The 138,211-nt window shown below is 43.6% G+C and overlaps 2 protein-coding genes and 1 non-coding gene across 11 annotated transcripts; 2 read left to right on the forward strand and 1 right to left on the reverse strand.

The window, feature by feature from the left end:
- Nucleotides 1–43,035: 43,035 nt before the first annotated feature.
- On the forward strand, nucleotides 43,036–55,464 carry A4GNT (alpha-1,4-N-acetylglucosaminyltransferase). Its single transcript, XM_019968035.2, has 3 exons — nucleotides 43,036–43,136; nucleotides 44,856–45,293; nucleotides 48,926–55,464. The coding sequence occupies exons 2-3, from the start codon at nucleotides 44,883–44,885 to the stop codon at nucleotides 49,538–49,540; spliced, it is 1,026 nt and encodes a 341-aa protein (XP_019823594.2). The 5' UTR covers nucleotides 43,036–43,136; nucleotides 44,856–44,882; the 3' UTR covers nucleotides 49,541–55,464.
- A 1,139-nt stretch (nucleotides 55,465–56,603) lies between these two features.
- Nucleotides 56,604–112,952, forward strand: DZIP1L (DAZ interacting zinc finger protein 1 like). Of its 9 annotated transcripts, none has more exons than XM_019962021.2 (17): nucleotides 56,604–56,726; nucleotides 60,054–60,130; nucleotides 78,416–78,997; nucleotides 81,045–81,129; nucleotides 84,477–84,598; nucleotides 85,245–85,406; nucleotides 89,481–89,609; nucleotides 93,244–93,306; nucleotides 94,624–94,764; nucleotides 97,216–97,246; nucleotides 98,583–98,636; nucleotides 101,866–101,999; nucleotides 103,888–104,080; nucleotides 107,001–107,217; nucleotides 107,645–107,832; nucleotides 108,881–109,020; nucleotides 110,585–112,952. In XM_019962021.2, the coding sequence occupies exons 3-17, from the start codon at nucleotides 78,497–78,499 to the stop codon at nucleotides 110,744–110,746; spliced, it is 2,322 nt and encodes a 773-aa protein (XP_019817580.2). In that variant the 5' UTR covers nucleotides 56,604–56,726; nucleotides 60,054–60,130; nucleotides 78,416–78,496; the 3' UTR covers nucleotides 110,747–112,952. The 9 variants fall into 9 exon arrangements, with proteins under 9 accessions (XP_019817580.2, XP_070650437.1, XP_019817577.2 ...); XM_019962018.2 differs by lacking the exon at nucleotides 56,604–56,726 and adding an exon at nucleotides 56,733–56,936; XM_070794329.1 differs by lacking the exon at nucleotides 56,604–56,726 and adding an exon at nucleotides 58,097–58,185.
- Nucleotides 75,186–75,258, reverse strand: TRNAW-CCA (transfer RNA tryptophan (anticodon CCA)). Its single transcript has one exon. It is a non-coding gene; the product is annotated as a tRNA-Trp (tRNA).
- Nucleotides 112,953–138,211: the final 25,259 nt, after the last annotated feature.

Here is a 138,211-nt window from a genome sequence, read left to right on the forward strand (position 1 = left end):
GCAGCAGCAGCAGCAGCAGCAGCACCATAAAGCCTCTATAGTAATTAAACAACACAGTACTATTCCATTAGTGGACACGCCAGTGGAACAGAAAGACAAGAAATAGGCCCAAACATATATAAGAGTTTAATATATTATTCAAGTGGCATCTCAAATCAGTGAGGAAAAAGATGACATTTTAAATAAATAAGATTGGATCTCTGGATATCCCCTTGGAAAGAAACATTTTTTTTTAATATAGCAAAATTCAATCTAAAAATACGAGAGATAAATGTAAAGAATCAAACCATAAAAATATCAGATGAAAACATGGGTACATTTTCTTATAGTCTGGAACTGAGGAAAACCTTTGTAACTCTGTCTCTGAATCCAGAAACAAAGACTGACACATGTGACTATATACAAAAATAGATACCTTTCTCATGGCAAACAAAACACCATAAACAATGTTAAAAGATAAATGACAAGCTGGAAGAATATATTTACAGCTCATATCACAGGTAAAGGGCTCATCTTTGCAAAATATAAAGAACTCTTTATATAGACCCAGTAATTACACTTGTAGGATAGGTCCTGCTGCTGCTGCTGCTGCCGCTAAGTCGCTTCAGTCGTGTCTGACTCTGTGTGACCCCATAGACAGCAGCCCACCAGGTTCCCCTGTCCCGGAGATTCTCCAGGGAAGAACACTGGAGTGGGTTGTCATTTCCTTCTCCAATGCATGAAAGTGAACAGTGAAAGTGAAGTCGCTCGGTTGTGTCCAACTCCTAGCGACCCCATGGACTGCAGCCCACCAGGCTTCTCCGCCCATGGGATCCTCCAGGCAAGAGTACTGGAGTGGGCTGCCATTGCCTTCTCCGAGGATAGGTCCTAAAGATGTAGTTCAGTCGCTAAGTTGTGTCTGATTCTTTATAACCCCATGGACTGTAACCCACCATGCTCCTTTGTCCATGGGCTTCCCAGACAAGAATACTTGAGTGGGTTGCCATTCTGTCTTCAAAATAAAAGGAAGCATAAGCACAGGAGTATTCATTGTAGCCTTATTTGTAATAACAAACTATTGGAAACTTTCTAAGTGTTCACCAGGAGAGGACTAATTGAACAAATACCCAATGGAATGATACACAACTTTAAAAAAGAATGTGACTCTATTGAGATGATCATATGGTTTTTATTCTTCAATTTGTTGATATAGTGTATTACACACTGATTTGCAGATACTGAAAAATCTTTGCATCCCTGGGGATGAATCTCACTTGATCATGGTGTATGATCCTTTTAATGTGTTGTTGAATTCGGTTTGCTAGTATTTGGTTGAGGATTTTTGCGTCTATATAATGGATACACAGGCTTCCCTGGTGGCTCAGATAGTAAAGAACCAATGTGGTACACATACAGTAAAGTATTATTCAGCCATTAAAAGGAATGAAATAATGCCATTTGCACCAACATGGATGGACCTAAAGATTGTCATACTAAATGAAGTGAAAAGTGAAAGTTGCTCAGTCACATTCATCTGACTGTTCCTGACCCCGTGGACTATACAGTCCATGGAATTCTCCAGGCCAGAATACTGGAGCGGGCAGCTGTTCCCTTCTCCAGAAGATTTTCCCAACCCAGGGATCGAAACCAGGCCTCCTGCATTGCAGGCAGATTTGTTATCAACTGAGCCACCAGGGAAGCCCAAGAATACTGGAGTGGGTAGCCTATCCCTTCTCCAGCGGATCTTCCCTACCCAGGAATCGAACCAGGCTCTCCTGAATTGCAAGTGGATTGTTTACCAGCTGAGCTACAGGGAAGCCCACTAAGTGAAATAAGCCAGACAAAGAGAAATATCGAATCGCTTATATGGAAAAGGTAAAATAAAAATGATACAAAGGAACTTATTTACAAAACACAAACAGACTCACAGAGAATGAATTTATGGTTGGAGGGAGGGGGTAATAATTAGGGAGTTTGAGATTGACATGTGATTCTGTGTGTGCTCAGTCACTAAAGTTGTGTCTGACTCATTGTGACTCCTTGACCTGTATCCCACCAGGCGCCTCTGTCCGTAAAGTTTTCACAGCAAGAATACTGGAGCAGGTTGCCATTTCCTTTTCCAGAGGATCCTCCTGATGCAGGGATCAAACCCACATCTCCTGCATTGGCAGGCGAGTTTTTTTTTTTTACCACTGAGCCACCAGGGAAGCCCCAGACTGACATATACGCACTGTTGTATTTAAAATAAATAACCAACAAGGACCTACTGTATAGCATAGGGGACTCTGCTCCATATTATATAACAAGGGAAGAGAATTTGCAAAATAGATACATGTATATGTATAACTGAATCACATTGCTGTACACCTGAAACTAACACAACATTGTTAATCAACTATACTCCCATGTAAAATAAAAAGCTTAACAAATCTGTTTCACTAATAAAAGTTTGAGAGATTAGTACAAAAAATGTGGAACACAAAAACATGTATACAAATGTTTATAGCAACATTATTCATGATAGCCAGAAGTAGAGATCACCCAAATGTCCATCAGCTGATGAATGAATACATAAAATACATATATTCACCAATAAAGAGGAATGAAGTACTGACATATGCTACAACATGGGTGAAACTTGAAAACATTGTGATAAATGAAGGAAACCAGATACAAAAAGAATTGTTTGTTAATTGGTTTCCACTTATATGAGGTGTCCTCAATAGACAAATCCATAGAAACAAAGTAGATTATTGGTTGCCTAGGACTTGGGGAATGGAGTCTGTAATAATGAGGAATGACTGCTAATGGATATGATTTCTTTCTGGGGTGACAGAAGTGTTCTAAAATTAGATTATGGTAACAGTTATACAACTCTGTGAATATACTGTGAATATAAAAACGATTGAATTGTACACTTAAAAAAAGGGAGATTCATGAACTGATACAAAATGAATTTTAGGTTATATTAAGTTAAAAAAAAATCAATGTAGAGAGCAGTGTATATTTTCTGTGTGAGAAGGAAAAATTCACTCCCTTGCTTTCTTGTTTCTTTTTTAGATTTGAATTTGTAAAACATTTACATGTCTCAAAAGTCAAAACTTTTTTAAAAAGTTGAAGTGTAGTTGATCTAACAATATTGTGTTAGTTTCAGGTGTATAGCAAAGTGATTTGTATATATATACATATGTATATATATTCAGATTATTTTCCATTGTAAGTTATTATAAGATACTGAATATAGTTTCCCGTGCTATACAGTAAATCCTTGTTATTTATTTTACATATAGTTATGTGTAACTGTTAATCCTATACTCTTAACTTATCCCTCCCCCTCCTTCCTTTTCCCTTTGGTAAACATAAATTTGTTTTCTGTATCTGTGAGTTTGTTTCTGTTTTGTCAATAAATTAATTTGTATTATTTTTTAGATTCCACTTATCAGTAATATCATGTAACCTTTGTCATTCTCTGTCTGACTTACTTCACTTGGTATGATATTCTCTAGGTCCATCCGCTTATTGCAAATGGCAGTATTTCATTCTTTTTCTGCGGCTGAGTAATATGCCATTTTATATATATATATATGTATGTATGTATGTATGTATATATACGCCACATCTTCTTTATCCATTCATCTGTTGATGGACACTTAGGGTGCATCCATGTCCTGGCTACTGTAAATAGTGATGTTATGAACATTGGGGTGCATATATCTTTTTGAATTGAAGCTTTCATCTTTTCTGGATATATGCCCAGGAGTGGAATTGCTGGATAATATGTGGCTGTTTTTATTTTTTTAAGGAACCTCCATACTGTCTTCCATATTGACTGCACCAATTTGTATTCTCACCAACAGCATAGGAGTGTTCCCTTTTCTCCACACCCTCTCCAGCATTTATTACTGATAGACTTTGATGATGGCCATTCTGACCAGTGCAAGGTGACACCTTAATGTAGCTGTCAAACTATATTTAAAAGGTGTACTCAGAGATATCTTCCTTCAGTCCTGAGCCTCTTCACCCTACTCCTTCCCCAACTCTTTTTTTTTTTCTTCCCCAACTCTTTTTGTTAGTTTCTATTTTATCCTAGTGTCTGAAATGGTGATATTGCAGGTAGATCTTTAAAGTGGTAGACAGCCAAAACTTGTAAGTTGTGGAGACCACTGATTCATGGCCTGCAAGCGTCACTTCCTCTTTCTGGTAGTAGCACCACACATTATTTCTTTGGGAATCACCACTACTGCACTGGTGCCCTGCCCTGTCCAAAGGCAGTCATGTGACTCAAGTTACACTGGTTGGATGCTCCCTCCTTGGAATATGGCTCTTGATTAGAGAGAGAAAAGGAAGAAAGCAGTTGTTTCCGTGGCAGTACCCAGACAATACTCTGGAGCAGTTTCCACTATCTGCTCCACACGCTCAGGACTGCTCTTTTCTTAACCTAGTGTTTCAGCGTTCCTTTCATCTTCTAATCCCAACCCCCTATTTGATCTTCTTCCACTAAATTCTCCACTTATTTAATTTAGTCAGTATGAGGTTTGGTACTTGCAATGCAAATATCCTGACTGATACATATGCTCTTGGATGTTAATGGAGTTCTAACTGGAATAGGCAAAGAAAAGCAAAATAAGAAAAGTCAGGCCATCTATTATGCATTTCTTTATTAATTTATGCCATTTATTTATTTATTCATTCAAGAAATATTTATTGAGATAAATATGTCCTAGTCACTACACCTGGTTATAACTCCAGCTTTCATGGAGCTCAAAGTACAATGAGGGAATTTAACATTAATTAAATAATCACATTAATACCTGAGTTCCAACTATGGCAGTGTGACAAATGAGAGGAACATGGTACCATAAGAGCAAATCAAAACGACAGATATATTCACAGTATAATATAAATGACCAGGGTCTTGGTTGAAGCTATAAAATAAGGAAGGTTGTATAACATGGGGAATATAGCCAATATTTTATAATGACTATAAATGGAAAGTAACCTTTAAAAATTATATAAAAATAAAAAGGCTTTGCCATTTAAAAAAGATAAGCAAATGAATGTATATTTATGCTCTAAGTAGATATAAAATAATAGATGTATCTTTAAAAAAAGAAAAAATATATGAAATTTGGAAAGGAAACATCATTATTTGCAGACCATCTATATCTAGATCATCTATACAGAAAGGAAAAAAGCAAAATAGATTTATAGAAATGAACAAGATCAATGAAAGTTGCTAGTTCAAAGAAAACTTTAAAAATCATAGCATTTAAAAAAACTTTTTTTGGCCATGTGGCATGTGGGATCCCACTTCTCCAGCTGTGCTCTCTGCATTGGGAGCACGGAGGCTTAATCACCGGACCACCAATATTTATTTTCGAAAACAGCAATAATCAGTAAGCAAAAGTGATAGATATAACAGCACAGCAACAAGAAAAGTGAAAACACTTATGAGAAATAGTTTATCAAAATTGCACAAGGCTTCAGTATGGAAAAACTGAAAACTGTTTTAAAGTAGATAAAGATTTAAATGAATGAGAGAATGTTCTAGGATTCCAGATGTGATAGCTTAACATTGTAAAGATGTCAATTTTTGCTGTATCAACAGCTACCAATTATCCCAAACCACTGGGAGAAAATGTTGACTCCATCCTGGGAATTTAACAAATGCTGGCAAATTAAATTTTAATATAAATTATTGTACTGAAATTATAAAGAAGATTCAGAATCAGCTTCTAACAGTATATAAAACTATGGTAACAAGAAAGAATGCTGTGAATTATTGATGTGACCATTATTTTTATTTTTAATGTATAAAACATGAAGAGGAAAGGTTCATTTTAGTCCAGTTCAGTTGCTCAGTTGTATCCGACTCTCTGCGACCCCATGGACTGCAGCATGCCAGGCTTCCCTGTCCATCACCAACTCCTGGAGCTTACTCAAACTCATGTCCATTGAGTCGGTGATGCCATCCAACCATCTCATCCTCTGTCGTCCCCTTCTCCCACCTTCAATCTTTCCCAGCCTCAGGGTCTTTTCAAATGAGTCGGTTCTTTGCAATCAGGTGGCCAAAGTATTGGAGTTTCAGCTTCAATATCAGTCCTTCCAAAGAATATTCAGGACTCATTTCCTTTTGGATTGACAGGTTGGATTTCCTTGCAGTCCAAGGGACTCTCAAGAGTCTTCTCCAACACCACAGTTCAAAATCATCAATTCTTTGGCACTCAGCTTTCCTTATAGTCCAACTCTCACATCCATACATGACTACTGGAAAAACCATAGGTTTAACTAGATGGATTCTGCTTTTTAGTATGCTGTCTACGTTGGTCATAACTTTTCTTCCAAGGAGTAAGCGTCTTTTAATTTCATGGCTGCAGTCACCATCTGCAGTGATTTTGGAGCCCCCAAAATAGAGTCTGTCACTGTTTCCATTGTTTCCCCATCTATTTTCCATGAAGTCATGAGGCCAGATGCCATGATCTTAGTTTTCTGAATGTTGAGTTTTAAGCCAGCTTTTTCACTCTCCTCTTTCATTTTCATCAAGAGGCTCTTAGTTCTTCTTCACTTTCTGCCATAAGGGTGGTGTCATCTGCATATCTGAGGTTATTGATATTTCTCCTGGCAATCTTGATTGCAGCTTGTTGCTTCATCCAGTTCAGCATTTCACTGATGTACTCTGCATATAAGTTAAATAAGCAGGGTGACACTATATAGCCTTGTCATAGTCCTTTCTCAATTTGGAAACAGTCTGTTGAGGAAAGGTTAGGGAAGAATATCAAAGGATTCCAAAGCATTTCAGTTGCTTTCCTTTGTCCACTTTGGACTTCTCTACCTATTGACTTACTGAATCCAAGATAGGAAGTTCCTAATGATTTCCTGAATTCTTCTCTAGTAATTGTATCAAACTTTTGAACCCTAATCATAAAATCTGTTCATCACTCTGTTGGGATACTCAATTGCTCTAACTCAAACTTTTATGGGGGGAATTGCTTGTATATTCATATAGAACTGAATTCCAATAGTACTACGTGAATATGATGAAAAATGTCTTTGTGTCTATTTCCAAGTCACTTGATTGCTTCGTTTTCTTTTAAGAATGATAGTGGTTCTCTTCTTTACCGTGTTTTTTTAATCACTTTAAGTATATATCTTGGAGATGATTCCATGTCTGTATATAAAATGTTTTGCTTGTTTTTTTATGGAAGCTCATTATTCCATTGTATGTGTGTGTGCTCAGTTGTGTCCGACTCTGACACCATGGACTGTAGCCCACCAGGCTCCTCTGTCCATGGGATTTCTCAGGCAAGAATACTGAAGTGGTTTGCCATTTCCTCCTCCAATTCCATTGTATGCTGCTGCTGCTGCTAAGTCGCTTCAGTCGTGTCTGACTCTGTGCGACCCCATAGACTGCAGCCCACCAGGCTCCCCTGTCCCTGGGATTCTCCAGGGAAGAACACTGGAGTGGGTTGCCATTTCCTTCTCCAATGCATGGAAGTGAAAAGTGAAAGTGAAGTCACTCAGTCGTGTCCGACTCTGTGCGACCCTATGGATGCATCTAAATTTACGAAAGAGTTTCGCTCAGTCGTGTCTGACTCTTTGCGACCCCATGGACTCTAGCCCGCCAGGCTCCTCTGTCCATGGAATTCTCCAAGCAAGAATAGTAGAGTGGATTGCCAACTCCTTCTCCAGGGGATCTTCCCAACTCAGGGATCGAGCCCTGGTCTCCTGCATTGCAGGCAGATTCTTTACTGTCTGAGCCACCATGTCATTTGATAGACATTAAGTTTTTCACAACCTTTTGAACATAAACTCAACAAAAATGAAAACTTGTCATTTCTCTCAGGTGCACCTAGATCTCTAGGACAAATTCCTGGAAATAGAATTCCTGGACATAAGATATATTGGTTTATAATTTTGATAAGTAGAGCTTGACTATCCTCTGCTGAAGCTATACAGATTCATGCTCCCAGCAATTTGTGAGTGACTGTTTCTCCACACCTTTCCCAATACCTTATGTTATTAAACTTAATAGGCATTGAGAGATGAAAAATGGTATCTCAGGGCAGCTTTTAATTATCTTATGAGTAAGACTGTCTTCATATATTGCAATCTATTTGGATTTCTCTTACTGTAGACTTCCGGGTCATAGTTTTCCCCTAATTTTCTACTGAATTGAAGTTTAATTTCTTACTTATTTATAAACTTTATATATAACAGGCAATTTTTAACTTTACTATTTGATTATCTCTGACTTACTATTAAGGAGTTTGTAATCACTGTAGGGTCTGTAGGTCTTTTTATAAAATAAAATTATAAAATCAAATAAAACACAGAATCAGAATACCTCATAAGACAATGTGTTGTTACTGAATTATTGTTAGGTGAACACCCTTGTAAGTATAATGCAGGACACTCAGGTGTCTAGAACCTTGCCATTTATCCATTCCGTGGCTCCATTCTGATCTCAATACCCTTCCTTCTTCCAAAAGTATCCATTAGCCTGTCTTTTATAGTAATCACTCTCTTGTGTTTCTTTGTAGTTTTTCATCTGTGAGCAATCCTAGATACTACAGTTTTGTCCATTCAAAACTTATGTGTTTAAGGGGCTTTCAATCTTCAGGACGTCAGTCTGTTTTTTCTTTTATTTACAATATTTCAGATGAAAAATCTGTGACTTTGATGTGTAGTTTCCCACAGTGTGGATTTGGTTTTGGTGCAGTTCAACAGACTCCCCTATGTTTTTCCTGCAGATTTGCAGCTGAAGCCAGATGCTTTATCAGACTTAGGGGAAATTCCTTTGAAAAGACCATAGGTGGTGCTGTGTTCCTTCATCAGCAGGTATGCATGTCTGGTTTTCATTCTTTTTGTGATATTAGCAGTGTTTCATGCCCAATGTGTAGATTCAGTCATTTATTGGGTGTTGAAAAATAGTGATATTCTAATCCATAATGTATTTTTCATTTATTAGTTGGAATATCTTTTATAACAATGCTATCTGTATAGCCAATAACCAACAGTGCAATTTTATATGGGAAATAAAGGATGAATATTTGATTCTTTCTCTTACAAGTCTTCACATAGTGAATAGATTCTCTATCACAATCTAAAGTAGAAGTAGAAGCAGTGATAGACTTTATTTTCTTGGGCTCCAAAATCACTGCAGACAGTGACTGTAGCCATGAAATTAAAAAACACTTGCTCCTTGGAAGGAAAACTGTGATAAACCCGGACAGTGTATTAAAAAGCAGAGACATCACTTTACTGCCAAAGGACTGTATAGTCAAAGCTATTTCCAGTAGTCATATATGAATGTGAGAGCTGGACCATAGAAAATACTGAATGCCTTTTCTATGAAAGAATTGATGCTTTCAAATTGTGGTGCTGGAGAAGACTCTTGAGAGTCCCTTGGTCTGCAAGGAGATCAAACCAGTCAATCCTAAAGGAATTAACTCTGAATATTCATTAACAGGACTGATGCTGAAGTTGAAACTCCGATACTTTGGCCACCTGATGGGAAGAGCTGACTCATTGGAAAAGACCCTAATGTTGCAAATGATTGAGGGCAGAAAAAGAACAGGGGCACAGAGAATTAGATGGTTAGAGAGCATCACTGACTCAATGGACATGAGTTTGAGCAAACTCTGGGAGATAGTGAGGTACAGGGAAGCCTGGTTGCTGCAGTCCATGGATCCGCAAAGAGCTGGACATGACTCAGAGATGAACAACAACAACACAATCCAAAACTGGTCAATAAGTTTTTAAAACCTATGGGTTAAAACATACTGAGTTTCAATCAGTTTCATTTATGCCTTGTAAATCAGAGTATCCTATTTCTGTTAGTAGAAACCCCTATCACTGAATCATTTTGCATGACTCTTTCCTTGCTATCTGGTATGAAAATATATTTCAGACTTACCTTATACGTTTTTCTGCCTCAGGCATTAAATTAATCATTTTCCTCCAAAAGTCCTTGTTTCTCTTGGTGAGACATATTTCAAGACCATAATCTGAGTGCAAGGATAGTTACTTACAATTGAATTGGTCATTGTTTCTAGGCCTCTTAAATGGACAGAGCTAGGAAAAGTGTACACACACACACAAACACACACATCAAAACACCTCACACATTCACACTGATACTTCCAATTCAAAGTCAAGGATTGCAGGATGTTTCCCTTAACCTCTTGGATGTAGGTTTTTTTCTTTTGTTAGTTTGATTTTCTCATGCCATTCCCTTCTGGCCTATAAAGTCTCTGCTGAAAAGTCAGCTTATTGGAGTTTCCATGTATATTGTTGTTGCTGTTCAGTAGCTCAGTAACGTCTGACTCTTGGCAACCTGGCAGACTGCAGCACATTCTAGGCTTCCCTGTCCTTCACCATCTCTTGGAGCTTGTTCGAACTCATGTCCATTAAGTTGGTGGTGCCATCCAACCATCTCATCCTTTGTTGTCCCCTTCTCCTCCTGCCTTCAATCTTTCCCAGAATCAAGGTCTTTTCTAATGAGTCGGCCCTATGCATCAGGTGGCCAAAGTATTGGAGCTTCAGCTTCAGCATCAGTTCTTCCAAAGAGTATTTAGGATTGATTTCCTTTAAGATTGACTGGTTTGATCTTGCTTTCCAAGGGACTCTCAAGAGTCTTCTCCAACACCACAGTTCAAAAGCATCAATTCTTCAGTTCTCAGCCTTCTTTATGGTCCAACTCTCACATCCATACATGACTACTGGAAAAACCATAGCTTTGACTATACAGAACTTTGTCAGCAAAGTAATGTTTCTGCTTTTTAATACACTGTCTAGGTTTGTCATAGCTTTTCTTCCAAGGAGCAAGTGCCTTTTAATTTCATGGCTACAGTCACCACCTGCAGTGATTTTCTGCTGCTGCCGCTAAGTCACTTTAGTTGTGTCCGACTCTGTGATACCCCACAGACAGCAGCCCACCAGGCTCCCCCGTTCCTGGGATTCTCCAGGCAAGAACACTGGAGTGGGTTGCCATTTCCTTCTCCAATGCATGAAAGTGAAAAGTGAAAGTGAAGTCGCTCAGTCATGTCTGACTCTTAGCGACCCCATGGACTGCAGCCTACCAGGCTCCTCCGTCCATGGGATTTTCCAAGCAAGAGTACTGGAGTGGAGTGCCATCGCCTTCTCCGGCAGTGATTTTAGAGCCCCCTAATATAGAGTCTGTCACTGTTTCCACTGTTTCCCCACCTATTTGCCATGAATTGATGGGACCAGATGCCATGGTCTTAGTTTTTGGAATGTTGAGTTTTACACCAGCTTTTCCACTCTCCTCTTTCACTTTCATCAAAAGGCTCTTTAGTTCCTCTTCACTTTCTGCCATAAGGGTGGTGTCATCTGCATATCTGAGGTTATTGATATTTCTCCCGGCAATCTTGATTGCAGCTTGTGCTTCATCCAGTCTGGAATTTCTCTTTATGTACTCTGCATGTAAGTTAAATAAGCAGGGTGACAATATACAGCATTAACACTCCTTTCCCAATTTGGAGTCAGTCTGTTGTTCCATGTCCAGTTTTAACTGTTGATTCTTGACCTGCATACAGGTTTTGCAGGAGGCAGGGCAGGTGGTCTGGTATTCCCATCTCTTTTAAGAATTTTCTACAAATTTGTTGTGATCCACACAATCAAAGGCTTTACCATAGTCAATGACGCAGAAGTAGATGTTTTTCTGGAATCATCTTGCTTTTTTTATGATCCAATGGATGTTGGCAATTTGATCTCTGGTTCCTCTGCCTTTTCTAAATCCAGTTTGTACATCTAGAAGTTCTCAGTTCATGTACTGTTGAAGCCTAGCTTGGAGGATTTTGAGAATGATCTTGCTAGCATTTTTTAAAAATTCTTTTTTCTCTTCTCCTTGATTGATTTCCATTACTCTGTCTTCCAGTTCACTGATCTATTCCTCTTTATCATCTAACCTAGTGTTGATTCCCTGCAGTGTATTTTTTATTTCAGTTACTTTTTTCTTCAAATCTATTTGGCCCTTCTTTGTGTTTCTTAACTCTTTGTTAAGCTTCTCACTGTGTCCAGCAAGTCGTCTCCTGAGCATCTTTATGGTCATGACCTTGAATGCTTTATTGGTTAGACTGCTTATCTCCAGTTTGCTTAGTCCTTCTTCTGGGATTTTGTTTTGTTCCTTCATCTGGAACATATTCCAGATGAGAATGTCTCCTCATTTTGCCAAATTTTCTGTGCTTTTTTTATATGTATTAGGTAGGTTGGTTATGTTTACTTATCTTGGAGAAGTGGTCTTATGTAGGAGACTTCCTAGGGAATCCAGAAGCACACTCCCCTCTGCTCACCAGAGCTATATGCTCTAGGAGTGCCAGCTATTGGGCTCAGAGAGCCCTTCTGCTGTGATTGGGCTGACTACTGTGGGTGCACTGGTAGGTGGGGCTGGGTCCTGTTATGTCTGATTGTGTGGCCCAGGATATCCCAGGCTCGTACTGGCCTTCTACAGGGTAGGCTGGGTCCTGGTGTGGCTAGGTACATAATCTGGGGGTGGGGTAGTATCCCAGGGCCGGCCCACTGGTATGCAGGGTTGGGCCCTGTGTGGCTGGCCACAGAGCCAGGGGTTCTGGGATTGGAGCTTACCTGCTGGGAGATGGGCAAGAACCTGGGGCATTTAGCTGGGGACCTGAGGGGACTGGCACTGATGCTGGCCCACTGATCAGAAGGGCTTGGTCTTGTATGGCTGGGGAGGTCCAGGACTGCTTCTGGGCTGCTAGTGAGGAGGTAGGCCCCCAGCACTCATAGGCTAGAGGGAGGACTCCAGTATGGAACTTGCTAGAACCTGTGTTCTAGCTGTGTCCCACCAGCATTTATGTCCCCAAGGGGAGTCCTGGTTGCCTCCTGTCTCTCCAGGAGGATATCCAAGAGCAGCAAGTCAGTCTGACTGAGTGCTGTTTCAAGCTACTGCCTCTGTGCTGATTCTTAGAGAGTGTTAGATCTGTGTGCAGTTTAAGAGTGGAGTCTCTGTTTCCCACAGACCTCTGGCTTTCCCAAACAGAAGTCCCACTGGCCTTCCACGCTAGATGTTCTGGGAATCATCTTCCTGGTGCAGGACCCCCTAGCTGGGAAGCCTGATTGAGGCTTGGACCCCTCCCTCGGGGAGAACCCTTCATATTTTGGTTATCCTCTTGTGGGTTGCCTTCCCAGGGGTGTGGGTCTTGACTATACTCCATCTCACCTCTGTTACCAGACTCACTGTGTTTCTTCTTTATGTCTTTAGTTGTGGAAATTTTTTAAAAAATAGATTAAAAAAAATTTTTTTTTCAAAGATTTACTTATTTATATTTTGGCTGTGGTGAGTCTTCATTGCTGCATGCAAGCTTTCTCTAGTTGCGGAGAATGGGGTTTACTCGCTAGTTGCAGTGCATGGGCTTCTCATTACAGCGGTTTCTCTTCTTGCAGAGCACAGGCTCTAGGGTATGCAGGCGTGTAGTTGCAGCACATGGTCTCAGAGTTGCACCGTGTGGGGCTCTAGAGCGCAGGCTCAGTAATTCTGGTGCCACAGCATGTGGGATCTTCCAGGACTCAAGGGTTGAACAGGGTGTCCCTTCCACTGCAAGGTGGATTCTTAACCACTGGACCGCCAGGGAAACCCTGACCATCTCTTCTGTTAGTTTCCACGTCATTCTCAGAGATAGTTCCTCTGTACATAGTTGCGATGTTTGCGTGCCTGCAGGAAGGGTTGAGCTCAGGGTCCTCCTACTCTGCCATCTTGGCCGCCTCCTCTGCTCCATCCTCTCAGGTCTTGCTTTTAGAATTTGTTAGGCAGAAAAAAAAATCTGTTTGGCAGCATCAGAGCTGTGTTTAGTGTAAGGCTAATTTTTCCCCCCAGTACTGAGACAAGAGCATTCTGAGTTTTCTACCCCATACCCTATGAATTATCAGGTTTCTCAGCCTGACTGGTGGGCCTGGGCGCTATTTCTGGCCCTGTGTGAATGCCACATACTCTTCTTCTGATCCCTTTTGGTGGTTCTTTCCTCAGCCTCAGATGGTTATCTCACACACCTGCTCTGATTATTGCTTTGCAGAATTCTCAAACATAGCCCTGTCTGTTCAGTTCAGTTCAGTTGCTCAGTCATGTCTGACTCTTTGCAACTCCATGAATCACAGCACACCAGGCCTCCCTGTCCATCACCATCTCCTGGAGTTCACTCAAACTCACGTCCATCGAGTCGGTGATGCCATCCAGCCATCTCATCCTCTGTCGTCCCCTTCTCCTCCTGCCCCCAATCCCTCCCAGCATCAGAGTCTTTTCCAATGAGTCAACTCTTCACATGAGGTGGCCAAAGTACTGGAGTTTCAGCTTTAGCATCATTCCTTCCAAAGAAATCCCAGGGCTGATCTCCTTCAGAATGGACTGGTTGGATCTCCTTGCAGTCCAAGGGACTCTCAAGAGTCTTCAACACCACAGTTCAAAAGCATCAATTCTTCAGTGCTCAGCCTTCTTCACAGTCCAACTCTTACATCCATACATGACCACTGGAAAAACCATAGCCTTGACTAGATGGATCTTTGTGGGCAAAGTAATGTCTCTGCTTTTGAATATGCTATCTAGTTTGGTCATAACTTTCCTTCCAAGGAGTAAGCGTCTTTTAATTTCATGGCTGCAGTCACCATCTGCAGTGATTCTGGAGCCCAAAAAAATAAAGTCTGACACTGTTTCCACTGTTTCCCCATCTATTTCCCATGAAATGATGGGACCAGATGCCATGATTCATTTTCTGAATGTTGAGCTTTAAGCCAACTTTTTCACTCTCCTCTTTCACTTTCATCAAGAGGCTTTTTAGTTCCTCTTCACTTTCTGCCATAAGGGTGGTGTCATCTGCATATCTGAGGTTATTGATATTTCTCCCGGCAATCTTGATTCCAGCTTGTGCTTCTTCCAGCCCTGAGTTTCTCATGATGTACTCTGCATAGAAGTTAAATAAGCAGGGTGACAATATACAGTCTTGACATACTCCTTTTCCTATTTGGAACCAGTCTGTTGTTCCATGTCCAGTTCTAACTGCTGCTTCCTGTCCTGCATATAGGTTTCTCAAGAGGCAGGTCAGGTGGTCTGGTGTTCCCATCTCTTTCAGAATTTTCAGTTTATTGTGATCCACACAGTCAAAGGCTTTGGCATAGTTAATAAAGCAGAAATAGATGTTTTTCTGGAACTCTCTTGCTTTTTCGACGATCCAGCGGATGTTGGCAATTTGTAGGTCTCTGGAATTTTTGCTCTGTGACTCTCTCTTCTCTAGTACTCCGCTTACCTCAGGCTTTTGGATTCTCAGCTCTCTTTTTTTCTCCCCAATACAAAATGTGGGTTCCACCTGAGCTCCCACTCTGCGCTGAGGCTAGAAATTCTCAGGAAGCTGGGTTAACCAGAAGGCTTACCTTGTTTGTTTCCCATCGATCAGGGATGATTGTCCTTTATTGCCTGATGTTCAGTGTCTTGAAAATCACTGTTTCATATGTTCTACATTTTGTTTGTTTCAGGTGGGAGGATAAGCCTGGTTCCTTTATTCTGCCTCTGGAAGTGGAATTCCTTATCCTGTATGTTTTTTATTGTTCCATTCATATCAGTATCTCCTCTGTGTGAGGCTCTATGTTGAAGAGAAAGCTCACAGAACTATGTCACCTGCTTCAGATCTTACTGGAAGCCCTCATCCTTGCCCTCATCCACTGTTTTTACTTATTTATTTGGCTGTGGCAGGTCTTAGTTGAGGCATGTGGGGTCTAGTTCCCTGAGTAGGGATTGAAACTGGGCCCCTTATATCAGGAATGTGGAGTCTTAGCCACTGGACCACCAGGGAAATCCCGCCTCACCTATACTGGATAAAACACCTCCCTGTTTCAGTGTGGCCACACTTTCCAGTAAATATCAGTTGGATACTTTGATTTTTCCCTCCTCTCAGGTTTGGCTGCTTCTCTCTGCTTTCTCTAGTACAGAAGCTGAAACCATGGAGTTCTTGGGGCTACTGGTGATTTGTCACCATCTTTGGGATTTAAGGAGATACCGTGTCACCTAGTTTGCTGTAAATGTTGTCTGTTGGATTTTTGACTTTATAATTTAGTTGTTCTGCCTGTTTTTACATAAAGATTTGGATTTAGATTTTATACTGCTGCTATTATCATTTTCCCAGAATCCTGCTGAAATCCCTCAAGAGAAATTTATGTTTTTATCATGTCATGTACTTCTTTTGAACCACTGCTTTTCACTAATAGTTCACCAATGTTTTCTTCTCCTACACTAATTCAAATTCTTCTGCAAATTCTGCCCCCGCCCAAAGAAGATATGGTTGCTTGCTCTTTTTTCTCCTTTTCTGCCCCCTCCCCTTTTCTCTTTCATTTCCTCCAAGAATATGTTCCATCCAGTCACAGCTTTTTTGCCTGTCTCTTAACTCTTTATTTCCATCAATTTATTCTAAGGACAAGTTTCACCATCATTCTTCCAGCTATTTTGTGCTGCCAGTGCAGCTTCTCCAAATGCTTGTGGGGAAATCAGAAAAGGGAGTACTTCTTCAATGCCTACCACAGATTAAAAAAAAAAAAAAAACACACCAATAGAATTTAACAAGTACAGTTATAGGAACAGAAGAATCAGACCAGTGGAACAAAAGGGAAAATTCAAAGACAGGTGTGCACATATATATATATGGGGACATAATATGGTGACTTGCTACATGACACCACTGATATCATCACCCAATGGAGAAAGCACATCTGTACTGTAGATGATGTTGGAGAAACTAGTTCACTACATGGAGAAAAAAGAACAATCAATCTTTATGTCCTACCACGTACAAATGTATGCTCCAGGTGGATGAATAAACTTAATGTGAACTATGACATAACGAAAAAAATTTTTTAAATGTGGGAAAATATCTTTGTCACTTAGGAGTGTGGAAGGTTTTCTTTAATAGGATTCTCCAAAAGCAAATCATTCAACAAAATATAACTGCTGTATTTATTGCATCAAATGAGAATATCTGTTAAATAGAGGACATCAAAGACAAATTAATCCAGATGACATTTTGGGAAAAGAGAATTACAGTGTTTAAAACAACACAAAATTAATATCTAGATTCTACAAGGGATTTGTAGATTTATAAGAAGAAGGCAGAGCAAAAACAAATGATAGACAAACCAGCAAAGCATATGGAAAAGCAATTTATATGAGAGGAAAACAAATAGCTAACATATGTGTGGAGGTACTCAAACTCATTAGTTACCAGAGAAGTGCAATTTACAGCAATGGTGAGATACCTCACAGAATGCTGGTATACTGATGACAATCTAACAATTGGTTACCAGCCTAGAACTGGCATGATGGGCACATGAATGGGCACACTAATAGAATGGGTATGGTAACAAAAATAGAGGCCATATATTGTCCAATAGTATAGACTCTCACTTCCCAAGATTGATCCAACTTGTCAGCAACAGAGATCACCACCGAGTCCTTGGTTTGGCATTATTTCTTGAGACCAGCTGGCTACTTGGTGCCCAGTTGGTTGACTATATCAAGCCCTTTCCATTGGAAGTGCTAATGCTTCATTGTCATAGGGATGAATAGTCCAGGTATGAGTTTGTCTGTCTGTCGGCTTCAGCTACAACACTATTTGGGGTTATGTACTGCATGATCCACAGGCATGGGATCTCATATAGCATAGCATTTGAAAAGGGGACTCACTCTGCTGTTATGGAGGTGCAGGAGTGGCTCCAGTATCGTGGAATCTACTGGTTGTATCATATTTTGCACCATCCAGGGACGGTTTTCTGAAAAGACATTCTTAAAGGTGCAGTTGAACTGCTAGCTTGGAGAAAACACTCTGAGAAAATTGAATATTATCCTTCAGTACACAGCATATTCATGTCAATTCAGAGACTTGTGTATGATGCTCTGTTCCTAATAGAAAGAGTAGATGGATGTGGTAATCAAGGGCTGTAAATAGGAGTGGCCCCACTGACCACCACTCCGAATGACCTCATTAGAGGATTTTGTGCTTCTGACCCTGTAAATCTGGACTCTTCAGTGTTATAGGTTCTGGTCCCCAGTAAAGCCAATTCTTGCCAGGTGATACAGCAAGTGTCTCATTGAATGACAAACTGCTGCAAGAGTACGTTGAACTTCTCGTGTCCAGGGACCAGCAAGTAAAGGGAGCAGTTACACTGGTGAAGGTAATTGACTCTAATCAGAAGGAGGAGGTCAGGCTACTTTTACATAATGGTACCAGGGAAGACTATGTACTGAACTCAGGAGATTCAGTTTGGGGCTTCCTGGTATTCCCTGGCCCCATGATAAATTAACAGGCATGTGCAGCATCCCTGACCTGAGGAAGAGTATGACTATGAAAGGCTCAGGCCCTTCAGGGAAATAAGTTGCACAACCAGCTAAATTATGATGAGGTGATCTCTGAGGGTGAAGGCAATGGACATTAGAGGAGGGAGAGGATGAGTTGCGGCCCTGAGATCAACTCCAACCACAGTGACAGGGTCTGTAGTTCACTCCTCTATCCTGCTACTTGTTAGTTTCTCCTCAGTAAGCGAGGTCTGTGGGAACCATGGAAACACTGCTCCCCAAAACTATCTGGAAAAGTAAATGTGTGCATCTCAAAGGGTGCACTGGGGCAGTCGTGAGACTGTGCCTCATGGCTCTCCAACTGGAGGGAGCATAAGTGACCAGCAGCCCCAGCTACTGCACTATGAAATGTATCACTGAGTTGTGCTGAGGCCTCTCTTGCCACAGGCTTTTCCCAGAAGTCACTGTGTGTGGCAAGAATACTGAGGTAGACTCATTCCCGGGAGACACAAGACTCCTCTAGTGGCTGACTTTGGTTTGAGGACTCTGATGACTTTGCTGAGCCTTCCTTAAACAAGGACAGCCTTGGGCGAGACAGCCTAGGACAATTCCACTCCAGCTTCTCTCAGATTTGCCCTATGATTTGACAGCTCTCCCAGCTGAACACATTTCCCTTCCTATTTTTATGCTGGCATTTCTCCTAATAAAATCTTTGCACAGTTAACCTCATCTCATCTCAGTCTCATCTCATCTTGTGGTCTGCTTCTGAATCAACTTGAGATTTGCCCCTGCTCCCAATAGGGTGGTGATGGCCCCCGAGCAGAGGGGAAGCACTGCCTCACACCTGGTTCTACTCCCTCCATCTCTTGCCCTACCCCTTACCAAGGTGATAGCTGCCAGCACACCCTGAGGAGAGATGTGACTCCTGCTCACATCAAATCTAGCTGATGTGACTCTTGTTCACATCAAATCTCCTGTTCACACCAAGGACAGGGAAGCCTGGCATGCGTGGGGTCACAAAGAGTTGGGCACAACATAGCAACTGAACAGCAACACACAGATTGCATAGGGATGCCCTCAAAGAATACCCCTTCAAGAATACCCCTGCAATTGGTGACTGTTTCACCTAAATTCACAGAGACAGAGAAAGTTAAGCAAAATGAAAAGACAGAGGAACTGATCTCAATTGAATGAGCAAGAGAAAACCCCTGAAAAAATAATGAAACAGAAATAAACAATTTATAAGATAAAGAAATCAAAGCACTAGTAATAAGAAAGCTAACTGAATTATGGAAAAGAACAGATGGAAACAGTGAGAATTTTAATAAGGAACTAGAAAATATAAAAAGGAATGAATTAGGACTGAAGAATACAATAGCTGAAGTGAAAAGCATACTAGAAGGAATGAATAGCTGACTAAGTGATATCGAAGAACACACAAGTGATTTGGAAATCTTTCAAATCTGGCTGGAAATCATCCAACCAGAACAGCAAAAAAAAAAAAAAACACACCAAAAAAACCCCCAAACAAATAAAAATAACTGTTTAAAGGGTCTCTAGTAAAGTAATGCTCAAAATTCTCCAAGCCAGGCTTCAGCAACACGTGAACCGTGAACTTCTAGATGTTCAAGCTGGCTTTAGAAAAGACAGAGGAACCAGAGATCAAATTGCCAACATTCACTAGATCATCAAAAAAGCAAGAGAGTTCCAGAAAAACATCTATTTCTGCTTGATTGACTATGCCAAAGCCTTTGACTGTGTGGATCACAATAAACTGTGGAAAATTCTGAAAGAGATGGGAATACCAGACCACCTGATCTGCCTCTTGAGAAACCTATATGCAGGTCAGGAAGCAGCAGTTAGAACCAGACATGGAACAACAGACTGGTTCTAAATATGAAAAGGAGTATGTCAAGCCTGTATATTGTCACCCTGCTTATTTAACTTCTATGCAGAGTACATCATGAGAAATGCTGGGCTGGAAGAAGCACAAGCTGGAATCAAGATAGCTGGGAGAAATATCAATAACCTCAGATATGCAGATGACACCACCCTTATGGCAGAAAGTGAAGAGGAACTAAAAAGCCTCTTGATGAAAGTGAAAGAGGAGAGTAAAAAAGTTAGCTTAAAGCTCAACATTCAGAAAACTAAGACCATGGCATCTGGTCCCATCACTTCATGGGAGATAGATGGGGAAACAGTGGAAACAGTGTCAGACTTTATTTTTGGGGGCTCCAAAATCACTGTGGATGGTGATTGCAGCCATGAAATTAATAGATGCTTACTCCTTGGAAGGAAAGTTATGACCAACCTAGATAGCATATTCAAAAGCAGAGACATTACTTTGCCTACAAAGGTCCATCTAGTCAAGGCTATGGTTTTACCTGTGGTCATGTATGGATGTGAGAGTTGGACTGTGAAGAAGGCTGAACGCCGAAGAATTGATGCTTTTGAACTGTGGTGTTGGAGAAGACTCTTGAGAGTCCCTTGGACTGTAAGGAGATCCAACCAGTCCATTCTAAAGGAGATCAGCCCTGGGATTTCTTTGGAAGGAATGATGCTAAAGCTGAAACTCCAGTACTTTGGCCACTTCATGCAAAGAGTTGATTCATTGGAAAAGACTCTGATGCTAGGAGGGATTGGGGGCAGGAGGAGAAGGGGACGACAGAGCATGAGATGGTTGGATGGCATCACCAACTCGATGGGCATGAGTTTGAGTGAACTCCGGGAGTTGGTGATGGACAGGGAGGCCTGGCATGTTGCAATTCATGGGGTCGCAAAGAGTCGGACATGACTGAGCGACTGAACTGAACTGAACTGAACTGAAGTATAACATCAAGTATACCAACACTTGCATTGTAGAGGTCCTAGAAGGAAAAGAGAGAGAGAAGGGGGTCAAAAATGTGTTTGAGGACATTATGGCTGTAAACTTCTCAAATTTAAAGAAGGAAACAGCTATCCAGGTATCATAGGAAGCACAGAAAATCCCGAACAAGATGAATCCAAACAGAACCATACCAATAAAGTCATAATTAAAATGGCAAAAGTTAGAGAGAAATCTAAAGGCAGCAAGAGAAAAACAGAGTCATGTAAAAGGGGATCCCCAGAAGGCTATCAGCTGATTTCTATGCAGAAACTTCACAAGTAGAAGGAAGTGGCATGATATATTCAAAGTGCTGAAAGGGAAAAACCTGCAACCTAGGATACCCTACCCAGGAAGATTATCATGAGGATGGAAGGAGAGACAATTTCTCAGACAAGCCCAAAGGAAAACAGTTCATCAGTACTAAATTTACCCTAAAATAAATGTTAAAGAGTCTTCTCTAGGTAGAAAAGAAGTAAGAACTAGTAGGAAAGGGGAAAATCCCAGTAGAAAAGGGTAATACATAGTTAGGATTGAGGCTCAACCACTTAAAAGAGCCAGTGTGAAGATCAAAAGATGAAAAATTGTTAAAGTAACTGTAACTACAATAAGCAGTTAAAGGATAAACACAAAGATGTAAAATAGATCAAAAACACAAAATGGGGAGGGGAGTAAAAAAGGTAGATCTTATAGAGTGTGTTTGAACTTAAATGACTATAGTTAAAGCAAACAGATACAGTTATAGGCCAACATATATGAACCCTATGGTAATTACAAATTAAAAATGTGTAATAGATACAGAGAAACTTAAAGGAGAGAAACACAAGTATACTACTGAGGAAAATCATCAAGCCACAAGGGAAGAAACAAACAAATGAAAAAGACGTGAAAAAAAGAAAAAGAAAAAGAAAAAGACGTGAAGCAGAGAACTACAAAAACAATCAGAAAGTGTTGAGGTCCTTTAATGGCTCAGAACCTGGTGGTCCAGAGTCGACGGTAAGAAAGTAAAGGAAAGAGAAAGAGGCTGATATTCCTTGGTTTACGCAGACAACCAATAAAGTCCCTGACACGGGGCTTGCTCTGTTCACGAAGACCTCAGGCGCCCTCTCGATGGGGGGAAGTGCAGAGTGCTTTCTCGAGAGTGTCTTAGAAGCCCGGGCAGGAAAGTGAATCCAGAGGGCCTCTGTGCTCCAAAAAAAGAGCCTGAGAGAGAGAGAGAAAGCAATGATTAGCCACAAACATTAATTTTCTTGATTTGGTTTGACATTTGTCCCAACGAACAGGAGTATATGTAAAGTATGTGTAAAGTTTTTATAAGTAAAACCTTTGCATAATGTTCTTTGTTCTTTCCCTAACTCTTTCCCTAAAGTCTCAGTAGTATAAACATGGTTCAGAGACAAAGAAAGGGCAGAAAATAGTCGAAGCAACGTCCAAAAACCCTTTTTGGGAGGCAGGGCGAAAGCCCAAGTTTGTCGGCTGACGTTTATGCTCAATTCTGCTGGCCCACGCAGAAGGGAAGGACTTCATAGCCTAAAGAATGTTAGTTTTCCCTCCTCCCCAGGGTGTGAGGGCCCTTTCACGTTCCAGGGAGGGGGCATATGAGTGGAGTCATTGGTTGATCAGTTCAGTTCAGTTCAGTCACTCAGTCGTGACTCTTTGCGACCCCATGAATCGCAACATGCCAGGCCTCCCTGTCCATCACCAACTCCCGGAGTTCACTCAAACTCATGCCCATCGAGTTGGTGATGCCATTGAGCCATCTCATCCTCTGTCGCCCCCTTCTCTTCCTGCCCCCAATCCCTCCCAGCATCAGTCTTTTCCAATGAGTCAACTCTTTGCATGAGGTGGCCAAAGTACTGGAGTTTCAGCTTTAGCATCATTCCTTCCAAAGAAACCCCAAGGCTGATCTCCTTTAGAATGGACTCGTTGGATCTCCTTGCAGTCCAAGGGACTCTCAAGAGTCTTCTCCACACCACAGTTCAAAAGCATCAATTCTTCAGTGCTCAGCTTTCTTCACAGTCCAACTCTCACATTCATACATGACTACTGGAAAAACCATAGCCTTGACTAGATGGACCTTTGTAGACAAAGTAATGTCTCTGCTTTTGAATATATTATCTAGGTTGGTCATAACTTTCCTTCCAAGGAGTAAGCGTCTTTTAATTTCATGGCTGCAGTCACCACCTGCAGTGATTTTGGGGCCCAGAAAAATAAAGTCTGACACTGTTTCCAATGTTTCCCATCTATTTACCATGAAGTGATGGGACCAGATGCCATGATCTTAGTTTTCTGAATGTTGAGCTTTAAGCTAACTTTTTGACTCTCCTCTTTCACTTTCATCAAGAGGCTTTTTAGTTCCTCTTCGCTTTCTGCCATAAGGGTGGTGTCATCTGCATATCTGAGGTTATTGATATTTCTCCCGGCAATCTTGATTCCAGCTTGTGCTTCTTCCAGCCCTGAGTTTCTCATGATGTACTCTGCATAGAAGTTAAATAAGCAGGGTGACAATATACAGCCTTGACATACTCCTTTTCCTATTTGGAAACAGTCTGTTGTTCCATGTCCAGTTTTAACTTTTTTTCTGACCTGCATATAGGTTTCTCAAGAGGCAGGTGAGGTGGTCTGGTGTTCCCATCTCTTGAAGAATTTTCCACAGTTTATTGTGATCCACACAGTCAAAGGCTTTGGCATAGTCAATCAAGCAGAAATAGATGTTTTTCTGGAACTCTCTTGCTTTTTCCATGATCCAGCAGATGTTGGCAATTTGATCTCTGGTTCCTCTGCCTTTTTTAAAACCAGCTTAAACATCAGGAAGTTCACGGTTCACGTATTGCTGAAGCCTGGCTTGCAGAATTTTGAGCACTACTTTACTAGCGTGTGAGATGAGTGCAATTGTGCAGTAGTTTGAGCATTCTTTGGCATTGCCTTTCTTTGGGATTGGAATGAAACTGACCTTTTCCAGTCCTGTGGCCACTGCTGAGTTTTCCAAATTTGCTGGCATATTGAGTGCAGCACTTTCACAGCATCATCTTTCAGGATTTGAAATAGCTCAACTGGAATTCCATCACCTCCACTAGCTTTGTTCATAGAGATACTTTCTGAGGCCCACTTGACTTCACAAATGGCCAAGAGAATGGCAATGGCCAAGAGAACGCACTGGTCATAGCAAACACCCTCTTCCAACAACATAAGAGAAGACTCTATACATGGACATCATCAGATGGTCAATACCAAAATCAGATTGATTATATTCTTTGCACCCAAATATGGAGAAGCTCTATACAGTCAGCAAAAACAAGACCGGGAGCTGACTGTGGCTCAGATCATGAACTCTTTATTACCAAATTCAGACTGAAATTAAAGTAGGGAAAACCACTAGACCATTCCGGTATGACCTAAATCAAATCCCTTATGATTATACAGTGGAAGTGAGAAATAGATTTAAGGGCCTAGATCTGATAGATAGAGTGCCTGATGAACTATGGAATGAGGTTCGTGACATTGTACAGGAGACAGGGATCAAGACCATCCCCATGGAAAAGAAATGCAAAAAAGCAAAATGGCTGTCTGGGGAGGCCTTACAAATAGCTGTGAAAAGAAGAGAAGTGAAAAGCAAAGGAGAAAAGGAAAGATATAAGCATCTGAATGCAGAGTTCCAAAGAATAGCAAGAAGAGACAAGAAAGCCTTCTTCAGTGTTCAAGGCAAAGAAAAAGAGGAAAACAACAGAATGGGAAAGACTAGAGATCTCTTCAAGAAAATGAGAGATACCAAGGGAACATTTCATGCAAAGATGGGCTCGATAAAGGACAGAAATGTTATGGACCTAACATTTTAAGAAAGAAAAGAAAGAAAATATTAAGAAAACGTGGCAAAAATACACAGAAGAACTGTACAAAAAAGATCTTCACGACCAAGATAATCCCAATGGTGTGATCACTCACCTAGAGCCAGACATTGGTTGATAAGATCAGTCTTTTCTCTGTCCATTCTACGACATGCAATAGAGGTTGGGTATTAATCAGAGCTTGAGTGGCGGGAGGTACAGGTCAAAAGACTGAGCATTGCCAGGAAAATGTATTCAGGACTCCGAGGCATTCCCTGTTGATAGACCAAATTTTCAGCTCGATTATAAAGGGTTTTTATTTGTCCCCAAGTGGGGAGATCATAGTGTTGATGCCGCTGAGGGCGGTGCTTCCTAGAGATCTTTAGAGCCGCCATGGCCTGTATTGGAATTTCTTCCTCCTGGGGTCCTTGTTGTCCTGTCTCCATTTTGAAGGCCGGGGGCCCTCTTGGGTCGAATCTTCAGAAGAGGAAGCCAGGTGAGTTTGTTGGATCCATCTGGGGAAATACAAGCATACCCCCTTCCCTGTAAGATTAGTTTCCCAGATTTTCATTGTTTCGTTAACCCATCTTGGTACCAAATGGGCAGAGGAAGAGAAGTGCCCTTCAATTCCTCAAAATACTTTTCTGCTCTTGTTAAGATATCTCCCTGTGTTAAGTTTAAAAAATTTAAAACAAATAAAGCTGTATTAACAATAGTTATAGGTTTAGAAAATATCTTATGTTGGAATCTAGTAAAGTCTGCTTTAGATAAGGAAGACAGTAGTGTTCCTGTGTATTCCCCCTTTTTAAAATTTTTTATTTGCAACTTTAGTGTGTGATGTGCTCATTCGACTATGCCTTGTGCCTGTGGATTATAAGGAATACCTGTAATATGTTTAATAGAAAAAGATTGTAAAAATTGTTTAAAGTGTCTAGAAATAAAGGCAGGGACATTGTCTGTTTTTATAGAACTAGGAGTTCCCATTGCAGCAAAACAAGCTAATAAGTGAGTTATAGTGTGTTGTGTAGCCTCACCTTGAAGAGGTGTGGCCCAAATAAAAGAAGAATTAGTGTCGATACAGACATTCAAGAAAGAAGATGGCGAGTGTTCAGGGCAATGAGTTACATCCATTTGCCATAGTTTATTAGGCTGCAAACCATGAGGATTAATACCTTGTGCAATGGGTCAAAGATGTAGGGGTCTACAAGTAGAGCAATTACTAATAATTTCTTTAGCCTGGCAATATGGGATTTTCCATCGCTGGTGTAGGGAGCCAGCATTGTTATGCAACAGAGCATACTGTTCCTCTGGAGTAGCAAAGGAAACCAGTTTATCAGCTTGCTCATTACCGTAAGTCATCAGGCCAGGAAGACAAGAATATGCTTGAATATGTGTAATATAAATGGAAGAATTGCAATATAAATGGAAGAATTGCGGTTTCTAACAACAGATTGTAGTTCGAAAAAGAGTTGTTGCATAATAGGTTGATTGGAGTTTATGGTGGAGGTTTCTATATTTTTAAATACAAAAACAGAATATATAGAGTCAGAGACTATATTAATGGGGTAAGGAGGTAGGCAAATAACTTGAATAAGAGCATATAATTAATTTTGCTGAGCAGAATGAAATTTAGCATAGAAGACTTTATATTCCTTAAGAGACCAGAATGAAGCTTTGGCGTTTTTAGTCCCATCTATATAAAAAAATCTTGGCCTGTGGTATAGGTTGTGAGCTGATAATGCAAGAAATAATAAATTCAGTATTTTTGAAGAAATTCCACAGCTTACCAGAAGGATAATGAAATGAAATTTCTCCAAAATATTACAGAAAATCTGTTTGGAAATTGGTAGAAGTTTGTAAAGCATTCTCAAATTGAGATTTATTGATAGGTATTACAATTTTATGAGGACTGGAGCCAATTAGAGTTCTAGTCCTATTTCTTCTGTTGATAATTATTAGAGCAATTAAATCAAGGTAGGGTGTAAGTGACTTTATTCCCCTAAAACAGCTATATGTCCCGTCTACTGGGTGTTCTTGTTGGGCAAGAAGTCCTGTGGGAGAATGGGGAGAGGGGAGTATAAACAATTCTAGAGGTAAATCTAGTTTGATGCGAGTAAGAAATTGTTTTTGTAATTTTTTTGCACCAAATAGAGTTCCTCTCATGCATCTTGAGAAAGTGAACGAAGGCTATTTAAATCAGGATCTCCTTTTAAAGTATTAAATAAGTTATTCAGTTGATAATTAGCAATGCCTAAAGAAGGTCTAATCCAATTAATATCCCTTAAGAGCTTTTGCAGCCATGAAATTAAAAGACGCTTACTCCTTGGAAGAAAAGTTATGACAAACCTAGACAGCATATTGAAAAGCAGAGACATTACTTTGCCAACAAAGGTCCATAGTCAAGGCTCTGGTTCTTCCAGTGGTCATGTATGGATGTGAGAGTTGGACTGTGAAGAGAGCTGAGCGCCGAAGAATTGATGCCTTTGAACTGTGGTGTTGGAGAAGACTCTTGAGAGTCCCTTGGACTGCAAGGAGATCCAACCAGTCCATTCTGAAGGAGATCAGTCCTGGGATTTCTTTGGAAGGAATGATGCTAAAGCTGAAACTCCAGTACTTCGGCCACCTTATGTGAAGAGTTGACTCATTGCAAAAGGCTCTGATGCTGGGAGGGATTCGGGGCAGGAGGAGAAGGGAACGACAGAGGATGAGATGGCTGGATGGCATCACTGACTCGATGGATGTGAGTCTGAGTGATCTCCGGGAGTTGGTGATGGACAGGGAGGCCTGGCGTACTGCGATTCATGGGGTCAAAAAGAGTAGGACACGACTGAGCAACAGAACTGAACTGAAGAGCTTTTGAAAATCATTTAAGGTTGATAATTTATCAGTACGGATCTGAGTTAGTTGGGGAGTAATACGTTGTCTATTAACAACAAACCCCAAGTAATGGTAAGGTGTAGAGGTTTGAATTTTTTCAGGGGCAATGATTAATCCAGAGTTTTTTAAGCATAGTTGAGCTGTATCAAATATATGTTGAGTTTCTACGATAGATGGAGCTGAAAACAATATATCATCCATATAGTGAATAATAAGAAGGTTAGGAAATTGCTTTCTCACAGGCTCAAGGGCTTTGGACACATGGTGGGAGAATTCATCCTCCCTTGTGGCAGTAGAGTCCATTGGTACCGTTTATGAGGTCCAATATGGTTAGGATAAGGGAAAGAGAAAGCGAATCTCTCTGGGTCTAAAGGTATATTAAAAAGGCAATCTTGTAAATCAGTAACAATACTATGCCAATTTTGAGGAATAGTGGTAGGTGATGGAATTCCTGGTTGTAATGCACCCATAGGTTTCATAGATACATTAACTTTTCTAAGGTCTGTTAGGAGACGCCATTTGTTAGATTTCTTTTTTATAACAAAAATAGGAGAGTTCCAAGGAGAACAAGATTCCTCAATATGCTTTAATCCTAGTTGTGTATCTATAAGTTCCTTAGCTGCCTGTAATTTCTCTTTCATGAGGGGCCACTGCTCTGTCCAAATAGGCTCGTCATTCTTCCAAGTTATTTTAATAATTGTATTGTTTGTTAAATGAGCAGTGGCCCCTACAAAAAATGTGGGATGTATATCTGAGTTTGCCATTGCATAAGTAAGTCCCTTCCTATTAGATTAAGGGGTGCATCTATCACATAAGGTTTTAATGTTGCAAGTTGGCCTTCCGGTCCCTCACATGGATAAATCTGAGTACTCTGATAAATCTCTTGTACTTTGGTTTGAGAAATCCCTGCAATTTGGCAAGAGATTTTTTGTACCAGTCAGGATTTGGGCCATAAATGTTTGGAAATAATAGTAATATCAGATCCAGTGTTGAGGAGACCAGAAAATCTTTTACCATTAATTTTGATATTTATAGTCGGTCAGGTGAATTCAGATACTGTGATGTCCAAAAGGACCGTTTTTGATCTGTACTGCCGAATCCACCTGTCTGTACATCATTAGAGGAGTTAATAGAAATATAAGGTAAAAGGAGTAATTGAGCGCTTTTACCCCCCTTTTTGAATTGCCATAAAATCTGAGATGACATCATAATTTGAATTTCTCCTTTATGATCTGAATCAATTACTCCAGGGTGAACAGTAATTCCTTTAGAAGTCAAACTAGATCGCCCAAGTAAAAGACCGAAGTTTTGTGGGGGCGGGGGTCGAAAAAGTCCGGTAGGTATTCTAGAGGGGACTGCCTGGGGGTAAAGGAGAACCGTATATCGATGGCAGCACTGCCGGATGTTGAGTGTTTGAGGGAAAAGATGGAATTTGCCCTTGGTTTTTGTTGAAGGGGACCTGCTTGGAGTTTCCCGGAATAGGTTTCCCTTCAATGTCAAATTTAGATTTACAATTTTTGGCCCAATGCGTTCCTCTACAGCAGCGAGGGCAGATTTTTGGAGGTTTTTTTAATTAACTTTCTTAGGGCAGTCCCTTTTTAAATGGTTCTTATCTCCACATGTAAAGCATCCTTCATTTTCCTTTCTTAAGGCAGCAACCATTGTTTCAGCTAGCATTTGCATCTTTTGAGTTTCTGATCCTAGGTTGCGACAAGCCTTCAAATAATCAATAATGGTCCCTGTCTCACGAATTGGAGCTATAGCTTTTTGACATTCCTGATTTGCATTTTCATAAGCAAGTAATTTCTCTAGTTGCCTTTTGGCTTCTTCTCCAATTACAGTACAGGAAATAGCAGTTTGTAATCTAGCTAAAAAATCAGCATATGTTTCATTGGGCCCCTGTAATATTTTAGTATAGCTACCTGTAGGCTCCCCTTGAGGAGTAATTCCATCCCAAGCTTCAAGGGCCACTGTTTTTAATTGTTCATGTAACAAGGGAGGGCACCGTATTTAAGCTTTTATAGCATCAGATTGTCCTGTGCCAGTTAGCATTTCAAAAGTAATTTGATTTTGGGGAGCACCAGCTCGAGCATTTCTGTTAGCACGTTCTCTGGCTATATCATGAAACCACATCATCCATTGAAGATATTCTCCTGGTTTAAGGAGAGCTTTTATTAAAGTTCACTGATCATGGGGAATAAAACCTCCAATAGAGGATGTTACAGAATTTAGAAGTGCTTTAGTAAAAGGTGAATGTGGGCTGTACATAGTTATAGCTTTTTAAATTTGTTGCACGTGAAAAGGTTAATACTCTCATGAAAAGTGAAGTCGCTCAGTTGTGTCTGACTCTTTGCGACCCCATGGACTGTAGCCTATCAGGCTCCTCTGTCCATGGATTTTCCAGGCAAGAGTGCTGGAGTGGATTGCCATTTCCTTCTCCAGGGATCTTCCCGACCCAGGAATCGAACCCTGGTCTCCCGCATCACAGGCAGACGCTTTACCATCTGAGTCACCAGGGAAGCCCAATACTCTCGTAATGAGGTATTATGTTCCCTTGATTGTCAGGATTTCTAAAAACTGGAAAGGCGGACAAACCGTCGGCTTCAGAGACTTGTGTTTGCAAAGCCAGCAATTCAGAGAGCCTCTGTTGTGAAGGAGAGTGAGTAGGTAGATTATTGCTATTCAGAAAGGTGTTGTTGGTTTTAATATCAAAAGGTGTTTTAGGGGAGTAGTTTCCAGAATCATTAGGTTCTAGCAAGTGAGAGACTTTGGAATTTGTGCCTGCTGGCAGGGGAGGAGTGCTTAGAGCAACTGGGGCAGGGCTTGTAGGAAAATTCTGAAATATTTTATGTTGTTCTACTTGGGCCTTTCATAAGGTATCATCATCTAATTCATATTCATGTAATAAGTGTTCTGCCTGTTGCTGAATATTAGGAGGGCTAGAATTACCTTGTAATGGCAAAATCACGGCTTCAATATGAGCCCACAGGGGCCAAAAATCTATCGGGATATTTTTTCCCTGTCTGGTGGCACGTTCAATATTCTCTTTGGCCCAGTGCCAAATTTCTAAATCAAAACTGCCTTCTTCAGGGAACCAAGGGTTGCATTCAACCACTGTCTCAAGGCAAGCCTCTATGTGCTGAGGCGAAACTGAGAATCCCTGAACTTTAAATAAGTGCTGAAGTAAAGTAGAAAAGTGATGGGGCTTTCCAGCCATTTGGCCCATGTCTTAGTACTCATCAGCCTCAACAGGCCCTCAGGGTCACTCCGTCCAAATCTGCCAATTGTACCAGGCTCCTATTCTGGGCGCCACTTGTTAAGGTCTTTTAATGGACTAGAACCTGGTGGTCCAGAGTCGACGATAAGAAAGTAAAGGAGAGAGAAAGAGGCTGATATTCCTTGGTTTACGCAGAAAACCAATAAAGTCCCTGACACGGGGCTTGCTCTGTTCATGAAGGCCTCAGGCGCTCTCTTGATGGGGTGAAGGTGCAGAGCGCCTTCTTGAGAGGGTCTTAGAAGCCCAGGCAGGAAAGTGAACCCAGAGGGCCTCTGCGCTCCAAAGAAAGAGCCTGAGAGAGAGAGAGAGAGAAAGCAAGACACGGGGACCAAAGCTCTGATGGAGCTGCTGCTGCTGCTACTGCTAAGTCGCTTCAATCGTGTCCGACTCTGTGCAACCCCATAGACGGCAGCCCACCAGGCCCCGCCGTCCCTGGAATTCTCCAGGCAAGAACACTGGAGTGGGTTGCCATTTCCTCCTCCAATGCATGAAAATGAAAAGTGAAAGTGAAGTCGCTTAGTCATGTCCAACTCTTCATGACACCATGGACTGCAGCCTACCAGGCTCCTCCATCCATGGGATTTTCCAGGCAAGAGTACTGGAGTGGGATGCCATTGCCTTCTCTGTCTGATGGAGCAAAGGTGTTTTAATCAACATGGTGTGGGCATATATACTGTCTTACAAGGTAGTTATTCTTCAACAAAGATAAAGATTAAAATTTCAGACTTACAAAACGTAGGTGATCCATATCAAAGAGAGAGAGTTGTAAACAATCACTTTTACCGTATGGTTCACAAGAAGGAAGAGGGTACTTATCACCGTATTGAAAAACTAACGAAGGAAATGCCTGCGTCCCTCAGCCCCAGGAGAGGCTTGCCTCTCCTCTTAATTCCTGAATATTCAGGAATTAATAAGGAACAGAGGATTCCTGACAGATCCAAAACAGTACACGGGAAGCCTCCTGTTAAATGCTTCCTGACAAGAAAGCAAGTAATAAAATGGTAATAAGTACACACCTACCAATGATTACTTAAGTGTCAATGGACTCAATGCTCCAATCAAAAGATACAGAATGGCTAATTGGATAAGAAAGTAAGAATCTTCTATATGCTGCCTCCGAAAGACACATTTCAGAGCTAAAGACACACACAGACTGAAAATGAGCGGCTGGAAAAAGATACTTCATGCAAACAGAAAGGACAAGAAGACAGGGGTAGGAATACTCATATCAGATAAAGTAGATTTTAAAACAAAAACTATAACAAAAGATAAAGGAGGGCATTATATAATGATAAAGGGGTCAATATGAGAAGAGGTTATTACACTCATTAACATATATGCACTTAATAGAGGAGCACCTTAATATGTAAAGCAGATACTAACAGACATAAAGGTAGAAATTGACAATAACACAATAACTGTAGGGGAGTCTGAGAGCCCACTTACATCAATGGACAGATCGTCTAGAAAGAAAATCAATAGGGACTTCCCTGGAGGTCCAATGGTTAAGACTCTGTGCTTCCAATGCCAGGGGCATGGGTTTGATCCCTGGTTGGGGACCCCACATGCCATGCAGCATGGCCAAAAAATTTTAAAAAAAAATCAATAAAGCAACAGTCTTAAATGACACAAAGACCAGTTGGGCTTAATAGAAAAGATGAGTTAAGCTAATAGCTGATTTTTTGAAAAGATAAACAAAATTGATAAACTTTTAGTCAGACTTATCAAGAAGAAGAGAGAGGACCTCAAAAAATAAAACAAGATATGAAAGAACAGAAATAACAACCATTTCCACAGAGAGACAAAAATCATAAGAGAATTCTATGAATAGTTATATGGCAACACATTGGACAACCTAGAAGAAATGGACAATTTCTAGAAAAATGCAACCTGCCAAAAAGAAATACAATTTGAACAGACTGACTATTAGTAGTGAAACTGAGTTTGTAGTAAAAAGAACTCACAGCAAACCAAAGTCCAGAACTGGATGTCTTCACAGGTAAATTCTACCAAACATACAGAGAATAGCTAATATCTATTCTCCTCAAGCTATTCCTAAAAATAGAAGAGATGGAACACACTGAAATTCATTCTATAAGGCCACCATAACCCTGTACCAAGACCAGACAAAGATACTACAAAAATAGAGAAAATTAGGGGCTGATATTCTTGATGAATATAGATGCAAAAATCCTCAAAAAATATTAGCAAATCAAATCCAACAATACATAAAAAGAGGTATACACCATGATCAATTCCAGGGATGGCTCAACATTTGCAAATCAATCAATGAGATAACCACATTAGCAAAGGAAGGATAAAAATCACATGATTATCTTGATAGATGCAGAAAAAGCCTTTGACAAAATTCAACATCATTCCATGATAAGAACTCTCATCTCAGTTGGCAAAGAGGGAACATATCTCAACATAATAAAGGCCACTTATGACAAATCCACAGCTAATATCATACTCAATGATGAAAAACTGAAAGCCTTTCCTTTGAAATCTGGAATGAAGCAAGAATTCTTATTCTTGCCATTTCTATTTAACGTAGTACTGGAAGCCATGGCCACAGCAATCACGTAAGAAAAAGAAATGAAAGGCATCCAGATTGGAAGAGAAGTAAAACTGTCACTGTTTGATATGATACCTCTATGATATGATACTGTATATAGAAAGTATCCAACAAAAAGCTGTAAGAACTATTAAATGATTTCAGTAAAACTTCAGGATATAAGATTAATATAAAAAAATCTGTTGATTTTTCTATACACTAATAATGAACTATTAGAAAGAGAAAGCACAAAACCAATCTTGTTTAAAAAAAAAAAAAATCAGATTCAGTTCAGTTCAGTTCAATCACTCAGTTGTGTTCATCTCTTTGCGACCCCATGGACTGCAGCACACCAGGCTTCCCTGTCCATCACCAACTCCCAGAGCTTACTCAGACTCATGTCCATTGAGTCAGTGATGCCATCCAACCATCTTACCCTCTGTTGTCCCCTTCACCTCCAGCCCTCAATCTTTCCCAGCATCAGGGTCTTTTCAAATCGGTCAGCTCTGCGTATCAGGTGGCCAAAGTATTGGAGTTTCAGCTTCAACGTCAGTCCTTCCAGTGAATATTCGGGACTGATTTCCTTTAGGATGGACTGGTTGGATCTCCTTGCAGTCCAAGGGACTCTCAAGAGTCTTCTCCAACACCACAGTTCAAAAGCATCAATTCATTGGCACTCAGCTTTCTTTATAGTCCAATTCTCACATCCATACATGACTACTGGAAAAACCATGGCTTGGACTAGATGGACCTTTGTAGGCAAAGCAATGTCTCTGCTTTTCAATATGCTGTCTAGGTTGGTCATAACTTTTCTTCCAAGGAGCAAGAGTCTTTTAATTTCATTGCTGCAGTCACCATATGCAGTGATTTTGGAGCCCCCCAAAATAAAGTCTGCCCCTGTTTCCACTGTTTCTCCATCTATTTGCCATGAATTGATGGGACTGGATGCCATGATCTTTAATAAAATATATAGGAATAAACTTAACCAAGGAGATGAAAAATCTATACTCTGAAAATTATAAAACAGTGATGAAGGAAATCAAAGATAATAAGAAGAAATAGAAAAGTATCTTGTGCTCCTGGAATGGAAGAATTAATATTGTGAAAATGTCCATAATACTCAAAGCAGTCTACAGATTTAATATGATCTCTATCAAAAGAAGAAAGTTTTCATAGAACTAGAACATATAATCCTTAGATTTATATGAAACCACAAAAGACTCTTAATTGCCAAAGCAATTTTGAGAATAAAAGGACAAAGCTGTTGGTATCATACTCCCTGATTTCAGACTATACTACAAAGCTACGTTAATCAAAACAGCATTGTACTGGCACAAAAACAATTTAAATGGAATAGAATAGAGAGCTCAGAAATCAACCTACACATCCATGCTCAATTCATCTACAATAATGGAGGCAAGAATATACAAAGGAGAAAAGACAGTCTCCTCAATAAGTCATGCTGAGAAAACTGGACAGCTACACACGAAAGAATGTAATTAGAACATTTCTTCACACCACATACAAAAATAAACTCAAAGTGCATTAAAAATCTAAATGTAACACCTGAAACCACAAAACTCCTGGAATAAACCATAGGCAGAAAACTCTTTGACATAAATTGTAGCAATATTATTCTGGATCTGTCTCCTAAGGCAAAAGAAATAAAAGCAAAAATAAATAAATGGGCCCAATCAAACTTAAAAGCTTTTGCATAGCAAAGGAAACCACCAAGAAAAAAAAAGACAACATACTAAATGGGGGAGAATATTTGCAAATATTATGATCAATAAGGGGTTAACATCCAAAATATATGAACAGTTCATACAACTCAGTACCAAAAAACAAATACCATATAAATTGTGTTTATAAAATGGCCAGAATACCTGAATAGGCAGTTTTCCAAAGAGGACATACAGATTTTTAACAAGCAAAGATGCTAAATATCATTAATTATTAAAGCAATGCATATCAAAACCACACTTCATGCCCATCAGAATGGCTAACATCAGAAAGTCTACAAATAACAAATGTTGGCAAGGATGTGGAAAAAAAGGGAATCCAAGCACATTGCTGGTGGGAATGTAAATTGGTACAGCCATTGTGGAAAATAGTATGGCAATTCCTCATAAATAAAAATAGAACTATCATACAATCCAGCAAGTTCACTCCTGGGTATATACATCTAAGAAAACCTAAAACCCTAACTCAAAGAGACACATGCATCTCAGTGTTCATAGCAGCATTATTTACAATATCTAAGATGTGGAAGTAACACATATCCATCAATAGATGAGTAGATAAAGAAGATGTGATGTATCTATATGTGTGTATATATAATATATATTAAATATATAATGTATAATATATAGTATTATTGCATTTTGTATACAGACATATACACAATGTAATATTACTCATCCATTAAAAGGAAGGAAATTCTGCCACATTTGCAGTATGTGAATGGACCTAGAGAATATTATGCTTAGTGTAATGTCAGAGAAAGACAAATACTGTATGATATTGTTTATATGTGGAATCTGAAAAATAAATGAATGTATATAACAAAACAGACTCACAGGTATAGAGAACCAAGCAGTGGTTACCAGCGAAATGGTGGAAGGGAGGAGGGGCAAGATAGGGGTAGGGTACAAAGAGGTACAGGATTTCCAGGTGGTGCTAGTGGTAAAGAATCTGCCTGCTAAGGCAGGAGACATGTGGGTTCAATCTCTGAGTTGGGGAGATCCCCTGGAGGGGGGCATGGCAACCCATGCCAGTATTCTTGTCTGGAGAAGACGATGGAGTAGGGTCACAAAGAGTTGGACATGACTGAAGCAATTTAGCACGCATGCACATTAAAAGGTGGAAATTACTGTGTATAAAATTGATAAGCAACAAGGATATATTGTACAGCAGAGGGAAATACATCTATTATTTGTAATAACTTTAAATGGAGTATAGTCTATAAAAATGTTGTACACCCGGAACTAAAGTAATATTGTAAATCAATTATACTTCAATTTAAAAAAGAATATTAAAAAAAAAGAATGAGTCCCTGATTTCTGACTTGGATGGTGGTGCCTGGTGACTGTCAGGCACGAGATGAGGGAGACCAGGGATTTCCATTTAAAAAGAGAAGTTGTAAAAAGGGCAGACTGTGGGGTGTGTGGAAAGACAAAAGGAAGGGAAGGCAGAGAAAGAGAAGTCATAAAAAGAGGGCAGATTGTGGGGTATGTGGAAGGACAAAAGGAAGGGAAGGCAGAGACGTCTCAGGTAAGGAGGACACTTCCACCTGGTACAGGTTTCTGTTGCAGATGAATTTGCCCTTTCCACACTGGAGGCTTGGTGTCGGTTCTCCAAACCTTAAGAGTAGCTCCAACTGCAAAAACATATTCTTAGGAAAACAAATGGATGGAGATCAGAGAGCAGCAGCTTACTGCGAGGTTTCTGTCTTAGTCCGCTTGGGCTGCTACATGAAATGCTGCCCACTGGTGGTTTCTTCAACAGAAACTTGCTGCTCACAGTTCTGGAGGCTGGGAAGCCCAAGATCAAGGTACAGACTGGATTCCTGGCATGCCCTCATTGAGGTTTGTAGACTGCTGCCTTCTTGCTGCGTCCTCACATGGCCTTTCCTTGTGCATGTTTGTGGAGACAGGGAATTCTCCATCTTCCTCTCCTTAGAAGGATCCAACCCTCATGATCTCATCTAAACCTGATGACTTCTGAAAGGTCCTACCTCCAAATACCATCACATTGGGCTTAGGGCTTCAACATATGAGTTTTGGTGATGGGGGAGTTTGTGGCACAAATATTCAGTCCATAACAATTTCTTTCAGAATGGGAAGTATTCACTCTTAAGGCCACAGTCTTTATAAAGGTCCTGTGTCATGTGGCCTCTTGGCATATGTGGCTTCAAGATGTCCCCAATTCCTTACAGGAAGAAGAAATTAAGCATTGACTTACAGAGCTTAATGGGGTTTCCCTGGTGGCTCAGTGATAATGAATTCACTTGCCAATGTAGGAGACACAGTTTCGACCCTTGGGTGGGGAAGATCCCCTGGAGAAGGAAATGGCAACCCTTGCCGGTATTCTTGCCTGGGAAATCCCTTGGACAGAGGAGCCTAGTGGGCTACAGTCTAAGGGGTTGCAAAAGAGTCAGACACAACTTAGGGACTAGACAACAACAAATAGAATTTAACAGCGAAGCCCCTTTGAACAACCTGCCAGGATCAGGCTGGTTCCACTGACTTTTGTGGGCTTATTGCAGATCCTGTTCTCTATCCTGGAAGAGTGGCGTCTGTGGCACAGCTGATTTATGGAGAACGATTATTTCCCCTTGTATCCCTGCCCTTATTCCCCACCCCTTCTTTTAGCTGCAAGTAAATTTAAAAAGGGGGGAAATTACATGTGTGAATAGAGTAATTTCCAGGATAAATCCAGAAGCACATTCTTGGTAGCTATATAAGGTTTTGTCAACAGGAGCATGTTTGACTAGTATGGCTGTGTTGAGAAAAAAATTATTATCTCCAGAAACACGAGGTTAGAAGCATTTTTCTTGGAAATGCAGAATAGTTTAAATTATTGCCATGGGAAAAGGAGATTTTACTCTGGCATGAACTCACTGATTTTTAGTAACAAAAATTTTTTTCAAGATTTGATGTTGACAATATCACTCCTCAGTGTGCCAAGGGTTAGGCTGTGGATTCTTTCTCAGTCTGCAGCAGTGAACTGCCTCTGTCCAGCGATCTGCTCTCCAGTCATGGAAAACCAACACACCAGCCAGTTTCAGCTTCAGAAGAGTGGTGAAAGGAATTGGCAAGGTTGATAAGATATCACTCTGTGTATTGGTTTTGCCCTGCTAATAGCTAAATGGTTTAACAAGTTTATCAGTCCCACTGGTCTGACACATATGTTAGAAACAGGAACTGGGGTTTCAACAGCTCCAAAGAAAACAGGACACGTATTGTTGGCTTGAATATTTCCTTCTCGCAGTAAATCAGAGTTCAAAGAAACTACAGAATTAAGAGGTAGGCTTTTCATGTGTAATTGCACTCAACAAACATTTATTGTTTAAAAATTCCTTTAATGTTTCCTTCTTGACACAGTGGATCTTTTACAACAGAGGTAGTTCAGATCCAAACACCAAACTATTTCCAATTGAGGTGATCAGAGGTTATCTGTAAGGCCAACAAGTGGGGGAAAGCTAGGCTCTTCTTTGATTTTCTTCCCTGTACTCCCTTTTCTTTGCACTAGCTTCAAGCATCCAAAGAACAGCCTTGTAAAATAAAAAGAACATTGATTCAGAGTTTCTACCCATTCTGTTAGCTTATTGCAGGCAGATTCTTTACCGTCTGAGCTATCTTGGAAGCTCCAAGAATACTGGAGTGGGTAGCCATTTCCTTCTCCAGGGTGTCCTCCCAACCCGGGGTTTGAACCCAGGTTTCCTGCATTGTTGGCTGATTCTGTACCATCTGAGCCACTAGGGAAGCCCCATTTGAGGCTACACCAATCCACATGTCCTATGGTCTCATCACAGAGCAACAATTACGTAGGCTCCATGATCCACTGGATTGACCAAGTCTGGCTTACATTACAGTGTAGGAAGTAAGAACTCTCTTACAGGAGGCCAAAACTCTAGGAAAGGAGACAAAACAGACCTGGATGCATATTGACTGTCACCAGTTCATTCAGATCCAACTGTTGTGTAAAGATAAAGAACTCTGGGACCATCTCTACTCAGATATCTGTATTGAGGTTCCCAAGGATTGTTTGGCTGGTTGGAGAAGACCTGAGATTGGATGGTGAAGACATCTTCAGGAATTTTAAACAGAATTAATGTCAGAGCGGGTCAAAGAGTAGGGACATTCCTTAGGTGATAGGTAGGAGAAGCTGTGGATAAGTGGCATCCAGGGTAAAGGTACTGATGGAAGCTGTGGCGTCAGTATCTAGGGTCTCCTGAAGCCCATCCTTGAGCCCCTAAGGGTCTGTGGAGTTCAGGATAGAAGCTGTCTCTGTGGCAGCTACCTGCACAGACAGAAAGTTAGTGTGGTACAGGCCAGAGAAGGCAGACATGGGAGCAGCCAGAAGGGAAGGCAGTTCTGCTCTGAACATGAGAGGGAAGGCTGGAAGAATCTGGGGATGTTCCTGGTAGAGCAGCTCAGATGACAGGAGACATCCTTGGAAAGACTCTACAAGGATATCAGGCTGTGATGCTAAAAAGGCCCCAGGCACCAGAGGCTGACTGCTGGCCTCTGCACCCATTTCAACAATTCTCACACAGGGCTGAGAATTTCCTTCTTAACTGTTCACTGGAAAGTATGAAGATTTCATTCATCTGAAAACAGTAACGACTTAATGTTTATCATCAGGGAATCCATGCCATCTACAGTACTAGTGTTCTATTTTTCTCCTCTTAGCCTTGGTGGAATCACTTCTTTGGCTTTTAGAGCCTTCTGTCTTCACAATGGGCCTGAGATCAGCACTGCAGAGAGGAGCAGAGGCTCTGGGCAGCTTGGAGACTTGCCCTGGCCCCCTTGACCTATAGTGGGTAGAGGCATGATTCCAAGCTCAGTGCTCTTTCTGTTATACCCTCTACTTGGTCCCTGGTCAGACAGGTCCTATGTTTTGTGCTGAAGGTTTCCCTGCATCAGGGCAGGAATACAGATGCAGATGTAGAGAATGGAGTTGTGGATACAGGCTGGCGAAGGAGAGGGTGGGATGAATTGAGAGAGTAGCATTGGCATATATACACTACCATGAGTAAAATAGATAGCTAGTGGGACGCTGCCGTACAGCACAAGGGAGCTCAGCTCAGTGCTCTGTGATAACCTAAAGGGGAGGAAGGGATGCTCAAGAGGAAGGGGATGTATGTATACTTGTAGCTGATTCATGTTGCTGTACATGAGAAACCAACACAACATTGTAAAACTATTATCCTCCAATTAAAAATTTAAAAAATATATAAAATGTGAGCCTAATAGATGGGTTTACTGCAAGGAGGTCCAACCAGTCCATTCTAAAGGAGATCAGTCCTGGGTGTTCTTTGGAAGGACTGATGCTAAAGCTGAAACTCCAGTACTTTGGCCACCTCATGTGAAGAGTTGACTCATTGGAAAAGACTCTGATGCTGGGTGGGATTGGGGGCAGGAGGAGAAGGGGACGACAGAGGATGAGATGGCTGGATGGCATCACCGACTCAATGGACATGAGTTTGAGTGAACTCTGGGAGTTGGTGATGGACAGGGAGGCCTGGCATGCTGCAATTCATGGGGTCGCAGAGTCGGACATGACTGAGTGTCTGAACTGAATGAAACTGAATAGATGGGTAGAATACTAGACTTGTAAAGGTGTAATGAATTGATGTTTACACTTTTCCAATATTAAATAAAATTCCTTGAGTGAGAAAAAAAAGATTTAACTGCATCACTCATGCTCACTTTCATCCCTGTGACTGTGACAAAGATCACCAACTACTTCCAGGCTCTCACCTCAACCACTTGTGTGATGGTGTTGGCTATCTTGAAAACAGCTAGAAGGCACCAGGATTCATGATCCCCATGAAATGTGGGCACTAGGAATGCATCACTCCCACTAATGGAGTCCTTTCTTTACCCCAGAGTGAGGACCAGGAGCTCTGCTTCCTCCACCCCTCCATGAGGAAGGAACAACCCGTCTATCCAGGGCTAGGGAACTTTGGAAAGATTCCAAGGACTCTGACCCTAGACCTGACGAGGTCCAAAGAAGAAATTCAGTTCCAAAAGGAAGAGGGGTGTGTAGAGACCCAAAGAACTGCTCCTGGGGAGCCTTGGGCACATAGTGGGTTGAATAAAAGTTCATTCATTTTCTGTACGATGTTATGGAAAAACCCAAATGAACTTTTTGGCCAACCAAACAGAAAACAAGAAACCATCGATGAGTGGGACAGCTTTACTTTCCTTGAGCTGCTATATCAGGATCCAAAGTCTGCTTAGGAGGGAGCCTCTCTGTCCATACCAGAGCATCCAGTGGATACCTATTTATGGCTGAAAGAAGGTTCTGGATGAAGATAGAGCAAAGGATAGCTCGAAAGAGGATTACTACACGTGCCTGTTTGCCTTCCCAGGTGGCGCTAGTGGTAAAGAACCCACCTGCCAATGTAGGTAGACATAAGAGACGTGGGTTCAATCCCTGGGTTGGGAAGATCCCCTGGAGGAGGGCATTGCAACCCACTCCAGAATTCTTACCTGGAGAATCCTCATGGACAGAGGAGCCTGGTGGGCTACAGTCCATAGGGTCACAACAAGTTGGACGTGACTGAAACAACTTAGAACGCATAAAATTACACCTTTCAGGGGTGATGGGGAGCAGACCACAGGAGAGTCACACTGTCTGGGGAAATGTGGGGATTACCACATCAGTGGAGGGTGGTGACACTGACCTCATGAGACTGAGAGGAAGCCCAGGGACCTCTGGGCAAAGGCACCCTTCTCTTTGTGACCCCATGGACTGCAGCCTGCCAGGCTCCTCTGTCCATGGGGATTCTCCAGGCAAGAATACTGGAGTGGGTTGCCATGCCCTACTCCCGAGGTTCTTCCCAACCCAGGGATCAAACCAATGTCTCCTGCATTGCAGGCAGATTCCTTACCATCTGAGCCACCAGGGAAGCCCTTCCTGAAGCCACCATAACTGAAATCAGGGAATCAATTCTAGTTCCACATCACCAGGCCTTGGACTACTGGGGTTTGCATGTGTGAGCTCAGTTGCTCATCATGACTCTTGCAACCCCATGGACTGTAGCCCACCAGGCTCCTCTGTCCTTGGGATTCTTTAGGCAAGAATACTGGAGTGGGTTGTCATTTCCTCCTTTAGGGGATCTTTCTGGCTCAGGGATCACACCCTCATTTCTTGCATCTCCTGCATTGGCAGGCAGATTCTTAACCACTGAGCCATGTGGGGAGCCCTTGGGGTTTGTACACTACTTACCTATTTGTGAAGGTGGATTTTCTTTTCCTTTAACAAAACCTTTTGTTTGCAGAGCTTGGACAAACAGGGTTGTGTGTTGAAGAAATTTCCCAAGTCTCTGCCCATGATTTTGACTGAGGCCAAACTACTTGGGTGCACACTTTATTGGCTCCAAGACTATACTATGGATTCAGTTTTCCCCAGGTGAAATTGGTGCCTTGTAACACCCTGACAGGCCCACCAACAGGTAGGATTAGTGTGTGGGTCACCTGAAAAATCATGTGAACCCCTTGATCTGCAAGTCTCTGTTTTTGGGGCAGCTTAGTAAATAAAGGGAGGAGCTTCCTGGGAAGTTCTGGTGTTTAGCATTAATCTTCTGCCAATGATTTACTTCCCTTGGCACTGTTGAATTGAAGATTAGGTGGTCATTTATCAGAAAGTGCAGTAGGAAAAAACTTGTCGCTGCTGCTAAGGCCACGGGTATTGGCCAACTACAAGTTTCTGGCTAGAAGGTAAGCTCTGATTTATTGGATTTGTATTTTTTGAAAGAGTTACATGTAAAGCAAAAAACTAACTGCTAATGAATGAGATGTCTGCTCTCCTGGTGTTGGCTGGAGTTAGAGCTTATGTTGAAGGAGAGGGAGGTGCTGCAGGTATCCGCTCAGAGCCTAGGTTTTGGGGACAGGTAGACCCAAGTTAAAGTCATGGGTCTGCTAACTGTGTAATCTTGGCAAGTGATTTAACCTTCAGTTTGCTTCTTCTTAATTCTATTAGTTTTTCGGTAAGTTGTCTTGGATTTTCTCTGTAGGCAATCATATTTTCTACAACTAGTGATATTTTTGTCTCTTCCTTTCTAATATTCATAGTAGAAATTCTTTTATCTTGTTTCATTGCATTGGTTAGACTTAGCAGAATGATGGGGAAAATAACATTCATAATGGACATCCATACTACATTCCTGGTCTTAATGGGGAGGTTTCAAATGCTTCATATTAAGCACAATCACTGCTATATGTTCTGGTAGACACTGTCAGCTTAAGAAAGTTTCCTTGTGCTTTTAAAAAATCATAAATGGATATCAAATTTTATCTCGTTGTCAGCGTCTATTGAGCTAAAATGATCATACAGTTTTTCTTTTTTAATCTGTTAAAAGAATGCATTTCATTAATAGTTTTCCTACTAATTAATTATTTTCCTATTGCAAATCATCCTTAAATTTCTCAGGTAAAACCTAATCAATGCACCTTTCTTTTGAACATTGCTGGATTTGATTGGATCACATTTTATTTAGAATTTTAAAAATCAAAGCTTATTATTATTAAAGAAATGCAAACAAAAACCACAAAGACATATCACCTCACACCTGTCAGAATGGCTAGCATCAAAAAGTCTATAAATAACAAATGTTGGTGAGGAGGTACAGAATAGAGAACTCTCATGCAGGGTCCGTTGAAATGTAAATTGGTACAGCCTCTATGGAAAACAGTATGCAGATTCCTCAAAAAACTAAAAACAGAATTACCATATGATCTAGCAATTCTATTCCTTGGTATATAGCCAAAGAAAACAAAACCATGAATTTGAAAAGACACATGTACCCCAAAGTACATAGCAGTACTATTTACAGCAGGCAAGATATGGAAGCAACCCAAGTGCCGGTCAATAAATGAATGGATATATATATATATATACACACACAATGGAATTATTACTCAGCCATAAAAATAATGAAATTCTGCCATTTGCAGCAATGTCAATGCACCTAGAGAATATTATGCTTAGTGAAACAAATCAGACAAATACTGTATGATATCACTAACATGGGGAATGTAAAAAGTAATATAAATGAATGCACATGCAACACTAAAACAGACCCAAAGAGAGAGAAAACAAACTAGTGGTGACCGAAGAGTAGAAGGAAGGGGTCGTGGGGAGACGGGGGAGGGGATTAACAAATATGAACCACACTAGATATAAAATTGATAAGCAACAAGGATATATTGTCTTGCAAGGGAATTATAGTCATTACGTTGTAATATTTTTATTGGCATATAATCTATAAAAATACTGAATCACTTTGCTGTACACCTGAAAGTAATCTGATATTATAAATCAACTATACTTCAATTAAAAAACTAAGCTTGAAAGTGATATTCATATATTATCTTCTTGTGTACTATATCTTATCAAGTTTTATGAATATAATTTTTAATGAATAGTGTTGATTTTAGGGAGCAGGCCAGGACAGAGGGGTGGACATGCTGACGAAGCTCCAGTTCTCCCTGTCGGTCACCCTGCTGTTTGCCTGTGGCTTCCTCTACCAGTTCACCCTGAAACCCAGCTGCCTCATCTGCTACCTACCTTCCTACAAGTCCCATCAGGGGCTGGAAGCTCTCCTGGGTCGTGGGCGCAGCATCGTGTTCCTAGAAACCTCGGAGAGAATGGAGCCAACCCCACTGGTCTCCTGTGCTGTGGAGTCAGCTGCAAAGGTTTACCCTGAGCAGCCTGTGCTGTTACTTATGAAAGGGCTCAACAATTCCATGCAGCTGCCCCCAAACTCCACTTCCCCAGCCCTTTCCCTCCTCTCAGCAATTGACAACGTTTTCCTCTTCCCTTTGGATATGAAAAGCCTGTTTGAAGACACACCGTTGTTTTCATGGTACACTCAAGTAAGTGTTTAGAGAACCTCAGAATCCCAGTGTTGGGAGGGACCATAGAAATTGGATCCAACCTACTCATTTTATAGATGGGTACACTGAGGATAGATGGGTGGGGAAGATCCCCTGGAGAAGGAATAACAATCCACTCCAGTACTCTTGCTTGGAGAATTCCATGGATGGAGGAGACTCGTAGGCTACAGTCCATGGGGTCGCAACGACTGAGCGACTTCACTTTCACACTGAGGATAAGGGCTCAGAAATAGGCTGAGACAGGGTATCAAAGATAAGCAAGAACCCAGATCTTTTGACTCTTGCCTGGTCTTCTTTCTATAGTGTTGAGTCCCAATTCAAGGAAACAGGAGAGTCTTGATTTAAGCTTATCTCTACCCTGCTGCCTTTTACTTTCATTTTATTTCTTAGGATGTCTTGAAACTACTCTTAATTGAATGAGTTTCTGTATCTTTTCTAGGTGTATAGACCACTCATTTTTCACTGACAGTTTTAAACCCATCTATGTTAAACTTTTTTTGCACCTGAGGGGGGGAAATTAGGCAATATTGAACTAGAAAATGATTTAAATAGATAATTCATGAAAGATCAGGTGGGTGCAGCTATATAGGATTGTGTAATATTGAGAGATGATCAAGAAACTCCTGGGGTTCTTAGGACTTTTGTAATTTTGTGCGAAATCTCTCTTTACCTTTCCCTTTAAAGGACACTTGTGGTGGCATTTACGGCCCATGGTAATCCAGGCTAATTTCCTCGGCTCAAGGTCCTTAAGTTAATCACATCGGCAAAGACCCTTTTTCTAAAGGAGGTAATTGTAGGTTTCAGGAATTAGGACCATTGAGTGGCTGTTATCCAATCTACTACAGTATTTGTATAAAAAAAGAGAAAACTTCTGTCCCACACCCTCTCTCAGTCACCTAGGGACTGGGTGGGGTGTCCTGGATGGGGGACATGCTTGCATCTTGGGGGAGCTGGGCAGTGGCATTTTCTGCCCCAGTTAGCCACCATAGGATAGCTGGAGGCCAGCTGTAAGGATGACTGAGTGCGCCATCACCTGCTGATGATCACTGGACTCACTGCACTGATTTGAGCAACTGTAGCCCTTGAAGAGGAGAAGGCAATGGCACCCCACTCCAGTACTCTTGCTTGGAAAATTCCATGGACGGTGGAGCCTGGTAGGCTGCAGTCCATGGGGTCACTAAGAGTCGGACACGACTGAGTGACTTCACTTTCACTTTCATGCATTGGAGAAGGAAATGGCAACCCACTCCAGTGTTCTTGCCTGGAGAATCCCAAGGATGGCGGAGCCTGGTGGGCTGCTGTCTATGGGGTCGCACAGAGTCGGACACGACTGAAGCGACTTAGCAGCAGCAGCCCTTGAAGATGCCCAGAGATGAATACTGTGAACTTGGGGAGGGAATGAGCAACCAGAATCTGATTCCCCTTTCTGGTGCTCACCTCCAGGGAAAGTTTTATTTTACCTTGATGTCAGTCCAATGTCCACATCAAGGCAGGCTTCCTCCTCCTGGTTCTGTGTGGCTTCTGATATCTGGGTCTGTTCATTAATAATCACCAATTTACTAACAATCAACTTCAGTTATTTTTACTGAAAATAAGTGAGCCTCCAGAGTTAGACTGCCTGGGTTAAAATCCAACCTCTGCCTTTCTTACCTTGGACAAAGGATTGAACTTCTTGTTCCTTCCTTTCAATTTTTCACTTGAAAAACAGGAATAATCGTAGTATATAGGTACTATAAGATTTATTATTATTTTTTTTTATATTTGGCTGGGATGGGTCTTGGTTGCTGTGCTTGGGCTTTCTCTAGTTGCAGCAAGCAGGTGGCTGCTCTCTAGTTGTGGTGTGCCAGCATATCATGGCAGTGGCTTCTCTAGCTGTAGAGCACGGGCTCCAGGGTGCATGGGCTCAGTAGTGGCGTACATGGGCACAGGCTTAGTTGCTCCTCAACATGTGGGATCTTCCCATACCAGGGATCAAACCCATGTCCCCTGCACTGGCAGGCAGATTCCTAACCACTGGACCACCAGGGAAGCCAGGTACTATGATTTTTGAGGATTTGTGTAGATTAGAAATTATAACAGTTATTGATAAATTTTAGCTATTATTATGCATGAGATTTTTGGCAATTGTATACAATATAATGCTATTAATAGTTCAGGTGAGGATTTTGGCAGTCTTAGCTGACTTTCTTTTGTTTGGTTTTAGAGCAGAATTTTTTAAAAAAATGTTTATTTTGTCAAAAGCCAAGGGTCATGGTTTAATCTTTTAATCAACATGTTTAAATTTAGAAAAATCTATTTTGCTTTCTGTATTCAAAATCTTAGCATTCCACTTGGGAACACGGATATTTAATTTATAATGGTTTATTTCTATTCATTTCAAAGTCATTTTCTGTTCTGCTCACATTTTAGCATTTTTCAGTTGTCCTTGACTCCTCGGTCTCCAGCTCCATATCCAATTCATCAGCAAATCCTGACCAGCTTTATCGTTCCCATGTGCTCAGAATCTGACTACTTCCGTCATCTCCTTTATTGTCACCCTGGTCTACACCGTCATCGTCTCCTGCCTGGATTATTTCAACAGCTTCCAAATTTGCCTCTTTGCTCCTGCCCCCATCTATTTTCCATACCATAGCCAGGGTGACCCTTTTTAGACTAATTCAGGTCAAATCTCCTTTCTTCCAAACCTTCCAAATCATTTCGGTCTCTACCCCAGCATAGCATCTGCCCTCACTCCTGCCCTGCCCCTTCTCTGATCTTGTTTCCTATCCCTCTCTTTTCACTACTCTGCACTGCGGTTTTCCTGTTCCTATACACCATGAGTGTGTTCCTGCCCCAGGGCCCTTGCACTTACTGTTTCCTCTACCTAGAACCCTCCTCTCAGAGATACCAACATAGTTCATCCGTTCGCTTCATCCAGGGTTCTGTCTGAACTGAAGATCGTGCTCCATCCTGTCCCCTTCATAACCCCCTTGCCTGACTTTCTTTCCAAGCCTTATGAAAACCCAACATATGATGTATTTATTTGTTTATTGTCTATATTCTGCCAGTAAAGATTTTTGTCTATTTGTTCACTTTTGTATCCTTAGCAGCTTAGAGCTGTGTGAATGGTAAGTAGGCCTTTGATGAATGTTATTAAATGAATTAATCAGTGGACGAAGGTATGGATTTTAAGATTCTTTTACCAACTTTTCAAAGAACATAGATATTAATATGTCCTATAGTTTCAGAGTTCATTTTTTCCTTTATCAGTTCTCAGCATTTTTAGGATGTACAAAAAATTCTTTCTTCACAGTTTCATATTTGTGGTTAATTTCTATCCTGCTGAAAGCGACTCATGAAATCCCTTCTGGGTTTCATCTTTCTACTGCTTTTATAAAAAAAACGATTTCATGAAATCTTTAGAAGCTGTTAAAAATCTTCCTATTGATACTACTGCTGTAAACTTTTCACTTAAAGGCAACTTTTTTGGGTTGGAGGTAATTTTGATAAATTTGCGACATTGGGCTTTTGGCAAATAGATTTTTGGGAGGTCGACTTGCTTCCTCCTTAGCTACCTGTGCCAGGCCTCCCCTTTCCCCTTTCTGGGGGCTGATTTGTACCTGCTCCTGCAGATCAACAGCAGTACCGAGAGATTCTGGCTGCATATCAGCTCAGATGCATCCCGCTTGGCCTTCATCTGGAAGTATGGCGGTGTCTACATGGACACAGATGTCATCTCCATCAGACCCATCCCTGAGGACAACTTTCTGGCTGCACAGAAATCTCGGTTCTCAAGTAATGGGGTGTTTGGATTCCTCCCCCACCACCCTTTCCTGTGGCAGTGCATGGAAAACTTTGTGGAAAATTATAATCCAAATATTTGGGGCCACCAGGGTCCCGAATTGATGACAAGGCTTTTGAGAGTATGGTGCAAACTCAGAGACTTCCAGGAGGTGAGTGACCTCAAGTGTTTAAACTTCTCCTTCCTACACCCCCAAAGATTTTACCCCATCTCTTTTCGAGCCTGGCGGCGCTACTATGAAGTCTGGGATACGGAACCGAGCTTCAACAATTCCTATGCCCTGCATCTGTGGAACCACATGAACCAGGAAGGGAAGGCTGTGGTCAGAGGAAGCAATACACTGGTGGAACATCTCTACCGTAAGCACTGTCCCAAGACTTACAGGGACCTTCTTCAAGGTCCAGAGGGGTCAGTGACTAGGGAGCAGAGTCCAGGTAACAAATAAGCCAATGCTGGGCTGTTGGTGCAACACTGCGGATTTAGCCACTTCCTAGAGTGCCAGGTTTTCACCTGATCTCCACTTCCCTGGAGTGCAGAGGCTCATCCACATATCACTTACAGTCACAATTTTCCATGTTGTTTCACCAAAAAACCATTAGAACTAAAAAATGAATTCAGTAAGGCGACAAAATCAATACACAAAAATTAGCTACATTTCTAACCACTAATAATGAACCATCAGAAAGAAAAAGAAAACAATTCTATTTACATTTGCATCAAAAAGAACAAAACACCTAGGAATAAATTTAACCAAGGATGTGAAAGGCCTGCATATTGAAAACTTTAGGACACTGATGAAGAAACTGAAGAAGATACAATGAAACAGAAAGATATCATATGCTCATGAAGGATGAATATTGTTAAAATGTCCATTCTACCCAAAGCAATGTGCACACTGAAAGCAGTTTATACCAAAATTCCAGTGGCATTTTTTTCAGAAATAGAGCAAAGAATCCTGATATTTATGTGGAACAACAAAGGACCAGGAATAGCCAAAGCTATCCTCAAAAAGGAGAACAGGTTGGAGGTATCTTGCTCCTTGACTTCAAACTGTATTTCGAAGCTGCAGTAACCAGAACAATTGTGAGGTCAAAGACAGACCCACAGGCCAGAGGACCAGAATAGAGAGCCCAGAAATAAACCTACATGGATGTGGTCAGTTTATTTATAGCCAAAGGGTCAAGAACATACAGCCGGGCAAGTGCAATCCCCTCAGTAAACAATGCAAGGAAAACTAGACTCCATACTAAAGAATGACACTGGACACAGTATACATTGCACATACCACGGGCTAGAAACCTACACTTTTCCATGTCAAGATCTTCCTTTCCTGGGTCCTCTGAAGATGGACTCCCCCCAACCACCACCAACCTTCAACTCCCAGCAGTCAGTTGCTCACAAGAAGTTTCTCCCCTCCTTCCCTCACTTCACTTTTCCCTCACCGTTTTCTCCCCATGGGACCTCCTGGGGCGTGTCCTGAGAAAACTGTTCCTATCTGCATGGACACAGTGTCATGTTGTCCTCAAATTGAAACCTCATCAGGTCCTCAGAAGACCGAGCACTGACAGCGCTGACCTGTGGTATGTGGAAGTGAAACCCGTACTGGTGCTGAAGGAGGCTGAGCTCCGCAACAGAGCGAGATGAAACCTCTCGCGAGCCCCCGCTTACTGCTCCCTGCAGGCAGTGGCGGAATTGCAGGCCCCGCTTGTCAGTTGGGATGGGTGGACTGTGTCTACAATAGAAATCCCGAAGACCATTGGTATATAAAATATAGAAGTTTGTCTCTCATGTAAAAGTAGTCTGAAGGTAGGCAGATCAGGGTGGGTATGGTCACTGCAGTCATCAGGGACCCTGGCTTCTTGGATCTTTCTGCTTACCATCCTTAGCATCCACAGCCCATGGTTCATATGGTCTCCAGCCCATCATTTCTGCGTTTCAGGCAGCAGGATGAAGGAAAGAGGAAAGGTGCACTTTCCTTATTTTATAAATGCTTCCTGCAACTTACCATATAACATTTAACCTTACATCTCAGTGACCAGTATGTAGCTGCAAGAGAGGCTGGGACATTTAAGGAGGAAGAAAAGTGGGTGTTATGATAGGTGGCTGACAGTTTTACTACATGTTAAATATACTTCTGTAAGATTAATTATAGAGTCCGATAGAGCATTAAATTTACTTCTGTAAAATTAATTACAGAATCTGATAGAGCAGGGGTCCCCAAACTCTGGGCTGTGGACAGGTATCTCCTGTCAAATCATTGGTGAAATTAGATTGAAGTACACTTGAATCTTCTGAAACCATCCCCCTCCCCCCAACCCCTGGTTCAAGGAAGAATCGTCTTCCATAAAATCTGTCCTTGGTGACATATAGGTTGAGGACAGCTGTGTTAGAGAATTGGCTGGGGAAAAAAGAGGCTTGATTCCTACCCTTTAATTTGATACTCATTAAAGCATTCAGTCAGTAATATTAATTCTGTCTCTCTGTGTGCCAAGCACTGATGTAGATGCTGAAGATTCAGCTGGATCAAGCAGACAAGGTCCTAAGTCAGCTTGGACTGCAATAACAAAGTACTATAGACGGAGTGGTTAAACAACACAAATGTATTTGTCACAGTTCTGGATGCTGGGAAGCCCAAGATCAGGGTGCCAGCGTGGCTGAGCTCTATTAAAGATCCTCTTCCAAGTGGCAGATAGCAGATTTCTTGTTAAATCCTCGCATGGTGGAAAGAGGCAAGCGAGATCTCTGGGGTCCCTTTTATAAGGGAACTAATCCCATCCATGAGTGTTCTGCCCTCATGACCCAATTACCTCCCAAAGGTCCCACTTCCTAATATGATCACTTTGAGGTAGTAGGATTTCAACATATGAATTTTGGGGGGATCACATTCAGTCCATTGGAGGTCCCCAGTACTTAAATCTAATGACTGGCCATATCCCCTCTGGGATAGTCTCCTCTGCTCCTTAGGGTGCCTGCTATTCCCTTTTCTACTCCAGTTGTCTTAAAAAAGCAAATCACTCACTCAAATTTTAAAAACAGCTTCCCCTTCTACAGTCACATAAAAATTTACTTCCTCTTCCTAGGAGGTATGAGAATTAATATTTCTTCCACAAATAGTCATCAATCAAGATTTTCTAGAAAATTGTTTTGATAGTTTGCTTTTAAGGAAAGCATAAATTTATGTTTTTCTCCAGATATGAAGTGATGATGCTTTTCAAACTACATCTACCCATCCCCTTTCATTCTGATATTTCCCTCTTTGAGAATCACTGCTCTGACTGTCCTGCTAAAAAATAATCACAAGTCATGTCTCCTGCCCTAGCTTTGTTTATTCCCAGCTAACTGCTCTGGATTCTTAGGTCCAGTCTGATGCTAGAGTGAGACTTTGAGACTTGCTGCTACTCACTGTGGCGGTCCTCTGACCAGTGTCCCCAAAGTCCCTGCTGGGTTTCAGCTCACCTGCGTGTCTCCATAGGCGTGTCTCCTAGCACTAGCCGTTTGAGGGTGGAGCAGGGTCACACACTGAACCTAATTTCCGCATCTGGAGAATGCATGGCAAATGCATGACTAATGTTCCCAATCACTAGGGTTTTGAAAAGTTTGATTAGAAATATTTTCAATATTTCAAAAATATATGAACTGTTTTATATGATGGGATCAAATAGGTCAAGCTGAATGTTACATTTCTTTATGCTGGGCTGTGATTATATGAATTCACTGTAGCAATACTGATAATTCGACGGTTATAGAGAGTTTTACCTGGCAGCAAGATGTTTTTGATTGATAACACGTCAGGCAGAAATTAATAATGTATTACTTAATAAATGCAGTTTGTTTAGTGGAAAAGAATATTTCAAAACTTGGCAGCGATGGGAAAAATGCATAGACTAAAAGGTATGTAATTAAAAAATAAGTACTAGAGATGTAACGTACAACGTGATGATTACAGCTAACACTGCTGTGTAAAACACAGGAAAGATGTTAAGAGAGTAAATACTGGAGTTTGCATCACAAGGAGAAACATTGTTTCCTTTTTTCTTTTTATTGTATCTATATGAGAAGACGGATTTTAGTTGAAACCACTGTGGTTGTCATTTCACAATATATGTAAACCATGCTGTATACCTGAAACTTATAGAGTGATAAATAACAATTACTTCTCAATAAAGCTGGAAAGAAAACATGGTGGTGAGGAGGGTACTGGGCAAAATAAAAAGAGTAATGAGCCATCAGAAATGTGGATTCCAGATGACCCTGGGTTCCTTCTGGCCTTTGGTGAACATATGCCACACGTTTACATCATGATACAGTTTGAAATTAGGTCATGCGAAGGCAATGGCACCCCACTCCAGTGCTCTTGCCTGGAAAATCCTATGGACGGAGGAGCCTGGAAGGCTGCAGTGCATGGGGTCGCTGAGGGTCGGACACGACTGAGCAACTTCACTTTCATTTTTCACTTTCATGCGGTGGAGAAGGAAATGGCAACCCATTCCAGTGTTCTTGGCTGGAGAATCCCAGGGACGGGGGAGCCTGGTGGGCTGCCATCTATGGGGTTGCACAGAGTTGGACACAACTGAAGCAACTTAGCAGCAGCAGCAGCAGTGTTTCCCCCATGTTAACTTTTCTTTTTTCAAACCTGACACTCATTCTTAGAATTTCAAATGATAAGATTGCATGGAATAAAAGATGAAAGTCCCTCTTGTACTACTGTCAAGTTTGGTATGTCTCTCACTTTTCTCTGAATATATGTCCATGCTATTTGTAAGTAGTTTTGGCCATAGTCTTCCCAGTATCCCCCACTATCAGCTTATCTGCCCTAACTCTTCTCTCCAGGATCTCCATGATGCAGCAACTAACGTGTGAAGACTTGCCCCAGAGGGCTAATGACTGTGTGAGCATAATGGTTAAATATTTTGAATATCACCCCTGAATTTCTTATATGTATAATTAAAAAACATAAATGGATTCATATAATACATAGTATTATGTTAGTTGTTTTTTAATTTAACACTGCATATGTCTTGGACACCTTTTTTCATTAACAAAATATATTCTTCATAAGGGCTGCAGAGTGTTTTATTGTAGGATATATCATAATCTATTTACTTAAAACCCAACTGGTGGACATTTAAGATGATTCTAATTTTAATCATACAAATGGTACTGTAGTTCTGATTACCACATTTTGAAGACTTTAAAATTTGGTATGTGCTGTCAAATTGTTTTCAAAAAGGCTGTTTGAAATTTCTCATTTCCCCATCCTTCGCCAGTGCCAACATTCTACTTAATTTTAGTCAATATGATTGTTTAAAAATGTATCTAGTTATTTTACTTTTGGTGAAGTTGAGTTTCATATGTTTAACTGGTATGTTTTCTTATTCTATGACTTGCCTAATCTTTTGTTCACTTTTCTATGGGATTGCTTTTCTATTTCTTATTGATTTTTAACTGGTCTTTGTATATCATGGACACAAACATTTTATTATTTTGTTGCACTTTTTTTTTCAATCTGTCTCAGCCCGCCCCAACTAGTGTTTGTTTCTAGACTCAGAGAGTGGGTCCTGGTTAAACTGATCCTGCATCTCATTCTGCAATAGAGGAGAGAGTTTTCCTGAGAAAAGAGGTTTTTCTCTAAGCGCACAGACTTCTTCAAAGTAATCTTTTTCAGGGAATGGGTTAGAGAGTAGGTAAGAGGTTCCCCCTCAGTTCCAGCCAGTTCTTGATATGTGAGTGCAGGCTTTTTGGTGCCAGATTCTCAAAGTTTTCAAGAAGAAACTAGTAAACCAGGTTTTTATGTAAAATGTCCTTCTAACTATATGCCTGTCTATATACATTGATACAGTGAGAACCCAACAGTACACCTTTGACCTCAAATCACTGCTGGGACCATCAATGGTCAGCAGCCCAGCCCTGGGAGACCTGTCCCCCACACACCAGAAGCCCTTTCAAAAATTGAGATCTGGAACCCAGCTGGCTTCCAAAGTGTGATGCCAGCAGTTGACGGCAGAGGGCACTCCAACTGTGGACTGTTGTATCCATTAGACAATAATTTCCATTCCTTCCTTCCCCTAGCCCTGGCAATCACCATACTACTTTCTGTTTCTATGAATTTGACTATTCTAGGTACATTATATAAATGGAATCATATCATCTATGTCCTTTTGTGCCTGACATTTCATTTAGCATAATGTTTTCATGATTCACTCGTGTTAGCATGTATCAGAATTTCATTCCTTTTTAAGGACTTATATATATGTGTGTGTGTGCATATATGAATGTATATATAACATTTTGTTTTCTGTTCGTTAATGGACACTCCGGTTATTTCCACCTTTTAGCTATTGTGAATAATGTTTTTATGAACATGGGTGTACAAATATCTTTTTGAGTCTCTGCTTTTAATTCTTTAGTGTATATACACATAAGTAGAATTGCTGAATCGTATGGTAACTCCGTGTTTAATTTTTTGAGAAGTCATCATTTTCTTTTCCACAATGGCTATGCCACTTTACACTTTCACAGCAGTGTACAGGGGTTCTAATTTCTCCACATTATTGCCAATACTTTTCCCCATGCAGTTTTGTTTTGAATATCCCCTCATACAGCTTAGTAGCTGGGGTGGGAAGAAGGCTTAAAGGGGGGGGGGGGGGGAACAAACCCAGAAATCCGAGTCTCAGTAAAACAACAAATGGCTATAGGAAGGTGTCAAAGACCGTTACCCAAAAAGAGCTTTTTATGGTCCTGGATTTCCCAACTGGATTCCCGGGGCTGACCAGATGGTTGGGGGTTGCGGGGAAAGTGGTGGCCATCTGAACAGACCTGGGATTTCCTCAAAGGACTAGCATGGGTTCGGATCAGAAACCAAGTGGCTGCGTGCGTGCTAAGTCGCTTCAGTCGTGTCCGACTCTTTGCGACCCCATGGACTGCAGCCCCCTTCCCAGGCTCCTCTGTCCATGGGATTCTCCAGCCAAGAATACTGGAGTGGATTGCCATTTCCTTCTCCATCAGAAAACAAGAAGGTCCCTTTACTTTGGTACTGGTGGACCCCAGCATTCAGCAGGTCAGGCGACTGTACCGGGTGGGGTGTAGGGGGCTGTGTGTGTGTGTGTGTGTATGTGTGTGTGTGTGTGTAGACGGGAGAGAGTCCCTGCTTCTCAGCAAGGCCTGGGAGCCACTCACTAGGATCCTGGATTTTCCTGAAGGATTAAACGTGGCATTCCCTCCTTCCCGCTTCCGCAACGGACCTAAAAATAGCTTGTCCCGGAGGGACTGGGGAGAGGCTCCGCCCCTCCTTGGGGTCGGGTGGGGTGGCTCTCGCGGGAGCAGGAGGCAGCGGAGACCCCAGCCTCCAGCTGCGGGCGCCCAGAGGTTTTTCTGTGCCCCCGGTCCCACAGGTTGGCAGCAGGTGGCCGGGCGGCTCTGCCCCGTGCCGTTCAGAGCCCGAGCTGCCGCGCGGGGTGGGGGTGGGGGGGCCGGGGAGCGGAGGAAGCATCCCAGGCCCGCGCGGCGGCGAGGATTCCGGGAACAGCCTCGGTCCAGGGCGGTGGAGCGAGTCGGGAGGCGGGGCCGTCGCGGAGGGGCGGAGCCGCTCTTTCGCGACCTCTGCCCACTGCCTGGGTTCCGGGGACCCCCAGGTGAGCCGGGCCGCGTGGGAAAACTATGCCAGGAATTTGGCCCGAGCGGGAGCGGCGTGCAGTCCAAGACGCTAGCCTCGGTCTCAGTAGGCTCAACAGCAGCGCCTCCGACGCCCAGCGGGGTCCGGCGGGGAGCTCTGCCTCGGGACGCACCGCCCCTTGCGCCCGGCGGCTTCCCCATCCCCGGTGCCTGGCCCACTCCGGACCGAGGTACTCGAGGGCGGGGTAGAAGGAATGACTGAACCCGCAGGACTGGGCTTCCCTGGGAGGACGGCCTCGGATTTTCACTTTTGGGAAAAAGTAAAATGATTGGCGTGGGGGTGGGGTTGCTGCTTTGCGTTCTGTAGGTAAAGGGGAATCTTCTAGTAATGAGGTGATGTAAAAACAGACGGATTAGCATCTCTGGTTCCTCCGCCTTGCTTCCCGAGGCTGGAGTGTAGGAGGAGGCAGCAACCATGTTTTTCGTTTGGGGTGGCTGCAGATAAAAGCCCAGGGGAACTCGCTTAGTACCTGACAAGTGTCCAGGAGGCCCGTCAGAGGAGGGGTCCGGGACCTGGGAAGGAGTTATCCAGGTCTGTTCCTTAAGGCCCTGCCCCTGCAGGGTCTCTTGTAACGTTTCTAACCAGACTTGGAAGAGAGGCCTGATGAGTGGGCGGTGCTCTGACCGGCCTCCCACAGAGGCAGACTGGGTGGGTGGTCTTTCTTTCCTTAGCCTCAGTTTCTCACACCTCCTCCTGGGGCTGAGAACTGGCCTGTGAGGACAACCCCACCTAGAGAAGGCCGGTTCTGCAGTCAAGTGACTGATAAGAGGTATTCCGTCGTCTCTGTCAGCACCAATGCTCTGGAGACGTTTCCCTCACGTGGAAATCTTTTTGGATACCATCCAACTTGATAAGATGGTCACATGAAGCTATTTGCTTTAGGTGGAAACAGAAACCTGAATTCACTTGTGCAGCATAACTGGGTTCTGCCAGGGAACTGAAGTTTGGTCCAACTTCTTGGTTGCTCAGCTGAAACTGACAGAAAGAGGGAAGGAAGTAATTTGATGGGCCCTCCTTGTGGGCCCCTTGCAGGGAGGGCCAGTCCTGATCAGCAGGCTAACCGCTTGCTTGCCATCTGCCACTGGACCTCCTACCTCTAGGGAGGATTTGAAGGGGATCTGGTGTCCCAGGATCTGAAGTTGGAAAAACTCTACTGAGAAGCAATGGCTTCTCCATGGAGAAGAAAAACACCAGTATGTTCTAGGAAAGAAGAAAAAGGTTGCTCAGTCATGTCCGACTCTTTTTGACCGCATGGACTGTAGCCCGCCAGGTTCCTCTGTTCATGGAATTCTCCAGGCAAGAATACTGGAATGGATTGCCACGCGCCTCTCCAGAGGATCTTCCTGACTGAGGGATCGAACCTGGGTCTCCTACATTGCAGGCAGATTCTTTACCATCTGAGCCGCCAGGGAAGCCCAGTATGTTCTAAACTGTTGTTCTTTTAGATGTGAAAAGTTGTGTTGGTTTTTGACGGTTTTGCACCTGGAAAGATAGATCTTATCAGTATGTAGTCATGTCTAAAATACTTCGAAGAGATGTCAATCAAATCCTTATCTCCCATTTTTATTTTATATTTTACTTTATTTATTTATTTCTATTTTTTGACAGAGCTGCGCAGCATGCGGGCTCTTAGTTCCCTGACGAGGGATCGAACACATGTTTACTGCAGTGGAAGTGCAGTCTCTTAACCACTGGATCTCCATGGAAGTCCCATCCCATTTTTATTTTAAAGACAATTCTTTTGTGGCAAACTTAAAATAAGCTTTAACCAAAACAAGGAATCGTCTCTTAAAAATTGGAGATGTTCTATAAAGGGAGAGCTGTGTGCCTGGTGGAGTGGATCTCTCTCTTGCTACATAATGGGCAAGAAAGACTGAAAAGGGGAGGGAAGTCTCCTTGTTTTAGAAAAAAGCAGAAACAGAGAGCAAGGCAGAACAAGGTCTGTAATGGTAGTGCTCCAAAAGTGCTCCTGGGTCACTCCTGTCTCCATTGGGGTCTCTAGTGCTCCCTTGCCTACCATGTGTGCACAGCCTGTTTGCAAACTCTGCCAGGGTTTCCTTGGCAGCCAGAACAATTAGTGCTAATGACACACCTGAGTTCCCCGGGGCCTGCACTGCCAAGTTAGCTGGTAGTCAGGGCAGGCTTGTAAATGATTGCCTGGCAGTTGCCTTGGAAGCTTGGCTCCTCCAAATGCTCATCTTGGCTTGACAGCATTCTTTAAAAAAAAAAAAAAAAAATTGTCGAGAGGTTGTTTCTTATTTATTTTTATTTTTGTCTGCACTGGGTCTACATTGCTGCTCGCAGCCTTTTTCTAGTTGCAGAGCCCCGGCTCTAGGGCACATTGCGGTGTGTGGGCTTAGTTGCCGTGAGGCAACTAAGTTGCTGGTCCAGGGATCAAACCCAAGTCTTCTGCGTTGGCAGGTAGATTCTTAATCACTGGACTTCCCTGGTAGCTCAGCTGGTAAAGAATCTGCCTACAATGCAGGAGACCCTGGTTTGATTCCTGGGTCGGGAAGATCCCCTGGAGAAGGAATAGGCTACCCACTCCAGTTTTCTTGGGCTTCCCTGGTGGCTCAGACAGTAAAGAATCCACCTGCAATGCCGGAGATCTGGGTAAGATCCTTGGGTTGGGAAGATCCGCTGGAGAAGGCTACCCACTCCAGTATTCCTGCTTGGAGAATTTCATGGACAGAGGAGCCTGGAGGGCCACAGTCCATGGGGTCACAGAGTCTGACATGACTGAGTGACTTTGACTTTCGCCTCTTAATCACTGGACCACCAGGGAAGTGCTGGCAGCATCCTTGAAGAAGCAGAACAGACAGCAAGGTTGCAGTGGTGGTGGTGTACACTAGTTGTTAATTTATGTTAAAAAAAAAAAAATCAGAATTTTATTTTGAAAAAATAAACTGGTCGTTTTTGTGGAAACCATCTTTGACAGTTGATAGGCGGCAGGTTTCAGAAGAATTTTAAAGTTTCCAGGAGTTGTTTCACTGAGAGGTGGCTCCCTTTTGAGGTAATGAGCATCCCATCATTGGGAGTGTGCAAAGATAGGTGGTAGATGGCTTGCTGTTTCAGCTGTGAGGTTACTCCAGGTAGAAACTGTCCCTTCAATGATGAATGATTTGGAATGCTAGCACAAATATCATTCTTTTGGATCCCACTAGTTAATGATAGTGGTCTAGTATTGGGAAGTTCCTGGGACCCCATTGAAACATCTAGAGATGGTTAATAGTTCCTGATTTCCTACTGATGGGGAGTCATTTTTGCTTTGCATTTCTGTTCCCAGGTGTGGGAAAGCAGTCTGCTGATAATTTAGTTTGAAGAAAACACAGTGTTCCTGCCTCTGGGGCGCGTGGTCTCCAGGTAACCAGAAGCACTCTCACTTGGCTTTGTCTTCCGCCCATCTGCACCAGGATGCAAGCTGAGGAGCTGAGTTGTGTTTGGCTAAATTCTACAAGAAGACAGGGAAACATTAGGGTCTCCAGCACTGATCTGTTATGATGTACTGTAAACTCTTTCAGTCCTTGCAGTTTGATCAAGAAATCTCAGGTATTATAATTTACAAAATGGGAAAGGATTTTTTGTATTATCATCATCACCAGTGGGAGGTAGTTTGGCAAAATTCAGAAGCTTTGGACTCAGAACTTGATTTCGATCTTGGTTTCCTAACTTGGTAACTGAAGGACTGGGGGCAGATCCCTTAGTCTCTCTGAGCCTCAGTTTCTACATGTATCAGATGAGGCAAATCATAGCCACATACAAGGCTGTATGATGGTTAGAAATAGAACTATAAAATGCTGGCACAGTGCCTGGCACATGGGTAGTTAATAAGTAATAGCTGCTGTCATCTTAATCAGCTTCAGATTTCCACAGTTCTGCTCACCTTTTAAAATACATAAATAAATTTTTCTGTGCTAGGTCTTCATTGCTGTGCGTGGGCTCTCTCTAGTTGCAGCAAGCAGGGGGTCTCCTTTAGTGCGGCACTCGGGCTTCTCATTGTGGTGGCTTCTCTTGTTGCGGAGAGTACATGGCCTTCAGTAGTTGCACCTCTTGAGGTCTAGAGCTCCGGCTCAGTAGATGTGGCTCATGGGCTTAGTTGCCCTGTGGCATGGGGAATCTTCCTGGACCAGGCATCAAACCCGTGTCCCCTGCATTGGCAGGCAGATTCTTAACCACTTGACCACCAGGGAATTCTGCTCATATTTTTATGTCAGAGCCCTGGGACTTCTGAGAATTGGACTCTTAGGGTTTCAGTGACAAACAAGGATGATACTTTTGTGGTTCAGTAAAAACTCACGAGGGGTTTCCTAGGTGGTGCAGTGGTAAAGAATCCGTCTGCCAATGCAGGATAGGTGGGTTCAATCCCTGGGTTGGGAAGATCCCTTGGAGTAAGAAATGGCAACCCATTCCAGTATTCTTGCCTGGAAAATTCCATGGACATGCTGGACTATAGTCCATGTGGTTGCCAAGAGTTGGATATGACTGAGCATGCCACACAATGCAAAAACTCATGAACACAGACCCCCTAATTCAGTATTTTCTATAACGGATTGGGGCTGCCACCTTGGGTATTTACAGAGTGTGCTCAGAGTGTAAACATGAGGGTTTAAGGGCTGCTTAGGAGGCCAACTAGAACACAGCTGTTACCTCTTGACAGTCAATGTGTACCCTGGGGCATCTCCCTGATGAGCCTGCACCCACCCATAAGGGTTCCTGCATGCTAAGCTTTCATTAGCAGCCTGGGGGATTAAGCTGAGGACACAGATGGTCAACAAATCGAGCATTTTACTGTCCAAATGGCATTTCTCTCCAAGGAGTCCAAATTAACTCACCCTAACTCAATTCTTGGGCTTCCCTGGTGGCTCAGTCAGTAAAGATTCCGTTTGCAATGCTGGAGAACTGGGTTCAATCCCTGGATTGGGAAAATCCCCTGGAGGAGGGCATGGCAATCCACTCCAGTATTCTTGCCTGGAGAAAACCCACGGACAGAAGAGCTTGGTGGGCTACAGTGCATGTGGTTGCAAAGAGCAACTAAGTACAATTCCATTCTTACTCTTTGTCCTAATTCTTTTTTTCTTTTTTTGATAGGAAAGTAGGATTTATTGATGGGCATGAGTAAGGAGGGGACAGTGCCAAGGCTCTCATGAGTGTGGGGTCTGCTGTTTGTCCAGAGGGTTATGATTAGGGATATATTTGACCTCTGGGATGAGCCATGTTTTCATATTCATCTGCATCAAACTTGAACTCAGCCTTGCAGGGGGCTTCAAGGCTCCTCATTCATGCGCTCCTTGTTCAATCACACATATATATATATATATATATATATATATATACACAAAAGTTTTTCTACTACACTTGATAAAGGCTTGAGAAAGAACATCAGAAAAAAAAAGAAGAGATGGAGAAATTGGAGAGCATAAACTTAATGAAATTGGCACAGTGAATATGAAATAGAAAAAGTGAAATAAACTAGATAAAAGTAAAAGATCATCATATAGTACAGTTGTTTTTAAACATGATTGCTCATTAGAAACATATCTGGAGCTCTGGAGAAAATAAGCAATACCTGAGCATTAGCATTTTTCAAAAAATTTCAAGATATTTTTGATATGCATCTGGATTTTAATAAATGATTACAAGCTTTTCTATTAGATCCTAGTTTTGGTGAGATAGAGTTCTATAATTTTGCTGTTGATCAATAATGATACAATGGTATTGCTGCTGCTGCTGCTGCTAAGTCGCTTCAGTTGTGTCCGACTCTGTGCGACCCCATAGACGGCAGCCCACCAGGCTTCCCGTCCCTAGGGTTCTCCAGGCAAGAACACTGGAGTGGGTTGCCATTTCCTTCTCCAATGCATGAAAGTGAAAAGTGAAAGTGAAGTTGCTCAGTTGTGTCCGACTCTAGAGACCCCATGGACTGCAGCCTACCAGGCTCCTCCGTCCATGGGATTTTTCTAGGCAAAAGTACTGGAGTGGGGACAATGGTATTTAGTGAGTAATAATTACATAATTACAAGCATAAGAGATGTTTGTCAGTTTTCACAATCAATAGCCAGACAAAAATTAAAAGACAATTATAATTGCAAGCCATAATGGGAACATGATTAACTTAACACTATAAAATAATTACATACAGTTATTTGTGGGGGTGGGTGGGTGGGGGTGGGGGTGGGTCAAGCAGAGTGATGTGGTAATTGGAAGTGCATACTTGCACATGTTTTTATCTACCTGGTAATTCTGTGTCTTTTGGCTGGTACATTTAATCCATTTACATTTTGTGTGTGTGTGTGTAGCAGAGTTTTATTAAAGTAAGAAAAGGGACAGAGAGAGTTTCTGACATAGACATCAGAAAGGGATCGGAGAATGCCCCCTGACTAGTGTTAGCAAGAGAGTTATATACTTTTTAATTAATTATTACAATAAATCAAAAGAATGTCTCAAGGTTGTAAAGATCTTACTAGACCCACTCCCATAGTTTACATTTTAAGATAACAGGATTAGCCGGAAGGTTTTCAGGAAGGAGAAACTGTCCTCAAGCAGGATACATTGTTGTTATATAATCCTTGCTGCTAAGTCGCTTCAGTCCTGTTGGACTCTGCCTATCTGCCATCTGCTGATGGGTGGGATTGTTTCCCTTCTTGGTAGTTGTTTGGCCTGAGATGACCCAGCCCTAGGGTCTAAGGGCTCTATGGTAAGGTTAATGGTGACCTCCAAGAGGAAATTAGGGAAAACCACTAGACCATTCAAGTATGATCTAAATTGAATCCCTTATGATTATACAGTGGAAGTGGCAAATAGATTTAAGGGATTAGATCTGATAGAGTGCTTGAAGAACTATGGACAGAGGTTTGTGACATTGTACAGGAGGCAGTGATCAAGGCCATCCCCAAGAAAAAGAAATACACAAAGGCAAAATGGTTGTCCGAGGAGGCCTTACAGATAGCTGGAGAAAAAAAGAGAAATGAAAGGTAAAGGAGAAAAGGAAAGATAAACCCATTTGAATGCAGAGTTCCAAAGAACAGCAAGGAGAGATAAGAAAGCCTTCCTCAGTGATGAATGCAAAGAAATAAAGGAAAACAGTAGAATGGGAAAGATTAGAGATCTCTTCAAGAAATTGGAGCAACCCCACGCCCAGGCCAGGGGCGGTGGCTGCACAGGCGCAGGAGGTCCTAGAGGAACTATTCCATGTTGAAGATCAGGAAGGGCGGCGGTGAGGAGATACCCCTCATCCAAGGTAAGGAGCAGCGGCTGCGCTTTGCTGGAGCAGCCGTGAAGAGATACCCCACGCCCAAGGTAAGAGAAACCCAAGTAAGATGGTAGGTGTCGCAGGAGGGCATCAGAGGGCAGAGGCACTGAAACCATACTCACAGAAAACTAGTCAATCTAATCACACTAGGACCACAGCCTTGTCTAACTCAATGAAACTAAGCCATGCCGTGTGGGGCCACCCAAGATGGGAGGGTCATGGTGGAGAGGTCTGACAGAATGCGGTCCACTGGAGAAGGGAATGGCAAACCACTCCAGTATTCTTACCTTGAGAACCCCATGAATAATATGAAAAGGCAAAATGATAGGATACTGAAAGAGGAACTCCCCAGGTCAGTAGGTGCCCAATATGCTACTGGAGATCAGTGGAGAAATAACTCCAGAAAGAATGAAGGGATGGAGCCAAAGCAAAAAGAATACCCAGCTGTGGATGTGACTGGTGATAGAAGCAAGGTTCGATGCTGTAAAGAGCAATATTGCATAGGAACCTGGAATGTCAGGCCCATGAATTAAGGCAAATTGGAAGAGGTCAAACAAGAGATGGCAAGAGTGAATGTCAACATTCTAGGAATCAGCGAACTAAAATGGACTGGAACGGCTGAATTTAACTCAGATGACCATTATATCTACTACTGTGGGCAGGAATCCCTCAGAAGAAATGGAGTAGCCATCATGGTCAACAAAAGAGTCCGAAATGCAGTACTTGGATGCAATCTCAAAAACGACAGAATGATCACTGTTCGTTTCCAAGGCAAACCATTCAATATCACAGGCATCCAAGTCTATGCCCCAACCAGTAATGCTGAAGAAGCTGAAGTTGAACGGTTCTATGAAGACCTACAAGACCTTTAAGAACTAACACCCAAAAAAGATGTCCTTTTCATTATAGGGGACTGGAATGCAAAAATAGGAAGTCAAGAAACACCTGGAGTAACAGGCAAATTTGGCCTTGGAATACAGAATGAAGCAGGGCAAAGACTAACAGAGTTTTGCCAAGAAAATGCACTGGTTATAGCAAACACCTTGTTCCAACAACACAAGAGAAGACTCTACACATGGACATCACCAGATGGTCAACACCAAAATCAGATTGATTATATTCTTTGCAGCCAAAGATAGAGAAGCTCTGACATTATTATCAAATTCAGACTCAAATGGAAGAAAGTAGAGAAAACCACTAGACCATTCAGGTATGACCTAAATCAAATCCCTTATGATTATACAGTGGAAGTGAGAAATAGATTTAAGGGCCTAGATCTGATAGATAGAGTGTCTGATGAACTATGGAATGAGGTTCATGACATTGTACAGGAGACAGGGATCAAGACCATCCCCATGGAAAAGAAATGCAAAAGAGCAAAATGGCTATCTGGGGAGGCCTTACAAATAGCTGTGAAAAGAAGAGAAGTGAAAAGCAAAGGAGAAAAGGAAAGATATAAGCATCTAAATGCAGAATTCCAAAGAATAGCAAGAAGAGATAAGAAAGCCTTCCTCAGCGATCAATGCAAAGAAATAGAGGAAAACAGCAGAATGGGAAAGACTAGAGATCTCTTCAAGAAAATGAGAGATACCAAGGGAACATTTCATGCAAAGATGGGCTTGATAAAAGACAGAAATGGTATGGACCTAACAGAAGCAGAAGATATTAAGATGAGGTGGCAAGAATACACAGAACTATACAAAAAATATCTTCACGACCCAGATAATCACGATAGTGTGATCACTGACCTAGAGCCAGACATCCTGGAATGTGAAGTCAAGTGGGCCTTAGAAAACATCACTATGAACAAAGCTAGTGGAGGTGATGGAATTCCAGTTGAGCTATTTCAAATCTTGAAAGATGATGCTGTGAAAGTGCTGCACTCAATATGCCAGCAAATTTGGAAAACTCAGCAGTGGCCACAGGACTGGGAAAGGTCAGTTTTCATTCCAACCCCAAAGAAAGGCAATGCCAAAGAATGTTCAAACTCCTGCACAGTTGCACTCATCTCACATGCTAGTAAAGTAATGCTCAAAATTCTCCAAGCCAGGCTTCAGCAATACATGAACTGTGAACTTCCAGATGTTCAAGATGGTTTTAGAAAAGACAGAGGAACCAGAGATCAAGCTGCCAACCTCTGCTGGATCATGGAAAAAGCAAGAGAGTTCCAGAAAAACATCTATTTCTGCTTGATTGACTATGCCAAAGCCTTTGACTGTGTGGATCACAATAAACTGTGGGAAATTCTGAAAGAGATGGGAATACCAGACCACCTGACCTGCCTCTTGAGAAATCTGTATGCAGGTCAGGAAGCAACAGTTAGAACTGGACATGGAACAAAGACTGTTTCCAAATAGGAAAAGAAATACGTCAAGGCTGTATATTGTCACCCTGCTTATTTAACTTCTATGCAGAGTACATCATGAGAAACGCTGGACTGGAAGAAACACAAGTTGGAATCAAGATTGCCGGGAGAAATATCAATAACCTCAGATATGCAGATGACACCACCCTTATGGCAGAAAGTGAAGAGGAACTCAAAAGCCTCTTGATGAAAGTGAAAGAGGAGAGTGAAAAAGTTGGCTTAAAGCTCAACATTCAGAAAACGAAGATCATGGCATCTGGTCCCATCACTTCATGGGAAATAGATGGGGAAACAGTGTAAACAGTGTCAGACTTTATTTTTTGGGGCTCCAAAATCACTGCAGATGGTGACTGCAGCCATGAAATTAAAAGACGCTTACTCCTTGGAAGGAAAGTTTGACCAACCTAGATAGCATATTCAAAAGCAGAGACATTACTCTGCCAACAAAGGTCTGTCTAGTCAAGCCTATGGTTTTTCCTGTGGTCATGTATGGATGTGAGAGTTGGACTGTGAAGAAGGCTGAGGGCCGAAGAATTGATGCTTTTGAATTGTGGTGTTGGAGAAGACTCTTGAGAGTCCCTTGGACTGCAAGGAGATCCAACCAGTCCATTCTGAAGGAGATCAGCCCTGGGATTTCTTTGGAAGGACTGATGCTGAAGCTGAAACTCCAGTACTTTGGCCACCTCATGCGAAGAGTCAACTCATTGGAAAAGACTCTGATGCTGGGAGGGATTGGGGGCAGAAGGTGAAGGGGACGACAGAGGATGAGATGGCTGGATGGCATCACTGACTCGATGGACATGAGTCTGAGTGAACTCCGGGAGTTGGTGATGGACAGGGAGGCCTGGCATGCTGCAATTCATGGGGTCGCAAAGAGTCAGACATGACTGAGCAACTGAACTGAACTGAACTGAAGGGAATATTTCATGCAACGATGGGCACAATAAAGGACAGAAATGGTATGGACCTAACAGAAGCAGAAGATATTAAGAAGATGTGGCAAGAATACACTGTGGCAAGAAGAACTATACAAAAAAGATCTTCATGACTCAGATAACCACAATGGTGTGATCACTCACCTTGAGCCAGACATCCTGGAATGCAAAGTCAGGTGGGCCTTAGGAGGCATCACTAGTGGAAGTGATGGAATTCCAGTTGAGCTATTTCAAATCCTAAAAGATGATGCTGTGAAAGTGCTGCACTCAATATGCCAGCAAATTTGGAAAACTCAGCAGTGGCCACAGGACTGGAAAAGGTCAATTTTCATTTCAATCACAAAGAAAGGCAATGCCAAAGAATGTTCAGACTACCACACAATTGCACTCATCTCACAAGGTAGCAAAGTAATGCTCAAAATTCTTCAACAGTACATGAACCGTAAACTTCCTGGAGTTCAAGCTGGATTTAGAAAAGGCAGAGGAACCAGAGATCAAATTGCCAACATCCATTGGATCATTGAAAAAGCAATAGAGTTCCAGAAAAACATCTGCTTTTTTATTGACTATGCCAAAGCCTTTGACTGTCTGGATAACAACAAAGTGTGGAAAATTCTTAGAGAGATGGGAATACTAGACCACCTGATGTGCCTCCTGAGAATTCTGTATTCAGGGCGAGAAGCAGCAGTAGAACTGAACATAAAACACTGGTTCCAAATAGGGAAAGGAGTACGTCAAGGCTGTATATTGTTACCCTGCTTATTTAACTTATATGCAGAGTACATCATGCAAAATGGTGGGCTGGGTGTAGCACAAACTGGAATCAAGAATGCTTGGAGAAATATCAATAACCTCAGATATGCAGATGACACCACTCTTATGGCAGAAAGTGAAGAAGAACTAAAGAACCTCTTGATGAAAGTGAAAGAGGAGGGTGAAAAAGCTGGCTTAAAACTCAGCATTCAGAAAACTAAGATCATGGCATCTGGTCCCATCACTTCATGGCAAATAGATGGGGAAACAATGGAAACAGTTTGAGAGACTTTATTTTTTTGGGCTCCAAAATCGCTGCAGATGGTAACTGCGGCCATGAAATTAAAAGACACTTGCTCCTTGGAAGAAAAGCTATGACCAACCTCAACAGCATATTAAAAAACAGAGACATTACTTTGCCAACAAAGGTCTGTCTAGTCAAAGCTATGGTTTTTCCAGTAGTCATATATGGATGTGAGAGTTGCACTATAAAGAAAGCTGAACGCTGAAAAATTGATGCTTTTGAACTGTGGTGTTAGACTCCCAGGAGATCCAACCAGTCAATTGTAAAGGAAATGAGTCCTGAATATTCACTGTAAGGACTGATGCTGAAGCTGAAACTCCAATACTTTGGCCACCTGATGCAAAGAACTGACTCATTTGAAAAGACCCTGATGGTGGGAAAGATTGAAGGTGGGAAGAAAAGGGGACAACAGAGGATGAGATGGTTGCATGGCATCACCGTCTTGATGGACATGAGTTTGAGTAAGCTCTGGGAGCTGGTGATGGACAGGGAAGCCTGGTGAGATCACAGAGTCGGACATGACTGAGTGAGTGACCAAGAGGACTTAGGCCAAGGGGGACCTTCCAGTGCCCCATCCCTGTGGTGAGCCCCTGCCGACCCATGCCTGCAGGAGGCCCTCCAATACTAGCAGGTAGTTTTGGTTCCGTCTCCTGTGGGATCACTGCTCCTCTCCTCTGGGTTTTGGTGCATGCAAAATTTTGTTTATGCCTTCCAAGACTAGAGTCTCTGTTTCCCTCAGTCCTCTGGAAGGTCTACAGTCAAATCTCTCTGGCCCTCAAGGCCAGATTCCCTGGGGATTCCCAGTCCTTTGTCAGATCCCTAGGCTGGGAAACCTGATGTGGGGTTCAGAACCTTCACAGTAGTGTGAGAACTTCTTTGGTATCACGGTCCAGGCTGTAGGTCACCCATCCAGCAGCTGTGAGAGTTGTTGTTATCATGATTGTGTCCCTTCTACCATCTCACTGAATTGGGAATCCGAGCTCTTGTTTGTGGAACATGAACTTCACAAACATGCAAACACAGTAGCAAGTGAATAGGATTTATTAAAGAGAAGGAAAGTACAAAGCTCTCAGCATAGGCACTGAGAGGGGGTAAAGAGTCTCCCAAAGGGTGGATATTACAGCAGTTTTATATCCTTACCAGTATTAATTTGTACATTTTTTGTTGGCTCCTGTCCTTAAAATATATCATTTTTAACCAATCAGTTTAAAGGTCACAATGTTTAATTTAACATCTTTATGACTTTTCTTGATCCTTGGATTAAATCACCATCCTTTTTCATGCCCCCTGGCCATTTTAAAATAGACTAGATGTATTGCCAACATCATCGAAAAGGTAAGAGAGTTTCAGAAAAACATCTACTTCTGCTTTATTGCCTTTGACTGTGTGGATCACAACAAACTGTGGAAAATTCTTAAAGAGATGGGAATACCAGACTACCTGACCTGCCTCTTGAGAAATCTGTATGTGGGTCAGGAAGTAATAGTTAGAATGGGACATGGAACAACAGACTGGTTCCAAATAGGGAAAGAAGTACGTCAAGGCTGTATATTGTCACCCTGCTTATTTAACTAAATGCAGAGTACATCATGAGAAATGGTGGGCTGAGTGAAGCACAAGCTGGAACCCAGATTGCTGGGAGAAATATCAATAACCTCAGATATGCAGATGACACCACTCTTATGGTAGAAAGTGAAGAACTAAAGAGCCTCTTGATGAAAGTGAAGATGAGAGTGAAAAACTTGGCTTAAAACTCAGCATTCAAACATGAAGATCATGGCATCTGGTCCCATGACTTCATGGCAAATAGATGGGGAAACAGTGGAAACAATGACAGACTTTGTTTTCTTGGGCTCCAAAATCACTGCAGATGGTGACTGCAGTCATGAGATTAAAAGACTCTTGCTCCTTGGAAGAAAAGTTATCACCAACCTAGACAGCACATTAAAAAGCAGAGACATTACTTTGCCAACAAAGGTCTGTCTAGTCAAGGCTATGGGTTTTTCAGTAGTCTTGTGTGGATGTGAGAGTTGGACTAGAAAGAAAGTTGAGTGCTGAAGAATTGATGCTTTTGAAATGTGGTGTTGGAGAAGACTCTTGAGAGTCCCTTGGACTCCAAGGAGATCCAACCAGTCAGTCGTAAAGGAAATGAGTCCTGAATATTCATTAGAAGGACTGATGCTGACGCTGAAACTCCAGTACTTTGGCTACCTGATGCAAAGAACTGTCTCATTTGAAAAGACCCTGATGGTGGGAAAGATTGAAGGGGGGAGGAGAAGGGGACGATGGAGGATGAGACGGTTGCATGGCATCACCGACTCAATGGATGTGAGTTTGAGTAAACTCTGGGAATTGGTGATGGACAGGCTTCCCTGGCGCGCTGCAGTTCATAGGGTCGCAAAGAGTTGGAAACGACCGAGACCAAACTGATCTGAATGGCCTTAAGATTAACGATCTCGGGTTGTTTTTTTCTCAGGCAAATGGATGGGAAGTTAATTACTGCTCTTCCCTGGATCCCACTGCTGATAGTTTTATCAGACCAAGGACACATTCCAGGAATTTGTGACAACAGGTATAGCTTCAGGCTAATGGAGTGAGATGTTTATTGAAAACAAAACCAAGGTCTCAGAGTCCTTCACTGACTGCCTAGCAATTTCTGTGTCATTCCTGTGGCTTCTTCTTTGTCTTTGGACATGGAGTTTCTTTTTTTGGTGGGTTCCAGTGTCCTTCTGTTACCGAAAGGTGTGCGTTAGGGACCTGGCTGCTTGCCATTCAAAAGTCAGTAAATAGGCCAGGTCGGTGGAAAGGAAAGTTTGGTTTATTTCAGATGCTGGCAACTGGGGTGGGTGGCCCCCTCCCCCAAGCAGAGGGTGAGAGCTTTTATGGACAAAGTGTGTGTCTGGGAAAGATGCAGAACCAGTACAGTCATTTCTAATAGTCATCTTCCAAATGGTCATCAGTTGTCTGACTAGCATCATCTTGATTGTTTTAGGTATAGTTAATCTTCAGTTCCTGGGTGCACTTGTTCCCATTTCTTTGCATCAGTTCCCTGAATTGTGGCAGCTCATGTCCTGGGTAGTCTGTGGTCATCAAGTAGTTAACTTCTCCACCTGGTGTTTTGGTATATCTATAAGACAGCTCACAGGATATGGCTCAGAATATTATCTTTAGCCCTTGAGAAAGAACTAAAGGTCCTTGACTCTGCTTAATGACTACATTATTATTACTTAGTTTCCTTAGACGGTTTTCCTTTGTTTCAGCATTTCTCACTTCTCTGATTAAACTTATTTTTTGACTAAAGTTTTCCGCAGGCAAAAGGCAGGCAGAGGACATGGTGCAGGGTGGGGAAGGACCATATATGGTCCTGCTCTGCTCCACTCCTGTGGATAATTGTTCAACAACTAGTTGCAATTTTGGTGCTCTTGGAGGAGGAGAAGAGCACACTTCCTTCTACTCTACCATCTTGAACTGGAAGTCTCGAGTTATTCCTTATAAAGCACTTAAAAACCGTGCCTATTGATAAATAACCCAGAGATATGAAAGTTTGGACAGCAAGTAAATGGTAGGTGGGAAATGCAGTTAGAAAGGTAGTTGGGAAACAGTTTATAGAAGTGTTTGAATATCTAAATTTTTATTGACGTATATTTGACTTACAGTATTATATTGGTTTTAGGGGTACAACATAGTGATTCAATATTTTTATACTTTACTGAATGATTACCACTATAAGTCTAGTTACCATCTGTCACCACACAAAGGTATTATAATTTTATTGACTGTGTTCTCAATGCTCTACATGACATCTTAGTGCTTATTTATTTTGTAACTGAAAGTTTGTACCTCTTAATCTCCCTCACCTGCTGTACTCATTCCTCCGCCCCACTCCCCTCTGGCAAGCACCAGTTTTTTCTGTGTATCTATAAGTCTGTTTCTGTTTTGTGTTTGTTCACTTGTTTTGTTTTTTAGATTCCATACTAAGTGAGATCATACGGTATTTGTCTTTCTGTGTCTGACTTATTTCACTTAGCATAATACCCTCTATGCCCATCGATATTGTTGTAAATGGCAAGATTTCATTCTTTTTTATGGCTGAGTAATACATACATACATATATATATATTTATCTCCTTTATCCATTCATACGTTGATGGACACTTAGGTTGCTTCCATATCTTGACTGCTGTAAATAATGCTCTAGTGCACACAGGAGTGCAGGTATCTTTTTGAATCAGTGCTTTTGTTTTCCTTAGAAAAATACCCAGAAGTGGAATTTCTGGACTGTATGGTAGTTCTATTTTTAATGTTTTGAATACCCTCCTCCGCTGTTTTCCATAGAGTTGTACTAGTTTACAATCCCACCAGCAGTGCTTGAGGGCTCACTTTTCTCTACTTGTTAACACTTGTTATTTCTTGTCTTCTTGATGATGGCCATTCTGACAGGTGTGAGGTGATATCTCACTGTAGTTTTAGTTTGCATTTCCCTGATGATGAGTGATTCTGAGCATCTTTTCATGTCATGCCACTCCCTTCTGGCCTGAAAAGTTTTATTGAAAAGTCAGCTCATAGTTTTATGTGAGTTCCCTGTACCTAACTAGTTGCTTACCTCTTGCCACTTTCAAGATTCTCTTGTTATCTTGAATGTTTTTCTTTTTTAAGTTTAATGTGTCTTGGTATGGAACTCTTTGGATTCGTCTTGTTTAGGACTCTTTGTGCTTCCAGGACTTGGATGTCTGCTTTCTTTCACAGGCTAGGGAAGTTTTCAACTTTTATTTCTTCAAATAAATTCTCTTCCCTTTTCTCTCTCTTCTTCTGGGATCTTTATAATATGAATGTTAGTATATTTGATTTTGTCCCAGAGATCTCTTAAACTTCCCTCACTTAAAAGTTAAAAAAATTTTTATAATGTTTTGGCTGCCCTGGGTCTTTGTTGCTGCATGGCCGTTTCTCTCGTTGCAGTGAGCAGGCACTGCTCTCTGGTTGCGGTGCGTGGGCTTCTCACTGTAGTGGCTTCATTCATTGCTGAGCACTGGCTCTTGGGCAGGCCGACTTCAGTAGTTGTGTTTCCTGGTCTCTAGAGCACAGGCTTGATACTTGTGGCACATGGGCTTAGTTGTTCCTTGGCATGTGGGATCTTCTCAGACCAGGGATTGAACCCACATCTCTTGTACTGGCAGGCAGATTCTTTACCACTGAGCCACCAGGGAAGCCCTGCACTCACTTTAAAAAATTCATTCTTCTTTCACCTTGGGTGATTTCCACTATTCTGTCTTGTAGTTCACGAATCCATTCATCTGTATCATCCAACCTACTGTTGATTCCTTCTAGTGTGGCAGTCCCCAACCTTTACAGCACCAGGAACTGGTTTCATGGAAGACAGTTTTCCTTGACTGGGTCGGGGGAATGGTTCAGGCAGTAATGTGAGTGATGGGGAACAGTAGATGAAGTTGCGTTAGATCGCCTGCCACTCACCTCCTGCTGTGCAGTCTGGTTCCTAACGGACTATGGATCAGTACTGGTCCACAATCCGGGGAGTTGGGGACCCCTGTTCTAGTATATATTTTATTTCAGTTGTTGAATTCTTCAGATCTGTTTGGTTCTCCTTTATATTTTATAGCTCTTTGTTAAACTTCTCAATGTGTTCATGCATTCTTTTCCTGAGTTTGTGGAGCATCTTTATGATCATGATCTTAAATTCTTCATTGGGTAGATTGCGTATCTCCACTTGATTCTTTTGGGGTTTGATCTTGTTCCTTCATTTGAAACTCATTTCAAATGAGTTTTGAAATGAGTCTTCCTCATTTGTCTAATTCTCTGTTTATTTCTTGTATTAGGTAGGTCAGGTTTTGTTTCCAGATCTTGGAGAAGTGGCATTACATAGGACATGTCCATGGAGCCTAGCACCGAACTCCCCCTGGTCACCAGAGCTATTTGCTCTAGGGGTGCCAGCTATGTGGGCTGAGTGGGCCTTTCTTTGTGGCTGGGCTAGCTGCTGTGAGTGTGCTGGTAGGCGTGGGTGGCCCTGCCTCCCATGGTGGCTGCCAGCCCCCTGGTGAGCAGGGGTGAGTCCTGGAACAGCTGGCTGTGGGGCTCAGGGCTAGTGGCAGCGCTCCCATGTGCAAGCATGCAAGCCCTGCTGGCCTTCAGAGTCAGATGTTCTGGGAACTCATCTTCATGGTGCATGACCCCTGGGCTGGGAGCCATGAGGTGGGGCTCAGACCCCTTCTTCCTTGGGGAGAACCTCCACAATTGTCATTATCCTTTTGTTTGTGGTTCACTCACCCACTCCCCCCAATCCCTTTACCTAGCTTATGGTTTCTTCTTTATATCTTTAGTTGTGGAAAATCTTTTCTGCTAGTGTTCAGGTCATTCCTGTAAATAATTATTCCTGTAAATAGTTGTAATTTTGGTGTGTCTGTGGGAGGAGGTGAGCTGGGGTCTTCCTACTTCACCGTATTGCCCATACCTACTTGAATATCTTCTTAATGAATTTGGAATTAGCCCACAAGGAACACAGAACATCCCTTCCCGTATGGCTGAAGCTCAGTGGTGGCTGCCCCTTGTAAACAGGGCATGCACTCCCTATTTTGCCAGTCCCTGATGCTGCCTATGCCAACACTCCCTGCAGTGGTTCTCAGTCAGTTAGTCTGAAGATCTGCATTTCTAATGAGTTTCCGGTTGATGCTGATGCTGCCGGCCAGCAACCACACTTGAGAACCACAGCCCAGTTGTATCTTTTAAAATATTTATTTGGCTACACCTAGTTTTAGTGGTAGCACATAGGATCTTCAAACTTTGTTGCGGCGTGTGGAATCTACTTCCCTGGCCAGGGTTCGAACCTGGGCCCCCTGCATTGGGAGCATGGAGTCTTAGCCCCTGGACTACCAGGGAAGTCCCTGCCCAGTTACATCTTGGACACTAAGTTAGGGAATTAGTTGCCACTTATCATCAAACTTATGGTTTTTCTTATGCCTGGCATGTTTCCTACGTTTAACTAACATTACCTTCCTGGTCCTGATGGAATTTAGATTTTCTATTTCTGCTGCTGCTACTGCTGCTGCTAAGTCACTTCAGTCATGTCCGACTCTGTGCAACCCCATAGACGGGAGCCCACCAGGCTCCCCCATCCCTGGGATTCTCCAGGCAAGAACACTGGAGTGGGTTGCCATTTCCTTCTCCAATGCATGAAAGTGAAAAGTGAAAGTGAAGACACTCAGTCGTGTCCAACTTAGTGACTCCATGGACCGTAGCCTACCAGGCTCCTCCATCCGTGGGATTTTCCAGGCAGGGGTACTGGAGTGGGTTGCCATTGCCTTTTCCGTTGCTATTTCAGTATAATCAATTTTTTTTTAAGTCACACATTTGTGTCCGGCTCTCTGCAACCCCATGGACTTTAAAGTCCATGGAATTCTCCAGGCCAGAATACTGGAGTGGGTAGCCTTTCCCTTCTCCAGGGATCTTCCCAACCCAGAGATTGAACCCAGGTCTCCCACATTGCAGGTGGATTCTTTACCAGCTGAGCCACAAGGGAAGCCCAAGAATACTAGAGTGGGTAGCCTGTCCCTTCTCCAGCAGATCTTCCCAACCCAGGAAACGAACCGGGGTCTCCTGCATTGCAGGCGGATTCTTTACCAACTGAGCTATTAGGGAAGCCAGAATAATCAATATTGGAAGGTCAATCTAAAGATATCAAGAGATAGGCCTGTGAAAAACAGATTTGGGAGTGGCTGAAGCTTATGGTAGCTGAAGCTAAGGGTATGTGTGAGCTCATCCCCAGGGAGCATGTGCTGGGAGTGACAGGTGGGGGGTGAACAGCAGACTGTCACGGGGGCACGGCATACTCTGCCTTAAAGGAAGGGCAAAAAGATAGTAACTATTCAAGGGAGAGGCATTCAAAGAGGTGGGAGGCAAGCCGAGAGAGTGGCTGACGGAACTTTCTTGGCCTTATTATTAGAGAGGGGCTGTGGGCAGACATCTGAGGCCAAAGCTTAAATAGTTAAACAGCAAGTTCTCAGGTGAGCTCCTGGTCTGTGGGAGGACAGGAAGCAGGAGTCCTGTTACCCTCGCCCACAGCATGCCTGGTAACCTCTGTTGCTCCAAGGTACAGCTTGTTGTGGCAATTGTCTCTGAGGCTCTGGTGACAAGGTTGCAGCCAGCAGCTGAGCATGGTGAGTGTCATGTCACCTGCCTTCTTTTTTTAAAAAAATAATGTACCTTATTAAGAGAAACGTGCTAGTCTCCTCATGGCCGTGGTTGGTATGCTTGTGGCTGGATTTTTTTTTTTTTTCCTGGAGTTTGTGTTGAGGAGGAGTATCTGAGAAAGGGAAGCATGGGAGCTGAAATGGGAAAGGTGGATCAGTGGCATCCAGGGGCAGCTTCAAGACCAGGCTAAGGGTTTGCACTGGGTCCTGTGGCAGCAAGGAGCTGTGTGCTAAGCTGCTGGGGTGAGGAATGGGGGGCAGCTGTGTGGTTAATGCATCTCCGTGGCCCCAGTGCCTGGCACCAGGCCTGGCCAAGGTAGGCATGCTCTAAACGGGGGGAGGTTAAGTCAATGAGTGGATGAATTTGATGGATAAGGAGTGATGATCTGATCAAAGCAAAATTGTAGGACAGATAGCCTCAAGAATTGATGTAGGGCAGTTCAAAGTCCACAAGCTTTGGAGCCTGTGTGTGTGTGTGTGTGTGTGTGTGTTCAGTCATGTCTGACTCTTTGCAACCCCATGAACTGTAGCCTACCAGGCTCCTCTGTCCATGGAATTTTCCAGGCAAGAATACTGGAGTGGGTTGCCATTTCTTTCTCCAGTAGATCCTGCCTACCCAGGGATCGAACCCATGTCTCCTGTATTGCAGGTGGATTCTTTACCACTAAACTATCTGGGAAGCTCCTATATATATATATATATATGTGTGTGTGTGTGTATACCCATACATATGTGAGATACACCAATCTCCTTTATTTTTACAAATTATTATTACATGTCATGTTAATATATTATTTAAACAGAAATGCATATATATGTGTGTATATATAGTCATTATTCTCTATCAGTACATAAAAGGCTGCCTTCTTATTAATAGCTGCATAGTATTTCATGTATAGAGATACCTTACTTTGTACTTTCTTATAATTTTCTTGTACTTTACTATTACAAATAATACTACAATGACAAATTTTGCACAAGCACCTTTGCACACCTGTATGAGTTTATCTGTGGAATAAACTATAATTCTTAGTAATGGAATGTTCATTTTAAATTCCAGTTGCTATTGTAAAGTTACAAAGAGAACAATTTCTTTGTCTAACAAGAGAGTGGTGAGTAGAATCTGGGGCTTTTAACAACAAACTGGAGCTGTTTTCTAAACCGTAAGGATTGGAAAAGAGACCATTGTGGACCGAACAAGATCTCTGTGCAGAGACCCAACTGCTGTCTTGAGCGCCACCTCATGGCAGAGGTGGACATCATTTCACTCACATCCCACTAAAGAAAACATGGTCATATGGGTCCACCTTACAGCCGGGGAGACTGGAAACTGTAGCCCATCCCATCCATTAAATTTTTGCAATTACCAGAGGAGAACCATTTAATGTCCACTGTTAAGTGGCTCTACCTCCCAAGGCAAAGTTACTGGACTTTATCCTGTGATCAGTATAGGGTTGCAGAAAGGCTTCCATATACATTTGACAGCTCCCTCCTGACCCAGCCCTCTGACAGGCACTCTTGCAGTGCACTTGGGCATGGTGGGGCGGGGGGGCGGGGTACACTGAGGACCTGCTGTGTGTCAGGCACTGGGCTGGGTGTTTTTCCTTCCTCATTCCTAACCACAGGCTTGCAGAGGAGGCACCATGATTCCCAGTACACATGGAGGCTTAATAATACAAAGGATCTTGCTCAAGGCTGAGGATCTGAACCCACATTTGTGTGTTATAAAGCCCACAGCTTGCTTTGGCCATGTCAGCATACACTGCACACTAAAGCTCCTGCTGTCCAGTATGGTACACGCAGCCACATGCGGCAGGCCTAACTTCGACTCTCTTCTCATTTTCCAGGCCCTCTCTCAGCTCCTGTGCCTGTTGCCGTGGCCTTGGTGGCACCCTTCCCCGGTGGCCAGCCCAGGGCTTCCCCCACCCATGCAGTCTCCCACCACCACTGCCCAGGGCCTCAGCGGCCCCCTCTTTGGGGCCTACACTCTCCCCACCTTCAAGTTCCAGCCTCGCCGTGAGAGTGTGGACTGGAGGCGCATCAGTGCCCTGGATGTGGACCGCGTGGCACGGGAGCTGGACGTGGCTACCCTGCAGGAGAACATCGCCGGTGTCACTTTCTGCAACCTGGACCGGGAGGTGTGCGGCCGCTGCGGGCAGCCCGTGGACCCAGTGCTGCTCAAGGTGCTGCGGCTGGCGCAGCTCAGCATCGAGTACCTGCTGCACTGCCAGGACTGCCTCAGCACCAGCGTGGCCCAGCTGGAGGCGCGGCTGCAGGCCAGCCTGGGCCAGCAGGAGCGTGGCCAGCAGGAGCTGGGCCGCCAGGCCGACGAGCTCAAGGGTGTGCGGGAGGAGAGCCGGCGGCGGCGCAAGATGATCAGTGCCCTGCAGCAGCTGCTCCTGCAGACGGGCGCCCACAGCTACCACACCGTGAGCACCTCTGTGGGGCGGGGACCCTGGGAGGGCTGTGCGCCCAGCCAGTGGCCACCTCTGTGGCAGTGCCGCCTGGGCCCCGAGGCAGCTGTGGCCATTCTCACTGGGGCTGGGAGCAGGTTTTAGAGATGCCGTTCATCACCAGAGAGCCCCCTGCAGTCTGGTTAGGTCTACAATGCATGTGGAGTTGTGTGGCAGGTGTGTATGAGTTCAGAGTATAGATGTATTGTGTGTTATGTCTCGTGTGTGCATGTGTGAACATACGTACGGTGTGTGTGAGTTTACAGATGGTGGGTAAACATACCTAAGGTGTGTATATGATTGCTTGGAAGGTTATGTCTGTGAATGGGTGTGCATGTGTGTATGTAGAATGTGTGGCATATAACACACTTACGTAAAATGTGCATGTAAAGATACACTTTTGTCGCATGTGTGGATGTATGAAGGGTGTGTATGTGTGTAGAGGCCTAAGTGTGTATGTGTGAAGGCTTTGTGTGTGTGTAGAGGTGTGATGTGATAAACATGTATAAGAGATGTGTGAGGGTATGTGTGAAATCAGTGTGTGACAAGGAACTGGTGAAGACAAGCCTGTTCTGGAAAAGTGATCCCATTAGTCAACCAAGTGACAGCTTATCACTCAAAGTGGCATTTGAGCATTTGCGTCTCTTTCCATGAAAAGTGTAGATTGGGATCAGTTGCCCTTTAATGAATTGTTGGTGGCTAGATCCTCTGGCAGGCTCTGAGGATGAAGGCATCAATCATGCTGGTTCAGATTTTTCAGAAATTCACATAGTAAGGGTGACTGGACAGAAAGAATCACTAAGATATGATGTTAGTGACTAGAATGGTAATTGATGCAATTAATACAATGTTAATTATGATAAAAGGGTCAGACCTTTTCCAGTAGTAAATTACAAAACAGCAGTTTAACCTGGCTTAGGCCAATAAGGAATTTATTGGTTTATGGATTATGGTGGACTCAGATAATGGCACCAGAATCTGGTTTCTCTCTCTGCAGCTCTTGGCAATTCTTTGTCAGTGTGGATTCCATTCTCAGAAAGAGTCTGTCTGTGTGGTAGCAAGTTGGCCACTGCAATGCCAGTACTTCATTTTCCCAGGTTCAGAGCTGGCATGGCAGAGGGCCGTGTTTGGTGCCTGGTTTGTGAATGTGCTGCTTGCGGTGGGAAAGGGGAAGTAGGGAAGTGGGGGAGGAGGGGAAAATTATGGAAAATATCAAATGTATACAAAAGTAGAGAGAATAATATAACGAACCTTCATCTGCATACTACCTAGCCCAATAGTTTTCAACTCATGGCCAATGTTGTTGCATTCGTTCCCCTACATGCTTCCCCCCACCCCTGGATTATTTTGAAGTGTATCAGTCATATGACTTTATCTGTAAATATTTCACTTTGTATCTCTGAAAGGCAAGGACTCCCGCTTTTAAACATAAGCATAATACCATCATCATGCCCTGAAAAACCAACAAAAATTCCTTAGTATCATCAAATGCCTAGTTTTTGTTCATAGCTCCCTACAGCACTGGTAGTGTTTTAAAGCTCAGAAAATAAATATTTTGAAGGGGCTGTATAAAAAATATATATGTGTATTTAATGGCTAAGTGGTAAAGTATCCGCCAGCAATGCAGGAGATGCAGGTTTGACCCCTGGGTTGGGAAGATTTCCTGGAGAAGGAAGTGGCAGCCCACTACAGTATTCTTGTCTGGAAAATCCCATGGACAGAGGTACCTGGGGGGCAACAGCTCATAGGGTTGCAAAAGAGTTGGACATGAGTTAGCAACTAAACAACAGCAACATATATATGTATATATATATATGTTTTATATATGTATATATGTATACATATATGATATGTATATGTATATATATATGATTTGCATCACTACCTTACTTTGTAAATCAAACTCTTCATTTGTGAAGCAGCCCAGGGTTCCCAAGGAATGGGAGTGTTGATAGAGGGAGAATCATCCCAGGATGACTCAGGTGAGCTGATCCTGCACTTCCCACCGCTTCCCTCTGTGTAGTGCCACCTGTGTGACAAGACCTTCATGAACGCCACCTTTCTCCGGGGTCACATCCAGCGCAGGCACGCAGGCATGGTGGAAGGCGGTGAGTGGAAGGGCCTGGGCTTCTCTAGAAGGCTGGGAGGTAAGGGCCCTTTAGAGTCACTCAGTCTGTCCCATTCACAGTCAAGAACACTGAGACTCAGAGAGGAAACACTGACCATGGTCACATGGTATAAGGGACAGAACAAAGCCTGGACGCTGCCTGTCTGACTCCCAGCCCAGCTCAGCTGGTGGAGGGCGTGTACAAAGGTCAGAACCTCATCATCCAGTCGAGGAGCTGGTGATCCCACCATCCACGTGGAGGGATCCCACAGCGGGTAGGAACGTTTCTGACCCCATGTTTAGAGAAAAAGGTCTGGGAGTCAGACAGGTAGGTTCCAGCCTTCACTTTGTCCCCTACTCTTATGTGACCATGGTTAGGGTGGTTTCTCTCTCCGAATCTCAGTGTCCTTGCCTGTGACTGGGGCAGTTAGACACAGTGACTTGGACGGGCCCTTACCTCCCAGCCTTCTATGAATCTGGTGCTGACTGTGAGTAAGCCTAACTGGGCCTAAGGAGCAGTCAGACCAGTTCTTTGACTTTTTAATGTACATGAATTCATTATGATTTAATCACTGTCATTTTACTGTTTCAAATTCTAAAACAAGTAGCAAGGCTATATGTTTTCCCCTTTAAGAGATTTTTTTGAGGTTCAGTAAAAAATATCTGTTAATGCAAATATATTATGATAAAATGTAATATAAATTAAATATAAAATTTCATTGAATAAAACATTTTTCCCTTTATTTTAATTTCCTTTTGAAAGAACAGAGTTTTAAAATAGCACTAGTCACCTAATTACTATGCATTTATTATCTATCTGATTCTTCTTAGTTCTACATTGGAGGCAACTAAAGAAAAACAGATTTTCTATTTATTAAATACTTTTTTCTGGAAAAGATATATGTTTTTGAAGAGATAGTTGTACACTCATCTTCATAGGAGCATTATTCACAGTAACTAAAGGTGTAGAAGCAACCCAAATGTCCACTGACAGATGAATGAATAAGCAAAATGTGGTATATGTATGTGTGTGTATATATATAGAGAGAGAGAGAGAGGGAGAGAGAGATACAAAGAAATATTTTTCAGCCTTAAAAAGAAAGGTCCTTCTGCAATTTGCTACAATAGGTTATTTTGCTAAGTGAACTGTCAGTTAAAAGAGGACAAATACCATATGATTTCACTTATATGAGGTACATAGAATAGCCAAATGCATAGAAACAGAAAGTAGAATGGAGGTTGCTAGGGGCTGGAGGAAGAGGGGATGGGAAATTCGTGTTTAGTAAGGACAGAGATTCTGTTTTACAAGATGAAGAATGTCCTGAAGATGGGTGGTGGTGATGGTTGAACAACATTATGAATGTATTTAATCCTACCGAACTGTACATTTAAAAATGGCTAAGATGGTAAATTTTATGTTAGGTATATTTACTACAGTAAAAAATTGGAAAATACATGCCTTTCACATAGAAAATTTAAATGCAGAAAGGTAGAAAAGAGAAAATAAAAACCATGGATGATATCATCTGCAGCTAATATGTTGGTGTGTCTGTGGTCATTATTTTTTGTGTATGAATATTATCATATAGGATGCAGTTTTGATACTGCTTATTTTCAATTAAGAATATATCATATTTTCCAAAATCATTAAATCATCTTTGTAAACATGGTTTTTTATTGCTGAATAGTATTTCATCATGTGCTGATCATAATTTATTTCAAAACTGAATTATTTCTTAATTTATTTGGATAACTAAAACATTCCCCAATTATAAATCACATGGTGGCAACATTCTTGTGCATAAATCCTTGTGCATGTTCCTTATTACTTCCTTAATGTACAGTGGTGGGAAAATACGGAGAGGAAAAATATGTTCTTAAGGAAATCCCATGGACAGAGGAGCCTGGTAGGCTACAGTCCGTGGGGTCACAAAAGAGTTGGACGTGACTTAACTAAAACAACAACAATTAAGACAACTTTGGCTACATTAATGTTCAGTAATTTATTATCAGGCAGCTGACTTCTCAGATACTGCAGTTCTCCCATTCCAGACTCACCTCAAATCACTTTATTTTTATTTTATTATTTTATGTTTTTGGCGGTGCCACATGGCATGCCTAATCTTAGTTCCCTAACCAGGGTTCAAACCTGTGCCCCTGGCAGTGGAAGCCCTGAATCTTAACCACTGGATTTCCAGGGAAGTCCCTCAAATCACTTTATTAATCCAAATTAATTTTCACTGCATCTAGAAGTTGCTTGTTTCTAAAAAGCCCCATTTGAGAGAAGCCATATATCTTTAAAAAAAAAAAAGCTTGAAGTTTTAATAAAAGTACCATCTAATAATCCCTAAATGTACTTTGAAAAGTAACAGACGTCCAAGTACAATTGGTGTCTTTTTCATTAACCTTTAACTCTTAGTTTATCAGTATGTGGTTTAGTTAGAATATTCTTCTATAATTCAAGTTTTCTTCATAGTGCACAGTGCCTTTTTTTTTAATTTGAAATTTAAAACTACACATTTGAACTGTACTACATTATTGAAAAGAATGAACTTAAAACTACAGTTCTTATCATTACTTTAAATTCCCCTCTTTGTATTAATAATCAGTGTGTACATACTATTTGGTATCCCGATTCTGTTACTCTACCAGTTTTGCATTCATATTTCCCATTTGTAAGTACTGTCAAAATAGTTATTTTAGGGACTTCCCTGGTGGTCCAGTGGTTAAGACTCCAAGCTCCCAATACAAAGGGCCCAGATTCGATTCCTGGTCAGGGAACTAGATCCCACATACTGCAACCAAAGATCTGGTACAGCCAAATAAATAAACAAAAATAAATACATATTTAAAAAATAGTTATTTTAAATGACAACTATAGTTCACATGTATTGAGCTGTCCTGCCAGGTGCTATGCTAGGCACTTGGCATTATCACATTTCATCCTCACAGTGACCCTCTGGTTTCAATTCAGTTCAGTTCAGTTACTCAGTCATGTCTGACTCTCTGCAACCCCATGGACTGTAGCACGTCAGGCTTCCCTGTCCATCACCAACTCCCAGAGCTTGCTCAAACTCATTTCCATTGAGTTGGTGATGCCATCCAACCATCTTATCCTCTGTCATCCCCTTCTCCTCCTGACCCTCTGGGTTAGGTGCTGTTATTGCTTCCATTTTCTACTTTGGAGAAACAGAGGGTCAAGGAGGTTACGTCATTTGCCCAGAGTCAGTGTACACAGTGTAAGTGGCAAAGCTGGTCTCAGACTGAGGTGTGACTGCACACAAGGAACTGTACACACCACTGACTCTGACTTGTGCTGGTCACCCTCGCTTTGTGTGGATCCCACAGGAAAGCAGAGGAAGCAGGAGCAGCCAGTGGAGGAGGTGTTAGAAGAGCTGCGGGCCAAACTGAAGTGGACCCAAGGGGAGCTGGAAGCCCAGAGGGAGGCGGAGAGGCAGCGGCAGCTCCAGGTGGGCGTGGAGGAGGAATGACAGGGGATTCAGTCACAGACTGGCCAGGAGACCCGTAATGTGCTCAGATCCCAGAGTCGACAATTCTGGCTGTTTCCCAGAGCTGAGATTCAGGGCTAGGATGGTGTCTTCCTGGATGTGCCAAGTGATTTTAGGTAGTCTGGGAAGGAAAATTCAATTATTTGGCCAGAACTGTGTGGCCAAAAGAGAGCTGCAGCTTCCTGTGTTTGCACCCTCTGAGGGCATTTGAGCCTGAATTTTAACTTCTTAAAACATACTGTTAGCTTTTGTTAACAGGAGGAGAAAGACTGGGTAAACTCCAGAAGGCAGCTCAGAGGAGGCATTCAGTAAATATTTGTAGAATGAAAATACATACACTTGCGTCATGCCTTCCATCACTTATTCATTCATCACTCCTTGCCAGGCATCATGAAGAATATAAAGAGAGAAGAGACGTGATCCCCATCCTTTACAGTTCAGATAAGACTAATTCCACTCCCAGTCCAAACACTGGGGACTGGGGGATAAATGTTCTTTGGGTCTCCAGAGTGACTTACATGGAAAAGGGGCCCTGGCAGTTTCTTAGTAAATATTTGTCATAGTGTGGAATTAATAATGATTCTCTTGTTCTTGCTTTTCTTTGTAGGAAGCAGAGATCATTCGCCAGAGGGAAGCAGAAACTAAGAAAGAATTTGATGAATGGAAAGAAAAAGAGCGGGCCAAGCTATATGGGGAAATAGACAAGCTCAAAAAATTATTTTGGGATGAATTTAAAAGTGTTGCCAACCAGAACTCTACCTTAGAGGAGGTACCCAACGTAAAAGACTTCTCAGAGTTCTTTAGCTGAAAACCTGCTTATTTGTTCACAACATTTATTTCTTTGTACTAGTTCTGAGTCCAGACAAAGACGGCAGTGGCTGGTATTGAACCCATGCTTCATCACACACTGGCTGTGTGATCTTGGGCATGTTACTTAATCTTCTTTGCCTCAGTTTCCTTTCTGTAAGATAGGTTTCTGAAAGGGTTAAATTAGCACATCAACAATACCTAACATTATCTGGCATATATTATAGTAAGAGCTCCAGAGATGTTATGCTTATTTTTGCAAAGGGCTTCACTGGACAAGAAATGAGGCAAAATGTAAATGGAAACATTTTTCTTCTAACAAGTATTTGCTGAGCGCTGGTTACAAGCAGGCACTCTGTTGGGACCTGTGGAGTCACACAGTAACTAAGATTTACTGAAACATTTCTACCCCTGTACAAAGTTCTTTATGTACACTAGCTTTTAATTCTCATAACAACCAAACAACTCTAATATTCTAAAGGTAGGCATGTCGTTAGTTTGTTAATTTCTTTTTTTAAAAAAGATTTATTTATTTGGCTGTATCAGATCTTAGTTGCAGCACCCAGAGATCTTTTATTGTGGTGCAGATTCTCTAGTTGCAGCATCAGGCTTAGTTGCTCTGATGGGATCTTAGTTCCCCAACCAGGGACTGAATCTGTGTCCCCTGCATTGCAAGGTGGATTCTTAACCACTGAACTACCAGGGAAGTCCCTAAGTTTGCTTTTAAAAAATTTATTTATTTTTGGCTGTGCTGAGTCTTCGTTGCTGCATGTGGGCTTTCTCTAGTTGCGGCGAGCAGGGGCTACTCTTCGTTGCCATGTGCAGGCTTCTCATCATGGAGGTTTCTCTTGTTGTGGAGCACGTGCTCTAGGGCATGCAAGCTTCAGTAGCGTGGGCACACAGGTTCAGTAGTTGTGATGCAGGGGCTTAGTTGCTCCTCGACATGTGGAATCTTCCTGGACCAGGGACTGAACTCGTGTCCCCTGCATTGGCAGTGGATTCTTATCCACTGTACCACCAGGGAAATCCTCCCTAATTTATTTTTTAAAAGAATTCCCTGGTGGTCCAGTGGGTAAGGCTTCTACTGTACAGGGTGCATGTTTGATCCCCGATTGGGTATCTCACATGCCGCACAGTGAGTGCTGCTGCTGCTGAGTCACTTCAGTCGTGTCCGACTCTGTGTGACCCCATAGACGGCAGCCCACCAGGATGCCCCGTCCCTGGGATTCTCCAGGCAAGAACAATGGAGTGGGCTGCCATTTCCTTCTCCACAGTGAGTACAAAAGGTAAAAAATAAAATGCCTTTAAAAAAAAAAAAAAGGAAAAGCTATTATCATTCCCCCTTTTCAAGCAAAGACGTTGAGGCCACATAACTTGCCCAAACAGCTGTTTTAAGAGGTAGACTGGGATTTGAACCCAGCTCCTTAAACTTCAAAGCTCTGCTCCTTTGATAAATATTATCAAATTTATTTACGAAAAACTTATTAAAATTATCCCTGGACTGTATCTTCCCATATAAACCTGTGTAAGGGAAACATTTTGAAAAATATTTTCAGAATGTTGTTGTGTTTTAGTCACTCAGTCACGTCTGACTCTGGGATCCCATGGACTGTAGCCTGCCAGGCTCCTCTGTCACGGAATTTCCCAAGCAAGAATACTGGAGTGGGTTGCCATTTCCTTCTCTAAGGGATCTTCCTGACCCAGAGATCAAGCGCTTCTCCTGAGTCTCCTGCATTGCAGGCAGATTCGTTACTGCTGAGTCACTGGGGGAGCTGTATCAGGGAAAAGGTTTGAAGAGAAGTATTTTCAGAATGTATTCAGCTGTTATTGGTTCTCCGAACAGCAAGGAATATATTTTCTTATTTTTGAAAATGAATTGTCTAATAGTGTTTCTCACGATCATTCTACATTTTGCCTAAAGAAACACCTAGGCAGTTTTTCCATAAGGGGATTGTTGTAGGATATGGAGGGAGCCTTGAGTGATCCATCATCTCAATCTGAGATGGAAAACCAAGGATGGAGGGTGGTGGGGTTGAAACGAGAGATAAGGGTGTGTGTGTGTGTGCATGCATGTATGTGTGTGTGTAGGGACTTGAGCCCTCCCATCCTAAATGGTCCCCTAGCGTGGACAGGGATGGTTTATGGAAGACAGGATGCTGCTCCACCATGTGGTCATGGTTCTGACCCCAGCTCCACACTCATCATCTCTGAGCTCATCTGAACCTCTGACTCCCACGCTTCCCCTGACATTGCTCACTGACTAGACACGTTCTGTAAATAGGTACTGATTTAAATTTGGAGTTGTTGTTCATAAACCACGTACTCAAAATTTAAAAGGTTACATCTGTTAGGAAATTTTGAGTTGTGGTGAATAAGGACATAATTCTTATTACCATCCATGGTTTCCTTTTAACCGGGATTGCATTGTCTTAAACTGGAACATCCATTTTTTTGTCTTCCCCCGTAGGATGACTTCTGTTGAATTTTTGTGTTTGTGTGTCTCCCCTCATCTCCTCTCACCTGAAATTTTATTATTTTAATTTTATTAAAGTATAGAAACCAAACTGGATACAAAATTCTCAGTGTACTTGGATAATTATTTTGTTAGTTTACTTTTTAAAAATTCTGGGAGTGGGGGAAACAGGTAAGATTGCATTTAGAATGATTGTGTAAAACACTGTAAGTCTACTTTCAAAGCACAAGAGATGTTTGGAGTGCCAGTGAGAGCTAAGTGCATTTTGAAAATATTTGTTCTCATAACTTTTCCCCTGTTACAGAAGTCAGAGAGCTTACTTTGGCTAAATCATCTCATTAAAGAGAGAACTTTAGATTAGATGTAGGTTAAGTCCAGTTGTCAAAGGAGGCCCCAGTTGAAAGGAAAGCACCACGATGGTTTGTAACATCAAGAAAGCCGGTCTCTAGTGTGTCGTAAGCAGCTGTGTGAAGACAGAAGTGACGCATTGGAGGCTGAAAGTTGTGCATACATCTGATAAAGCATTTAATGCTACAAAAATATTCAAGGGGTTTAGAAATGATTTTCTCAGGTCGTGCCAGTGGTAAAGAATCTACCTGGTGATGCAAGAGACACAGGAGACATAGGTTTGATCCCTGGTTGAAGAAGATCCCCTGGAGAAGGAAATGGCAAACCACTCCAGTATTCTTGCCTGGGAAATCCCATGAACAGAGGAGCCTGGTGGGCTACAGTCCACAGGGTCTCAAAAAAGTCAGACATGACTGAGAACGCACTACTGTATTTTGTATGAGAAATGGTTAACATTTGGACCCAATATTGCTTGAGCAGAAGAGTTAAAGATAATAAGAATGTGAAGTTAAACTCAGGGGCTTACCAGTTCTCTAAAGCTGTAATAGGGTCTGTGAGTTTTATATGGTAATAGAGATGTAGGTAATTGCTTTTGTCACTACAGTAGTGATCTATTTAAAAACATAACTATGGGGAGGAGGTGGAAAGGTATCTTCTCTTTGATCCACTTTTCCTTACCTTTTCCTTCACATTAGCTCAGGAACTGTTAGCTCAGGAAGCACTCACTAGGCATTGGTGACATGACTCCAAGCTGTGAAGAAGCCAGGACTTCTTGGTGACAGCCAAGATTTTTTTCTTTGTTGAAAGAGGAGCAGGAGTCCTCAGGGAGTGGTCTGGAATGCCAGAGACCCTCCTCAAGGCTCTGAGAGTCTGATTCTCTTTAGCCTATTTGAGACTGAAGAAGAAATGGGAAAGTTGTCAGACAAGTTTTGGGCTTGAAGTACAGCAGAATTTCAGTGCAATGGAAATGACACTCTTGAATTGTGTTCTTCCATGGGATTTTCTTCTCCTGTGCAAGAACTGAGCTTTCAGGAGAACCGTAGTGAAGGGGAGTGTGGACTTGTGGGAACATTTGCAGGCATGCAGATACCCAGTAAGTTCAAGTTGGGGCTTTGTGGTTGGGGTAAGTATGCCCTTCTGACACCGCTCAGGATATAAAAGACAATGTCACGATTAGATCTTCATCCGAATGAAACTACACTTTGGCGTTTTCAGAAGCTGCAGGCACTGCAGTCCCACAGTGTGATGAAGTCCAACCTGGGGTCCCTGCGGGATGAGGAGCCCGAGGAGCGACTCAGGCAGGCTCAGGAGCTCTGGGCTCTGAAGGAGAAGATGGAAATTCAGGTGAGCCAAGGTCCCATGCCTTTCTTCCTGAACCAGGCAAGAAATGTGCTGTCTCCCAACAGAGTTTCTTGTTTTCACTCTGGTTTTAGGGTGGTTGCTGTTGTTCAGTCCCTTGGTCGTGTCTGACTCTTTGCGACCCCATGAACTGCAGCATGCCAGGCTTCCCTGTCCTTCATCTCCCAGAGTTTGCTCAAACTCATGTCCATTGAGTTGGTGATGCCATCCAACCATCTCATCCTTTGTTGTCCCCTTCTCCTGCCCTCAGTCTTTCCTAGCCTCAAGGTCTTTTCCAGTGAGTCAACTCTTCGCATCAGGTGGCCAAAGTATTGGAGTTTCAGCTTCACCATCAGTCCTTCCAGTGAACACCCAGGACTGATTTCCTTTAGGATGGACTGGTTGGATCTCCTTGCAATCCAAAGGACTCTCAAGAGTCTTCTCCAACACCACAGTTCAGAAGCATCAATTCTTTAGTGCTGAGCCTTCTTTATGGTGCAACTCTCACATCTATACATTGACTATTGGAAAAACCATAGCTTTGACTGTTTGAACCTTTGTTGGCAAAGTGATTTAGGGAGATTAAAGACATCACAGTTCTATATTTCAGACCTTGTGCCAATTAATGCAAGCATAGAGTAGAGTTCTTAGGGTTCTCAGGTGTGGCTGGTGACATTCAAATGTGCAGTGTCAGATTTGCCAGGGAGTTTTTCGAAAATACATTCAGCCATGTATCTTACTGGACACCATTGCCCTCACTTTGAGTCCAACCCAGTTGAAAACTATTCTTTGAAAGTGTGACAGTCTCCTGGCTTTGAAGATATTTGGCATGGATCTAATGTTCAGTCACTCAGTCGTGTCCGACTCTCTGCGACCCCATGAACCACAGCACACCAGGCCTCCCTGTCCATCACCAACTCCTGGAGTCTACTCAAACTCATGTCCATCGAGTCGGTGATGCCATCCAGCCATCTCATCCTCTGTCGTCCACTTCTCCTCCTGCCCCCAATCCCTCCCAGCATCAGGGTCTTTTCAAATGAGTCAGCTCTTCACATCAGGTGGCCAGTATTGGAGTTTCAGCTTCAACATCAGTCCTTCCAATGAACACCTAGGACTGATTTCCTTTAGGATGGACTGGTTGGATCTCCTTGCAGTCCAAGGGACTCTCTCAAGAGTCTTCTCCAACACCACAGTTCAAAAGCATCAATTCTTTGGCGCTCAGCTTTCTTTGTAGTCCAACTCTCACATCCATACATGACCACTGAAAAAACCATAGCCTTGACTAGATGGACCTTTGTTGGCAAAGTAATGTCTCTGCTTTTGAATATGCTGTCTAGGTTGGTCATAACTTTCCTTCCAAGGAGTAAGCGTCTTTTAATTTCATGGCTGCAATCACCATCTGCAGTGATTTTGGAGCCCAGAAAAATAAAGTCTGACACTGTTTCCCCATCTATTTGCCATGAAGTGATGGGACTGGATGCCATGATCTTAGTTTTCTGAATGTTGAGCTTGAAGCCAACTTTTTCACTCTCCTCTTTCACCTTCATCAAGAGGCTCTTTAGTTCTTCTTTACTTTCTGCCATAAGGGTGGTGTCATCTGCATATCTGAGGTTATTGATATTTCTCCCAGAAATCTTGATTTCAGCTTGTGCTTCTCATTTCTCATGATGTACTCTGCATATAAGTTAAATAAGCAGGGTGACAATATACAGCCTTGACATACTCCTTTCCCTATTTGGAACCAGTCTGTTGTTCCATGTCCAGTTCTAACTGTTGCTTCCTGACCTGTATACAGGTGTCTCAAGAGGCAGGTCAGGTGGTCTGGTATTCCCATCTCTTGAAGAATTTTCTCCACTCATGTGAGATGAGTGCAATTGTGCGGGAGTTTGAGCATTCTTTGGCACTGCCTTTCTTTGGGATTGGAATGAAAACTGACCTTTTCCAGTCCTGTGGCCACTGCTGAGTTTTCCAAATTTGCTGGCATATTGGGTGCAGCACTTCCACAGCATCATCTTTTAGGATTTGGAATAGCTCAACTGGAATTCCATCACCTCCACTAGCTTTGTTTGTAGTATTGCTTTCTAAGGCCCACTTGACTTCACATTCCAGGATGTCTGGCTCTAGGTGAGTGATCACACCATTGTGATTATCTTGGTCGTGAAGATCTTTTTTGTAGTTCATCTTTTGTTTTCTGCCATTAAAGTGGGATCATCTGCATATCTGAAGTTATTGATACCTGTCCCAGCAATTTTGATTCCAGCATGTAAGTCATCCAACCTGGCATTTCTCATGATGTACTCTGCATATAAGTTAAATAAGCAGGGTGACAATATACAGCCTTGATGTACTCCTTTCCCAATTTTGAACCAGTCTGTTGTTCCATGTCTGGTTCTAACTGTTGCTTCTTGACCTGCATACAGGTTTCTCAGGAAGCAGGTAAAGTGTTGTGGTATTCCCATCTCATTAAGAATATTCCACAGTTTCTTGTGATCCACACACTCAAAGGCTTTTAGCATAGTCAATCAAGCAGAAGTAGATTTTTATTTTGGAATTCCCTTGCTTTTTCTATGATCCAGCATATACTGGCAATTTGATCTCTGATTCCTCTGCCTTTTCTAAATCCAGCTTATACATCTGGAATTTCTCAGTTCATGTACTGCTGAAGCCTAGCTTGAAGGATTTTAAGCATAATATTGCTGGCATAGAAATGAGTGCAATTGTATGGTAATTTGAACATTCTTTGGCGTTGCCTTTCTTTGGGATTTAAATGAAAACTGACCTTTTCCAGTCATAAAACATCTTACAATTACAGCACTCTATTTTAAGCTGGAAACAACTTAACTTTGATTACATACAAATAGTCTACACTTTTCCTTCTCTTCCTCCGCACCTTCTGGTGTCCACAAGCTAGCCAGTAGGATCTGAAGCTGGCGTTGAGATCTGTGTGCCAGCGCTGAAAACCGGTTCAGCTATGTTGATTCCCTCAGTTCTGGTGGAGTGAGACAGAAGTGGGCCTCCTGGGCAGCATCCTTCAAGCCCTGGGCAGTTAGGTGCTCACTTGCACTCACTTTCCTTGTGGGAGAGACTGTGGGCTGAGGGGGTCTCTCTTAGCACCAAGCTGTGCTGGTTTGGGTGAGGGGTAACACAGGTAAGGTGAAACTATTCTTCCCCTCTTCAGTGTATCCACTCTTGGATTTTTTTGCTTCATCAAGGTGCTAGGACCTCTAGCTGGATTCCCAAGCTCTCATAAAGGTATTCTCATCTGTGGGTATTTTGAGAACTGGAGCCTACTAGTCCATCATCTTGCTGACATCTCTTACATTTTTTAAGATGAAATCTTTGACCACCTAGAATTTGTTTTCATTTAAGATGTGAACTAAGGATACAAGTTCATATTTTTTTGCAATCCAAGTTCAAGTAGTTAACTACTTGTTTGAACACCATTTGTCAGTAATGCATCTTCCCCCCAGAGGAGATTCCATTCCCCCCGCCCCACCCCCGCCCTGTGTCTTTGGGCTTTCTAGTCTTTTCACTGCTCTGTCTGCCTACTCTGTGAGCCAGTACATTTTAATTCTTTTAGCTTTGTACTGTATTTTAATATCTGGAGGGACCCATTTGATAAGCATTTAATCTTTTTCAGAAAACAGAATGGAGGAGGAAAATGAAGGCACTGCAGGAAGAGCATGCAGCTCAGAAGAGAGAGGTAGGTCTCACCGGACTGTCTTGGGGAGCCTGGTTTCCGGTGACTTCCTTTCATCCTTCAGCTCCCCATCCTTTGCCCCCTGCCTTGAACTGCTTGGCAGATATTTTGTTGCTGATACGGTTCCCCGTTGCTGACCCCCATCAATACACAGAGGGGTCAGCTGCCCAGAGGGCTGCTTCCCTGGCTGGGAGCAGGAGCCTCAAGGCCTTCTCTTCTGAATCCAGCACATCCTTTCTCCATGGATTCCTCTTCAGTGACTGCTTAAGGCTCTCTAAGTAGGGCTGTGCTATAAAACTCAGAGAATTGCCTGGTCATTCAGTGTTTGGGCCCTCCTTTGAAACCCCACCCAGGAGAGATCCGGGTGGTTGTGGACCTCAGCGATAGTTCAGGGGCAGCTCAAATGGAAGGGTTCAGACACTGAGACCAGTGGGGAGAGAGCAGTAGTCCTCAGGACAGAGAAACCAGCTTATATAAAAATGTCCCTGAGGAGAAGGCAAGTGGAAGAAGCCAGTTAAGAAGAGCCCTAGGTTCTGCTTCAGAAAGCTCAGAAGGTAAAGGTGCTTAGATCTGAGTCTGGTGCATGATGGATGGCCCCCCATTCAAGTGGTTCCCCTCTGATAAGTTTATCTTTTTAAAAAAATCTTTATGTATTTATTTTTTGGTTGTTCCATGTGGCTTGTGGGATCTTAGCGTCTCAACCACTGGACCACCAAGGAAGTCCCTGATAGGTTTATCTTATTTGAAAAATTAAAAAATGGGAAATGCATTCAAGTTTATTCCAAAGAGCAGAAGAACTATATTAAGGTACATGGAGTAGTCTCACTTCTGCTCCATTTCCATCTACCTATCCCCGACACCCACCCCACAGGTGACCACTTTTATTGCTTTCTTGTATTCTTCTAGAGGTTCTTTATGCAGAAATAAGTGGTGTCATTTTCTCTCTGCTCTTACATCAGAGGTTGCTTGTAACCACATTTCCTTCATTTTTTGTCTTCACCTAAAAGCACCCATTTGATGATTTTTGAATGACCTCAGCTTACCTGACTGTCCTTCCGTGGGTGACACAGCTGACAGAGAGCCTTTGCCCTGAGCTTAGGGGCCTGCACTCAATTCTCACTTCTCAGGTACCACTTAATATGTCCTCAAATAGGAAGGAAGTCAGTCTTGTTAGAAAGCTACTCGCCCAGGTCTGGAAACCCTCCACCTACTTCAGGTGAAGCTCCGGCCAGCGTTTGCCTGCAGGTGCAGGTCCTGCAGGCACTGAGCTCTCAGAGGTCCCTGCAGACATGTGACTGACCAGCCACCCTGTGCCACCAGCTGCAGGAGCAGAACGAGAGGCTCCAGGCTACCCTGTCTCAGGATCAGAGGAAAGCAGCCGCCCAGGCCCAGCGCCAGATCCATGCCCTCCGCACCCAGCTCCAGGAACAAGCCAGGCTCATTGCCTCCCAGGAGGAGATGGTAGGCGTGTCCCTCCTCATAGGCGTGTCCCTCCTCCCAGTCGGGACCTGGAGCCATAGACCCCTTCCCTGTGAGGATCTCCTTAGAGTCTCTTGGACTTGTTGGCTCCAGTCTCATTAGTTAGGGTCTCTGAGGAGAGGGAAGGGTCTTCAGACTTGAGGGGCAGAAAGCGATGAGGATGACGTGACTGCTGTCCTTAGGGGCTGTGTTGGTGGGTTCACAGTACCAGCAGAGACCATGTGAATGCCAGCGCCTGGTTAATACTTTGTTTATTCCTCCATGTAAACCTCACTGCTGCCTTTCAAGGTAGACATTACCTTTTCCCCAGCTTCCTTTGACAGATGATGAGGCAGGCTGCAGAACTTAAGCACCTCGCTTGAGTCTACACAGTGCATGTTATAAATGACAGGGGTGAGAATCAACCCTAGCCAGGTAGGTGGAATGTGAAGCCTGTGCTCCTTTCGCTGTGTTCTCAGACACATTTCTTAACTAATTCCTTTTTCATAAGTTAACAGCCTCTGAGGAGGTTGTTAGATAAGCTAGTATGACGAGAAGACATCACTTACTACGCACCCTTCTTCTAAAACCACCCCTCTGACTCTTCATCTAATGTGGACCATTCTCTGCCCAGTCAGGGTGCAGCTCCCCGTTCTGAGCCCCAGGTCAGTGGAGACGTGTATCTGTCCCCAGCTGGGCCCTGCTGTGGCCTCAGGTCCTTGCCGTGAACCACCCTCCCCAGAGCTTTCCTGGGCGGAACACCTACTGTCACTATCTAATCCACTGATCCTCTCGCTATTTGTCCCTTTCTGTTCTTCCAGCTGTTAACATATCTAACCCACTTCCTTGCTGCTTTTCTTTTTCACTACTTCCCCTAACACATTTAGCTCTTCAAAGCTGTGGCTGCCTGGAGGTTTCCTCCTTTTGTTACCAGAATTCTTATTTATAGTTGTTTCAGTTAGGAACCCACTGGCTAAATATAATAGAATAGGTTAACTGGTGTTTATTTTTATTGTAACACCAAAAGAGGTCACATTTGATTTAGCAGCAACATTATGCCATTGGAATTCTAGACTGTTATTATTATTATTTTTTTAATTGCCGTCTTTAGCATATTCCCTGGTGGCTCAGATGGTAAAGAATCTGCCTGCTATGCGACAGACCCCAGTTTGATCTATGGGTCAGGAAGATCCCCTGGAGAAGAGAATGGCAACCCACTCCAGCATTCTTGCCTGGAGAATCCCATGGACAGAGGAGCCTCATGGGTTATAGTCCATGGGGTTGCAAAGTGTCAGTGACTGAGTGACCAACACTTTCATTTTCACTTTAGCATATTGACTTAGGCTTGACTCTGATAGTTGCAGAATGGCTGCCATAGCCCCAACCATCACAACCATATTCAATGGAGAAAGTTGATGAAAGGCTCTTCTCAAGGCTTCTACTTATATTTTACTAGTCAAAACTGTGGAAACTATAGTTGTGAGAGAGGTTAGAAAAGAAATAATTAGCTCTATACTTTCTAGGATAGAGGTAAGCAAAGGAGGAATGGAAATGGACGTTGGATGAATCATTCATCAGTAAGTGGTGGAAAGCGACTCAGGCCTAAGCCGAAGAGGAGATTTGTCATAAGGTTCAACAAGGTCTCTCAGAAAGCTCAAGGCAGCGGAACAGCTAAGTCTAGGAATAAATTGAATCCAGAGACATGAAATGTGGTCAAGTCATTGCTCTGTGATATGTCTCTGTTCCTTCTTCTGTAACTGTTTTGATTTTCCCTGTGAAGGTCAGCTTCTACTCCATGTCTGCCCCACGTGGCAAAAGAAACAAACAAAGAAAATAAAAACTCAAACCAGTTAGCTGCCCAGAGCTCATGAGTTGACATGTTACCAATCCAGAATTCTCTGCCCAAACCTGGACAGTCAGCTATGGCTGTGGTGTGGGGGTCACAAAGTTACAAGGGGCTGTCCTGTCTGTGACTATGTAAACCAAGGAAGAAGAGGCACTTCCTGGAAAAGAGGGGTTGAGCAGAGAGTCAGTGGCTGTTCACATCATGCCCCCTTACCCCCAGGGGGCACTCAGCTCAGAGCCCACATCTCAGGAGGGGCAGCTCCCTTGTCCTGGCGGAGGTTACTTGTGTGCTTGTGCCCCTCTGCTTGCATGGGGGTTCCTGTCCTTCAGGCCACAGTCCCTCTCTGTAGAGGGGCCTTCTTGCCTCCCCACCATGGGAAAATGGAGCATGGTGCCAACCTGATTACCACTGTTCAGTCTTGACGCCATGCCCTCACATCTGCACAGCGGGAGGTATGTTGCGGGGCCAGGGCAGAGTATTCTGAGCTCCAGCTCACAGTGGATGGTGTGGAAACACTGGCTGTCCCTTCTTTATAGAGCTAGGCAGCCCCACCGCTCACAGCAGAGCCCCCTGCTGCCTATAACCTGCTTTGTTCCATGTCTTTGCAGATGCAGGCCCTGTCTCTCCGGAAGGTGGAGGGTGAGTCTGCTGTCTTGGACTCTCCTGTCTCCTGTCTCTCCTGCCTCTGGTCCCCTCTCCTGTCTCTGTCATGCTATACCAGTCAATGTATAGGATGAGGATGGTGGCAGCTGCTCAGGGACCTGTGGCATCAGGCTCTCTGGCTGGACAAGGGAGGGTGAGAAGATGCTTGTTTCTGGGACAGACAGGGCTCCAGCCCAGGTTCATGCTGAAGGCATTCTGTGCAGGTAGCAGGGTTTCTTGTCTGGCCTGCTCTTCTCTGTAGGACGGTGGAGACATGAGGTGGGGTGAGGGGTGAGAATCCTGGGCGGGAGGTGATGGGCTCATGAACAGGCTCTTTCTAATTCACCACAACTGTGATTCAGTTCCATCCAACTTTACCTTGTTTCCATCCTGCAGCAAGTTGACCCCAAATCTCTGTGAATATGCCCGTCTAGAGTCTGCCCTCCTCGTCTTGTGTGCGTGCTTCTTAGTGTGCATGTCTGACAGATGAGGTGCTGATGTCTAAAGGGCGACAGTAACCTATGGGGGACCAGCCTGCTTGGAGGACCTGGCTAGCCCCTTGTGAAACCTTCCGACTCCACCCCACCTCTGCTGCCCTATGCCTGTAGCTTCCCTTCTGCCTTTTCTGGCAAACCCACACATCTTCCCAGCCTCTGCCTTGAGGTTAGATGTTTCCTTTGCAGTCTTGCAACCAGTTCGGAGAGGCGCCGTTCTACGGCTGTGATCTGAGTGCTGGGGCTGGGGCGTGTGCGTGTGTGCTCAGTTGCACAGTCACGTCCGACTCTTTGCGACCCCACCAGGCTCCTCTGTTCCTGGAATTCTTCAGGCAAGAATACTGGAGTGGGTAGGCCATTTCCTACCCTAGGAGACCTTCCCAACCCAGGGATCGAACACGCATCTCTTGCGTCTCCTGTATTGGCAAGCCAATTTTTTTAACCACTGAGCCACCTGGGAAGCCCAGGGCTGGGGTGGGCCATTAATGAGAGCTGTGTGTCATAGACTTCAGATCCGTTGTCTCAGCACTTTGTCCCCACATTTTAGTGTGGGGCGGGTATGACTGTCCTCACTTTCTAGAAGAGCACGTGAGGCTTAGAGAAGTTCAAGGGCTTCTGTCCTGGGCAGCCAGTGAGGGGCAGGGCTGGAATGTGGATTCTGATCTTGCTGCCTCCCAGGTTATGGTTGTGACCACTGCTTCGTCCTGCCCCTGTCTGCTAGAGGACCGACTCAAGTCCTTGCTGTTTCTGGCCTGCACTCACATGCTGTCCTGGCTCTTCTCTGAGGTGGGGGTGGGGCCCAAGGCCCTGGAGATACTAACTACTGCTGCTGTCCTCAGGGATCTGTGAAGGCCCGAAGGCTGTGGACACAGATGAGGACTCTTCCGAGGAAGGTGAGGCTCCGATTTCTTCCCTGGGGGCTGCCCTCTTCATTGTTGAGTTTGTCTCTACTTAACTGGATCTGGCTGCCTGAATCTGGGTGCAGGGAACTAGGGATATGCGGTAAATATTTAACCACCCGCTGCTTGTCAGGCACGTGACATGAAGGCACACATGTGCAACCTCCTGGTTCTCCCTGGCTCGGAGAGGACCAGTGGCTTGCCCAGAGCCGCCTGCTGCCTCGCCCATCCCTGGTGCCCACCCCACCGCCTCTCACCTGATATGACCCAGAGCAGTGGATGTGGCCTCACTGTGTGGGCTTAGGTGACCTTTGCAGTTTTCTTCTGCGTGGCGAGCATGCAGCAGGCAGATCACACCGGCCAACCTGATGTGCAGGAATCCTCCTCGGCGCCCTCTGCGGAGCCCTGGGAGCCTGCCACTTTTATTCACTCTGTTCAGTGACTGACTCCGATTTGCAGAGCTCTCAACAGAATGTTTCCAGGGGATGCAAAGGAGAAGTGAAAAAAATAGACTCTCCTGGGTGAGTCGGGGAGGAGGAACTCCCAGGAAAGATCAGAGAGAGCTCACAGCCAGCCTGCTGACCAGGCCCGCACGCCCAGCCCTGCTGTGATGTGACAGTTCCAGAGTGACCCAACAGGTGCACTGAGGAACGGGTTTTATTTGTGTCACCAGAGAGTTCATCATGGGGGTATTTTGTTGTTTTTTAATGTACTTTTGAGGCAGTTATCTATGCTTTTGGCAGAAAAAGCAGAAGGGTGCACAGTAGGTCTCCCTCCTGCCAGGCCATCCAGTCTCCGCCCAGAGATTCCATTGTTAATGGTTTGTCACGTTTCTTTCCAGAGACACTTGGTGCAAACACAGGCACGTCCATGTATGCGTTCTTTTCCTTTTCCCTAAATGGGAGCACAGTATACATATTGTTCTATGGTTGTTTCTTAACCATATGGGGGGTCATTTCTTATCCCTTTATATAGAGCTGCTCCATTATTTTTTCAGGACTTCAAAGTACTCCATTGGATGGATGAACCAAAATTTAATCAGTCCTCTGCCACTCTCCCACCCCAGTGCATTTAACCTTGGAATATAGTAGTAAAAATAAGTTATACAGGTAACCCTGAGTAACACAAGGTCCACAGTGAGGATGAGCCAAATCCTCCAGTGGGGCACAGAGTTCTAGGAGGCGGTCACTGAGTGAGGGGGACCCCTCCCCACCTCCTCCACACCCCATCCCGTTGCAGGGAGGACCCAGACCTTGGTCAGACTCTGCTGTTCCTCTTCACTTGCTTTTCTACTCTTCTAGTGTCAGACCAGCAGAAGCAGCATCCCCTGGGGACTCGGCTAGAAATGCAGATTTTCAGATTCTCAAGTCCCAGACTGCACAGACTGAATCAGAACTTCTGGGGCAGGGCCTAGCCATTTCTGTCTGAATGCCCTCCCGGGCATTCTGGTGCTTGCTCAAGTTTGAGGACCTCTGTGCGTCCCACAGCTCTCTGCAATGGTCGCACACTAAGAATCTCCTGGGCTGCTTGCAGCTCTGGAGGAGCAACCGGCCGCCTGCTGCCTAGATCACCACACGCGGGGCAGAGCTTCGGGCAGCAGTAGTACACAGAGCTCCAATGCTGATTTCAATATACAGCCCAGTTGGGGCTCATGCCCTGTGCAGACTCAGCAGAGAATTGACCCTGGGGGCGAGGGAGGATCTATTAAAACACAGACTGCTGGGCTCCACCTCCTAACATTTTGATTCAGTCCGGTTGAAGTGGTGGAGTAGGAAATGGCAACTTCCCTGGGGAATTCCATGGACAGAAGAGCCTGGTGGGTTACTGTCCACGGGTTGCAAAGAGTCAGACACGGCTGAGCGACTAACTCACACACAGGTTGGAGTGGGGATCTGAGAATCTGGGTTTTTAATAAGTGACAGGTGGCTCCCGTGCCATGGCTTACACTACACTTTGAGAACCGCTGCTCTAGACCAATTGGTCTTCAGGCGTGACTGTTGTTAGAAGATCTGGGAAGTTTCACAAATAGATCTTAAGGCCTGGGGCTAACCCTCCAAGATTCTGATGTACTTAGCTTGGGATGGAGCCCAGGTGTTTCAAATAAGCAACCAAGGGATAAGATTACTACTTGACATTGAGCTCCTTGAGGGTTTTCTTTCGTGTCCCCAGTGCTGGCCTGTTCACACTCATATTACTTGTCAGTAGGCTGGTCCACCTCTAACCACAGTGGCCCCTGGCATTAGACCTGAAGAGCACTTCTGGGAGGTCTACCCTGACTCACCCTGGACGGCCCCTTTATAGCAGTAATCACATTGTATTTTAATTGCCTGTTTCATTACCCTCTGGGTCAGTAGGTCTTCCCTGGTGGCTAAGCGGTAAAGAATCAGCCTGCAATGCAGGAGTTGCAGGAGACGCAGGTTTGATGCCTGGGTCGGGAAGATCCCCTGGAGGAGGGCATGGCAACCCACTCCAATATTCTTGTCTGGACAATCCCATGGACAGAGGAGCCTGGTGGGCTATAGTCCATGGGGTCGCAAAGAGTTGGTCATGCCTAAAGCGACTTAGCACGCATGCACACTGGGTCAGTATTTCTTAAGGAGTGGTCTGTGGGTCACCTCCATCAGAATCATCTGAGCAAGTAAAAATGCAGATTCCAGGGCCCTTCTCCAGATCCGTGGAATCAGACTCTGGAAGGTGGGGCCAGAGAATCTGTACTTTAAACCCATGCAATTCTATTGTGTATAGTTGGAGGGAGAACACCTAATTTAGACAGTAGACTCGAGGGGAGCAGGCAGCTGTCTGTCCACAGTATATATGTGTATACATATATCATGAATGTGAATCAAATCATTATGCTGTGCATCTTAAATGTATACAGTGCTGTATGTAAATTATACTCAATAAATTTGGGTGGGGAGAGAGGGGAGGAAGAATGGAGCCGGGGGAACAAGCTGCTGTTGAGAGTCAGAACCCCAAAAGTTCTGAGTCAACCTGGGACGGGACTGATCCAGATCTTGAAGGTCCAGGGGATGAGGATCTCAAAGGTGGGTGGAGGGTCTGCTGCCGTGATTCCCAGAGGAACAACTTGGGGATGGACCCTCAGGTGGGGTCGGTGGCCCTGGGTCATAGGCTGGAGACCATGACTCCTGGCTGGGTGCACTGGGGCTTTGGGAGCGGAGGTTCTGGGCACCCCGGCTGACCTTGGTGGTGTCTTGTGCTGCAGAGCTGGAGGACTCCCACAGCGGACAGCAGAAGGTGCTAGAAGCCCTGAGGCGAAACCCCACCTTGCTGAAGCAGTTCAGGCCAGTCCTGGAGGACACCTTGGAGGAGAAGCTGGAAAGCATGGGGATAAAGAGAGTGAGTTCCGGTACCACCGTGGCAGGGCCGCACCTACCATGTGGACGCAGGGCGTTCTTAAACCAACAAAGGGTCAATTGTTCTTTATAGTGTAGGCTTATTCATCTCGTTCGTTCCGGTGGGGCACCCTTGGTGTCCGGGAATGTAAACCCACGCAGCTGGCACTGCGATCTCTTCTGTTTCCTCCAGTGGCTTCCTGAGATGTCATCCCGTGTCCTGACCTCTCCGTGCTCTCCACTTACTGGCTGCTTTCTCTGTGTCTCTATTGCTTTTTCTTTGTTGTCGTTCACATATTCAACAAATATTTATTGAGCACCTTTATGCTAACTGTTGTACTAGGTTCTGAGAAAACTGGAGAAGGAAATGGCAACCCACTCCAGTATTCTTGCCTGGAGAATTCCATGGACAGAGGAGCCTGGTGGGCTACAGTTTATGGGGTCACAGAGTCGGACACAACTGAAGTAACTTAGCACACACGCATGCTGAGAATACAGCGATGAATTAGAACTGAAAATTTTTTTCATGGAGTTTATAGATGGTAGGGAACTCAGATACTAAACAATGCTTTTCCAGAATTTAATAACTTAACATTGTGAAATGCTCTGCAAGTGAAGTATTGGATACTATAAGAATGAATAATAAGGGGATGTGCCTTAGTTTGAAGGTCCAGGTCTGATGGTGGACATTAAGTGGACAAGGGATTCCCTGGTGGCTCAGACGGTAAAGAACCCACCTGCAATGCAGGAGACCTGGGTTTGATCCCTGGGTTGGGAAGATCCCCTGAAGGGAGTGGCAACCCACTCCAGTATTCTTGCCTGGAGAATTCCGTGGACAGAGGAGCTGCCTGGCGGGCTACAGTCCATGGGGTTGCCAAAAAACTCAACTGAGTGACTAATACTTTCACTTTTCATATTGATATTATTTTGACAACTTACAATTAGATAGTCTTGGTGGATCTATTAAACAAGATGTCCCATCTTCTATTGGACAAAGGGACCGTATTTTCTGACAAGAGGAATTTAATTGGCTCAATCTGGCCTTTGGAGCGGTGAAGTGTCTATCATCAGTAGCACCCTGGCCATGCCCACTCAGCAGGTGGCTGTGGGTGGAGCAGGCTCTGAAAGCCCTATCTGGTACAAATTAATATTTGAACACCATTGTTTTCTCATGCTCCTGTTCAACCAGAGTATGGATATTATCATTAAAGGCATCAATGAAATCCATGATTAAAAACACCCACCTTATTACTAAGGCAGCTGGAATATCACATCATTGAGGATACTTTGTGTATAGAGTAAAATAAGAAAAAAACCCAAACACCTAGGTTTAATTTAGCAAAGATGCCCCTTAATCATTGACTTTTTTCAACTACCGCTCAATCTAACTTTGGCCTTATGTTCAGACTTGATTAAAACATTTCTTCTAATCTTAAATTATTCCTCAAGGGTGGATGTCAAAAGCCCAAGAAACTTCCATTAAGTGTTGGAAGGGTGCCTGGCTTCGATTTTTTGCAGTTGATGTTTTCAACCATTGTCAGCCACGGAGGACAATGTTTCTGGCCAGATGATGATGCAAGTACAGAAAGGAGCAAGCCGCAGTCTCCCACAAGGATAGTGGAGAGGCATGTCCCATCTCAGCCTGTATGCTTGATGTTGATAGAACTGTGCGTAGCCCCTCTGCATCATCTCTCTGCTCGTGCTTTGCTGGGGCTCCCAAGCCCTAGCCCACCTCACTTTCAGCAGCCTGCTCGCCCTGCCCTGATGCTCAGCTCATCTCTCCCAGAGGCACCAGCATGGATCCCAGCGACTCCCAGGCCAGCAGCAGGTGTGAGAGGCCGAGGGAGGGAGGAGGGGAGCCCATCTCCAAAGGGGACCTCTGTGTCTTCCAGGATGCCAAGGGAATTCCCGCTCAGACCCTCAGACACCTGGAGTCCATCCTGCGAGCCCAGCGGGAGCAGAAGGCCAGGAGGTTTTCTGAGTTTCTGAGCCTGAGGGAGAAGCTCATTAAGGAAGCCACCGGCAGAGTCAAGGACAGACAGAGGGACCGGGCCCCGGTGTCCCAGCCAGAGGGCGAGGTGCCAGGTGAGCTGGCAAGAGGGCCTGCTTGGGACTGGGAGCTGGGAGGGTTCAGGCTTGTGTGGAGGAGGGATATAATCTCTGTCCTCATCGGGGTGTTGCCTGTTGCTCAGAAGGTCCAGACAATAGGGCTCTTGCAGGTGGCTGAGTCCAAAAGACCTCTGTTGGAAAAACAGGGTCTAGGGGTGGGGTGGTCACCCGGGTCCCTCAGGGAAGCAGAGGAGAACCAGGGCCATTGTCCTTGCTCAGACACAAGGCCTCCTCAGCAGCTCAGTTCTGCACTGTTTTGCTTGTTTGGACCACAGGCTGAACTTGGCTCCAGCAGAGTGTTGTCAGCACAGGGGCTCCAGATGGAAGCAAGGATCAATCAAATGGAATATTCTGCCCTAGAGCAGTGGGAGGGCATGAGAGGCTGGGCCAGTTCAGCAGGCAGACATATCCTCAGAGCTCAGACTCCTTCCCTGGGCGAGCCAGCTGCTTTGTCACTGGGGGTTGTGACAAGGAAAGGCCCTGTGGTTCCTGTGGAAGACTGAAGGATGTGAGTGAGGACCCTCTGGTCTCTGTCCTCAGGGAACTTAGGGAGCAAGGGAATTGTGTCTTTGCACCAGGAGCCCCCATCTCTAGAGGGGTCCCAGATCCTCATGCAGGGCGATGCCCTAGCTCCTTGCAGTCATGGGAGTATGTGGTCAGAGGAGGGTCACTTGTGTTATCTCCTCATGTCCAGGCAGACCCAACCTAAGCTCTTTGTGCAAAGGAAATTTCCAAAGTGTGGTCCACACATCTCTGGGAGGTATGCAAGATGATTTTAGTTATCCGTACTTTAGTTATCTGTTATTTGGTACATGAATCAATAATTTTAAGATTTAATCTTTATTTTTCTTTATGTACATTGGAAAAATATTACTAACATAGCAACCCTGAAAGCTCATGGAAATGATTACTTGGGTAAGTATAAAGTGGGAATTTTATGTTTAAAAGTGGTATCATTTTCTATAAAAATGTTACATAGAAAACAGGACAGTTGGTATGAGAATATGGTAAAAATTATATCAATGGTCTGGGTAACTCTGTTCTATTTGGTTTAAACACCTGACCTTAAAATCACTAAGGAAAGGATAGTTTTCAGTTTCACACAGAAAGAAATCTCAGACCGAAGGAAATTTGTCACAAAGCCCTCTGCCTCAAATGCTCCTTCATTCCTAATTTGTTTAATTTAGTGCAGTATTTACTGAGGTGCAGTATTTACCCTGGTTTGATTCCTGAGTCAGGAAGGTCTGCTGGAGAAAGGTTAGGCTACCCACTCCAGTATTCTTGCCTGGAGAATTCCATGGACCGAGGAGCCTGGTGGGCCACAGTCCAAGGGGTCACAAAGAGTCAGACATGACTGAGAGACTTTCACTTTTCCCTTTACTGAAGTTGATCTGGGCCAGGGCCTGCCCCTCAGCTGGAAACCAGCCAGAACTAGGTGATGTGATGGGGCCCAGCACAGGCCGGGGCAGCTTAGAGGAGAGGGGACAGGCCCTGGGGTTGAGGGCTGGAGGGGTGGATGGAAGCCCCTCCTTGTCCTGGTTTCCAAGAGAAGAGAAAGGCTTCTTGCTCTTGTGGTGCCACCCCCTCCCCCAGCGCTTGTGCCTGTGGTCCCAGAACCTGGGGTGGAAGCATCCCTGCCCCCCACTGTCTCTCTCCCCTTCCCTGGGGCGGGGTGGGGGGCTGTTCCTTCTCAGGGCCCGTTACTGACCTATGGGATGAGCTCTGTTCTCTTGGCATTTCGTAGGCCTCTTTCTGGCTCTGCACCCCCATGTGCTCTTCTTCTAGTCCTCAGGAGTGCTGTACAAATGCGCACCTCCTGTCTCTGCTCAGACCATGCCTCTTTTGTCTGGAGGCAAAGATGGGGGATGTAGTCTAGTCAGTGGCAAAAGCCTGAGATTTGGGGTGACTGACCACCTGGGTTTGCATCTGCCATGGATTCCCATGGAATCGTGGGTCTTGAGCAAGTTCCTGAAGCTCTGGAAGCCTGTCTGGGGCTAAATGGATGTTGGATGTAAAGTGCTTAGCTTGGTCTGTCCACTGTAACTGTAGCTATTATTATTTTCCCTCAGCAAGTTTACTTTAACAAGTTGCCTTTAGGTTACTCTTTCCTAGAAGGCCCACTTCTGTGTGAATGCATCCTCCGAGAGTAGTGCATTTCAAACACTTTTAACTTTGAACTACAGTAAGAAATGCATTTTATGCTGTGGCTCAGTCCATACTTTGGAGTTTCATGAACCAGTACTTACTTTGCCTCCCTGTGATGTACTTTCTCTGCTCTTCTCTTTGCATAAAAAAATCGTGGGTCCTGCAGAACAGCCCCACTCCCCGCCCCCACCACAACCCGCCCCCACGCTTGACCCTCCTGGTAATTGGGAAGAGGGAGGGGCTCTGTCTGATTTCCTGCCTTAAACACTCCAGCTACAGGCCCCTTCTGGGAGGAGGTGTATGGATCTTGACAGCCCAGGTGGTCCTACAGTGCCCTCTGGTGGCATCAAGGCCTTCCTGCAAGGCTGCCTGAACTCCAGTAGCAGCCGCTGGAGTTGGGTAGACAGGGTAGGTGGCCTTGGCAGGGCCAGCTTCTCGGATTGTGTCAGGGGTGGGCTGCAGACACGCTGGGCTTCCTTAGACCTGCTGCCTCCCCTGGGTCTCCTGGAATGATGACATGACCCCGGAACACCAGCTGCTCTTCTGGTCTTTGATAGAACCTGGTGCCCAGGCTTGGCTGGCCGTGGGATACTTGGGGTGGGGGAAATAATTAAATCTGCTGTGGTAATAGCAGTACACTGCACAGAGTGACTTGTTCTTTTCCAGTGTGTTGGAGCCTCTTTCTGCCTCCTCTTGGGCTTGAGAGTCCAGATGGATATGCCCTGAAACGCGTTCTTATCTGTGTTTCTAGTCAAAAGCCAGCAGAGCCCGCTGGTCACCAAAGAGGTCCAGCCAAAGGCCAGGACCCTGCATGTGGCACAGCCATCCAAGCCGGCAGAGCCCCCTGTGACAAGTCTTCAGAGCCGCAGCAGCCATAGCCTGGGCCTGGCCCCGGGGCCCAGCCCTACTCCTCGCTCCAGAGCATCTGGACCCCCCGGCACCCCTGCTTCCCCAGGGCCTGGGCTGAGGTGAGCTGGGCTCTGCATTCTCACAGGGTCCGTGGTGTGACTCCCACCCTGTCCCGGGCCCCCCACTGGCTTCTGCAGACAGGTGAGGGGCAGAGAAAGAAGTGAACAGGAGGGGCCTCAGGTGGGGTCCAACCCATGAAGAGACTGGAGTCCCTTGCTCCTGGGACTCCAGGAGCCAGGCCAGAGCAAACCTCCCCTCCTCTTACGACTCATCCCCAAGCCCCAGTTGCCACCCTGGAGGGGCTGGGTCTTCATCTTCTAACAGAGGGTGGCTGCCCCTCTCCAGATGACTCCTGGCTGGTGTCTGGGCCCAGGGGTGCCAGGGGCAGGACTGGCTCTGGGCCAACCAGCTTGCAAGTGGTGAAGTGTGGCTCTGACCATCTTCCTTCCAGCTCACGCACTCCTCATTTCCTCTCCTTCTTGACAGTACGCCCCCGTTCAGTTCTGAAGAGGACTCGGAGGGAGATGCTGGGCCGCGTGCATCCCTGCAGCCCCCGAGAGTTCCTTCAAGGGTGGGGCCCCGGCCGCAGGATGACTGGGACTGGTCTGACACTGAGACCTCGGAGGGGAGTGCCCAGTCCCCTGGCAAGGGCTCGGGTGGGCTGGCCTCCTCAGGTGAGGAAGGTTTTCTTATAAGACTATTAATGAGGCTTGTAGCTTCTGGGCTTCAGTTGCATTTTCTAGCCAAAGTTTAAAGAATACAGAGCTTAGGTTTTGTCTTTCCAAAGGCAGAAAGTGGACAAGCTGGGGGGTAATCCCAGTTCTGTGCCATCTGTCAAGTCTACAGTGTCATGAATTCTGTGGAACTTCATCTTGTCCATGGCATGGTCCCAGCCTGCCAGCCCATCTAACCCACCAGAACCAGATCTCTGGAGAAGAACTGACGACCTGCCAGGTGGATGATAGGGTGTAAACATCTAGGAACTGGGAATGTGGAGTCTTTGAACACGCTTTGGGCTCTGTCACTTGCTCCCTGTGTGCTGGTGTGGAGAGTTTTGGTTCCTGTGTTGTAAAGGGAGGTATCTGGATAAGATGAGTGATGAGGGGCAAGGAACATAGTATGAATATAATAGACCCTTAACTAACTGGTTTTTAATCAATCAGTGAGCCAAGGGTCATCATCACTCTGGACCTCTGCTCAGGCCCCCAGACATTTGAATCCTGGAAGGCCATGGCTGGCTCCCTGCTTCCTGGCCAGTCCTGAGGTCTGAACATCCACCTTGCTTTCTCACACTGAAAATGTAGTCACTGCTTAGCCCCCTTCCTGTGAGGAGTTCATAGAAAGTGGATCTGGCCCCACAGCCCTGAGCGAATTTATATTGATGATATTTCTTCATTTCTCTGTGAAGATGTTGGAGGAAAAACTACACATTAATCTTGCAGTTCATGTACTGACTGAGCAGCGGTTCCTCCTGCTAAGAGGAAAGGGCAGCTTGCTAAGCTGCTGTGCCCAGCTGTGCCCTTCAGGACATAGTACATTTCTGGATGTTCCAAGCCTCTCTTCCCTGCCCATGCTGGCCTGAGCCTCTCTCTCTTTGCCTGTCTTCTACTGCTTTTGTCTTTCCTTTTTCCCTTCGGACTCTTCTCCACGCTCCCTTTATCCACACTGGACCTGGGACGTGACCCATGGGGATGATGCAGTCATACTCTGGTTGCCTTCCAGGAACACTGGTGCAATCGATGGTCAGAAACCTTGAGAAGCAGTTGGAGGCTCCAGCCAAGAAGCCTGCTGGAGGGGTCAGTCTGTTCTCAGTGCCCAGTGCTGGGCCACAGAGAGCTGCTGTGCCAGGAGGAAAGCCCCAGGTAGGCTGGAGGACCTAGGAGGCTCCCCTGCAGTCTCCTACCGAGCCAGCTCGAGTTTGGGGCCCTGGACGGGGCCGGAGGGAGGGCCCGTGTGTGACACTACAGTTGCCCTCCTGCCCCTCGCCTCCTCTGCCCCTGCAGGAGTGGCACGATGCCCAGTCTCCAGTGCTTGTTGTTCGTGTCCCTTGTTAACATCGAAAAGCCTCGTGGTTCATTACATGAACCACTGCTCAGCGGGTTGTTTCTCCCAGCCACGCACACCCCCACTTCTGGCTCTGATGGGGCCTGGACCTGGCTTTGTGCCTGGCTTCCAGCAGTAGCTGCTCTATTCGGGCTCCAGCTCATCCCACAGCCAAGCTCTCCCCTTTCTTCACTCCCCGAGGACCCCAGCGCAGGACTGTGTGCAGAGCAGACTGCTCCACAGTACACAGTGGGGATATTAGGCACCTTTGTTCCAAATATCCAAGGCCATTTCCTCATCACTAAGAATGTCTTAATGGCCTTGCCTCTCTCCAGCTCCAGCTGCCATCACATTTATCGCTCAGATGCTCAGCATCCCAGACCATTCCTGTTAGGATGTCCTTGCCACCTCCCCTCTCCCCATAAGGGAACCACTTCTGTATTCCTGTTGTGTTTTCTTAGGCAGAAACATTTCTGGCTCTTGTAATTTTACCCTCCCTTCTCAATCAGAATGATGCATCCTAGGATGACCTATGTTATTGCTCTAAAATTCAGAAATAATGGGCAATCACTTTTTGGTTTTTCCCAGAATACACCTCCCCTGGCAACCCCGACACCCACCCTGTGCTATGTGATATGTTCGGTTTATTATGTAGCTCATGTGTGTTTGTGAGTAATGAGTCTAAATGATTCAAAATGTATTCAAAAAGAATTCATCGTCAGTTGTGAGAGAGCACCAACCGCCCAATGCAGGTTGAGGCACTGTCCAGAGCCTGCTTGCCACCTGGGGCCCTGGAGGTTTCTGATTGGTTGTCCTTACGTTCCAAGGCAAATGGTCTGGGCACTGAGAGCTCAGGTGGGGGTGGGGTGACCGTGATTCTGGTTCCGGGACAGCCTGGGAGTTTGGCCCACTCTTGGCTCCCCTGTTGGCCCTAGCTCAGACCTTTTCCAGGCTGAAGGATCCCTGCACTTGGAGTTCCCCTCACGCACCTTTGGTCAGAGTGTTTCCCAGCCCTGGACCAGCAGTCTGTGGCAGGTGGGGTAGGTGCATTAGGCACTGGTACGTCAGCTCAGGAGTTTGGAGAAGTTAAGTCCCTGGACTTCCTCACTGTGGGCAGTTCAAAAATCTGGACAAAGTTTAAATTTCAACAAGAGAAACCTGATCTTCTACAGGCCTTGGGGCTGGCCTCAGTGTGGCCAGTGGAATTTCAGGGGTGTTTTGCAATGGCTGTGACCCCAGGTCTCTGAAGCAGGTTCTCAAAGACATGGACATGAGAAGATGGGAGGAGTAGCGCCCCTCCTGCTTTCTTCCAGATCTGCATTTTCTCCCCACATCCGTCCTCCCTGGTCAGATGCATTTTCTTCTCCCCTGTTCTCCCTGCAGCTTTCTGAGGATGAGAGTGACTTGGAGATCTCTTCCTTGGAAGATCTCCCACAGAACCTAAACCAGAGAGAGAAACCGAAGCCCTTGTCTCGCTCAAAGCTCCCGGAGAAGTTTGGCACCAGCTCTTGGAGCCCCAGTCAACCCAGGGTCCCTGGCTGGTGAGCCCGCTTCTGATTCTGGCAGCCAGAGGACCAGCCTTGTCACCCAGCTGGGTGGGGCTGGCTCAGAACCCCCCATCGATGGGGCTGCTGGGCTTCTTGTCTTCCCCAGAAGCTGAGAGGTCTTCTCCTTGGACAGAAGCAGAGTAGAAGACAAATATGATTTCTCCCATCCCCCGTGAGAGCTCTGGCAGTGTCCCATGGGTCCCAGGGCTGAGAAAGGGTTGTAACAGGACCTTGAAAGAGCATCCTTAATCTACCTCCATGTTCGCTCCAGACTGAAAGGAGACACTTGGTCTCTACTCTTCAGCGTTTTGTAAACCTTGGCAACACTGTAGAGCTGGGTCTTTTATGGGGTCCTTTGGGGGACTTATGCCTGAGTCAGCCATTCAGTAATTGACCCAAAGTCATTTACTGAGGTCGTCTGGCCTCTTACTGCTGAGCCAGAGTGTAGGCAGAGATGAGGGGGGAGACGAAAAGTATGGGGTCATAACAGAGATTGGGGCGTTATGGAAGCACAGACAGAGCCTCTCAGTGCAGCTGGGTGTGAATGTGGAGCGCTGCCCGGAGCTGATGTCCTCAGGACCTGCTCATGGGTGAGAGGGAAGGCGGGCCACCTGGCTGGGGCCTCATATCCCCAAGGGACCACAAATTAAGTTTTGATAATATTTCTAAAATTAGGTTATATACATATACATGTCTATAGTATTTTTTTAATGTAAAGAGCATTAATTTATTATATATAAACGCTTAAATACAGCATGTTTATCACTCTCTGGTATTTCTTCCTTGTTTTTGGAGCTTCAGCAGAGACTGGGTGGGGGCCAGAGCCATCTGTACCCCAGCTGTCAGTTTAGGACTTTGGGGTGAAGTTGCCAAGATGGTGGTGGCAGTACAATGGGTTTGTTGGGGAGTCACTCCTGTGAAAGGTGAAGGCAGAAGAAGCTGGATCAGGGCAAGTGCTCAAATGCAGTGCGGGTCTGACCCCCAGGAGAGGAGAAGAGCAGCCAGCAGGAGTGGGCAAGGGGAGGCCAGACCGCTGTGTAGCTGACAGCCCCACCAAGTCAGTGGGAGCTCCAGAGCAGGCCCAGCCCACCAGGGAGTCCCCACTGGGCAGGATGGCCAGAGCCAGGCACCCCACCCTGCTTGGCCATGGACTGCGGTGCCCAGAAGAGTGAGAACTAGTAGAGCAGCCATAGTTTTCCCTAAAGGGAAGCCCAGCCGTTCACCTCCAGGCCTCATGAGTAGAGGGAGCAGAGAGATGAGCCCATGAGCAGAGCTCATGAGCCCATGAGCCTATCCCTGACGCCCAGCTTCAACCCTTATCAACTCAGCTCATGGCCAATCTGGCTTCATCTGTCTTTTCCCACTACCTTGGGTCTCTCCCCAGATCTCCATCCGGGCTTCTTTTGACCTCTGGGTGGTAAGCCTTGAGGTTCTAGCAGAAAGAACTAGGGGAAGTGAGGAGGAAAGGCATTGCCGAGGATAAAGGGGTCCGGGGGTGGGGAGGCTTGGGGGTATCATGGTACCAAGCTGTTCAGTGAGGCCAGGGCATGGTTTATGAAGGGCCTTATGTGGGACCCGGGGTCAGCCCACCTCTGCTGCTAGGGCGTAAATTCCCTTTGGGGTCTCATACCTTTGACCAGCTGAGAATATGTATGGATTATCCCAGTGACTCAGTGAGGAGGGGAAGGAAGGGGCAGTGAGTAGGGAGTGTTAGTGAGGTTCATCCCTTTCTCAGTATTCTGCCAACAAAGTCATGCTTTCCTATTCACAGGCTTTGGGCGAGGGAGGTTAAAAAAAAAAAAGATGTTTGTGGGGTCCCTTGCCACCTCCTGGTTTCCTGTAGCTCTGAGTGCACTACAGATGCCAGCTCCCCACATCACTGTGCACGCTGGGATCTCTGCCGCTTGTCCTCAGGGTTGTTTCTGATGTGGGAGGCTGCACGGACTACATGCAGGTACAGCCTGGAAGTGGCAGAGAGCTGACTCTACCAGGGCAGCCTGCACTCGAGGTGGAGTGGGAGTTGGTGAATAATTGCTCCAGCTTCCTGCGCTTTGGTTTGACAATTCGGAGGTTTATTCCACAGTTTTTCAAAGTCCCCAGGGTAGGTGAATCCCAGTTGCTGGCCTTTCTCCATCTGGTTTCACTTTTCTCACTCACATTTGCTTCTTGGGAGTACCTCTGAAATAAATTCACTTGTACCCAAATCTTTGCCTCAGGCTCTGCTTTCATGGTGACCCAAGTGAAATAGATGTGAAAGCCCATGTGTTTTCACACACACTGGTGATAATCACCCATGAAGAATGACTCTATTCCTGAATGTTCATAATTAAATTCTGTGTTTCCAAATCTGTTTTTCTACTTTGGAGACTAATGTATTAGTTTTTCATTTGCCAAGCTCTGAGGAATTGATACTTTTGAACCGTGGTGCTAGAGAAGACTCCTGAGAGTCCCTTGGACTGCAAGGAGATCAAACCAGCCAATCCTGAAGGAAATCAACCCTGAATATTCATTGGAAGGACTGATGTTGAAACAGAAGCTCTAATACTTTGGTCACCTGATTCAAAGAGCCAACTCATTGGAAAAGACCCTGATGCTGGGAAAATTGAGGGCAGGAGGAGAAGGGGGCTATAGAGGATGAGATGGTTGGATGACATTACCCACTCAATGGATATGTGTTGGAGCAACCTCAGGGAGATAGTGAAGGATAGGGAAGCCTGGTGTACTTCTGTCCATAGGGCCACAAAGAGTTGGACATGACTTAGCAACTGAGCAAATGCTGTTTACCCCTTCCCACTTTCAAATACATTGAAAAATTTAGGGGCAAGATTTATAAGAACTTTGGAACATGTGTATTAATCAGGGTTCTTGAGCTTCCCTTGTGGCTCAGCTGGTAAAGAATCTGCTTGCAATGCGGCAGACCTAGGTTCGATCCCTGGGTTGGGAAGATCCCCTGGAGAAGGGAAAGGCTACCCACTTAAGTATTCTGGCCTGGAGAAGTCCATGGATGACTGAGCAACTTTCAACTTTTCCAGGGAAACAGAAGCAATAGGATATAGATATAGATACAGATGTAGATTTAACTACACAGAAGAAATTTATTATAGGAATTGGCTTATACAGTATGGAGGCCAGGAAGTCCCTTGATCTGCTGTATGCAGGGTGGGGAACCGGAGAGCCCCTGGTGTTGGTCTTGGAGTGCAAAGGGCTGAGAACCAGGAGCTGGGATGCCCAAGGGCAGAAGATGGACATCCCACTCAAGAAAAGAGAGCTAAGTCATGCTTCCTTCTTTTTCCTCCCTTTCCGTTCAATTTGGGCCCTTGGTGGACTGAATGATGCCCAGCCAGGCTGGTGAGAGTGGTTTTCTTTATTCTGTCTACTGATTCAAATGCTAATCTCTTTCAGAGGCACCCTGAGAGACATACCCAGAAATAAAGTTTTCCCAGCTATCTGAGCATTCCTTTGCCCAGTCAAGTCGACACATAAAATTAACCATCACAATATGTAATGTATTAAATTATTTTAAAATGATCCAAACAGTAAGATTGATGTAGAAAAATTAGAAAACACAGATGATCCAAAAGAAAAATAAATTTGAATAACCCCCAATTCCAGAGTCAACTACTAGATATACAAGCACTGATTAAAAAAATACATATGTCTCCTTCCTACAGTTCAACTATATTTATTCTTCTCTAACTTGATTTTCCTTCTTGAAAAGAGATTATAAATGTCCTTACATCGGTACATATGTATCAACTTAATTATATTTAATGACCACATAGTATCACATGGAAAAGATTACAAAAATTTATTTAACCAGGCATTTCTACTTTGGGCCTTTGATTAATCATGGAATGATAAACAAATGTGTATATACATCTTTGTGCACTTAATTAAGATTTCCTTAGGATAAGTACTTAGAAGTGAGGTTGCTGAACCAACATGGTAATGAAAGCCAGCGCTGTATGCCAGGCACTGGTCCAAGCTTCTTATGAATATTCACTGAACTTCACAGCAACTCTTTGAGGTGATGATGCTCTTACAGTCATTTGGGGACCAGGGGCTGAGACATAGAGCAGTTAGGAAACTTGCCTTGAATCCTGTCTCCAGTAAGTGGTATGACTGGGATCCAATGGGGCTGGCAAGCCCTGGAGCCCTGGCTCCTCAGCATGTATTTTAGGGAATTTTTGTTACATAAACGCTCTCAGAAAACGTGAGCCACTTGAGTCTAAGGTTTGAGATGCTCCTTTGAGCATTCCCTTGCCACCAGGGGGTATCATTCATCTTTAAATGCCTGGACAACGTGGTATGTAAAAAATGAAACCTCATCTTTGAAAAAATTTACATTTTTTATTTTTCTCCTAAGGCAGGATTTTTTTTTTCATTTTCCTATTGATTATTTCTATTTTTTCTTTCATTAATTGCCTGATTATATTCTTGGTGCTTTTTTGGTCAGTTGATGCAATTTTCCTAGTTGCTTTTTTCTTTATGTGTTTATTATGGAAAATTTCCAGCATATATAAAAATACAGGGAATGTATAATGGCCTTGATGTTCTCATCACTCAGCTTTAATAATTATCAATATGTGATGACTCTTATTTCCTGCAAATCTCTTAGCAACCTCCCCCAAATAGTCATGTTATTGTATCTACAAATACTTCATATGTATCTTCCATATGTATTTTCTTTCCAAAATAACCACTATACCACCACCACTAAAAAAAAAATCAGTGATATCTTCTAAATATCATCTAATATCTACTGTGCTCATGTGTCCTCTCTTTCCCTGTATATTTAAGACTCTTTTAATCCATAGATTCCTTCTCTGCTTTCCCCTTCCTTCCCTCCCTCCCACATTTTCTTCCTCACAATCTTTATTATTATTTTGTTTTTGTTGCTAAAGAGATTCGGTTATTTGCCTAGAAGAATTCCCCTGGTTTGGATTTTGCTACTACATTGCTATGATGGTGTCTAATGCATTCCTCTTTCCCCTGAACTATCTGTAAATTTATAGTTAGATCTAAATACATGATCAGGCCTCCCTGGTAGCTCAGTTGGTAAAGAATCTGCAGGCAGTTCAGGAGACCTGGATTGATCCCTGTGTTGGGAAGATCCCCTGGAGAAGGAAATGGCAAACCATTCCAGTATTCTTGCCTGGAGAATTCCATGGACACAGGAGCCTGGTAGGCTGCAGTCCATGGGGTCGCAAAGAGTCTGGCATGACTGAGGGACTAATAAAGACCCAATACGTGATCAGTTTCAACTTTTATGATTTTTTTATTCTTTTTTGACAAGAACTTCTTATGTAGCACTATGCACCTCTGGTAGGAGGCACATAATGCCTGGTTCTCTCTTTTTATGGTGTTGGTGATGACATTGATGATATATTGAAGATCATTGCCAAATCTATTGATTAGGGATTTCCAAAATTCCTTTGGCATTTACTAGCTGGAAAACTTCTATAAGGGGAAATTCCCCAAATAGAACTGCCTGGTTGCCTTAAGATATAGTTTATATAGGTAAGGCACCTAAGAGACTGATTCTTTCCTCTTTCAAAATAATAAGATGGTTTCCTAGCATTCTCCGTGGGTACCATATGAACTCCTACATTGAAATATATTTGATTTGTTGAAATTGATTGTAGTTGTTATCCTTATTGTTGCTGAACTTGTCCCATCTTTGGCCAATGGGTGCCTCTTCAAGTTGGTTCCTGGGTCCTTTTGAATGACCTTGGTAATCTGATAGCTTCCTTGCTATCTGTTATGAGAGTGATCCAGGCTCATAGCATACATTTCCTGCCTCAGATTTGAAATTAGTAATTTCTCTGGGTGAATCCTGATTTCTTTTAGAGGAAAGTGGTATTTACAGACACAATCTGGGTGCAAGGGGTGCTGATTACTATTGGTCTTGTCATTACTTCTAAGCCCTTTCAGTGGACAGAGACAGGAAATAAACAAGTAAGAAAAGGTAAGTTCATACTGATATTTCCCATTCAAATTTATGACTACAGGATTTTTACTTTATTTCATTGATCTAACATCTATTTGTATCTTTTTTCTTCCGCTCTAAAGAGTCTTGGCTCCCAACAGCACAATCTCAGTCTCAGAATAGCAACACCAACTTTATTGTCCACAGTATGATAATTGGAAACAGTTTAACATTTATTGCTGTTACATTTTGGAGTTTTGGGGTCCTTAGGGTATATCCCACTGGGGATGTGCAGTTAAATTACTATGTTTTAAAATCACATCCAATAGTTTCTCTCTGTGGTTATGCTACTGAATGGCTATATAATTTGGTTTGCTTCTTCATTATACTTTTGATTTTTAGAGATTGTATCTTAATTAATTTGCTTCATATAGCTTATATATATGTATTGCTAATATATAAAAATATTAAAATTATACTATTATATTAAAAGTCTATACATATTGAAAATATTAATCCATTGTCACATTGCTGCTTTTTGTCTTTTTGTTTATAGGTTCCTTCTCATAGAGAGATGTTTAAAATTCTTATATATCTAACTGATGTTTTCCTTTATATCCAACTGATGTATGTCTTTGGTGTCAGAATTAGAAAGGCTTTTTTCATTCCAGTATTCATACAGTTTCAAATATATTTTTCTTTTACTTCTTTTACAAAATTTAAAATTTGACTGTTAATATATCTGGACTTTGTGTGTGGAGGATTGATGGCTATAAGCTGTGAGTTAGGGATGTTACCTATTTTTTTCCAAAAAATTAGCCAGGGGTCTCACCAACATTATTTGACAATTTATTCTTTCTTCATTTAAAAAAATATCCCCTTTATCAAATGTAAATCATTGTATGTGCTTAAGTCTGTTTTTGGACTTTTTATTATTCCATTAATTGACAGTTTTGGCACTGGAATTGTACTGTTCTTAATCATTAAAATTCATCATCTTGCAGGACACAAAATTATTTTTACCTCTCAGAATTTTACTACTGGCTAATTTTCAAAGTTGAAATTATATCAGATTCTTATAAGTGAACAAATAAACATGGATGGCTCAACATGCAGCTTCATGAATCCTAATTACAACTCATTTGAAATCCTAATTACAACTCATTTGATAGCAAAGCACTATCTTGAACCTTAATTGGGTATCTTTTGAATACTTCTAAGTAAAGTGTTCTGTTTCTCACAGTTCTTTCTGGATCTCACAATTCTTTCTGGATTTCCATCAGGCTGATTCTTTGTAGAGGGGAGCAGAGTCCATGTTAGTGTGGGGCGCCAGTGTGCTGTAGGCTCAATCAACAAAATGTGATTCAAGGTTAACGGCTTTTATTTTGCCGATAACAGAAAGTATGCAACAGTTAACACACTAGCACCATTATTTTATAGAAGATTTTTAATACCAGAAGAATGAGATGGGGTGAGTCTTGGAATAGAAAACTCAACTTCCCAAGAATAGGCCCCTTACAACGACATGCATCCCTCATTTCACTCATTCACTTTGAGATGTGGTGAACAAACAAAGGCTTGGTTATGGACCAGCTCTGGTCCCCAGCCTGGCACTCGGGAAGCACAGTTTGTATCTGTGGACCATCCGTTCCCTGATTGCACGACTCAACATGAAAACAAAAGTGTAATAAGTTGTATCTTCTGATGTAACTTCAATAATAAGCTTAACTTACGCATATAGGGGGCTTCCCTGGTTACTCAGATGGTGAAGAATCTGTCTGCAATGTGGGAGACCTGGGTTCGATCCCTGGGTCAGGAAGATATCCTGGAGAAGGGAATGGCTACCCACTCCAGTACTCTTGCCTGGGAAATCCCATGGACAGAGGAGCCTGGTGGGCTACAGTCCATGGGGTCACAAAGAGTTGGACACGACTGAGCGACTAACATGCATGTAGGGATAATAATGACTGGAAGTTTGTAATAGGTTGATGGCTACGTCCTGAAGAAGATTTTTTTTTTAATCATCTAAAAATCTGAACCTACAATTTAGGAAATAGAAGATGCTTTGATATCATGGCTGGAATCTAATAGTGATGGGAACCTGAGATACACAGTAAGACCATTTTCAGTTTTGGAAAATCTAAAGTGAAATGACGTAAGTTGATTTATACGCTGTTATCAATTCTCAGTTTATAGTGAATTGAAGTAAAGCAGACTCTAAAGTCAACAAAACTTCAGGTGTGATCCTGCACTTTTCACTCTACCTGATGTGTGTCTCCTGCCAGCTTGTGAGGGGAGATACTGAGATCCTTCAAATCCTCTGTGGGAGGAAAGGATGTGGAAAGAATCATTCTGATCCATATGGCCTACTCTGTCCTTGTGCCTGTGGCTATTATAGACATTTACACACCCGACTCCCTGCTGGACATAATGGTGCAGGTTCAGCATTAGAATAATAGAAGATAGAGCTGCCAGACACTAACATTTGCTAAGTTCTTTAGGGACGGGGATGTGTCGCTGATCCTTGTACCATCTGTTTCTGCAGAGATTAGACACTCGCCATCTGATACGCTGACAGGGCCGATTCCAAGTCAGTTATTGTGCCAGGGGTGTCTTCATATGTATGTCACGACGACATACCTAATGACAAGAGACAAGAACCAACCTAAGCAAGGAAAGAAACATATTCCCAAAGGATAGAGAGGACTCAGAATAAAGGTCAGAGGGGAGTCAATGGGAGGACCTGGACCAGGATGAGATAATAAACTGAACTGTTGCTGCCACTGCAATAACTGGTCTGTGTCACACCTTTGTAGGAATGAAGATGTGCTGCATACTTAACAGAGCCCATCGGTGGCATGGATCAAATGGATGGTCTAAAGGAGTGGAGGCTTGCCCTCTGCTCATTAAGTCTATGATTCTTTTTTTTTTTTTTTTTTTTAACATTAGCAACAATCTAACCTGAGGGAAAGCTCTATTTATTTATCTTTTAAATTAATATTTTTTTGTAATTTGGCCCTGCCGTGTGACATGTGGAGTCTTAGTTCCCCAACCAGGGATTGAACCCATGCCCCATGCAGTAGATGTGCAGAGTCTTAACCAGTGGAAAACCAGGGAAGTCCTGATTCCTTGATTTTGATCGTAATCAGAGATCTTATAGAGGAGATCCAGGAGAACTTGGGACCGATAGCTAAATCATAAAGGGTCCATCGAGCCCCAAGATTCAAGTGTCTTTTCTTTGCCATAGTTCAGCACAATAGTCATATAGAGAAAGTGCTTTGAGTTCCTGATCAGAAGTGGTATGTAGGCTTAGCAGCTGCTACTGCTTGTTTTATTTTCTGCAAAATCAGCCCACGGGTGCCTACCGTGTAGTGGCACTGTGGGCCACGGATTGGATGGCTCACGAGGACTTCTCAAGGGCATGTGGACCCCTCTGCAAGAGATAACCAGGGCTCTTCCATCCTTCACCACCACTCAGATCAGGTGGGCAGGACTTGGCAGATTGTCTTATTCAACTGGGCAACTGCCTTATCAATAAAAAAGCAAAAATCAAAAACCTTTGAAGATAAGTGTAGAGCAGGGACTTGTCGTGCTTTCCTGCTTACCCTTGTGTTGCCAAAGCCCAGCAGAGAGTCTTGTGTGGAAAAGGCAATCAATAGATACAGATGGGATTTCACAACCTGTGTTCTCAAGGAGACTCACTCTCAGGAGGTTTCCCCAGCCTGGAAGTATCCAACACCAGGGGACAACCCTGCACAGAAAAGTCCTTATGACCTCACTGCTTCCTCAGTTCTTTGCCATTTCTCTCAGTTTGTTTATAGATACATCTAATTGATTTGCCCATACCTGCCACATCCAGGCCTCATTCCATCAATCTGCTAGATAAACCCAGTCATGACTGAATCTCAGTCTGGGCTGACATGCCTTTGAGCTGCCGATGAATGTCCCCTACTGCTGGGGACCAGCCCCAGCTGATCCAGGGTATTCGAAGGAGAGACGGCCTAGGCGACTATTTATATGCTAATTAGAGATATAGAGAACAATAGAATGAGGATAGCTCAGTAGGAAAATTCAGTGGAGAAAAGAGGCTGAGTAGCTTGGTTTACGCGGGAGACCAATAAAACTTCAAGACAAGAAGTTTGCACCACTTACGTAGGCCGCAGGCGCCCTCTCGAATAGCGGAAGGTGCCTCACCCTAGACACCTTCTCGAGTGGGTCTTAGAAGCCCAGGCATAATTAGTAAGCGTGGTGGGTTCCGCGCTCCAGATGGAGACTCAGCTGGAAGTTAAAGGGAAGAATGACATGGGGAGACCAAGCGCTGGTGAACAAGGCCCATAGCTTTATTTTTAACAGGGGCTTTTATACCCTAAGTTACACATAGAGGATAATAGGGGATGCAAAGTCAGCAGTCTTTGATTCCTATCAAAAACCAAGGTTTCTTTCCTGCAAATTTATCGTATACAAATGGTTTAGGTGATTTACATCATCTTCTGGCCAGAAGGCCTACTAACATTTTATGACTGTTGACAAGGACTTATCAACAAAGACTTATTTTCTCTAAGAGTAATTATTTTAAGGTTTGGCACCATCTTCCAAAGATAAAATTGCATTCCTATAGGGCGGATGTGTAATGGGTTTACAACAAAGAAAAGAATTTATTACCTTAAGGGTCTAAAGTTACTAACACCAAGGCCACTACTTATTTTTTACTATATACCAACTATTAATTAATACACATTCAAGGATACAATTCAGGGGATGTGAAAACTTGGCAACAAGCATTGACTCATCAATGAAATCCTTTACTAGTTTATTCTGACAGTTTTTAACTCTCTGAGAGGCTCTAAGCTATTTGAATATCTTAAGCTTCCCGTGCCTCTCGAGGCTGGGAGACTGTAAACAATCGTATGCACAGCTGCAGGAGTCCGGGTAAACTTGTCAGGCGAGTTAGAGAGCCATCTGAGGGGTTTGGATTTAAACACTCCTAATTGCCCAGGAACTTTATTAATTGGAGCTGTAAGTTAACTCTTTGACAGAGAGAGAGAGAGAGAGATGGTGGTAGGGGACAGCCCCCAGTAAAGTCAGAGGTGAGAGCACAAAGCAATAAAGTAGGCAGACTCTGGTTTTTTGGGGGAAAATGCTCGAGAATATCTGGGCGGACTCCTGAGGCTTGCGTATGCCGAGCCTCCTTCCTCATGACCTTTGTCATGAGCAGAATGCCTCACCGGCTCCCCGCACCCTACTTTTCAGTTTTTCCAGCGCGTACGCATACCTCCCTCACCACACCTCCTCCACCATCACCACCATCTTTTCTACCACCACCACCATCTCCATCATCATCATCACTACCTCCTCACCACCACCACCATCACCTCCACAACCATCACCACTGTACCATAATTCTGGGGACGGTCACTCATTTGTAAACATAGCTTCTACCATAGACTGAGTGGAAAGAGCCTGAAGCAGGGAACTAGGCAGCCCTGATTCAAATCCTGAAAGCCACAGACCTGTTTTGTGACCTTGGGAAAGTCATGTAACATTTGTTTTCTCACCTGTAAAGTGAGAAGCTTGGCAGTGACGATCTTCTAGACTTACAGTATTCTATAATCCCATGAATGCCTTAGGCTTTGGAAATTCACTTTTACCTTTAAAAAGGCTAGTCAATTTACTAATTATAACCTGAAAGTCCTTTTGATATTTAAAAGATCCTCTTGCTTTCTCTTAGTTCTTTGAAAATTTAGAGCTGCCTCATTTCGTAATGCCTAAGGCTTATATTTATAATCAACATCTATTTCATGGTTCTGAGCCGTTTTTCACATAATTGTCTTTTTTTTTTTTTTGCTTTGGAATTAGTTCTTTTGTGGTTAATGTATAACAGAAACAAAATGACTTTTTAAAAAAGCCCTGTGGGAACTCTGGGGTTCATAACTGTGTCACTAGGGGCCCACACATCACGGAGAGAGAACTAGGTCTCAGAAAGGAGAGCATCCCATTCTGGGAAGAGAGAAGGGAGTAGTTGAGACCAGAGGCAGGTGGTGTCTGTAAGAAGTAGATAGCGGTTTAAGGGTGGCCTGGAAGAAGCTAGTAAATGGCAGTCTGAACTCCAGGGGAAGGGATGAATATGTCCAGTGAGACCAGCAGGGGGCAGCGGAGTTGAGCAAACTCTCCCATTCAGTTCAGTTTAGTCGCTCAGTTGCTCAGTCGCTCAGTCGTGTCTGACTGCAACCTCCTGCACCACAGCACGTCCATCACCAACTCCTGGAGCTTACTTAAACTCACGTCCATCGAGTCGGTGATGCCATCCAACCATCTTATCCTCTGTCGTCCCCTTCTCCTCCCGCCTTCAGGCTTTCCCAGCATCAGGGTCTTTTCCAATGGGTCAGTTCTTCACATCACGTGGCCAAAGTATTGGAGCTTCAGCTTCAGCATCGGTCCTTCCAATGAATATTCAGGACTGATTTCCTTTAGGATGGACTGGCTGTATCTCCTTGCAGTCCAAGGGACTCTCAAGAGTCTTCTCCAACACCACAGTACAAAAGCATCAATTCTTCAGTGCTTAGCCTTCTTTATGGTCCAACTCTCACATCCATACATGACTACTGGAAAAACCATACCTTTGACTAGACGGACCTTTGTCAGCAAAGTAATGTCTCCGTTTTTTAATATGCTGTCTAGGTTGTTCATAGCTTTTCTTCCAAGGAGCAAGCGTTCCTAATTCAGGTCCAGGAACCATTCTTCATGTTCTTCATGGCTGCAGTCAGCATCTGCAGTGATTTTGGAGCCCCCCAAAATAAAGTCTGTCACTGTTTCCATTATTTCCCCATCTATTTGCCGTGAAGTGATGGGACCAGATGCCATAATCTTAGTTTTCTGAATGTTGAGTTTTAAGCCAGCTTTTCCACTCTCCTCTTTCATTTTCATCAAGAGGCTCTTATGTTCTTCGCTTTCACCATAAGGGTGGTGTCATCTGTGTATCTGAGGTTATTGATATTTCTCCCAACAATCTTGATTCCAGCTTGTGCTTCACCCAGCCCGGCATTTCGCATGATGTACTCTGCATATAAGTTAAATAAACAGGGTGACAATTATACAGCCTTGACTTACTCCTTTCCCGATTTGGAACCAGTCTGTTGTTCCATGTCCAGTTCTAACTGTTGCTTCTTGACCTGCATACAGATTTCTCAGAAGGCAGGTCAGGATTTTGCTCAAACGCAAGTCCATTGAGTCAATGATGCCATCCAACAATCTCATCCTGTGTTGTCCCCTTCTCCTCCTGCCTTAAATCTTTGCCAGGATCAGGGTCTTTTCTAATGAGTTGGCTCTTTGAATCAGATGGTCAAATTATTGGAGCTTCAGCTCTGGGAAGGTGAGAGCCAACAGTGGCTCAGGCAGAATTTCTGTGTTGATGCAGGGCACTCCGGGCCCTCCAGGAAGGAATAAGACCTTACCTGGTACCCACAGATGGGTAGATTTAGGTACATTTGGATTTCACATGTAAATTCTGAGAGATATGAAACATTTAGGGAGGATACTGCAGCAAAGCATGAGAATTCCTATTAGTCAAAGGCACAGGGTTTGGAGCATCCATGTCTGGTGTGTGGCTGTGTATGAATGATCACATGATTCCTACTCATCAGCTGCTGCAGGTGAGGTGGCAAATACACTTGGGTTTAATGCTCCCTGATTGTGTCTATATTTCTCATTCTAGATGTGGATTCAGGCATTCCCAATATATTCTTTAGTTATATAGGTGGTTGCCAGTTTCCCTGTAGAAGGGGTTTAGGGGTGATGATCTGATTAGGTGACCAAAGCATTAGAGTCAGTGAAAATAGCAAATAAAAAGATTTCCCTCTCATTCTTAAATTATAGAATACTTAGGTGTAGAATTTGCTGTTGTTCAGTCGCTCAGTCATGTCTGACTCTTTACCACCCCATGGACTGCGGCACACTAGGCTTCCCTGTCCTCCATTATCTCCCAGAGTTTGCTCAGACTCATGTCCACTGAGTCGATGATGCCATCCAACCATCTCATTCTCTGTTGTCTGCTTCTCCTCCTGCCCTCAGTCTTCCCCAGCATCAGGGTTTTTTCTAATGAGTCGGCTCTTCGCATCAAATGGTCAAAGTATTGGAGCTTCAGCTTCAACATCAGTCTTTCCAACGAATATTCAGAGCTGATTTCCTTTAGGATTGACTGGTTTGATCTCCTTGCAGTCACTCTGAGTAATCTTCTCCAGCACCATGATGATTGTTTTCCATCATTACGTTAAAGATGTGATTCTAGTGTGTTCTAGAAAATCTATCGTCACTCTAAACGCTATTGCTTTGCAGTCAATCTGTCTTTTTTCTTAAGTTTATGATCTTCTCTTTACTGCTGCAATTCTACAATTTAATTATGGTGTTTATAAATTTGGATTTCATTTTGGAAAGTCTTTATTGAATTTATTACAATATTGTTTCTATTTGTATTTTGGTTTTTTGGCCATGAGTCATGTGAGATCTTAGCACCTTGACCAGGGATCGAACATGCACCCCCTGCATTTGAAGGTGAAGTCTTAACCACTGGACTGCCAGGGAAGTCCCTGGATTAATTTGTTTTTGTCTGTCTTTACTAAGACACAGTATGATTTTAAGTGGGAGGATTTATATCTTTAAAAACTTTAAAATTTGAAGTATTCTATATATAAAGATATAAATTGGACTTTATAGAAGCTGATGTAGGATTTTTTTTTTTCTGCATATGGTTAGCTAGTTCCTTCCACAAACAAATAATAGCAGCTGACAGTGGTGGATAATTTATTGTACAGTAAGTGCCTTGATGAGAAGTACTATTATTCTCCCATTTTACAGAATGGAGCACTGAGGCCCAGGTAGGTTCAAGGTCACATGGCTATGCATAGTAGAGGAAGGGTTTAAACGTGGGGCAATATGCTTTAGCAACTACTATTCTTGCTATACTTCCTCTTGATATTAGCCTCAAGTTTTTAAACTTAGTATGTTTATTTTTCTTTTATAAAATTTATTTTTATTATATTTGGGGAAGCTCTTAGTGGGCTAATAAAGATTACTTAAAGGGGACAAAAGTCTCCACTCATAGCTAGGTTTTCCTGTTCTCACATTTGAATGCACTTTCCCAAGCATGTTTCTGCCCAGCTCTTTCCTCCTCTATCTTAGAAAGATGTATTCCTGGCAGGGAACCTCTAGCATGTGCAGGACTCTGAGCAAATATTTTTTTGTAAAGCTATGAAACTATTTAAGACAAAGAATTGCAATAATTTAAAGTTTAAATTAATTAATTGTAAAGAATTTAAAATCCATGGTCAGGGGCTTGTGTGTCATAGTGATTTGTTGTTGGAACACAGAAAAATGGATGAAGAGGTACTTATCGATTTGTTCATTGTCCAGTTGGTACATGTGAAGACTGTGGTGGCCTGGCATCCTCCCATCCTGTTCAGGTCCAGGAACCATTCTTCATGTTTTTTATTGTCAAATGCACCATTCTTGGCTAATTTCATACTCCTCATTATGAGAAAAAGTTAGCAATACTGCTACTGTTCCCATTACTGTGGCTTTTTGTATTGAAGCAACATACATCTTCTAGTTCCTGAAATTTCCTGATACCTGCAATTAAATGCTTGTAACATGACATTACTGCTTACAATGCTACATATGCATCAGTTCAGTTGCTCAGTCATGTCCGACTCTTTGTGACCCCATGCACTGCAGCATGCCAGGTTTCCCTGTCCATCACCAACTCCCAGAGCTTGCTCAAACTTGTGTCCATTGAGTTGGTGATGCCATCCAACCATCTCATTCTCTGTCATCTCCTTCTCCTCCTGCCTTCAATCTTTCCCAGCATCAGGGTCTAGCAGGTGGCCAAAGTATTGGAGTTTTAGCTTCAGCATTAGTCCTTCCAATGAATATTCAGGACTGATTTCCTTTAGGATGGAATGGTTTGATTTCCTTGCAGTCCAAGGGACTCTCAAGAGTCTTCTCCAACACCACAGTTCAAAAGCATCAATTCTTTGGCGCTCAGCTTTCTTTATGGTCCAACTCTCACATCCATACATGACTCCTGGAAAAACCATAGCTTTGATTAGACAGACCTTTGTCAGCAAAGTAATGTCTCTGCTTTTTAATATGCTGTCTAGGTTGGTCATAGCTTTTCTTCCAAGGAGCAAGCATCTTTTAATTTTATGGCTGCAGTCACCATCTGCAGTGATTTTCAGTTCAGGTGAATTCAGTCACTCAGTTGTGTCCGACTCTTTGTGACACTATGGACTGCAGCACACCAGGCCTCCCTGTCCATCACCAACTCCCAGAGTTCACCCAAACTCATGTCCATTGAGTCAGTGATGCCATCCAACCATCTCATCCTCTGTCGTCCCCTGCTCTGCCTGCCTTCAATTTTTCCCAGCATCAGGGTCTTTTCAAATGAGTCAGCTCTTCACATCAGGTGGCCAAAGTGTTAGAGTTTCAGCTTCAACATCAGTCCTTCCAGTGAACACTCAGGACTGATCTCCTTTAGGATGGACTGGTTGGATCTTCTTGCAGTCCAACGGACTCTCAAGAGTCTTCTCCAACACCTCAATACAAAAGCCTCAATGTTTCGGCACTCAACTTTCTTTATAGTCCAATTCTCATATCCATACATGATTTCTGGTTCCTCTTCCTTTTCTACAGTAATTTTGGAGCCCCCCAAAATAAAAAGTCTGTCACTGTTTCCATTGCTTCCCCATCTATTTGCCATGAAGTGATAGGGCTGGATGCCATGATCTTAGTTTTCTGAATGTTGAGTTTTAAGCTTTTTCACTCTTCTTTCACTTTTGTCAAGAGGCTCTTCAGTTCCTCTTCACTTTCTGCCATAAGGGTGGTGTCATCTGTGCATCTGAGGTTATTGATATTTCTCCTGGCAATCTTGATTCCAGCTTGTTCTTCACCCAGCCCACCATTTTGCATGATGTACTCTGCATATAAGTGAAATAAGCAGGGTGACAATATACAGCCTTGACTATAATTATCTTCATTACCTCCACCATAGTTTGGTATCAGGTCAAATAACCAGGGAGGGAACACAGCCCCACCCATCAACAGAAAATTGGATTAAAGATTTACTGAGCATGGCCCTGCCCATCAGAACAAGACCCAGTCTCCCCCACAGTCAGTCTCTCCCATCAGGAAGCTTCCATAAGCCTCTTATCCTTACCAGAGGGTGGACAGAAAGAAAACAACAATCACAGAAAACTAATCAAACTGATCACACGGACCACAGCCTTGTCTAACTCAATGAAACTATGAGCCATGCCCGTGTATGGCCACTCAAGATGGATGGATCATGGTGGAGATTTCTGAGAAAACATGGTCTACTGGAGAAGGGAATGGCAAGAATGGCAAACCACTTCAGTATTCTTGCCTTGAGAACCCCATAAACAGTATGAAAAGGCAAAAAGATAGGACACTGACAGATGAACTCCCTAGGTCGATAGGTGCCCAATATGCTACTGGAGAAAAGTGGAGAAATAACTCCAGAAAGAATGAAGAGATGGAGCCAAAGAGAAAACAATGCCCAGTTGTGGATGTGACTGGTGATGGAAGTAAAGTCCAATGCTGTAAAGAACAATATTGCATAGGAACCTAGAATGTTAGGTCCATGCATCCAGGTAAATTGGAAGTGGTCAAACAGGAGATGGCAAGAGTGAACATCAACATTTTAGAAATCAGTGAGCTAAAATGGACTGGAATGGGCAAATTTAATTCAGATGACAGTTATATCTACTATGGTGGGCAAGAATCCTTTAGAAGAAATGGAGTAGCCCTCACAGTCAACATCTGCATCAGGCTATCTGTGAATCCTGGCTTTCAATGACTCTCTCAAATGTTGCCATGCTTCGTGGTGGAGGAGCACAAAAATCTTACTCAGAGCATATAAGAAAATGAGAGCGATAGCTTTCTGGGCTTGTTGCCTTTACCATTTGGAATTTTTTTAACCTAAAGGTAGACCACATCCTTTCTTGAAATTTTTAGGCTTGAATCACTTCCTTCCTAGAATGTGGTCTCTTTCAATGTTGTTAGACAATGTTGTCTGCAGGGAGGATGGGTGAGGGACCTAAGGGGTGAGTGAGAAGTGAAAGGTATGAGCATTGTGAGCATTCTACAGCTGAAGACTGAGCCAGAGACGTCAATTAAAGCACCTGCTGATGTTGCAGAGTGGTGATCTGAAGACGTTTTAGAGGCTGTGGGTGAGACCACCCCCAGAGGACTGCTGGATGTGTGGCGTAGAGCCTGTGAGGGCTTGGGAGACCTCCCTGGGCTCCAGCAGCAGGGACACACAGGATAAGTCACACCTGCTGCTGCCTGATGTTGTAGATCTGAGGTGGGACTGGGCAGAGAACATGAGGGAGGGGAAGGGGGTGGCCCTGAACTTGTTTTGTGGAAAATGTGTCACCCCCAGATCAGTATGTTAGCACCATTTTAAGGGCCTGATCTTGCATGTCATCACAGAGAAATACTGCATTAAGTAGGAAGAGTGAGCTGCTGGCCCAACTGCTGGCCTGGGGACATATAGACACACACTCCAGAGCCCTCTGGGCATCCTCACATCCAGGGTAGAGAGTCAGCACTGAGGAGGGGAGAGATGGATGGAGTTCTCTGAGTCCTGGGCCTGGACCTGAGGCACCTGGTCAGATGGAGCTGCTGGCCCCAGCAGATCCCAGGCCCCGAAGGGGACTTAGAAACTGTCAACGAAGGCATCTGAAGACACAGGGCCCCTTGCCTGCCCAGGCCTAAGCCCTGTACTGCTCCTGCTGGTCTCCTCATGACAGTGACCACCTCCACACTTGTGACTGTAGAGTCAGCCCTCGGCCTCTGCATACTGGCACAGGAAGGAAGTCAGGCTGAGTTCCAGTTTTGTGGGTGAGGATGGACCCAGGTCCTCTAAGTCTTCTCTTTGGAATCATCACTTCTTTTTATCATTTGATCTATTAGAGTGAACACTGTTGTGAAAACAAGCATTTATTTTGTTCTTGATGTACAGGTTGAACCTACAATGAGGAAAGGATGGTCCTTTCATCTGCAGAAGTCAGCCCTAAACTTCGCCTCACAGGGCTCCATTCCTGGATGGAGGAACTTTTCTTTCTTGCTTCACCTGGAATTCTCCAGCTTCTGAATGTCACCTGTTGCTTATTATGCTCTTATTACAATAAAATTAACCTTACAGCTAAGAAGTACCCATCATGCACCAATGCAACAACACTTCTGATCTAAGTTAAATAAAGACAGAAATCCCTCCTCCCCTTTGAAAAATGGAGCTGGGATGAAAATCAAGAAATAAGACATCCAAACTCCTTCTTCCCCAGTGACGATTCCGTCCCTTCATTTGCATGCCCCTCATGACCAGCTTGCCAAAGAAACCCAGGGGGCTAGCTCCTCATCTATCTGTCTGCTCTCCCTCTGAGAGTGTATCCTTGCTTAAATAGACTCTCACTTTACTTTCTTTATCTCTCTGCTTTGTCTCTGAATCCTTTTGCAACAGAGAAAGAAACTTGCATTCACTGGGAACAAAATCACACATTAGGACTGTCAACCAAAAAAAAGCAAACCTAAAAGTTGCAGGTTATGTTTTAATTCAGGGACCTTACTGAGGACTAAAGCCTGGGAGAAGGCAATGGCACCTCACTCCAGTACTCTTGCCTGGAAAATCCCGTGGACAGAGGAGCCTGGTAGGCTGCAGTCCATGGGGTTGCTAGAGTCGGACACGACTGAGCGACTTCACTTTCACTTTTCACTTTCATGCACTGGAGAAGGAAATGGCAACCCGCTCCAGTGTTCTTGCCTGGAGAATCCCAGGGACGGGGAAGCCTGGTGGGCTGCCGTCTATGGGGTCGCACAGAGTTAGACACGACTGAAGCGACTTAGAAGCAGTAGCAAAGCCTGAGAAGGCAGCCTCTCAGATAGCTCTGATGAATTGTTTCAAAGAGGTAAGAGAGGAGCCTGGATATATAGAAACTTTTGCTGAAAAACAAAATGAAACTTAGTTGAATATTGAAAGATTACTGCTAACCACAAAAGAAATCTCAAGTTAATAATAGTGCTTTTCTGTATATGTGAAAAGGCAAGAATTTGGACTCATCGAAATTATTCCTTAGATTTGCATCCTAACTAGGATCAGGACCCCATTTTTCTTCATCCAGAATTCCTTTCACAGAGCACCATCGGAGGTGGCTGCAGTGGCTGATGGCTTGATGGTGGACCCCATTTGTTGTTTACTGGAACAGCAGACAACATTTTTTTGGTAAGCACTGGGATAGCATCCTGAGATCCTGGGATGCTAACACCTAGGATCACATCCTGGTAAGCCTGGCTGTCTTCTCACGGTTCTTAAGCCCACGGGCAAGTGGTGCTGCCACAAGGTTCTCCAAACAGCCAGGAAACCAAGGCACATCTTCCTGGGCTATCAATTTTATTCAAATATCTGAGGGGATAAAGGTTGAACATTTAAACTAGCTTTAACTCTTAAAACATTATAAGTATAGATATATTGTGGAACAGAATGCAATGTGCAATGAGTCCCTATCTAGAGCTGTAACTGAGTCTGGGCTCTCCAGCTCTCTCAAGGACAAGTTTCCCTATGCTGAGTTTCTCTATTTTTAAAAAACATGTTTAAAAAAAATTTTTTTTAAGATATAATTGTTGAAAAAAAATTGCACAATGTGAGAGCTGCAAGTTAAGCTTTATTTGGGGCAAAATGAGGACTGCAGCCTGGGAGACAGTGTTTCAGATAGCGCTGAGAAACTGCTCTGAGGAGGTGAGGGGAGAAGCTAGGATATTTAGGAGTTTTTACAACAAAAGGCAGGTAGTTGGGAACATAAAAAATTACTGTTAATTAGAGAAAACAAGATATCCCAAATTAAGGAATTTAGCACTTTTCTGTGTATAAGAACATTCAAGAGTCTGGGATTACTGAAATTGTTCCTTTGATCTGCACCTCAGCTCTCTGGGGCCAGTATCCTGTGCTGTCTCACCCTGAGTTTCCTCAGGGCTCTCCTTAGGGAGCGGCTGTAGTCTGATGGCTGCTAGATGGCAGGTATTCTTTCTTTCCTGGGTTCCTTCAGGGCTCACCAGCTCACCATCTGTGGTGGCTGCAATCTCTGAGGACCGTGCCATTCTTGTTTACTGGTATGGAAGGAAATATCCCGTTTCTGAAATTTGTATAACATAATTGTCCCCACTTTAAAGTCTACAACTCAGTAGTTTTTAGTATATTCACAATTTTGTGCAACCGCCTCACTACTACCCTCTTTATGAGGAGTTCTTTCATGAAAACGTTTGGGGTGCTGCCTGCCAGCCACTCTGCCTCCAGAGGAGAATTCACAGTGTCAGTGACAGGAGGTAGGTAAAAATTCTTATTTGTTGGGATGGGTTTTGGTGTCACGGGGATGCATTTTCATTCCTATCAAGTCCTTCCACTTAGGCAATCGTCTCTATTTGAGAGGCAGCCCGTTCCTTAAGTATTCACGCTGTGCTGTGGATAGATTATCCCTAGAAGAAACAAGGATGAAACTTCCTGCCATAGAAATGACTAAATCACAAAGGACTAAACAGCTTAGAAACTGTGAAGACTTCTGAGAATAGTAGGGGCTGGACTTGCTTTTAATCAGGTTTCAATGCAGAGACAGGTGTCCTGTCAATTCTCTCATTCAGGGACACATTTGTTGTGACATTAACAAACAAAATCAGCATTCCCTGGAGACCCATGAAAGCCTGATCCAACGGGAGTCTGTTTTTCTGTAAAGATTTGCAGCAGGATTCCAGGCAGTGTGGGGCTTCCCAGGTGGCTCAGTGGTAAAGAATCTGCCTGCCAATGCTGGAGACACAAGAGATGTGGGTTCAATCTTGCTCCGATATTCTTGCCTGGAGAACCCCATGGACAGAGAGGCCTGGTGGGCTACAGTTCACAGGGTTGCAAAGATTCTGACACGACTGATCACACACACACTCCAGGCAGTTTAAATAATAGCCTTCCTCTCATGGCCCATGGTTACTCCAGGGGGCCAGACCGTTCACAAGCAGGCCCCAACAATGGTGGGTCGTCTTGACACTCTTGCTCAATATCTACCCTGCATAAGGATGTGAGAGTGGGAAATGAGTCTCTGAACTTACCTCTTATTTGGGCTTTTCTCTTCTTACAGACTTTCTGGGGATTCTTGAGACAAACACAGGCTTTCTCAAAGCCATATAGCAAAATCCTGTTATCTTAGATTCTAGAATTTATATCCATAAACTTGAGAACTTGGTATGTAGGAAAATGGCTCCTGTCTCTTTGAGAAATGGTAATTTGCGTAGCTATGAAAGTGTTTTCTATATTTATGTTTATAAGAAATGGCAATTTGCATAGCTCTGGAAGACACGGTGTCCCCCTACCTCTGCGTCTGAGGCCGGGGGCTGGGGGATGTTGGGGGGACATGCTGCCTGAGAGAGGGAAGAGGGAAAGAGAGCTTGTGCTGCGGCCCTGACCTGTGGGCCCCGTGGCCAGTCCTCCTTTGGGAGCTCCTTTGTGCCAGCAAGCGGTCTTTTGGATGTGCCCCTGGGGCTTCCCTGGTGGCTCACAAGGTAAAGAATCCACCTGCAATGTGGGAAACCTGGGTTCGATCACTGGATTGGGAAGATCCCCTGGAAGACGCCATGGCAACCCACTCCAGTATTCCTGCCTGGAGAATCTCCATGAACAGAGGAGCCTGGAGGGTTACAGTCCATGGGGTTACAAAGAGCTGGACATGACTGAGAGACAAAGCACGTGAAAGTGTTAGTGCTCACTTGTGTCCGACTCTGCATAGCTATGAATAGCAATAATGATTCTTTGTAGGCTAGTTCCATGTGCTAGTTGTTTTTATACATAATATTTTTAATCCTCAAAACAACCTTGCAAGGTAGGTGTTAGCCCACGTTGGCTGGGCTGCTGAGGCTGAGAAAGGTTAGTAACTGGCTTGATTTTGTACAACTCACTAGCAAATAGTTTGGCTCCAAATTTCCCAGGCCTCCTCCTCGACCTTTCCTTTGAGCTTCATCTCTCATTTGGTCCATGGTCCTGGTGCATTGAAACACTATGGGCTTTGAGTCTGTTGACTGAAAAAAAGTCCACACCCTAAAAACTGAGAATTATGTTTTATTCAGTACATTTACTGAGGACTTAAGCCCTGGAGACAGCTCTGAGGGACTGATCTGAAGGGGTAAGGCAGGAGCCATAACATACAAAAGTTCAAACAAAAATACCCAGATAGATGCAACATCAAAAGGTTACTGCTAATTAGAGAAAACCAGACTTCTCAGGTTAATGAATTTAGTGCTTTTCTATGCATGGGAAAATGTTAAGAGTCTGGGCTCCTTTAAATCATTCCTTTGACATATACCTCAGTTATCTAGGGCCAGTGTCCTGTTTGTCTCCATCCTGAATCCCCTTAGGGTGCACAGTCAGGGACTGAGTTGGTTGATGGCTTGATGGCTCCAACATCCTTTTTTTAATGATGTGACAGGCAACATTTTTTGTCCGTAAGTCAGACAGACATGATTCTAAAGCCAACTCCACTAATCACTAGAAGAATGACCGGACAAGTCATGTGATCTCTTTGAGTCTCAATTTCCTCAGCTCTAATTGTGAGAATGAAGCTTTGGGATGTTGCTATGGGGATGAAATGAGCTGAAGCACTTCCAATTCCCTAACATGGCATTGGGACATTACATATCACAGCAGAATCTCAACAAGTGATATTTTCTTTTCCTTCTTTATTCATCTCTGTATCTGCCATGGCACCTGATACAAAGTAGGTACTAAAGAAATATTTGAGGAAGGTAAATCCATGGCCTTATTTCATAGGGACGCTGTGAAGTTGAACCCTCTCCAAAAGCTCCCTGAAAGAACAAAAGCAGTTTTGAAGCACGTCAAAGCTACTCATGGTTAAAATCTTTAGGATGAAAGCAGGAAGACAAGAAAAATCCTAAAATAACAATAATACTAAAATTCTGAAGTAAAATTCACTAGGTGGAGTGCTGTTGATCTTCAAGAAAGAGCAAGCTGAGGAGTGTCAAGTTGAGGATTGGCGAGGCACAATAAATGTGATGAGAATGGCTCTTGCGCTTGAAGGATTGTTCAGCAATGCCTGAATTGGTTGGAGACAGTGCACTTTTGTAAGTGTATCCTTGTTTAAGAGCTTAAAGAATAAAATATAAGATTTTTGAATACATGATGTGTTGAAGGGAATGCATCCTCCCTGTGATGAAGGTGGTGGTTGGCTGAGGTCTTAAAAGGGATTTGGGAGGGCAGGCGTGTGGTATGGGTGCTGCCTGTCCCCAGCCAGTTCCTGACAGACACTGCTTATTGACCATGGGAGTCTCTCATGCCTGAGTCCTTCTCAGCAGGGGCGTGCTGTCACTTCAGTTGTGTCTGATTCTTAGAGACCCTATGGACCATAGCCTGCCAGCCTCCTCTGTCAGTGGGATTCTCCAGCCAAGAATACTGGAGTGGATTGCCATGCTCTCCTCCAGGGGGTCTTCCCGACCCAGGGATCCAACTCATGTGTTTTACGTCTCTTGCTTTGGCAGGCAGGTTCTTTACCACTAGTGCCGCCTGGGAAGCCCTGGTTCTCAGCACAGTCAGTTGGAATCTGTCTGACTTTAATACCCAATCATTGTTGTCCCTGGCTCCAAACAGGGAGACATTTGGGCCCATTTAATACCCACAATTCAAAGACCTCTCTTCCCTCTAAGGAGGCTTCAGTCTAGTCTTCTGACATGGCTAGGCCATAGCACCAAACTACTAGAACCTCTCAGGATGCCATTAAGATTAGTTCCCTGTTATCCATGGGGATATGTTCCAAAATCCCCAGTGGATGCCTGAACCCTAGGATAGTTCTTAACCCTATGTATACTGTATTTTTTCTATACATACATGCCTAAGATAAAGTTTAATTTGTGAATTAGATGCAGTGAGATACTTGTTAAGATAACTAATAACAACATAGAGTAATTATAACAAGATGCTAATAAAAGTACATTTATCATGTTCTGTGGCTATAAATTCTACATTTTGAGGTATGATAGCACAACCAGCACAAACTTCTTTTTCCTCCTCCACAATTTCACAGATAGAAAAATCATTCTAATCATAAGTCTTAGTGTATTTTTTCTTTTCTATGTCAAGAACTTTCACCTTTTCACTTAAAGGAAACACTTTATGCTTCTTTTTGGCACATCTGAATTTCATCAGTACTCTTGTGCATTGGAGTCATTATTAAGTAAAATAAAGGTGACTTGAATACAAGCACTTTTATATCAGGACAGTTGATCTGATAACCAGGATGGCTACTAAGTGACTAATGGGAGGAAAAAGCTGGACAAAGGGATGATTCACTTCCTGGAGAGGACAGAGTGGGACAGAGTGGGACAGAGCGGGATGGCATGAGATTTCATCATGCTTCTCAGAATGGTGCATAATTTAAAATTTATGTATTGTTTACTTCTGGAATTTTCCTTTTAATATTTTTGGACCATGGTTGATGGAGGATAACTGAAACCACAGAAGGTGAAACCACAGATAAGGGGAGGACTATTATTGTCATTAGTATATTTTGTTTGTTTTTGTAATGCCCTTGCACTAGACTCAAACACAAGTATATGTGCGCACACTAGACTAGATGACAATCAAAATGACAGCCTTCACACTGCATCCAGAATCATCCCTACTCATGCTTCAAGCAAATCTGTCCTTTGTCACTTTTATTCTCTTGGGATGTCCTAGGACATTCCTCATGTTCCTCAAGTCTACCAAACCCACTTGGCACAGTGGATATTTCTGTGGGAACTATACCCACTCAAGGCCTCTGAGAAAGCCTGGCCTGGGTGTCCATGTTTCTTTGGATTAAAATACATTGGCTTTGAAGTGAAGTGAAGTGAAGTGAAAGTTGCTCAGTCATGTCCGACTCTTTGTGACCCCATGGACTATACAGTCCATGGAATTCTTCAGGTCAGAATACTGGAGTGGGTAGCCATCCCCTTCTCCAGGGGATCTTCCCAACCCAGGGATCGAACCCAGGTCTCCCGCATTGCAGGCAGATTCTTTACCAGTTGAGCCACCAAGGAAGCCCAAGAATACTGGAGTGGGTAGCCTATCTGTTCTCCAGTGGATCTTCCTGACTCAGGAATCAAACTAGGCTCTCCTGCATTGCAGGCAGATTCTTTACCAGCAGAGCTATCAGGGAGTAGTAGTAAATGTATACTGAAATTTAGTTATGTAATAAAAAAGCTAACTATCATATATCACAAAGAGTTTAGAGATGGAATGTCTGCAAATAAGCAAAAATTTAGTGTTCTGGCTCCACTTTTCCTAGGCTTCTCTTCTGCTTTCCTTCATCTTCAGGCTGGTAGCAACCTAGCTTCAGTGTTTTCAATAAGCATTTTTAATCTTGATTATGCTTAGAGGAGGGGCTTCCCTGATAGCTCAGTTGGTAAAGGATCCACTTGCAATGCAGGAGACCCTGGTTCATTCCTGGGTTGGGAAGATCTGCTGGAGAAGAGATAGGCTAACCACTCCAGTATTCTTGGGCTTCTCTTGTGGCTCAGCTGGTAAAGAATCTGCCAGCAATGTGGGAGACCTGGGTTCCATCACTGGTTGGAAAGATACCCTGGAGAAGGGAAAGGCTACCCACTCCAGTATTCTGGCCTGGAGAAGTCCATGGACTATACAGTCCATGGGGTCACAAAGAGTTGGACATGACTGAGTGACTTTCATACCTTTTATGCTTAGAGAAGGAAAGGTGTGTGTGCGTGTATGTGTGTGTGTGTGTGTGTGTATCTTGGGGCATGGTTCTGTAGATTTTTCTGTCTTCTCATTATGAGAGAAGAAATCTGTTTTAGAATCCTCCCACAGACTTTCTTTTAGGAATCACTAGTTGAAACTGGATCATATGCTCTTTTCTCTAAACCAATCACTGGGAAGGGGAATGAGCCACTATGATTGACTTACATCAATCAAAAAATATCCCATGAGCGGTGGATACACTTATTTAGCAAGAAAAAGTGATGGTAATAGATTGGATGTTGAATAGCTGACTCTACTGAAGGGACAGATCTAATTGGATCACAGGTGAACCCTTCACAAGGGTGACAAAACTTTCTGTTGATTAGTGATTAGAAAATCAATCAGATTCTCATGAGAATAAAGTAGATACTTTAAAAGTTCATGCAGAGTTGGATCTGGGTGGTGCAACCATTTTTAGTTGAAGAGTAAGCAGCTGACAGAGAAGCCCCAAATTTTACAGTGGGATTTCTGCTCCTTTATACAAAAAGACTTGATCAGGATATTCATGTATGTTTGCATCTGAGGTTGAGCACAGTGTAGATTTAGCTGGTCCCTCTGCCTACCTAGGATATGTTGTTATCTTTGTGCTTCTCAAACTAATGAAGTAATTTTGATGTGTAAAAGCACTAAAGCTAAGATGATGCTTGATCTTTAAGGGCCCACTTGTTCTTGAGTGTCTGAGTATA

Source organism: Bos indicus, chromosome 1, assembly GCF_029378745.1.
Source record: "Bos indicus isolate NIAB-ARS_2022 breed Sahiwal x Tharparkar chromosome 1, NIAB-ARS_B.indTharparkar_mat_pri_1.0, whole genome shotgun sequence".
NCBI classification, from domain to species: Eukaryota; Metazoa; Chordata; class Mammalia; order Artiodactyla; family Bovidae; genus Bos; species Bos indicus.

Bases quoted from the DNA above. Each gene is read 5' to 3' on its own strand.
- DZIP1L (XM_070794318.1), top strand. From the start codon at position 58,078: ATGGATTGCCACGCGCCTCTCCAGAGGATCTTCCTGACTGAGGGATCG. The intron at 93,307-94,623 runs GTAGGTCTCACC...CTGTGCCACCAG, and splicing joins ATGCAGCTCAGAAGAGAGAG to CTGCAGGAGCAGAACGAGAG. The intron at 109,021-110,584 runs GTAGGCTGGAGG...TTCTCCCTGCAG, and splicing joins TGCCAGGAGGAAAGCCCCAG to CTTTCTGAGGATGAGAGTGA.
- A4GNT (XM_019968035.2), top strand. From the start codon at position 44,883: ATGCTGACGAAGCTCCAGTTCTCCCTGTCGGTCACCCTGCTGTTTGCC. The intron at 45,294-48,925 runs GTAAGTGTTTAG...CTGCTCCTGCAG, and splicing joins TGTTTTCATGGTACACTCAA to ATCAACAGCAGTACCGAGAG.